A 111,371-nucleotide genomic window follows, 5' to 3' on the forward strand; every position below is an offset into this window, starting at 1 on the left:
TCCAGGTGACACACTGGTGTGACACGCACCCCATGGGCCAGGTCCCACCTGTGCCAGCCTGTGGCCACAGTGGACCAGACACTCACAGACCAGAGAGAGGACAGGATGCAAGACCAAGGGGAAAAAGGAGATGAGGGATCAGAGACACCAGAAGGGGTTCCGGGGCCGTCTGACCCGGTGTCCGGGCACAGGGCTCCAGAGGGGCCTGGAGGTCGGGCCAGGTCTGGCCGGGGGACATGGGAGGGCAAAGCCTCCTGGCGAGAGGTCAGACCACAGCTGGGTGGGCAGGGTGGGGGCACCTGCAGGGAGTGGGGGTGACGGGTGCTCAGGATCCTCAGTAGGGAGCAGCGGGTCTGCCCTCGAAGGTCAAGGTCAGAGTGGCCCAGGCTTGGAAGGGCCCTGACCGCTCAGCTGAGGTGCTGTTGAAAGGGCGGCAGGAGCCCTGGGCAGGTCTGGGCCCAGAGGGACCTGCCCTTGGGGACAGTAAGGCAGGAGCTGCGTTCCCTGAGCACTTGCCCCCGTGTTTCATTCTCACGCAGAGATAAAGGCAATTGTCAGCTCCGTTGTGCAGGGGGGAACCGGGCTTCGAGAGGCCCAGTGACTTCTGGACACTGTGGCTCCCGTAGGGCACCGCCCAGGAAGCCGTCCAGGCTGCAGCTGGAGCCTGGTTCCCAGAGGGCACAGCCGGTCCCACCTGGCAGGGGAGGAGGCTGGCGGACTGCTGCCACTCCCACCAACTCCACCCCAGCTCAGCTCAGCGCTGGGCCCACCCTGCCCTGTGCCCAAGAAGAGCCTGTGGCCTCAGCCTGCCCAGACCACCTTCCAGAGGACGCGTGAGCAGAGCTGTCCCAGGGAAGACCCACGATGCCCCCAGACCACCCTAACCCTCTGGAGGTCTTCTCCACCCCACCCCGCTTTACACATGGGACTCTGAGACCCAGAAGAAGGGAGGGGCTTGCCGAGGGCCACCCCATCTGCAGGGCCTCCCAGGCCTTCCAACCCTCAGAAGCTTCCAGCAGACTCTGGAGTGGAGTGAGCCTCGGCTCCTCCCTTTGACCCCCCTTCCCAGCGAGCTGCAGAGGATTAGTGCCTCTCGGCCATGCCGCCTGCCCTCCGTGAATGCCTGAGCTCTTCATCACGCCTGCCGCCCCAGGAGCGCCTTTGTCTGGGAGCCACTCGACTGCGGGAGCCGAGCAGAGAGCTAACAGGATTTCTCGGCCCCATCGCTCCTGCGATTACCCCCTTCGGCGACTGGAGAGGAATCAGTGTCAGCCTGGCTCTGCCCAGACCACCAGTCCTCGCTACTCCCACGGCACCTGCGGTCTACAGTCGGCCGCAGAGCTAAGCCAGCTCTCAGGCCTCTCTGACCGGGACCAGCAGGCAAAGGCGCCTGGACAGACGGCCAGCTCTCCTGTGCGTCAGGCAGCCCTCTGCCCCATTGTTGGGGGGCCCGTGGGGTGGGGGTGCAGAGAGAGCTGAGCCTTCTGAGCAGTCCATGGTTGAATCCCCGCTCTGCCCACTCACGTGTCCATGGGACCCTGGCGAGCACCTGGGCTGCCCTGACCCTGTGTCCTCCCCCTTAGAGCCAGTGCCCCAGAAAGCTCCTGGAAGGCTGTTGCAGGCATCAGAGATGCAGAGTTAGAGGGTCAGGTACACAGTAGGTGTGCCACACCTGCCAAGTGTCATCGCTGTCACTGGAGCAACGATGCCTACGAAGGATGCTACCTCTAGCCCAGCCTCACGTCCCCTTCAAGTGACCGGTCTCAGGGACACGGGGTCTGCTGGGCCCGCAATGAAAGGTGCCCACCAGCCCTGGAACTGCCCCCAGGGGTGTTCTGGGGGCTTTCTCCGGGGCTGCCAGGAAGTCCTGGGCAGCATCCGTGTCGGTATCTCCAACAAGGCTGCAGCTGGCCTCGACTGGCCCAGGGTAACACCCTGCAGGGCCGTTTCAGCTTCTTCCTCCTAACACGGAACCCAAAGGGGAGACCCCTGTGTGTCAGTTACCCACATTCTCCGGGGCACTCCAGAGCAGGCTGGAGGGATTTGCGGCTTGGCCTGTAGGGCCTGGCAGACCTGGGCTCCACCCGGCTCCACCACCTTCTGGCTGTGTGTCCTGGAGCAAGTCACTTCTCTGAGCCTCAGTTTCCTCACCTGTAAAATGGGCACCAGTGACAGCACACCCTCTCTTAGGGCGCTTCTAGGGCCAAAGAGCCTGGCACAGTGGGCATGCAGAGCAAGCACTCAATATATTTTGCTTTAAAAAAATAAAACGACTGTGGGAAGAAGAAAAGGGAATTCCCAGAGACTGCCCAAATTATCCGTGTGGCTGAGGAAGGAGGCCGGCTCTTCCCCCATCAGCAGCGCGCCCACACGTCTGAGCCCACCTGCTGGCTGGCCTTGTCTTTGCTGGGGTCCTTTCAGGAGGGGGTGCCCCTCTGAAGCAGAGGGTCCAGCCCTGCCCTGGGGCAGCACATCCAGCTAGAACAACAGGACACAAGACCACTTCCACACCAGCCTCAAACTGATTTTGTGGACAGTCACTAAGAGCAGGCCCAGTCCATTGGGGAAGTCCCAGCTTTCGGCAGCAGAGAGACCGGTGTTGGATTCTCCACTCCCCCGTAGATTAGCCCTGTGACCCTGAGCCTGGACGAGACTCCCAGTGCCTCCGCACCTCCTCTCCCCACGTGACATGGGGCAGCAGGGAGAAGACGAGAGCGCTGTGAGCTGTGCTGTGTTCATGATTTTCAGCTTCAGGTAGTGACCCACAGTGACCCACAGCCTGGACGAGACTCCCAGTGCCTCCACACCTCCTCTCCCCACGTGAGATGGGGCGGCAGCGAGGAGAAGACGAGAGCCCTGTGAGCTGTGCTGTGTTCATATCTCCAGCTTCAGGTAGTGACCCACAGTGACCCACAGCCTGGACGAGGAGGTGGACAGAGATTTCTATGTTCGCAGAAGGAGGGACTCACAGCCACCACGAGGACCCAGACACTGACCTTACTCGTGAAGAAACTGAGGTCCAGAGAGATGAATGGACGCTGGCACGAGACGCTCTGACCAGTGGCCTGGAGCACTGACACAAGGGGAGTGACAGGGCAGGTGGTCATGCCGGCAACAGCAGAGGTGGACAGGTGGCGTCAGGCAGAAGCCTGGACGGACAGTGTCTGGGAGGAGGAGGGTGGTGAGGTCTGAGACGGAGGGTGGGTGGAGCCCACGTCAGACTCCAGGTGATCCCCCGCCCCTTCCATGGCGGGCCAAGCAGTTCACGGCCTCCTGGCCCAATTTCCGCCCTAGTGCCTGGAAGTGGAATCACGGGTGTGACTCCTGGATCCAGCTGCCCTCTCCAAATACAGGGAATAAAGTTGCATCTAAAAACGACCCCATGTGTCAAAATTTACGGGATGCAGCTAAAGCGGTGCTTAGAGGGAAACTTATAGCTGTAAATGCTTATATTAGAAAAGAAGAAAGATCTAAAATCAATGACCTAAGCTTTCACCTTAAGATGATAAAACAGAAGAGCAAACTAAATCCAAAGTAAGCAGAAGGAAGGAAATAAAGATAAGAGCAGAAGTCGATGAAATGGAAACAGACCACAAGGCAATGAACAAAACCAAAAACTGAGTCTTTGAAAATATCAACAAAATTGACAACTCCCTAGCCAGAATGCCTGATCAGAGAAGACTCTGAACTTCACCGCAGTGGGGACATGATTGTTCTCTGAAGGGTTGGAATTCCGTTAGAAGCTCAAGATAAATGAGATGTGCTCCCTGCCGTGGCCAAAAACTGGGGGCCTCCGAGGAGGAAAAGAGATTCAGAAAGGCACCCCTTATCCCTAAGTGTAAACTCCTTCTATTCTAATAGGGCAGCCCCATGTAGGGGCAGGGGGCACGGGCTTGGGAATCAAGCAGACCTGGCTTCAAATTCTGACCCCAGCACTGCGACTTTGGTCCAGTCCCCAAATTCTCACCTGTAAAATGGTAGAGAAGGAAGCCTCCCCACCTCAGGCCAGTTCTGAGGCCCCGTGAGCACAGAGCTGACCACCGTCGGTGCTCAGGGGCCTTGGCAGCTCTTCCCCTCCGGCCTGGGCACAGGAGGCAGCATGCGGGCTGCCCCTGCTCACAGTCCTGCTCCCTCCCCACCATCCACTCCCCTTTTCCCCTCAGGGCAGCCTCACACAGCAGACCAGGCCCCCCTCCAGCCTGGCAGGAGGAAGTGCCAGGCTGTGGTCAGCATGGGGACCCCTGGGAGCTGCCTGGGTGGGCCCGTCCGTCCGGAGTATCTTGTCCTCCAGGGCTGCCCTGCTCCTGAGCGGGCGTGCTTGAGGCCACTGCTGGTGCCCCATGGGGGTCCTGGGATAGCTCTGGGCTCACGTTGCTCTGGGCTCTTTCCTGAGGCCCACACACGGCTTCCTTCTGTGACTTCTTACAGCTCTGTGAGCACCAGCTTCCGAACACACCCGCCTTCCCATGCTGAGACCTCAGAGGGCTGAATTGCTCCTTGTCTAAAGTGGGCCCCACTGCAGGGCCAGGCCGGGTGGGGCTTCGGTCTGTGATGCCACCTGCAGACGCAAGTTCATCCGGGACATAGCTGAGGACCAGAACCACCCAGACCCGTTGTTCCAGGGGTTGCTGCGCTGCACACTGCCCCCTGTGTGGTAGTGCTGGTAGCTCACAGCAGCCGTTTTATTATATGTCACGATTGTGGGGGTCAGGAATCCCACCGGGGGTCCAATGGGTGCCTCCTGCTCCACGTGGCACGGGCTGGGTTCACCTGGTGGTACCCAGCCAGCAGCCTGGCTGGTCTGGAGAGTCTAAGATGGCTTCACTCACAACACCGATACCTCGCCCTGTGACTAGAAGGCTGAACTCAGCTGAGTCTGCCCCTCACATCCCCTCCGCCTGGCCTCTCCAGCACGGTGTTTCCGGGGTAGTCGGACTTCTCGTGCCACAGCTTAGGGCTCCCAGAACCTGGGGGTGGGGAAGCTGCAAGTCTTTATCTGGCTTAGACTTGGAAGTCACGTGGCATCATTTCTACTGTGTTCTACTGGCTGCAGAGCCAGCCCAGATTCAAGGGTAGAGGAATTAGACTCCACCTCTCAGTGGCGGAGGGATCACTTTGGAAGAGCTCTCTGGGAAAGCTGTTTCCTTGGTTGGCTGTACACTGAGCCCATGAGAAAGGTGTTTTATCATCTCTATCCGCAGCACCATCATCATCACCATCATCCTCATCACCATCCTCATCACCATCCCCATCACCATCATCCTCATCACCGTCATCCTCATCACCATCCTCATCACTATCATCATCACCATCATCCTCATCACCATCATCCTCACCACCATCCTCATCACCATCATCCTCATCACCATCCTCATCACCATCATCATCGCCATCATCACCACCACCACCACCACCATCATCATCTTCTTTACCATCATCATTACCATCATTACCATCATCACCATCACTACCATCTTCTTTACCACCATCATCTTCTTCCTCTTTACCATCATCATCATATTCCTCTTTACCATCATCACCATCCACCTGTGCTTGTGTCTCTCTGAGGCCGGGGATGTTAGAATCCCTGTGGAACAGATGCAGAAATCGAGGCACAGAGTGACTTGCCCATGCTGACCCTGAAAGAAGGAAGTCCCCAGGAAATACACACTTATGGAGCACCTAAAGTCGTAGAAGAAAAAATGGCAGGTCACCAAGATGCAAGTAGGTCTGCACCATACCCTCCCCACGTGCCCTCCCTGGTCTTCCCCGAGCTCTTGCTGAGGTTGGCCCAGGAATCCTCACCACAAGCTGGTGATGGAGGCTTTATCATCCCCAAACTACGGTCAGGGAGAGTGGGCACAGAGAGGGGTGTGGCCGGAGGCCCAGGCTCTGTTTCTACTGTTCCCTCTGTCCTGCCGCAGCTGTCTGAGCCCGGGAAACCAGCGGAAGGCGGTGTGCAGAGCAGACGTTGGCGGTTCGGTCTGCACTAATCAAGTTAATTGGGTAATTGCCGCTTCATGGTGGTTGGTGTTGACACAACCTTGAACTTGGCTCTTTACAGAGGCTTTCCTCTGATCCTCTCCAGGAGGCTCCTCTTGCTGGCGAATAGAGCCTCCTGCTCTACCAGGCCAGGGCACCGGGGTCTCCTTTCCCAGGCGGGGAGAACATGGTGAAAGAGAAAGGCTAAGTGACTGTCCAAGGTCGTGAAGCGACCGTGGAAGAGGTGACGAGAGGCCCCGCGTCTGCCCACGCCTCCGGCTCTGGCCACTAAATCACCCCAAAGAGACGTGTGTGATTTCATTTCTATTCCATCTGCAGGAGGGGAAAGTCAATGTTTGCTAAATGGAAAGGGAGAAGATCGGCAGGAGGAACGTGTTTTCAGCTTTTGACGGGGCGTTGTCGACGACGACAAGTGAAGAGTCGAGCAGCAGCCCGTCTGGCCGAGGGGCTCGGCTGTGACGCGGGGCACGACCTCGGTGGGCGGGTGCTGGGCACAGTGGGGGACAGTGAGAAGGGGCACCCACTGGGGCCAACAGACACCCCCTTCCGCCAAGCCTGGGGTGGCCGGCAGCCTCTGAATGAGCTCCAGCTGGCCGCCCCTGAACGGGCCGAGAGGGGCCGGCTGGGAGAGCAGGGCAAGGACTCCCCTGTAAGTGGAAGGGCATCAGAGCAAGGGTGGGTCTTCCCGCGGAGCCCACGCCCCGCTCAGGCCACGAGGCTCCGCAGAGGAGGACAAGGAGTATGGGGCAGGGACACGGCAGTGACCAGGGCTGAGGCTGGCCCTGCCCCCAGGGTTTCTGGTTTGGTAATTACAGTGATGGATGATGAGCGTTAGGCTGGGGCGGGGGAGTGGGGGTACCCTGGCTGGGGGCCTAGTCTAGCCAGGGTGCTCAGAGGAGGCCTTCCAAGGAAGGGACGTGTGCAAGTCTCTGCGGAAGCGTGTTTTCAGCTGCAGAAGCCACACGAGTGAAGGCCAGAGCCAGGAGGGGGCTCACGAGGCCGGGGAATGGACCAGGCTCCTGGGGTCTGGCTCTGGGGAGAGGGGGTGGAGGAGAGAGGTGAGCCGTGGGCTAGGGCGCCAGTGCCCCGTCCTGCCTCTGCTCTCTCTAAGCCAGGGATCCTCCACTGGGGCTCGGGACAGGCATCCCTGTCAGGGCAGACCCAGGCTATGCGGGGCAGGCAGCACACACAATGTGCAGGCCTCTTTGAGAAAAAAGGTACAAAATCGCGATTACAAAGTTAGGTCCAGGGCCTCAGAGGAAGCCCCTGCAGGTGAGGGATGCGACATTCAAGCTTCATTAGCTTCCGGGCAGGTCCCCTATCCGTCTATATGTCTTCATTTTCCCCACTATTTGGCTTAAAAACCTTTTTCCTTTACATTCCGTTTTGTCACCCTCTCGGCTGTAACCACGGGGCCTTATCTGATCCTAACTAGCCTCGGGACACTCCTCCATCCCTGCTGTCCAATCCCAATTCCTTAATTTTGGTTCAGCTCTTGGTGACCTGTCATTTTCTTCTTCCACAACATTGGGAGCTCGGTAAGTGTCCATTGGCTGGGGACTTCCAGCTCTGCCGGTGTCTCCACCAGCTCCCCAGCCAGACGCCAGCTCAGGAGAATTCGGGACCCTGAGCGGTGACTTCCTGCCCGTGGCCGGACCTTGGCCTCCCCTTGCAGAGCAACAGGATTTACGAGGAGAGCCCGTGGATGGTGTAAGGTGACCGAGCCTAGAGGGGAGTCCTCCCCAGGTCACACAGTGACAGGCCAGGCCGGCTGTGACCAGGGGCCCTGGAGCCTCTGCGGGGCCTTTCCCCATGGATGACGAAAGGGAAAGCCATTTGGAAACTGTAGAGTGCAGTGCCCATGTGCATGTAACGTGTTCTCAACGCGTTACGCCGTCTCCCGGAGATGTGCCTTCTGTTGGTCCTAGGTGGCATGAATTTTTAAGTTGTTTCATTTTTAAACAAACAAAAAACAAGTAATTCATTTGAGAAAGTCTGGAAAATACAGAAAGTAAAGGATAAGAAACAAAATAAAAATACCAGAAGGCTTTGGAGGAGGGGAGGAGGGTCATTGGCGTGAACCTCTGGAAGGTGCTCCGGCTGCCAGGTGGGGATGTAGGGGGTACATGTGCAGGTGGGGAGCCCAGCGAGATGCAGTCATGGGGACGCCTGGGACCAGGCAAGGGTGTGGGCATGGTGAGAAGTGGAAAAGAGCAGTGAAAACACCTTCCACCTCTGGCTGTGTCTGCCTGGCTTGTTTTCTGGAAGGACTCTGCCCCTCACCAAGGACCAGCCTCCCCCATCCTCACCCCGGGCCGCAGACTGCTCCTGGCCGGCACCTTGTGGGGATTTGGGATTCCTGTTTACATGCTCCGGCTGGCCTGCCTGGGGTTGCGTGAGTTCATGTCTTCACAGGCCCTGGGGCCGGGGCCCACCAGGTGTCCCCAAAAGCAGTCACAGCAGGGTAGGTGGAGTCGCCCAGAGGTTCAGCATGGTCCTCATCAGAAAGTAATTGTGTGGTTGTACAGGCAGGTGGGGGCGTATCTGGTACACGCTGGGTCAGTGTTGGGGAGAAAGGGCGCAGGAAGGGGAGAGGATTTTGTTTCACTGAGGGGGGAAACGCAGGCAGACGCCTTATGACGAGCGTGATGCTTAATTTTATCTGTCAACTTGGCTGGGCCACGGGGTGCTCAGATATTGGTCAAACATTATTCTGGGTGTTTCTGCAAGGGTGTTTTAGATGAGATTAACATCTGTTTTTGTTTTTTTGTTTTTTTTAATAATTTTATTTATTTATTTATTTTTCCCCCAAAGCCCCAGTAGATAGTCGTATGTCATAGCTGCACGTCTTTCTAGTTGCTGTATGTGGGACGTGGCCTCAGCATGGCCGGACAAGTGGTATGTTGGTGCGCGCCCGGGATCCAAACCCTGGCCACCAGAAGCAGAGCACACGCACTTAACCACTAAGCCACGGGGCCGGCCCGAGATTAACATTTGAATCGGTGGACTGAGTAAAGCAGATTGCCCTCTCCAGTGTGGGTGGGCCTCATCTAACCAATTGAGGGCCTGAATAGAACAAAAAGCCAACCCTCCCTGAGTAAGAGGGAATTCTCCAGGGACTGCCTTCATCTTTATCTACACCATCAGCTCTCCTGGGTCTCCGCCTGCCAGCCCAGCTACAGATTTGGACTTGCCAGCCTGCATCATCACATGAGCCAATTCCTCATATTAAGTGTCTTTCTCTATACACATCCTCCTGGTTCTGTCTCTGACTAACACCAGGAGGCTCCTCCCAGGCTGGCCAGGACAGAAGTGGTTCTGCAAACCTGGGGGGCAGCCTGCGCCATCTTCCCAAGGCCTACAGATGTTGGCCTCTGGAAGCAAAGGAAGCAGGTGGGGGGTCTCAGCAGGCAGGGGCAGGGTCCACGCAACGTTGACGAGACTCCAGCTCCTTCCTAGGAGAACAGACAGGCCTCTTTGATCCCAATGGGTCTGGGGTCACTCTGGTAACCAGCTGAGTTTCTGCCATCATCACAAAGACCTGCCGAGGGGGACTGTACCCTAAATTGGCAGGAGAGAAAGCCACACAGTACAGGACAACGGGGTGGGACTTATGCTTTGATCGTGTTTGGAACGAGGCAGTGTGTCAGAGACAGACCCAGTAGAGGTGGTATTGGGTGCCATATTGGGAAGGGCACCATATTGGACAGGGCGCCATGCTGAGGTCTCTGCTGGCAGTCCTTGGAAAGAGGGATTGTCCCATGTCTGATTTCCAGGCTGGGGTCAAGAGACCGCCAAGCTGGTCTTATTCCTCCTCCCTGTGAGGCCCAGGAAAGAAGCGCTTCCCCCTACTTTCCTCACTGCCCACACCTAGACTCCCATCACGGATGCCTTTCCCAGGAATAATCATCTCTAAGGTGCATTGGTTCAGACAGTGAGTGCGAGTGTCTCTCTGGACTTGTCACACCCAGCGCTCAGCCTGGCACACGCAGGCCCGTGGTCAGCACGTGGGAAGCCAGGCTCGGTGACCCCACCCGGGTCCAACCAGCCTGGTCCGTGGTGGCCTGGAGTTCCACGCAGATGCCCCAGGACTGCGGAGGCTGGTGACAGGGCAAGTCCCCGCCTCCTGATCCCATCCGGCAGGGCAGCTGTGCTCTCTGTTCCATACATTGGGCATCTGTGCAAGATTTGTCTGAATATTCACACCCGCAGTTTAAGCCACTGACTGGGGCACACTGAGGCTCAGGGTGTGGACACCTCCTCCTCCAGGTGATGGCCACCGCGTGAGGGACGGAAGCCAGGCCTCCTCCCAGGCCGCCCGCCTCCACCCCAGGGTCAGGTCCGCAGGGATCACATGTCTGTTAAAACTATCCTCCGAGAATCATCCGGAAGCTCGTTCCCACCCAGGCTAGGGTTCCAGACGTTGCCCTGAGCTGTTATGAAGGCCGCGTATCAAATCAACTCCTTTCCACTCACCACCTCTGGGAGGTTGGGGGTGTTTGTCAGGCTTCACTCAGCTCATTTCACTGTGGTCCTGTTCCCTCAGGGCCGGGGAGACAAGGGGGAGGAGACGGCCCTGCCTTCAGCGAGTTTTCCCTCTGGGGAGACGCAGCCCTGTGCCGCCCCTCACGTCCAGGATGATTTCATCGCAGCTGAGCCGGGGCGGCGAAGGGGAAGCCACCGAGGCAGCCAGAGCATCAGTGCAGGGCCGCCCACCACAGCCCTCCCGCCCCGTCCCCTGAGGGTTCTCCCAGCCTGGGGGCATGCAGCTGCACGTCACGGGCCTGGTGACGTCGGCCAGCAGGGGAGCCCTGGGTGTGGGGCAGTGTCCATGTGGCACGGGCTGTGTGACTGTCAGGGCACCCCCATTCCCGACGAGGGTCCAGGGGCAGGGGCTCATCCCGTCCCTCCGCCGCCAGCCCCGAGGAGCTCTCTGGTCAGAGCAAACCTGACACGGAAACCAGGGGTGCCTCGCCGGACCCCGTGCCCCAGACTGCCTCCGTCATCCCGCCGTGAGGGCCCCGGCGGCCGGAAGCAGCCACTGAGGCCGCTCCCGCACCGCAGCCCAGAAGGCCCGACAGTGGCTTGCCGGAAAATTGGAAAATCGTGGTTCCCGTCTTCCCCGCCGGCTGCTCATTTCCTCGCAGGCGGGAGAGCAGGCTGCCGAACCTTGTTGAGATGGAAATTTCCCCTTCTCCCTATGCTTATTGTCATTGGTGTTTTTCTCCCCAGAATCGGGGATTTGGACGTGAAGGCGGCTTATGGCCGCCGTCGGTGTGAGTTTCTGTGCGTGTGAACGAACACGTCTGCTTCCACTTTGGATTTGGGGGTGCAGCACGGGGCAAGGGCCATCTGAGCCCGCAGATTCTGCAGGGAGGGGGAGGCAGAAGTGCGGGGACGGAAACAGCCCCTGGTGGTGGGCTGAGGCGGGCTCCTCCCACCAGCCCCCCACGGCTGTGCCAGATTCGGGGTCCCCGTGGCCTCTGCTCCTTCCGGTGACATGGAGGCCCCCGGGACCTGGCCCTCTCTCACCACGGCTGTCTCCCCGCCCCCTGCCTTTGCACCACTGCGCCCCCCTCCTCTTGCCTCCGGTCTATAGGAGCCCCCACTCATCCTTCCAAACTCAGCTCCCGAGTCACCTGTCCCTAACCAGTCCCTCCTCTGCCTCTCACCCGGGTCTCCTAGACGGACCCTGACACGTGTATTTGCAATTATGTATTTCCACCTGGTTGTGGATAAGTGATGGAGGAATCTCAGTGTTATCACAAAATTCTCACCCCAGTATGAACTAACGGGTCTGACTTGACCTCAGACACAAGTGAAGACACACATCTACTCACACACAAGAGAGGAGCCTCCACCGTCTGTCTTCTTCCTCTGTCACCTCCCCAGCGTGCACTCCCCTTCTGACCCCCAGCTGGGCAGGCAGCGTGTATGTGTGTGTGTGTGTGTGCGCGCGCGCGCCTTTGTTTTGGCACCGTGACTTGCTTTGACTCAGAGGAGGAGGCAAAAATGACGGTGTGCCTGTTCTGAGTCTTTAAAGGACTCATGTTTCTTCCTGACCTGCTGTGCCTTGGTCGCTGCCATGAGACAAGCGTGCCTTGGTTAGCCCGCAGGGTAAAGGATGAGGGATGTGTGGAGCAGAGCCACCCCAGCTGAGCCAGCCCAAACCAACCCACCTCCTGCCAACCCAAGACTGCAAGAGCAAACCCAGCTGAGATCCACAGGGCTGCCCAATGGAGCCCCGCCTAGGTCAGGCGATGCCGAGCTGACCCCCAGATGGGGAAGTTAAGTGAACTTGTACTGGTTTATGGCTCAGAGATTTGGGGTTGTCTGTTACGTGGCAGTAGCTGACCAATTCCGTCCTATTATTTTCTCCCCGGATGATCTCATCCGTGCTGTGACACCCATTACCAAATACAGATCAGGGACTCCAGAACTTCTCTCTGCCACCTAGATCTCCCCTCTGAACTCCAGCTCCCTATAAGACACTCCACTGGGGGTCCTGGAGCTCCCCCAAACTCAGCCCCAGCCCTGCTCTTCTGGGGTTCCCTCTCTTGTGACTGAACCATCCTCTCTCGCCTGCCTTTCCCACCATGACCTCGCCCTTCCAAACGGCCCCCAAATCCGTGCTCTTCCCTCCATCTCCACCACTCTGGGGTTTTCAAAGGCTGTTTCCTCTTCCAGGGATGCCCTGCTCCCCAGCCCCACCATAACTTCCTTAACTCCCACCCCCCTTCATTTTCCAGCTCAAATGCCACTTCCTCCAAGAAGCTCTCCCTGACCCCTCCTCCCCCACCTGGAAGGAGTCAACCTTGCTGTTGTTCTGCACTTGTCATCTCTAGATCTGTTTCTCAGAGTCTACCACCATGTGCCTGGGTGTCGCACGGTGTCTGCCTCTCCTGATAAGGCGTCGGTTCTGCAGGGACTGCATTTTCCCATTGTGCTCCCTGCTCTCTCCCCAGCAGCCAGCACAATGCCTGGCACATGTCAGGTGCTTAGAAATGTTTGGTCAAGAAGTGAACGGCTTCCTGAGGGAGTGTAGGATGTCAAGGACGGTGGCATAGACTCTACAGAGAAGGCACACGGCAAGGATGACACTGGACGGGCCCGTGGTCTATTTCACAGCAGATGGGGGACAGCAGCATCTTTCTGCCATGTAATCCAGAGGACACAGGCAGAAGGGGCCTGCTTGGTATCTCCCTGCCCAGTCAGCAGGCGTCCTCCTGCCCCCATTGCTCAATAATCAAAAAGGATCGCTTTTGGGCTAGAGCCATGGCCCTGGGTTCCACACCATCAATGGCCTGGGGTCACCAAACACCTCTCAACAAGCAGTTGGATGTGAAGATCTGCAATCTGGAACAATGCTCCAGGGGTCTAGGGGGACCAGAAGTCAAGCCCCAAAGGGAAGAGCAGGTGGGTGGCTCCCTCTCACGGCAGGATGGTGTGCGCACAGGAGGCTGTGGGAGAGGAAGAGGCTATGAGAGGGTTGGGGCTGCTCTAAGGGAGCCCACGTCCGCCTGTGACATGTCTGCTGGCTCCATAATTGCTGGTCTTGGGCACCGCAGAGGGCAGAGCCATGCAGCCCCTGGTCCTCCAGCCACAGCCACAGAGACCACAGACGTCTGTGCTCTGGGTGCCCCCTCTCGCTCCCTGTGCAGGGGCTGCAGGCATGATGACCCTGATGCTGGTAAAGCACCGGGAGGCAGGGACGGGGATGCACATGCGGGCATGCCTTCAGAGTTGGTTTCAGATCTTTAAAAAGGTGACACTGTCATCCTCTCGTCTCTCCTTCTCGTGTGAGTCAGCTCTACCAGGATGGGCAGGTGGGGCCAGGACACTGTTGTCCTAGACCTGGAGCCTTGCGGTCACATTTACCGTCTTTCGGGAGGACGGCCGCGCCATCTGTGAGCTCCAGCACCTCACACGTGTCTGCGAAGCCCTTCATGCTCAGGAAGCTGGACGTGTTCTGTCTGCCTGCGGCCGGGAAGCAGAGTCACATCAAAGTTTCCAGTTCTGGACACTTGGGGCTACACCCGGACCCCCCACCCTATCCCACAGCCACCGAAATGCCCCTGAGCTTGCGGGACGCAGGAGCCAGGGGTGCCGCTGAGGGAAAGCCGGTGGCTGGTGGGTGATGGGAAGCGTCCTTCTGCCCCTCTCTGCTCCAGGGCAGGGGGATGTCCCCAGGGAGGCTCGGGAGGCGGGGTCACCATTCAGGGTCACTTGGCTAGCCCTCTCTGTTCATCCAATCCCATCTGGCCAGTCTCGGCTGGTGCCCCTCCCGCTGCATTCCTGGACGTGCCCACCTCTACTGAGACTCCCCCCGGCCCCCTGGGGGTCCCACCCTCTCCAACAGGGCTGCCCATTCCCCCGTGCCCCATGCATCAGGGTGCCTGGAAGTGGGGTCAGGCCCCTTTCCCCCACCCCAGTCACCTCCACACCAGCTGCCCCATCCCCGGGCAGAGCCTCCTCCTGCCACATCCAGCCTTCTCTGTCACCACTCCCCCTCCTCCCCGAATCCTGCCATCAGCTGGTGGGGGGAGGTGGGGTGGAGTGGGAGGGTGCACAGGGGTGCTCTTGCTTTCTGACCTCCCCTACTCACCCTGCTGCGGCCGCCTCCCGGATCCACCTGTGTGGTCTCGATGTCCAGGGCCCCTGGCTCTGCCCACCCACCCCGACCATCCGCTCACTTCATCGGCCACACACACTCCCCACCAGCCCCACATCACCCCTCCCAGGAGCCTGCGCCCCCCGGGCCATGACTGACCCCTGTGGACTGCATGTCATGTCTGACCAAATTCACACATGGAGCCCCATGTGACGGTGTTAGGAGGTGGGGCCTTGGGAAGTGATTAGGGTTAGATGAGGTCACGAGTATGGGGTCCTCTTGATGGGACTGGTGCCATTATGAGAAGAGGGAGACCAGAGCTCTCTCTCCCCCCCCATGTGAGCACACAGCGAGCAGGTGGCCATCTGCAGATTAGAAAGAGGGTCCCCACCAGGACCCCGGCATGCTGGACCCTGAGCTGTGAGACCTGAGCGTCCACATGTAAGCGCGGTCTGTGGTGGTCTATGAGGGCCCCCAAGCTGCCTGAGGCAGAGGCCTCCCTCTTACCAACGTCCTCACCTCTGAGCCCCATCCCCCTCGGTCCCCCTCCCTCCCCCGCCCTGCCTCCACCCTCCACACTCACTGCCCAGGACGCCCAGGCCACCGGGAGCCTCGGGCAGCCACCGGACTCACTGAAGAGCAGCAGGGTCTTGGAGGTGCGGCCAGCCCGCCCCAGGCGCAGGTAGACCAGGCCGTGGCTGTAGTCGGTGGACAGCACGCGGAAGCCCTGCACCCCCCTCACTGCAGGCACAGAGCACAGAGCCGCCACTTGCGCCTGGACTGCCGCCCGCCCACGACGCCCGCTGCCCAGTGGGGGGTCTGGAAGGGGTCGGAGAGTCTCCCCAACCCCTCTCCCCAGGCCCGGCCCAGGCGCACACGCACCCGTGGCTCTGGGAAGGCGAGGCCCGGGGACCAAGGCTGGCCTGACCACCCTGTGCTCTGGTGACCGTCCCACCCGCCCATGGTCTCGGGGACAGAGGGGCAGCTGGGGGCAGTGCAGTCAGTGGCGTCGTATCCAGTGTCTCGGTGGCCATGAAGCCGGGAACTCTCCCACCCCAGGTCTTCCTCCCGGGCCGGGGCTGTCTCACGTACGGGGATTCCTGAACACGGCCTTCTTCCTGTCTTTCCGCAGAAGCAACGTGTGCGCCTGGCACCCCTGCGACCTGGGGGGGCAGGGCAGGGCTGCAAGCTCGGGGCCAGCGAGCCCCTTCTTGGCTCTGTTGCTCCGAAATTTTCCAATTTGGACCAGGGCAACTCCCACCGCTTATGCTGGTGTGCCCGCCGAGTGCCCCGTGGACTGCAGAGCCCTCTCCCCAAGCCAGCCTTTTGAATTTCAGGGGGCAGGAAGTGATGGGGTCGGGGCTGCAGGGACCGTCCTTGTGGGCTGTCCAGACTGACCCATGGGTCTGGCTGCCCCCTGCCTGGGGAAAGGGAGACACCCTGGGCTGTTTGCAGTCAGGGGTCCTCGAAGGGTGTGCTGGGACCTCTGCCCTCGACCACTCACTGGTTAAAAGCAAAGACCACCTTCAGCTGGCCTGTTTTGTGAACCTTCACCACGGACGCCCCCAGCTTCCTCTTGTCTCTGCTTGGCAAGAATCCTGTGGTGTTAGAGGCGACGGCAAGAATGTACCAGAACCCTGAAAACTGCAGAGAGGTGCCGGGGAGCATAGGGTATAGGTGCTGCCCCGCTCCCCTGGTGCCCAGCCAGGAGCCCAGAACCCGCAGGACAAGTGACCCTTGCCTGAGGCCCCGCCCACATCCAGCTCCCACAGGCTGGCCCACCCCAGGCCGTGGAGGGCAGCTGCCCAGCTGGTTGGGGCCGAGGCAGCACAGGGCTGGGCCATGGGCACCACACGGGGCACTTCCTTCCGTGGGCCTCCTGGGGGCCCTGTCCTTCCAGCTCGCCCCTGCACCCCATCCCACTGACTCTTCCTGCCACAAACCCACGCTTCCGGGCATTGCCACAGTCCACTCAGCCTGTGTCCACGACCAACCCCACCGGAACCTTCCACCTGGCCAGCACTCTCGTTATCCCAGAACATGCCCTGCTCGTTCCGCCTCCCCTCTGCCCACCCGGCAGCTCCTGGCGACCTCAGGCCACATCCGCCTGGGGCCCTCTGCCCTGCCCCCTCCTCAGGGCTCCCGGCCCGTGGGGTCCACGGTTGTCAGTTGAGTTTTGCAGTCCTGGTCTGTCCTCTAGAGAGGCTGTCAGCCCCTCAGGGAGAGGCTAGGTGGGCAGCCCCGCTGGGCTGGCAGAAGCCCACGCCCGAACCTCCCGCCAGCCTCGGGGCGCTGCCCGCTGTTTCGGGACGCCCTCTGAAGATTTCCAGGAAGTGATCTTCCAGCCGCTCCCCCTGCATCCCTGGCCCTCTTGGCCCCGGAGCCTGGCTCAGGGACGGCGGGCACGTGGCTTACCTTGCTCCAATTGAGGTTGTGGGCCTCCCTAGGGATCTGCTCTTGCGGCTGGGACCCCACAGCCAGCACCACTGCCAGGATCAGCGCGGGCAGCAGCCACCCCAGCCCCATCCTCGCCCTCCTCCCTCAGCCACCCGGACACTGCGTTTAAATCTCCCTGCCCACTCCGCCCAGCCGTGGGCGTCTGGCCAACCCAGAGCCTCGAGCCAGCCTGGGGTGGGCTGACTTGGAGGGAAGGGAGCTTTGGGCCCTCCCCTCCCCCAGCACAGAGGGCCAGCCCCGGCGCTCAGCTCTCGGGCCAGCACACCACCAGGGGGCACTGCCTGCCTGGGAGGCTCCTGAGGATGGAAGCCATCATGTTCCCAAGGTCGCTCTCCTGGGCTTGGGGTCACCAGTGTCCCCTGGAGCCGTCTCACCCCTGGGCCTCTCATCTTACCCCCCAAGACAGAGGCAGATGGCCTGGAGGAGTCACTGAGTCACTTCACGGGGATATTTGCAGGAAAGCATGACCACCATGAAGATGGGGCTCAGATGGTGCTAGCGCCGACAGCGGGGCTGCCTTCTCGATGCCCTGAGCCGGGACTGACAGATGGGCCCAGGCTGGACATGTATGTGTGTGTGTGTGCGTGTGCACACCCGACCCGGAGGGCAAGGCACCCCTGTGCGCACCTCACAGTGAGCCATGGGCTGCCCCCCACCCTGCGTCCATCCCAGCTTCCCCCCACGGCCCATGCTTCTGCCAGGACTTCAGAGGGCACCCCCAGAACACAGGAGGACTGAGAGGCTCAGGCCCTCTGGGGTCCTAGTCCAATGACCCTGCCCCAGAGCCCCAGGCCAGGAGCCAAAACTCTCGTGCCGTGGACACAGCACTCCCCAGCCAAGCGCCCTGGTGGGCACTGGTGCCAGCTTCCTCCAGATGCCCAAACCGCGTCTGGGCCGACCCACAGGCTCTTGCTCCAGCCCACGCAGACCAGCCTCCCACTTGCCCAGGGACCGTGGTGTCCCCTGCAAGCTGGGGCCTGAGTCCAGGTGTCCCCAACCCAAAGGGACTTTGGTGAGGGATGCAGTGCAGGTCAGGCCTCTTGTCCTGGAGCTGGCTCTATGCTCTGCGGTTCAGCCCTCGGCGAGCCTGCCCACCCTGTCCTCCTCTCCCTGCGCCGACCGGAGCCCTGAGAAGGCAGCCCCCCTGTGCAGCTCCTCTATCTACCCAGCACAGGGCCCTGCCAGCACACAAGCAAGAGGCATCGGGCAGGTTTGTGGAATCGCTTTATTGGGATCCGCAGTGAGAGCCCCCGGGAGCAGCTGGCCCAATGGCTGGAGGCCAAGTGAGGAGGGCGGCCCCTGGCCAGCCTCCACGGGGACAGGCAGGCACTGTCCCCTGTGGCCCGCAGCATTCACTGAAAACCAAGAACAGCACTGGGGGACCCCGGGCTTCCCACAAGAGGTGCCCCCCTGCCCCCGGTGCTTCACGGCAGTGGAGCCACCCGCCCCTCAGGCTGGGGCAAGGGGCCCCCTGCCCACTGGGATGTGGGAGCTCCCCGGGCCCCCTGGCTCCTCCTGCGGTGCAGGGATCCCCAGGTGACGTTCTGGGGGAAGCTTACCTGGAAGGCCTTGTGCGCACAGGTGACTGGAGAGGGAAGGGAGACGGGCTGTGAGGACCCGGGAGGTCTCGGCTGCCCAGCAGGGCTGCCCAGGACAGACTGCAGCTGCCCGAGTGCCCAGGGGCCCTGCCGGTGCCTGTCCACAGCCTTGCCTGAGATGGGGGCGTCCCCACAGGCCTGATTTTGGGCAGGGGGCAGGTCACTCCTTGAAGATCTCCCCCGGGGCCTGCCTGACTCCCTGAGGCCAGGAGGGTCCCCAAGACCAGGAGGAGTCAGCAAATGCGCCCCCCAGCCCCGGTCAGTGCTGCCCCAGCAGGCCCATGGGTATGGCCACACTCACGGTCCTTCTGCAGCTCAGCCTGCTGCTGCGACAGGAAGCCCAGGCCCTTGCTCCACTTGGTGAAGAGGCGCATGGCCTCCTGGCTGGCCAGCTGCGACCGACCTGCAGGGCAGGGCGCCCTCTGAGAGCCTGGCCTGGGGCTAGGAAGGGGGCCAGGTCTGCAGCAGGACTCCGAGGATCCAGGGACTCTGCCCTCCTCTGACCACAAGGCCCTTCACCACATGGGGCCCCTCACCTCCCCAGCCCGGGAGTCAGGGGGCCTGGTCCCTCCCTCCATGCAGGGCCGTGTCTCCTACAGGGGGCAAGTGTGCAGAGGGGGAGATGAGGAGGGAAGGCATGGGGGTCCCACTTGGCCATTTTGTGCAGGGATGGGGCCACTGGAAGTGAGGAGCAGAGCGAGGCTGCCACCTCACTGGGCCAGAGGGGTGGGGGGGCGCCGCATAGCACCCCGCCTCTCCCACCGCCAGCCGCTCTGAGGCCCAGGAGCCCCCCACCCCTGGGCCCCTCTCCCCGGGCCTCGGGGCCGGCGCGCCCAGCACAGCCGGGCGGTGGCGGGGGGCCCTGGGCCCCCACTCACTGTACAGCTCCACCGTGCTGAAGGCCTCGTCGGCGAACTCCAGCTGCGTGAAGACCACGGCGTAGTCCCTGAAGTCGGTGCTCAGCACCCGGAACTCCACCACGCCCAGCGCTGGGAGACAAGCGCCCCCGCGGGGGTAGTGAGGACCCTGCAGAGGCCCCTCCGGGCAGGCCGGGAGCCCCGCTCCGTCGCCCCCCCCCCCCCGCCCCGGCCCCGGCCCCGGCCCCGGCCCCGGCCCCGCCCAGCGCCGGCGCTCCTCAGGGGGCGGGTCCCCGCCGAGCCTGCCGCGGTGACCCTCCGTCCGCGGCGGCGCCAGGCCTCTGACCGGAGGCAGCGAGCTCGCCCGCCCCGGGGAGCCGCCCCGCCCCTTCCCCGCGGCGCCGGCCCGCAGGGGGTCTGGGCACGAGCGAGGGGGGCCAGGGCGCCCCCGTCAGGGAGAAGGAGCCGCCCCCAGACCCCTGGACGAGACCCGGCCGCGTCCTCACCGGGGTTCTCAAACACCCAGCCGGCGTCCTGCCTCAGCAGCTCCACCACGTTCAGGTCGCATCTCTCCAGCCTGGAAAGAAACTCCGTGTCGGCTCGGGGTCCAGCCGCGGGAGAGGAGCCAGAGTCCTGCGCCCAGACCCGGCCGTCGGGCCAGCGTCGCCGCGGGGGGCTTTGCCTTCCTCCTGCTGGCCTGTCACCCCGAAACCTGCTCTCGACCGCCTGGAACCGTCTGGGGAACCGGCTGGCACGGGAGCTCTGCGGAGGGTCAGTCGCTTCCTGTCACCTCCCGAGAGACCTGCGCCGCCAGATCAACGTGAAGGAAATTTTGAGGCGCTCCCGAGGGCACAAAAGGAGCCGTGGACACACGGGGTGTGGTCTGCTACTCCGGACGCAGAGATTCAACACCAAAAGGAGCCACCATTCCTCACGTCATCATCCATGAAAGGCACAAACCCACAAAAGTGCCGTCGTCGTGACGCCCACGTTCACGTGGAAAAACCAACAGGCACAACCAGGAAAATTCTAAAAGGAAGAAAACTCAGCGAGAACAAGCCAACAAATGTAAAGCATATTACACAGCTGCAGTAGTGAAACCACAGGGTCGTGGCAAATAAATAGACAATAATAAATAGACAAAATAAATAGATCAAAGGGACAGAACAGAAAGTCCGAAAATAAAGCAAAACGCACGGGAGTTTAGTGCGTGACAGAGTTAGCATCTCAGGTCAGTGGAGGGAGGATGGACAATCCCACAAAGGACGATGGGCAGTTGGGTAGAAATCTAGAAAAAACTGAAGCCATGCCTCACATTTTCCCCAGGGTAAAACCCCAAATGCGTCAAAGATGTCAGAGCCCATCAGCTGCCAGGAGTTGGGACGGGCTCCCCAACTGTGTTGCCAAACCCACACGCCCAACGAGAGAAGGCGGGTGTAAACACCACACGAAAATAAAAGAAATCCTCCCCATCAAAAGGTCCTCAGTGTTACAAGAAAAATGACAAACTGGGAAATACATTTGCAACTAATTTTTGTCACAGACAAGTGGCTGATATCTCTCATAGGTAAGGGTTCTCACCGATCAGTAAAACACACCCAAGAGAAAAATGTGCAAAATATACAGACAGTTCTCTGGAAGGAAGCACAAAAGGCTGGGTAACATAAAACAAGATGTCCCGTGCTCTGTGGTAAGAGAAGGCACATCACCACCAGTCCGGGGCCATTTGTTGCCCATTGGATGGCAAAGAACAAAGAGTCAGCAGTTGACCGGCACAGGCACCAGTTGGGGGACCAGCTGTGTGTGACATGGAGCCGTGTCGCCAGAAGCACAGACAGACCTCGGCTCCTAGGGATTTATCCTCCAGGTAAACCCCTCAGAGGCGAATTCACCAGGGTCCACTCCCCGAAGTGTGTCTCCAGTTGCAAAAGATTGGAGACCACTGTCTGTCCGTTGGCAGAGCACTGGAAGAAAGCCTGGTGGAGTATGACGCAGCTATAAAAAAGAACCGAGTTCCTCAAAAACTGTAACATAGAGTCACCATATGACCCAGCAGTCCCACTCTTGGGGATAGACCCAGAAGAGTTAAAAGCAGGTTATTGAAGAGATATTTGCACACCCGTGTTCACTGCAGCATATTTCACAGTAGCCAAAAGGTAGAAGCAACCCAAGTGTCCATCGATGGGTGAATGGATAAACAAGATGTGGTCTGTCCACACAAAGGAACATTATTCAGCCTTAGAAAGGAAGGAAATCCTGGCATGTGCTACGGCATGAATGAACCTGGAGGACATTGTTCTGAGTTAAATAAGCCAGACACAGAGGGACAGATCCTGTAGGACTCCACTCATATGAGGGCCCTGGAGGAGTCAAACCCACAGAGACAGGAAGTGGATGGTGGTGCCAGGGGCTGGGGGAGGGAATGGGGAGATAGTGTTAAAAGTGTTTAAGGGACAGAGTTTCAGTTTGGGAAGATGAGAGAATCCTGGAGATGGATAGGGATGGTGGGGATGGTTGTACAACAATGAGAATGTGCTTAACTCCACTGAACTGCACACTTAAAATGGTGAAGATGGTAAATCTTATATTATGTTTATTTTACTACAATTTTTAAAAATTTTTTAAATGAAATAAAAAATGTTTTAAAAGAGAGCAGAGCCTCGGTGGACTGGTAGGGAGTGGTTTCCAGCAGGCGTGTTAAATGACACGTGTGTCCTGTGTGCACCTGAACATCTCTGAGGAGCCGCCACGAATCAAGTACGCAGGTTAGCTGTGGGGTGGGCACTGGCTGGTGGGGCAGGTGGAGGAAGGCGAACTGTGTACCCTTGGGGACTTGGGACTTTGAACCGTGCAAATGTATTTCCTACTCAAAGGCCAACAAATGAAATAACGAAATGCAAGCAGCCCCCTTTCTCTCCTACAAGCCCTGAGGATGTCCCGCCTATGGGACCTCGGCACAGCCTGTCTCGCCACCTCAGGGTCAGGCGAGGGTCTCAGACAGATGCGCGTTGACACCAGCGTGGAGCGAGGCCGCTGACCAATTGCACTGATAAGCAGACGTCAGAAATGGTGGTGGAGACCCCTGGCAACCACTGTGTTCTCTCGTCAGCCACGGCTTTTCCAAGGGGCCGGGGCTCTCCAGATGCCAAGTTTCCATATTTGGATGTTTTATTCCACAAACCTCTCTGGGACTTGCCCGGCCGCGTGGCCTTGGGGGCTAACACCCACGGCACACGTGACCCATGTTCAACCAACACAGCAGAGCCACCATGTGACCCAGACCTCCCCTGTCCTCACTCATCCCATGGCCAGGCCTGGCCCAGGTGGACAGGGGCCCACAGTCTCCTGCAGGCAAACTCCAGGATGGGGGCCCTCAGGGAGCAGGGGGAAGGGTCTCCTCCCTGGGCCCCGTCTGCTCAGCTGTCCAGGCAGCACTGTGAAGCTGGGCTGCCTGGATGGAAACGCCCACCGCGCTGCCTACCAGCACAAGGCGGGCTGGGCCTGCTCCATGGGAAGGGTGGGGGACAAGAGTGCAACACCGCCCCCGTGTGGCACGCCCCCTGCCCCGCAGCCTGGCTCCCCCCTCTGCCCCCAGGTGGCATGGCCTCCCCACAGCACAGCCCCCTCTGGCTGCCCGTCCACCGGCTCCCCCCGGCACCCTCCCACCCGCTGTGCGCCGGGTCTGCTCCATCGGTCAAGGTCAGCTGAGGCTCGGCCTGACAATACAGGTCCAGTTTGACAAATGGCCCCAGTGACTGCATCCTCTGGGGGTTCATTTTCCAAAAGAACCAGCGGCTCTTAGGGTTTGCACAAAGAAGAGGCCTCTCCCGCTCTGACTGGAGCCTGGCCAAACTGACCAAGGGCCTGGAAGCAGCAGGCAGGGCAGTCAGAGGCTGTGCCCGGCCCTATTGGCGAAGGCATGAGTCCTACCCAGAGGCCACCAGGCCGGGAGTCTAGGGATGCAGACCCCAGAGGCCAGGCCGAGGATGGGGCTCAGAGCAGATCCAGCAGGGAGGGCAGGGAAGGGGGGCGTCGAGGCGCCCAGGAGCACATGTGCTGGGCTTACGTAGCCTCTGTGGCTGGGCCAGGTGGGCTCAGCTGGAGGAGGCTGCGACCACAGCCTGGGCTGCCATGGATACTCACCTGTGCCTGGAGGACAGCATTTTCAGGTTGTTTTCTGGAGTGAGGGTCACCACGACCCCCTCAATGTTTTTCGTGGCCTTCTCCAGCGCAAAGCCCCTTTCCCCGGAGGCCTTGGCCAGCACATACCAGGACCCCAGGAGCTGGACGGAAGAGCGGCGGGTGAGAGGGGGCCAGGCCCTCAGCCCTTGGAGGCACCCCTTTATCTGGGAGCCCAGGGGCCCCTGACGCAGGCCAGCCCGCCCCCCGAAGCCCACACCAGTCTGGCTGGCACCGGGGGGAGCCCAGGGGCTGTGTGGCCCCTTAGGAGGGGCCTGGCCATAGGACCAACGTGCCCCAAGGCAGCTAATGGCACCCCAAGGAGGACCATTACCTGCTTGGGGTCGAGCCTGCCCAGCCACACGGCCTGGGCCCTGGACACAGAGACTAGAGCCAGAAGAGCAGCCAGCAGCACACCTCCCATCCTCCCGGAGGTCCGCACACCAGCACACGCCTCGGGTCCCAGAGGTATGCGGTCCCTCCAGCCCCTGGGAACCCGTTTATATGGCTCTGAATGCTTCACTGTGGGCGGCCACTAACCGCCAGGACACCATTCTGGCTTTCCTTGCAGGGCGGCAGAATTACCCAAGGGAAGAGGGGCATTATTATTCACTGGGGGCCTCTGGGCCCCTGGGGAGTGTGTGCCGAGCCCCTTCTAAGTCAACACTGCTCTGCTAATCCCTGCTTCTCTAAGCTTCCTTTCACTTGGAAGGTTCCAGAATGAGCATCCTACTCCCTGCACACCACCCCCTCTCCTCCCCTCCCCAGGGATCCGACACTCTCCCTCACTCAGTTGAGGAAGGCCAGAGACCCTGCTCTTAAACCCAGGCCGGCAGCAGGCCAAGGTCAAGTCTGAGGAGAGATGCAAGAACAAGCAGTTCTTCCAGAAGCTGTGGTTTGGGATATCTTTTGTTTCGATCATTAAAAATACAAAAAGTCCCCAAAAATTTTAAAGAAAAGCTCCTACCCCTTCCTGGCCCACCCACCCTTCTGCTCTGCTGTCCTTGGCCTCCTGTCCCCACACACAGCCAGCACCGCAGCCCAGAATGTCCTGTTCCTTCCACCCCTCCCCTCTGCCCGTCCAGACCTGCCCACTCTCTGGACAGCCTCAGCCCTGCCACCTCCCTCCTCTGCTCTCCCTGACCCCGGCCGGGCCCCACGGGGGCTGCACGTCCCCCAGGCCCCATGAGAACTCTCTGTGGGCCTGGGCTTCCTGCCCCTGGATCATTGGAGCCCCTGCCTGGGAGCAGAGGGCAGAGGGCTCAGCACGATCTATGTGAGCCCTATATCCCAGGGGGAGGTGGCTGGAGGAGTCTTCACTGGGGGTGGGTGGAACCTGCAAACTGCATTTCTCGGACACCTTTGCTGGTTGGCTTCCAGTGGTCCTGGCAACACAAGAACAGGCAAGATTTGGAAGGTGGAGGAAAGATGAAGCCATTGGTCCTACCAGGGCTTTCCAAGGAGGGAATCTCTGCTAAGCCACCACTCCAGCCCCTGCTTGGGAGATGGACCCTACAGGTAAAGGAGCACAGACTTGCAGCTAAAGTCTCCACCACCTCAGGGGCCCAGAGAGTCCCAGGCCTTGACTTGGATTAGCGTGGTCCCTGACTGCCAGCCTCACGGATGCCTGACAGAAGAAGATGACAATAGGAAGACAAAAACATCATCCTGACCTTCAAATTCATCCTGTTCACTATTTTTTTAAGTACAGTTTCCTGACAAAACACTTGAGGAGACTAAGACAACGTGAGTGAGAAGCAGCAGAAAAAACAGACAAGAGACTCAGACTCATGAATGCTTCCTGTGTTGGAAAAGTCAGGCAGACAGTCTGAGTCCTTTTGGGCTGATATAACAAAAAGCCACAGACTAGGTGGCTTGTAAACAACAGACATTTATTTCTCTTAGTTCTGGAGGCTGGAAATGTGAGATCAAGTGCCAACATGGTTGGGTGAGGGCTTTCTTCCGGGCTGCACACTTCTAGAGTTGGTGGAATGATGGAGGGGGTGAGGGAGCTCTGTGGGGTCTGTTTTATCAGGGCACTAATCCCGTTCACAAGGGCTCCACTCTCATGACCTAATCACCTCCCAAAGTCCCCACGTCCCAATACCATCACATAGGGGGCTAGGAGGTCAACATATGAACTGGGGGAGGACACAAACATTCAGACCATAACATAAACTATAAAAACAGCTATGATTACTCGGCTTAACAAGATGAGAGCCACATTTGAAACTGTATTGTATTTTCATAATTTTCATAATGCAGCTGGCAATTATAAAAAGTGATGTAAAGGGCATCTGTGTAACCCAAGATAATGGTGGATTATTAAAACTGAATTTATGTACAATCCTCCAAAAAATATGTAGCTCTAAGAGAAGAAAAATGCAACCACACGAATCATGAAAAATATTAGAAACCTCACATTATCTGCAAGCAAAAAATAAACACAAATGTCCCCCAGAGATCTCTCTGGAGCTCCTGTCTCAAGACTTCATGGAGCATTACAGAGGCCTACAAAATCTGTAAAGAAGAGAGAAGATGGGACGAGAAGACCTAAGATGGAGCTAAAATAAGCCACGGGAGAAGAAAGTCGGCTCTGACTGCAGAACTCCTGAGAAGGAGCCCTCATAGAATGGAGCATTGCCTGCAGGACAGGACAGGGGAGAACCTAGGCTCGGGCAGGAGCTTCAGAGAGGCATCACATCTGGGTGAGAAGAGTGTCAGGAAAGGCGCCTTTCTAGACTGGGTAGTTGGAGTTAAAAATGCAGAAGGAAAGTGTAGGAGCCTTCAAGACAAAGGAGAACCAAACCACACACACACACACACACACACACACACACACACACACACACAACTACCCCAAAAATGACATCCCTTAAAGATTTACTGCACTCACATTCGTGGATGCATATGAATTAGGAATCTTGTAAGCCACCCAAACTGCCAACCCTGTCTAGGAAATGAATGCACTTAGTTAGTCTTTATACTTAACAAAATAAGAATAAAAACATTTATCTAATGGAAATCCCCCCATGAGAGGCAGGGAAAACAAGAAAACTGTAACATGACACTCCAAATTGAGTTAAATATACTAAAACAAGCAGTGAAGGATATTACAAGAACACCTTGAATGAGGAATTAAAGAAAAGCTAGGAGCAAAAGTGAATAAAAGTCAGGAAAAATGAAATAAGAGTTGATTGTGCCTAGGAAACAAAGGGACTATTGGACTTTATAGATAAAGAAAAATTCCTCAGAGTCTTCCAGGCAAAATGATCAAATGACTTTCAAGGGTGAGAGAAATAAGCTGACATCAAACTTCCTAGAGCGAAACGCAGAGCAATGCGAGCGGCTAGAAACAGACTGACAGCAGGAGACTTACTCTCAATGAAAGCAGCTCCAGTGGACCCACGTGGGTCAGGATAAAGGAGGCTAAAAATCCAAGGCAGCTCTTGAGGGTTTGTATACGGTTTTACATCTTGATAACAGAGAGTAAAACACACACAAAAATCGATCATTTATTAAGCCACCAAGAAAGTATCAGAAAATTCCATAAGGCAGAAGCATTATAAACAACCTTCTCTGACCAAAATACAATTAAACTGGGATAATTTTTAACTTTCTATTTTGAAAAATACTCTTGGATGAAAGGGAAAATACAAACTGAAATTACAGACTTTATTTAAAATAAGTAAATAGAAACACTATGTAAAATGGTAATCAGAGGAAACATCATAACCTTAGACATTGATACCATTAAAAATGAGAGAATGGGGGCCTGCCCAGTGGTGCAAGTGGTTAAGTGCATGCGCTCTGTTTTGGCAACCCGGGGTTCATAGTTTCAGATCCCAGGCACGGACCTACGCACCACTTATCAAGACATGCTGTGGTGGTGTCCCATATAAAGTAGAGGAAGACGGGCACAGATGTTAGCCCAGGGCCAATCTTCCTCACCAAAAAAAAAAAAGAATGAAAATAAATGCATTAAATTCCCAACTCAAAATGCTAGAAAAGGAACAACAAAGTAAACTAAAGAAAATAATAATGATAAAAGCAGAAAATAATAGGCAGACAGTAAAAAGTAACAGAGGTAATTAATGAATCAAAATCCTGGTCCTTTGAAAAATTAACAGAATAAGAAAACCACTAGCAACCATAAATAAGAAAAAAATAGAGAGACAATAAACACATAAAGTAAGAAGTGACAAGAGGGAGGGAAATGACATTTGAGACAGAAGGAAAAAATTTTTAATCCATAGAAAATACTTTGCTGATGTCTATGAAAACAATTTTGAAGTCCTAAATGAAATGGATAAATTTACAGGAAAATTCACTTTGCCAAAATTTACCCTATTAGACAGAGAAAGCATAAATAGACCAATTTCCATATAGAACAAATAAAGAAAGTTGTTGAGGAATTGTACTGTAAAAGGCACCAGGCCCAGATGGTTTCACTAGGGAATTCTACCAGACTTTCATAGGCTAGGGCATCTCAATGCTACAAAAATTATCAAGACCATACAAAATGAAGGAAAATGTCCAAATCTTATTCATGAAGCAAGTATAACATTGATATCTAAACCTGATACAGTCCAAAAAATAAATATCTGACCAATGTCACTTATGAATATCAAAACAAAAATAGTTCATGAAATATTAACAAACAGAACCCAACATCACATCAGGAAAATAATACATCATGGCCAAGTGGGATTTATTCCAGGAATGCAACGTTGGTTCAATATTAGGAAATCTAATAATATATTAGATGATATTTTTTAAAAGACTCTGAAGAAAAATCATGTGCTTACCTTCACAGGTGTCTCTTACAAATTTCAACGCCCATTCCTGATTTTAAAAAACACTCAAGAGGGGCCGGCCCGGTGGCGCAAGCGGTTAAGTGCGCGCGCTCCGCTGCGGCGGCCCGGGGTTCGCTGGTTCGGATCCCGGGCGCGCACCGACGCACTGCTTGGTAAGCCATGCTGTGGCGGCATCCCATATAAAGTGGAGGAAGATAGGCACCGATGTTAGCCCAGGGCCGTCTTCCTCAGCAAAAAAAGAGGAGGATTGGCGGATGTTAGCTCAGGGCTGATCTCCTCACAAAAAAAAAAAAAAAAAAAAAAACACTCAAGAAAAGAGAAATTGTATATGCTTCATTAACATGATAAAATATATATACACCTTAATCCTAAAAACATCGTCTTGTTTAATGGGGAAACACCAAAAGCATTTTTACTGAGAACAAAGCGAGGATGTCCAGCATCTCCTCTACTATTTATCATTGCACTGAAGGCAAGAGCCAATGCAATTACACAAGAAAAATAAATTAGAGGCATAAAGAAAGGAAAAGAAGAAGTACAGCAGTCGCCACATCTGATGATACAATAGTGTACGTGGGGAATCAATGGTAAAATAACTCAAATAACAGAAGAGTTTATTGAGAAGTAGTACATAAAATTAACATACAGAAACCAATAGCCTTCATACGCACAAACAATAATCAGAAAATAGAATACTAAAGAACACCTCATTTAAATATTAACCAACATTTAATATATTGAGGAATAACCATATCAGAAATGTGCAAAACCTATTTCAGGAAAACTTTTACATATTCCTGAAACACACAGACGTGGGCTTGAACGAACAGAAAGGTGTGCCATGCTCTTGGATAGGATGACTCAGCATCCTAAAGAGGTCTGTTCCCTAAGTTAATTTTATGAATTTAACACAATCCAGTGGTATTTCAAACACCAGCAGGGTCACCCACAGTGGACAGGTTTCAGTGGAGCTTCCAGACTAGACAGACTAGGAAGAAGGACCTGGCCACCCACTTCTGAAAAAACTGGCCATGAGAACCCTGTGAAAAGCAGTGGAGCATTGTCTGATACAGCGCCAGAAGGGGAGAGGATGGTGTAAAAGGACCAGGCAGGGATCCACTCTGCTGTCCACAGGGTTGCTGGGAGTCAGAATCGACTCAACGGCACTAACTACACAAAACAACCAAAATAAGAATTCCAACAAGCATTTTTCATAGGAAAAATTAAACTTGCAAAAATATCTAGAAAAAAATTAAAAACGAAAAGCCATGAGAGATAAGGGGAGGGGGTGGGTGTGAGTGTTTAATGAGGACAGAGCTTCAGTTTGGGAAGATAGAAATGTCCTGGAGACGGATGGAGGTGATGGCTGCGCAACAATGTGAAGGTACCTAACGCCACTGAGCTGGACACTTAACAATGGATAAAATGGTAAATCTTATGTCTATTTTACCACAATAAAAAAACTTTTTTAGTATAAATAAGTAAATACAAAATAAATAGAAGTCTGAGGAGGGACTAGACTTACAGGACATGAAATCATACTTTAATGCTGTAATAATTACAACAGAATGGCACTGCACATGAACAGATGGAACAGTGGGATAGAATGACGGTCCAGAACAGACCCAGGCACACATGGGAATGTAAGATGTGACAAAGGTGCGGTGCTGCACTGCTAAGTGTCTCACGGCCAGCCCTCTGGGAGGGGGCGGGGCCCTGGCCCGTAGTGTTTGTCAACCTCTGTGGTATAAATCATCCCATCACGGCCAATCTCATGCTGCCACCATGATGGCACAGAACGCAGAGTTGGGAAGAAATATGTACAATAAGCTCTCGTGAGCCAGAATGAACTGGCTCCACCGCAGAGGAGGCATCAAAAGTCCTGGGGAAAAGATAGGTTTTTTTAAATAAATGGTGTCGGGACAACTGGATGGCCACTTGGAAAAAGATTAAAATGAAGCATTTTCACCCCATACACAAGAGTAAACATCAAATGGATCAGAGATCTAAATGCTAAACATGAAAACGGAACCACACAGTAATAGAAGAAAGCATGGGTGAATTTCCCTAAGACGCGGGTGTGGGGAAAGGCTTTCCAACTGCATCAGAGTTCAGTCCTGGAGGCAGAACCTCTTGGAGGCATATATATTCGCAAACAAGGGGTTTGAGACAGGGATTTAACCTTAAGCAATTGTGGGAGCGCCTTACACAGCCCCTGTAAGGCTGGCCCCTTCACCTCTGTGCTGGAGCCCACGAGGAAGGTCTGAAACCCGTGTGGGTTCTCAGGACCTCTGACCGTGTACCCTGAAGAGGCCGGGCCCTCCTCTCAGAGCCAGACACACACGTGGCCCAGGAGTCAGGAAAGTGGGGGGAGGGTCCAGGGGAAGGTGGAGCAGCTGCTTCGTGCCCAGGATCGAGTGTGTGAGCCACAGCGTGGCAGGTGCCTCCCTGGTGCTTCCAGATCTCCCAGGAGAATCTCTCTGGGGCTGCCCTAATGGAAACACACAGGGGAGGGAATTCTGGGAAATGTCGGCCAGCCCCACCAAATCAAGCCGTTACAAAGTGATAGGCCACCCTAACTATGGATCAAAATCCACACACAATAAAAGAAAGGATGGATAAATAATTTGACAATATTTTTAAACATTTTTATGGCAAAAAAAAAAAAACATAAACAAAGTTAAAAGATGAGTTTGGAGAAAGTATTCCCAGCATATATCACATACAAAGGCTAATATCCATGCTTTATGGAAAAACTGAAGAAAAAAGGACCAAAACCCATCAGAAAGATGGACTAAACACGTGACCAGACAATTCACAAAAAGTCATGTAAAATGACCCTTAAACATATGAAAAGATGTTTGTTGTGGCTGGATTGTGTCTCCCAAAATTTATATGCTAAAGTCCTGACCCCCCAGGAGCTCCAAATGTGACTGTATTTGGAGACGGGGTCTTTAAAGAGGTGATTAAGTTAAAACGAGGTCACTAGGGTGGGTCCTAATGCAGGTATGAGAAGAGGAGATTGGGACACAGACACACATGGAGGAAAGATGTGAGGACACAGGGGGAAGACAGCCATCTACAAGCCCAGGAGAGAGGCCTCAAGGGAAACCAGCCTCGTCCACATCTTGATCTCAGACTTCCAGCCTCCAGGACGTGAGAGAAGACATTTCTATTAAGTCTGTGTGCTTTGTAATGGCAGCCCTGGTGAACTAATATGATGTTCATTTCCGTTCACAATTAGAGAAATGCAAATTAAAACAATACTGGGACGCCACTCATCACCTGTCGTATCGCCAAAAACTGAAGAGCTTGACCAGAGCACACACTCTTGAGCCAGGCTGTGGGGAAACCAGCGTGCCCACGCATTGCTGGTCAGACTGCAAATTGGTACCATCCTTACGGAGGGGAATGTGACAATTTCTAACAAAATGACACGTCCATTTATCTTTTGATCTAGAAATCCCACTTCTAGGAATTTATCCTAAAGAAATACCTGCAACAACGCAAAAAAAAAACCGCACATGCGTGGTTATTCACAGAAGCATTGTTCGTGATTGGAAACTGTTGGAAACCACTTAAACGCCCATCCACAGAAGATTGTTGGAGTAAAAGATGTTGTATCCACAACAGAGTCCTGTGCAGCTGTAAAAAATAACAAGGAGGACCTCCAAGAAGTGATGTGGATGATACACAGGCTATATTGTAAAGAGAAAAAAAGCAAAGTGCCAGAGGGCATGTGAAGTATGCGAGCTTCCGGGTAAGGCAGCAAGGGAGACGAGAAAACACACCTGTGTCTGCTTATTTCTGCAGGAAGAAACACAGGAAGGAGGAACCAGAGTCGAATGAGCTTGGTTACCTGCAGGGGGTGAGCTGTGATGGGGAAGAGGTAGGGGGAAGAGTGGGAGGAAGTCGGGCTCCTCGGAGGACCCCTGTTGTGTGTAGTTTTGACTTTGGGATCATGGTAATACATCACACCCAAAATAAACAAGTCCTTGAAATGGAATAAACGAATGAACTGAAAGGGGAGAAATCGACCCTGAGCAACTTTGGACAGAGTCTTTTTCTACATATTCTCAGGCTAAAGACGACAGGAACGGTGAACATCCCGAGTTCTGGTTGGCGGGCTTGTTTTCCTCGTGGTTTAGGCGAGCGGTCCTGAAACGACTTTCCTCACGCGCTGGGAAGCATCAGATGAGTAAACACACAAGGATAACGGGTTCTCTGTGTCGGGAAGGGAGCTGTAAATACGGGAGTGCGGAAGGGGGAAGCTCTGGTGCTGCGAAGGTTAAACGCAGTTACCCCCCAGTCAGCGCAAAGCTGAGCGCTCCTGGCGCTCGGATCTTCATTTCTCAACACCCTTCTCTGCAAAAGGGAACTGGGGCTCCTTGGAGAAATTACTCCAAGGCTGAGTCACGGAAAGCACAGGAGGAACTGGGAACGTTTCTTGTGGCAGAAAGTAAAAATGTATCTGAGGAATCAGGGAAATGTGTCAAAAAGACCCAGCAGCCATCCTGAAGGAGCTTCCACTGGACAAATCCGGTTGGATTTGAGAATCAAGACAAGTGGCCATAACAGATTATAAGTCATGGAAGGACATAAGGATCCCTGAGTCCCCAGTGAGAGAGATGAATGAGGAAATGGAGGGAACGGGAAAGCCCCTTCTAGGAGGATGCTCACCAGCATGTGTACTGAGCCTCGGGCCCCCCACTCCCGGCACATGCTCTCCTTCCCACAGACCTGAGTTGGCGCCAGCTGTAACTTCCCTCGGCCTGAAGAACAGATTAGCATTTATTTGTTGTCCTGCACGTATGCGAGAGACCAACTCTTACACTTTCATTTACCTACAAATGTCTTCATTCCTAGACTCTGAGTGGCTTTTAGAGACGCACCTCCATCGTTCATCAGGAGAAATCACTGACACGTCCCTGGTTCAAACATGTCTTTTCTCTGTGGCTCCGTGAAAATTTTCTCCAAACCTTTAGTTTGCAGTACATGGACCACGATGTCCCCAGGGGTGGTTTGGGGCTTTTTTCTTTATCTTGCTTAGGTTTCCCCGAACTTCTGGAGTCTCTTAGATGTTTTTCATCACGTTTGGGGACTTTTTGGCCACTATTTCTTCAACTATTTTTTCCACCCAGTTCTGACTCTCCCCTCTTTCCGGGCCCAGTTTGCACGCTGACCCAGCCCCACGGGTCCCCGAGGCACTGACGGTCATTCTCTGCTCTGTTCCTCGGACTGGATCATCTATGTTAATTTGTCCGTCTCTAACCTGCTGTCAAGTCCGTCCAGAAAATCTTCCATTTCACTGACAGCACTTTTCAGTTCTCGAATTTCCACTTGGTTTTTTTTTTATAGTTTCCATTTTTCTGCTGAATTTCCCTATTTGATTTTCCTACCTGTTCCTTTGTTCCGTGTTCATTAGCTAATTATTTAATTCTGTCATGTTGCTGATGAAATCTTAGAGCCGACTTCCTTTTGTCCCATTAACATACTCATCATGGCTGCCTTAGACCTTTGTCTTCTAAATCCGACTCTGGATCTTCAGGATCACTTTTATTAACTCCTTTTTTTAAACCACAGGTCATATTTTTCTGTTTTTTTGCAGGTCTAGTAACGTGTGTTTCTGACACATTGTAGAAGCCCCGCATCCTGGTGTCACCTCCAAATGCTGTTGACTTTTGTTGAATCATGTCCCCCTAAATCCCTATGTTGAAGCCATAACCCCCAGTGTGTGTATGAGGGTAGGGCCTTCAAGGAGGTAATAGGGTTAAGTGAGGTCACAAGGGTGGGACCCTAACCTGGGAGGACTGGTGCCCAATAAGAAGAGGGAGAGACACAGAGCTCTCCGTGTGTGCACAGGAAGAGGCCACGCCAGGACACAGCAGGAAGCCCACTGTCTACAAGCCAAGAATGGGGTCCTCACCAGAAACCAGCCCTGTCAGCACCCTGATCTCGGACTTCCAACCTCCAGAAGTGTGAGAAAATAAAATCTTGCGGTTTCAGCACCACGCCCGGCCCGTGGGACTTTGTTACATGGCTGAGCAGACTGAGACAGCTTTCTATCAAGAAGCCAATTGCAGGCAGACCACCTTGCACGTACTGCAAGCTTTGGCCAGACAAATCTGTGAATAATCCCAACTGTACCCCAAGCACCTATAATTTGTCAGAATTCAGCTTCCAAACAGCTCTCCTGTGGGTCTTTTGGGACTTGGTTCAAGGTTTGTTAAGGAGAGCCCCAGACAGGCCCCTCCCTCAGGCGCAGTCCTTGCTCCCAACAGGCCTTTCTGGCAGGCCAGCTGGATGCCCAAGGGTCAATAAGTCTCTCCACTGTGGCCGGGCTGTCCTCCCATAGCCTCCCTGCGTTGCTTGACCTCAACCGCGAGGCAGCTGCTCCCGGGAGACTTCAGGTCATCCTGCCCTGCACACGTTGGGTCGGGGGCTGTGCTCAGAACCTTGAGGCTGAAACCTGCCTCCCATCTTCTTCCCTGACCCACACCATCCTTTCTGTCCTCCAGTCCCAGCCCCAGCTGAGGGAAGAAAATGCGGCGATAAGACCACCCCAGTACGAGTCATGGGGTAAGAGAGAGCGTGACGAGGACCCAGACACTGAGTAAGGCTGGGCTGACCGTGCAGGGGCCAGAGGAGGGAGCCAGCAGGGGGACAGAAGGGCAGCCATGACCGGAGGGCCTTGGACACAATGCCCATGGGATTTGAGTTCAGGGCAGTAGGGAGCCATGGGAGAATGTAGGCAAGAGTGGGTGTGGTCACCTTTCATTTGAGAGACCCGAACCAGGAGCTCTGCTCAAGGGAACCGGGCCTGGGGCTGCCTCGGGCTCTTGGGGAGCAGGACAGAGACTGTAGCCACGAGGATGACCCCGGGGCCCACCACCTGGGGCAGCCTGGCCTGTGGGCTCTGAGCAGGGCAAGGCTGGGTGGGACCCTTGGGGCAGGAGGGAGGGGAGAGGGCAGGGGGCTGTCGTCCTGCATCTGAGCCACATGTTTCCTGGACCCCACAGGGAAGGGAGCAGGGAACAGAGAGGGAGCCAGCCTGGCCTGTGGTGTCCCCACGACTCAGCACTCTGCGGATGGAGGTCCAGCCAGGAGTGGAATCTGACATGGTTCACATTCGCCAGCGATGGTCACAGTAAACACAGACCACCACAGAGTCAGTTTTGCTATCATTTTTAGGGCAGTCACTGGAAGCACAACACACTGCCCCCAGCTGTCACCACTCAGCCCTGCCCCGCTGGAAAGACACTCGGGGCCGTGGGTTGTTCGTGGGGTTTATTTGGTCACCTGAGAGAACACAGGGACTCTCCGGATGATGGAAGGACCCCTCTTGCTGTGACTGCAGAGAGGTCCACAGGGCAGGATCCGGGGACATGGAATCAGCGCTGACCTGCCCCAAGTCCCACCTTCGTTGACCCCGCCACCCCCACCTGTCACCCCTCACCTCCCAGGAAGGACAGGCAGGGCAGCGGGTTTGGCAGTGGGTTTATTGGAGCGAGTGCAGGCGGCCCTGGGGCAGGGCGGCTGGAGAGGCGGGTGCGGGGGCTCCAGTATCCAGGCCTGGGGGTGGGGGCCCCTCTAGATCAGCTCCTGCGACACAGAGGGCATGGCTCAGGGGGCTGCCCAGCTTGTGAAGGCCCCGGGGGGCAGCGGTTAGGCCACGGTAGGGTCCTAGGATTGTGGCTTTGAGCAAAGCACATGGCCCCCGGGGCCTCAGTTTCTCTATCTACAAAGTGGGGCAAGAGTCCCAACGTCTCGGGCTGTGTCAAGACAGAGGGGGTCACGAAAGTGACAGGTTAACACGGTATGGGATGCGGGGAGCCCTAGACAGTGCTCACAGGACCTGTGCCCCAACCAAGCGGGACCTGAGCGGGCAGAGCCGGCCGCAGGCAGCCCCCTACGCCCTCCTGGATGGAAAGGTGGGACCAGGACCCAGCTCCTCCCCTCCCCCACCCAGCCCTGCCCTGGCGCCCCCAGCCTCGAGGTCCCCACCCAGCAGCCTGGAGTCACGACCCTGGAGGCCCAGGACCTAGAGCCAGCGGGGGCTCCCATCAGGCCAGGGGCACTCAGCCGGGGGGCTCAGTGCAGACCAGGGCAAAGGCTCACCTCCTTCAGGAGCTTGGCACACCTCCCTGCGGGACAGGGACAGTGTAAGGTGCCGCAGGTGGGCGCCCGGAACACCCCCGTCCCCACCCAGCCCAGCGCCCACCCCGAAGGCCTGCGGCTCACCATGCCGGGCCACAAGGTAAAGCCCCGTGTCTGCCGTCATCTCCCGGAACCTCCAGAAGCCTGGTTCAAACTCGTCCTCGAGGCTCCGAGCTGTGGGGAGGAGCACAGGGGCTGGGCCGGGTGGTCCCCTGAGGGCCGCAGCCAGGCACAGGCCCCCCACCCCAGAGGAGCTTACTGAAGTACTTGAGCACATGGAAGTCCTTGTCCTGCCAGAGGAGGGACACCCGCAGGATGGCGTAGCGCTTGTAGTCCGTGTCCACCACGCGGATCTCCCTGTGGCCTGGGGAGCAAGAGGGAGGGCAGAGACCATGTGCACACCAGCACCCCTCGGGGTTGGCGGGCCTCAGAGGCAGGGGTCTGCAAGGTCTGCTTCCATCCTCTCTCCGCCCAGTGCCTGGACCCTGTCATACTGCCAGGGGCTGTGGGGGGGACCAGAGCAGCCCTTGAAGGATGACCCGGTTTGTTGGTGAGAAGATGGGGGAGTCTGGGGTGTGGAGAGGAGTACAGGGAACAGCGCAGGGAACAGCAAGGCCAGGTGTGCAGGGCGGGGTTGTAACTGCAGCAATGGGGCAAGAGTTCTTACCAGGAAAAACGAATTTCCCCGAAATGTCGATTCCTAAGCCTACTATTTTTTCTGTCTCACAACTTCCTGAGCTGAAAGGCAGCAAAGTGCTCATTAGGAGAACGCCAGGCACATTCCCAGGGGTGGGGGAAGGAGAGCGTGTCTTCAGGAAGGGCTCCAGCAGTGTGTCCGTCCCCAGGAGAACCCGCGGCAGGTGAGGAGGGCGGGAGTGCAGGGCAGCGGTCGTGCCAGCCTCTCCCCCATAGGCCCTGTGACCTCCAGAGAGCCACCTGCCCCTAAGCCCATTTTCCTTCCTTATAAATTGACGAGCTTTATCAAAACTATGCTTACATTTGCGAGAAGACCTACACCCGGCAGCTCCAGGGGCCTGGGGGTCAAGGTCCTGGGCAGTGGACACAGGCAAGCTCGTCCACCACAGCGACGACACCATCCAGACCCCACAGCTGCAGTCGGCACTGCCAGCTGCTCCCAGCACCTGGCCACACGTGCCTGGTCCCACCCGTGCTCCCGGAACCCCTGGCCCTTACCTGTTATGCGCGGCCGTCACGGTCAGCGCGGCTCCGCTCAAGCTCAGGAACCAGGCCTCCAGCCCCTTTGGCGTCTTCAGCGCCAGGTTTTGGTTGGAAGCCACACCAACTTCCCGCCAGAACCCTGCAATCTGAGGAGGGAAGCCGGAGCCCAGCGCATCTCGGGCAGCTACACGGAGACCTGGTCCCTGGGCTCCAGGAGGAAGACACCCAGGACCCCTGCGCAGGGAGCTGGCAGGCTCTGACAGGTCAGCGGATGGCCGCAAGGCTTGGTGGCAAAGCAGCAAACTGTTGTCCTTCTGAGGGGTCACTTCAGGCCATTGGACAGTGATGCCCCATGGGGCGAGCCCCTCCCCACCCAGGCCTGTCTGCAGCTGCGGCAGAGCCAGTCCCCCAGGAGAACCAGCCTCTGCTGCTGCCTGTCCTTGAGGACAGGACGCCACGGGCCAGTGGTGGTCAGCGCCTGAGAGAGGGGCTGGAGAGAATCAGCCAGATGTGAGGGCGGGGGGCATCAGCAGCCAGCAGCCCTGTCCCTCATGGGAGAGGCACAGCTCTGCCCAACCACACTGGGGTAGGGGGCTCCTGCCTTCAGAAATCCACCCAGAGCCCAGAACTCCCATCTGAAACTTTCAGAAACCCATCATTTTTGCAAGAGAAAAGAATCTGTGTCCCCAGTATCTGTCATCTCTGAGCCTGCTGGTGTGCTCCTGGCCAGGCAGCCAACACAGACCCGGAGAAGAAGCAACTCAAAGAAGCATCTAGATGGGAACCAAAGCCCCAGCCCAACTCTCTACCGGGAAAGGCCGCTTCTGGTTCCCACAGCGTGCGGGCCAGAGGGTGCAGGAGGGACCCCACCATCCCGGAAGCAGGAGGTGGCCACACCGAGCCGCCAGACCCTGGAGACCCCGGAGGACCAGCTGGCCTGGCTGAGGACACAGGCCTGCCCACAGGAGACCCTGGGGGAGGGCTCTGCCCCTGCACGTCCCTGGGTGCTCACTCTCACACCCATGCTCGAGGAGAGGCGAGACCAGGCAGGGCTGAGCGCAGACTCTCAGCCGCCTGCCCTGTGGGGGCTGACCTGGCCGGGTCCTGGGGCCCCCGAGGTAGCTGCTCCGGCATCAGCAGGGGTGGGAGGGATGGGGGACAGGAGTAGCTGGACACTCGGGCCGCTCCCCGCCCAGCCTCTCCAAGCCAAGAAAGAAGAGCCACCTTCTGCAGGTCCAGGTCCTGCCCGGCCGTCTCCACCTGCACCATGACGAGGCCCAGGACGGCACTCAGCAGCCCGGCCTCCATTGTGGTCCACGCTCACTGCTCCCGCAGCTCCTGCGTTATGTAGGGAGGGAGAGCCAGGTGTTGCGCAATCACCTGAGAACATGGTCAGGCAGACTTGGCCGGGGGCTGCTCAGAGGAACCCGGTTCTGCACAAGCGCCATCCAGGCCCCGTGACACCCACAGCCCCGGGGGGTGGGGGGGGTTGGCCTGGACTAGAGCAGCCAGTGCCACCCCCTTCCCGGTCTGGGGATGACGGTGGACCCTGCAGCGGGGTCTGCCTGGGGGCCTGAGAGCAGCAGGAGGCCCCCACAGCCTCTGGGGCAGCACGAGACCACATCTCCAGCCCATGTAGGACTGGCAGACCCTGGCCCCAGCCTGACTCTAGAATTGGGCTGACCCCAGCCCCAGGCTGATGGGGTGGATATCCTCAAGCAAACACTCTGAGGGTCTGCGATGGCACCAGCTAGGCTCCACAGAGCCGAGTGGGGGTCCCGCCACCAGGTAGGGGAGATGAATGGGGGCTTCCTCTCCCTGGGGAGGTCTCCACGGAGGAGGCGAAGCTTGGGTGGGAAAGGACGTTCCCCACAGAAGGAGTAGCAGGTGAAAGGCACAGGGGCCTGGTGAGAGGGGCCAGCCTGGGAGACGGAGGCCGGGCTTGAGCAGCCACCACAGCAGGTTTGAACCTAGGCTGTGAGACGCCAGGGCCCACCTCTTCCTCATTCTGCCCCGGACCCCCACCACCACCAACGCATTCTATCCCAGACCAGGACCAGACGAGGAGCGTGTCGAGGTGAACACGGAGTCGGGCCTCCTGAACACCAGTTCTGACCCCTCCAGCCCTGTGACCCAGAGAAAGCTGCCCCGCCTCAGTTTCCCCATCTGTAACGATGACGAAGCAGAGGGACTGGCGTCATGTGGCCAAGAGGGTTCCAAGTGTGCGCAAAGCAACTCCTGCCCAGATCAGCACCTTTGGGCCAGAAAAGCCCACCCTGGCGTGGCTCCAGGCATGGTCAGCTAAAGGGGAGGTCCTGCTCACCAGGGGTACTAGACATCCTGGATCCTGGAGACAGCACTGCCCTCTGACAAAATAGGGTTGGAATCAGGCAAGTGGGAAGGGTCAGGCAGGTGTGAGGGGTCAAACTAGGAGAGGGCAGCTGAGAGCTGGCCGGCACACCGGAGACTGAGGGGGACCTTCCAAAGAGCAGGGCAGCAGGGGGACCAAGGAGGCTGAGGACTGGCAGACCCTGGCCCCAGCCTGACTCTAGAACTGGGCTGACCCCAGCCCCAGGCTGACCCCAGCCCCAGGCTGACCCGGCCCCAGGCTGACTCTAAAACTGGGCTGACCCCGGCCCCAGGCTGATGAACCAAAGTCCCCCAGGGACAGGCAGGAGAGGGAGGACAGGAAGTGCAGTGGACACTCGCTGTCTCTGGTTGATGGGGGTAGGGGTGGGGGGCAGGGATGAGGATAGATGCCCCTCAGGGCTGACTGCTACCGGATCCGGCCCCTCAAGGGCTACAGGGCGCCCATGAGCAATGAAGCAGGACTTCTAACGCCTTCCTGCCCCCCACACCCGGCCCTTTGAAGTGTGTGCGCCGGACGTAACCTGGACACTCAGAGCTCCTAGTGGGAGGACCACCTGACAGAGATCAGAGATGAGAATGGTGGCAGGCCCCGAGGGAGGGCTCCCCTGACCCCCCACATCTCAACAAGGGTCAGCACAGATCCCAGGCCCTGCAGCCTGGCCCAAGGTCAAGGTCACATCAGAGGTGGGAGGGAAAACCCCAGCAGCCCCCCTCCGCAGCCCTAGGCTGTTCTGTTCCAGTCCCTGCGGCTGGGGGCTGAGCACACAGCGGAGCCCCAGCAGCAGGGCCAGTCTCCACCCGGCACCTCGGTTTCCCCACAGGTGCTGAGAACCCATGGGGGCCGGGCCAGTGGGCACTGGACGCTGCCCTTGGGTGCAGCACCCACGGGTGCCAAGCTTGGCTGGAGCTTCCTGCCCCTTCAGCCAGGAGGAGCCCAACGGCCAGAGTCCCCTCCACACCCACCTCCCTGCCTCAGTCTCCCCAGGAGTCCAGGGCCAAGACAGGGCCCACTGTGCCCTCCCAGAGGGCCTCCCCAAACAGGAGGAGCTTTGGGCTGCAGAATGCATTTATTGAGTAGAAGGGACAGGCCCAGGCGGACCCCAGGGAGGACGGGGGTGGGAGGCGGTGTAGCCCAAGGCGTGGGAGTCGGGAGGGCCATGGGTCTGGACGACATGGGGTGACGAGGCCCGCTGCTTCCGCCCGTCCTGCACAGACAGGAAAGGCGTGGTCACTCCATCTGCCCACGCGCTCAGCAGACACTCCCTGGACGCCCCTAGCTGCCCCCACAAACAGCAGGGTGCTCCCCAACCCCCCCACTCCACCCCCCGTTCACATTGCCCACGAGGCCAGCACTAGCTAATTCTGCCACCAAAACCTGCAAATGTGGAAGCACACACCCACCGCTGCTCCCCTGAGGGCCCAGGCTAGAGGTGGCCGGCACTAGCGCTGCCCCCTTCCCCGGGGTCCCAGAGCCTCGCTCGCTTACTGGCTGGCGGTGAGGGGGCTGGCATGGCAAGAAAGCCCCAGAATGGCGGCTAAACCACGACAAAGCCCACAGACTCAGCCCCCAAGAGGTGGTCACGTGGGCACTTTACCCCAAAAGCTGCTTTGTCTTTTTAGTAAATCGTAGGGGTGGGGTACAGAACCGGAAGATGGGGCTCACACACTCTGCTGGTAGAACCTTCCAGAGGGTGATTTGGCAAGATTTGCCACCCCCTCTCCTCCCACCCGGTGATTTTATGAAACAACCACGCATGTGACGGGAGACAGTGCAGGGTGCTGGGCAGCGTGACTTAGACCCACGAAAAGTTAAAATGCACCCAGCGCACCACTGGGCAAAGAGCGGGGACAGCCAGGGAGGGCAGGATGACGTGAGGGATGAGGAGCATCAACTGCAGGGTAGTGAGGAGGCCCCACTGTGCAAACGCCTGTCCCTGCCAGGAAGGGCCACAAGGTCGCCTCCCCGCGCTGCTGACTGTCATCTTGTATCTGTTATTTATCATTTTATGTAAGCTCCCAAATTCTTCAAGAGGAACCTGGGTAAGGGGCCCGATGGTTTCTTGGTGTCTACTTTGGGGGAAGGTGTCCCCAAGAGCCCAGGCCTCCCAGGGACCTAGCCCTGTGATGGCAATGAACAAGAAGGTGGTGGTTCCCACCTCACGGGACCCTCAGGGAGAGGATGAGGATCAGGCAATTCCAAGGCAGGGCCCAGAGCCCAGGGCCCAGGGGTGAGCCAGGGACTACAGGGACCTACTGTACTGGGTTGGATAGTGTCCCCCACAAATTCAAGTCCACCTGGAACTCTGAATGTGACCTTATTTGGAAATAGGGTCTTGGCAGATGTAATTAGCTAAGGATCTGAGATGAGGTCAGACTGGATTCAGGGTGGGCCCTATGTCCGATGACTGGTGTCCTGAGAAGAGGAGGGAAATCTGGAAACAGACACACAGAGGGAAGACGGCCCTGTGACAACAGAGGCAGAGACGGAGCGAGCGTCTACCAGCCAAAGAACGCCAGGGACTGTGGGCACCACCAGAAGCTGGAACAGCAGGACTCCCTCCCGGAGCCTCCAGAAGGGCTCACCCTGACCACACCTTGCTTCTGGGCCTCTGGCCTCCAGAACCATGGAGGGAGCACACTTCTGTTGTTTTCAGCTACCCAGTTTGCGGTAATTTGTTATGGCAGCCCTAGGAAATCAGGGACCGCTTCCTGGAAGAGGTGCTGTGTAAGCCGGGGCCTGAGACGCACAAGCGAGTGGCCAGGCAGAGCAACGGGGTGGGGTGCGGTGGAATCTCCCTCTCAGCGGGGAGAGCAAGAGGCTGGTGAGAAGGAGGCGGAGAGGGGCCAGGGGCAGCGCACGCGGGCCTGAGAACGGGAGGGAGGAGGGAGCTGTCCCCACCTGGGAAGGGCCAAGGTGGGTCTCCGGAGTGTCAGGGTGCCTCCTTGCCCCCCAAGGAGCACACATCTGTGGGAAGGAGGACGGTCCGCGAGAGGCTGAGCTGGCAGGGCCTGCCCACGGCTTCCTGCAGCCCCCAACCCCTGGGCGCTGTGGACCCCGGGACAGCCCCACCACCCCCGGAGGGTGGGGCCAAGATTCTCCCTCCTCCGGGACCTCCCGAAACCTCTGCCTCAGGGTGTACTGGGGGAGGGAGGGCGCGGGGCTCCACGGAGGGCGGGGCTCGTCGGGGGCGGGGCTCGGTGGGGGTGGGGCTTGTCCTGGGTACCTGACTTGGGCAGCATAACCATCATGTCATCGGGAAGCCCCACGGTGGGGTAGAAGTCCCGGAAGGCCTTCACAGCCTGGGGGCTCGCTTCCTGGGTCCGGCCTGGGGCAGAGCAGGGGCCCATGTGAACCCTGTGGCTCACAGAGGTGAGGGAGAAGGGGTGATGGTGGTCCCCTGGCCTCACTGCACTTCCTTGAGGGCTGACAGCAGGTCTGCCACCAGAGGTTGGGCAGGTTGTACACTGCACAAAAGTGCCTGGCTGGCTGAGGGACCAGTGGGGACTGGAAGCCGCCAGAGGGGCACCCTTTCCTAATTCACACAAGGGCATCCGCGATGTTGGGGTGGCCTGGCTATTCTCCCAGGCCATGTTCCCCGAGCCCCATCCTCCTCAGGCGTCTTTACCTGCAGGTCCCAAAGCCAGCCCCGGCCCTCGCCCCAGCCTCTCCACCTTGGGGAGCCCCTGGTTCACTCTGCCGAGCCCCCAGGAAATTAAAGCAAGATAGGATCTCAGCTCTGGCTCAGGGTCTCAGGCGGTGGGGCCGAGAAAGGGAGGGTGGGTCCCCACCCTCAGGAGGCCAGAGAGGGGCATGAGCTTCAGCCTGAGTGCCTGGCCGTCAGAGGCCCCTCCAGTCAACCCCCACCCATCCAAAGCATTGTGGGGTCCTGCCACCCCCACCCCCACACCCACCTGGTCCTTGCCGGGCCCAGACTTGGGAGTGTGTGAGGAGGTGGGGCCGGAGAGGAGATGGGGCAGGTCTGAAAGGGTGAGACCAGAAGGGATAGGGAGGGGAGGGGCGAGGTGGGGGGTCCAGTGGGGATGGGAGGCATTGGGGGGGCCTCACTGTAGAGCTGCACCATGGTGCTGAGCGCCCCCTCCAGCTCCTTGTAGATGTAGACCACGGCGAAGGAGCTGTAGTCCGTGTCCACGATGCGCACATCCAGGTAGCCCAAGGCTGCGGAGGAGGCGGCCCGACAGCCATGGGGAAGTGTCCGGAGCCCAGGCACCAACCCCCACCCACATGGCCTCTGCTGCTGGGCCAAAGGAGGGGCGGAGGGGGAGGGGCGGAGGGGAGGGGCAGGAGATGGCGACTTGGAGGAGTCCAGGGTAGAGAGACAGGCCCACGTCACCCCGCAGAAGAGCAACACCAGGCGCCCCTGAAGGCAGGGGGCAGGACCTACCCGGGACTCGGAAGTGCCCCTCAGAGCCCACTTTCAGGTACTCAGCATCCACCTGGTTACAGCCGTCAGCCCTGGGGGTGCAGATGCTGGTGCTCACTCTCCGCGCTGCCCGGCCCACCCGCCCCTGCCCAGCCACCCCTCGGCCTCACCGAGGGAACTCCATGTGGACGCTGAGGTTGCCCTCTGCCACGGCCTTGACCGTACTGGTGGACATCAGCAAGTGGTCCTTCTTGCCCAGGAAGACCTTGCAGTCGGAGACCATGGACACCACGTACCAGAGGCCTGAGAACTGTGAGGGGCTCAGTGACCAGCAGGCCGGACCCTTCCTGCCCTGGGACCCAGGGGCACAAAGCAACAGGCTTATCTGAAGCCACACAGCCAGGGGTCTCCGGAGTGTCCATCTCTTGGGTCTGGGCCTGTTCTGCCACTTGCCTGGAGCAGGCCGCATGGCCACAGTGAGCCTCAGTTGCCCCACTGTGAAATGGGTCAGTAATGACCCATACGCAGGGTTGTTTCAGGGTTAACTGGACAGGGAACCTAAAGGGCTTGCGGGCCCCAGGCACGTGCCCCACGGAAGGTGCAGTTACTATTATCCAGTCATCACTATTGTTTCCAGCAGGGCTCAGCCCCAACCCCCACCCATGGCACAGCACGGAGGCCTCCAGTACCTTTTTGGCATCAAAATCTGGCTGCACCAGGACCTCAGCCTGAGCTGCGGACACCCAGAGCAGTGCCAGGACCCAGCCCCACAGGACAGACTTCATCCTCACGTCTGTCCTCCGGCCCCTGGCGCCCGAGTCTGAGCCCCAACAGGCCCGGCTTTATAGCCCAGCCCACCAGCTGGGCTCACCGGAGGAGCACGTGGGGGAGCGGAAGGCACTTTGGCTCCAGAAACTCCATCCCCTTTGTCCATTGTCTGGCACAGTCACTCCAGTGTCCCCACCAGCTCCAAGGGTCATTTCCTGAAGGGCTCCAGAGAGCCAGGCTCTCACCTGACTTTCAGGGTGGATTATGGTATTGAAGCCACCTTATCACCGGTTGCATAACCATGCAGGCAGGAGTGCCGCCGGCAAGGCGCCGTGGGCTGGTGGGGGCTCGAGCTGGCAAGGCCTCTCCAGGTGACCTCTTGTGTCCACGCAGGCAGACGCCCAGGGACGCTATTTGAGGATCAGTATGTGGCCTCAGTCAGGGGCAGGGGTCCCCAGGGAGGCCAGCACTACTGGTACTCTGGAGTGGAAGGGGGTACAGGGTCGGAGAAAGACCCTCAGCCCCCAGCGGGGAGGGAGTAGGGGGAGCCGAGGCTTCTGCTTGCCGCCTCCTGTGGGTTTGGGGAGGCGCCAGCTCTCACTCAGGTCCCAGAGTCACTGGATAGAAAGCAGTGAGAGCCTTCCCATGAAAATATTTACAAAACACATATCTATCTGATAAAGGACTTAAATCCTGAATCTATAAAGAACTCTCAAGACTCAATAGTGAAAAAACAAACAACTCACAAAAAAAAGAAAAAGAAAAACTGGTGGATTCGAAAAGTCATTTCACCAAAGAAGATATCCAGATGGGAAATAAACACACGGAAAGATGCTCAACACCATTAGTCACAGGGAGATGCAAACTGAAACCACTTGCGACAAGACTACACATCTATCAGGACAGCAAACTTTTTTTAAATAAATACCATCACTGCTGGGGTGGGGGGAGGCAAAATGGGGCAACACTCTGGGAGGCAGTGTGGCAGATTCCTAAGAAGTGGGACATTCATTCACCGCACGATTCGACAACCGCACACGCAGGTAGTCACCCAAGAGAAGTGAAAGCACAGAGGCCTGCACGTGGATGTTTATGGGCCTTTATTCACAGTCACTCTGGAGTGGAACAACCAGTGCCCTTCAGCGGGTGAAAGGGTGAACACAGCGCTGGGCCTCCCCGCGATGGGACACTCGTCAGGGATACAGGGAACAAACCACAGATTCTCGCAACAACCTGGATGATCCCAGACGCGTCTCAATGAGTGAGAGAAGCCTGTGTAAAAGGCGACAGACTGTGATTCCTTTTCTATGACATTCTAGAATAGCAAGTCCATAGGGACAGAAAGCCGCTCTGTGGTCGTCAGGGCCTGTGTGAGAGAGCAGCTGACAACAAAGGGGCATGCAGAGACTTTTGGGGTGATGGATTGTGGTGGTTCCATGGCTATTTGCTGTGTGTAAACTACACCTCAATTTTTTAAAGGCAATTATATAAGCTACAAATATATATAAACTCTTCCCCTAAATGCTGCCTCTTGGGTTGAAGGGCAGGGAAGCCTGAAGGGGTGTGAAGTCCCCAGAGCTCCAGGGAAAGGGGCGGCCAGGACAGATGCTGGACCTCCCACAACAGGACCACTGGGTGAGAGCGAGGCCTCAGTCCTTCCTTGGGTCAGCAAGGACCAGAGGACAGACACCGATGGTCTGCAGACCCCCTGAGGACCCTCAGCAAGCACTGAGCCTCAGAGGTGAGGGGCAGCTGCCCTACTGCCGAGAATACACCCACCACCAGCAGGCCCCTGGCCTTGGTTTGGGGACTCTCTACCAGGAGTCTTTGATGCGGCCTGGTCATCTCCCGGCCTTCCCACGCCCCTCTCATCCCCCAAAGTCCACTCTCCACACAGTGTCTCGAGTGAACCTTATAAAGCATAAATCTGATACATCCCTGCTTAAAATCCTCCTGAGTCATCATAGTTCCTAACATAAAACCCAGACTCAGTCCCACCCCTACACCTCGCCCGGCACCCCAGCGGTCAGCTCCGCCCCAGGCCTCTTGCTTATGCCCTCCTGCCCAGGGGCCCTCTGGCCCCCTCCAGCCCCCACACCCAGAACGTCCTTCTCCCTCGGCCCCACCTCGCCTCTGTCTCCTCTGGGCAGCCTCGCCCAAACCCTAGTCCGTTTTCTCGCGATATTAAGCATAAGCCGTGTCTTCTCCTGTGTTTATTTACTGTCTACTCTCCCTGCACACTGTATACTCCGTGACAGCATGAGCTGGATGCAGCCGGTTCACTTGTTTCCCCAGCCCCTAACAGAGGGCCTGGCACGAGGAAGGGGCTCAGTTAATATTGTGAATGAACGAGGGAGTGAAGGAATGAAGTCTCCTTGACCTGCAGGGCTGCTAAAAACCGAGATCTCGACAGCAACTGCAGCCCTGTCTGGCCTGCCTTGTGCATGGGTGCAACTGACACCCCAGGCCCAGGGCAGCATGCTGGGTCAGTAAGAGCCTCCTGTCCCCTCCCCTGCAGTGTCCAGCACAGGGCCCAGCTACCAGGGCCTCCATCACGTCCTGCTGGCCTCAGCTCCCTGGAGGGCAGTGTCGGCAAGTGCATGCCCTGGTCAGCTTAAGAAAACAGATTCACCTGTTATTTCTCAAAATGAGGTCATTCAGGAATAACCAAAAGAATTGCCATTCGGGATGTGCCTGCTATGGCAAACCACAGGCAAGCCCCGAGAACAAAGGAGGGAGAAAAAGGGGGAGAGGCAGGGGCTGCTCTAAAGGAAAGCCCACTGGGGGAGACAAACAGATCAGGGTGGCCACAGCCTCTCATTGGCTGAGCTGTGGCGTTTCTGATTGGCTGAGCTGCAGCATTTCTGATTGGCTGGGCTGTTGCTGGGCAGGGAGAGAAGTCTTCCTTCAGTAGTAAAGTAGTTGTACTTCCTGTCAAAGATGCAAGTCTTAGTCTCTTCCTGTTTGGTGTAATTGATGATGTGTGATGGGGTGAGAGCTCACCCTGCAGGCCTTCCCGACTTTAATTCAGCCAAGCTTTCCTTTACATACAGTCAGGCACCACATAACAACACTTGGGTCAACATCAGACTGCATATACAATGGTGGTCCCATAAGATTGGTGTCCTAGAGCCTAGGTGTGCAGTAGGCTCTACCACCTAGCTTTGTGTAAGTGCACTCTATGATGTTCACACCACGACAAAATCTGCGCATTTCTCAGAACGTATCCCAGTCATTGAGGACACGTGACTGTATTAATTTCACAACCGTATGGTCTGTGAATTAAATCTCAGTAAAGCTGTTAGAAATAAAACCCAGTGCCAACTGCCACCCCATTTTACAGAGGGGACAGAAGTTGTGGCACTGAGAATGCCAAAGACTTAATTTCAGGAAAAGAAAGTACACATTAATACCCCCCACTCCCATTCTAGCTGGGGTCACAAAGGTCTGTGGGTGGACAGACCCAGGGAGCAGAGCCTCAGGCACAGACGGCCTGTCAGGGAGGCAGGGGTGACTCCCTTCTCCCTGCACAGAGAAGGCCCAGGGCACCAGAGGGCAGCCTTTTCACAGGCACCCCCCCACACCCTTTGTGCCACCCCACCCTCTGAGCCCCTCAGGTACCCTCTGCACCCGGACCACCTCGCTTCTCTTTGTGCTGCCCTATCACTCTCTGCACCCCTTAGGTAACCTTTGCACCCTCTAGCACCCTCTGCGCCCTGCCCACCCAGCTTCCCTCTCTGGCCCAGACCTGAGAAGCCCCTAGTGTGGGATAGGCCACATCCTGCGCTGATTGGGTGCAAAGAGCTGGGTGGTGCCTTGCTCTAATTGGCTGAGAACAGCAGTCACATCTTAATCTGATTGGCTGAGGAGGGCTAGACTGTGCATGCTGCTGATTGGCTGAGAAGAGCTGGGATTGTACTTTGCACTAATTGACCAAGAAGATGGGGCCAGGAGTGATGTCAGCATCATGGTGGAGTGAGTTGTTGCCTTACTCTCTCACCATTAAGTTACAATGAAATGGACATTCATTAACCAGACCATTAAGTTACAATGAAATGGACATTCATTAACCAGCAGAGGATTCCCTGCACAGCACAACAGGACGTCTGAGAGATCCACGCAACCTGCATCTGAACAGGGGGTAACTGGATCCCCAGGAGGCAGTGGAATGAGGTGAGCATACCCCTCCCTATCCCCAGGGGCAGCAATCTAGGTCACAGGTCCTCACACAGTGGCCAGCATGACTGTAAGAGGAGGCAGGGGCAGCCTGGCCCACACGAATGCTTTCAGAGTTGCAGCCCGGCCTGCAGGAGTGCCCAGTGTGCCACAGCAGTCCTGCCCATGGGAATGCTCTTTACCAAGTGGTGTGACCCAGCCCCCACGAAGGAGCCCCCACTAAGCACAGCAGCTCAGCTGAGCCACCCATGAGGGCAGAACAGAATGCATGTGAAAGAAAGTGCCCTCCCCTACCACCTAGCACACCAGCTTTGTCAGTCCACTGCCAAGCAAAGTGGCTCCCCACCAGACCAACCTGCTGATGGAGCACAGAGGTCCCACCTGCACATGAGTGCATGACCTGCCAAGCGGCTGTAGCCAGCACACAAACACAGAGAAGCCCTACCAGCACTACTTCCAGTAGACGGGGAGGGATCAGAAAACACAACTCCTGTCTCCACCCCCATGGTGGCAGGTGGAATCTGCAACCTGATACTACCACTATGTGCCAGCAAAGGATCACTTGATCAAACACCATGAAGAACTACAGTAACACTTCAGAGCAGAAGGAAAATGACAAGTCTCCAGAAACCAATCCTGAACTCACAGAAATTTACAATCTAAATGACACAGAATTCAAAATAATTATCATAAAGAAACTCAACGAGTTACAAGAAAACTCAGAAAGACAGTTCAATGAGCTCAGGAATAAAATTAATGAGCAGAAGGAATACTTCACCAAAGACACTGAAACTCTAAAAAAGAACCGAACAGAAATTCTGGATATGAAGAACACAATAAATGAGATAAAAAAATAATCTGGAATCCATAAAAAATAGATTTGACATTATGGGGACAGAATTAGTGAATTCGAGGATAGAAATATAGAATTGCTTCAGGTGGAAGAGGAGAGAGAACTAATATTTTTTACAAATGAAGAAATTTTTTGAGAACTATCCAACTCAATTAGGAAAAGCAACATAAGGATTATAGGTATTCCAGAGGGAGAAGACAGGGAGAAAGGAGGAGAGAGCTTGTTCAAAGAAATAATAGCTGAGAACTTCCCAAACCTGGGGAAGGAACTGGACTTACAAATACATGAAGCCAATAGAACTCCTAATTACATCAATACAAAAAGACCTTCTCCAAGGCACACACTATTAAAACTGGTAAAAGTTAATGACAAAGAAAAAGTGTTAAGGGCAGCAAGGCAGAGACAATAACCTACAAAGGAACCTCTATCAGGCTTTCAACGGATTTCTCAGCAGAAATCGTGCAGGCTAGGAAAGAATGGAATGATATATTCAAAACACTGAAAGACAAAAACTTCCAGCCAAGAATACTCTATCCAGTGAAACTATCCTTCAGATATGATGGAGAAATAAAAGCTTTCTGAGATAAACAAAAGCTGAGGGAGTTCATCACTACTAGGCCTGCCTTACAAGAAACTAAAGGAGCCCTCCCATCCGAAACTAAAAAGCAAAGGTTTACAAAACCTTGAGTAATGAGATAAATAGACAGATAGAATCAGAAAATTGCAGCTCTATATCAGAATAGGTTAGTAAACACTTAATTATAACATAAAAGACAAAGGGAAAGAAAGCATCAAAAATAACCATAAACACTTCAATTTAGTCACAAACTCACAACACAGAAAAGAATAATTTGTGACAACAATAACTCAGAAGAGGAAGAGGAAAAAGATGGAACCTGCTTAGACTAATGGAGATAAGAGGCTATCAGAAAATGGACTATCTCATCTATGAGATCTTTTATACAAACCTCATGGTAACCACTAAACAAAAAATCAGAGCAGAGCCACAAATCTTAAATAAAGAGAAAACCATCACAGAAAACCACCAAACTGAAATGGCAGTCAGAAATACAAGAGAAAAGAAACAATGGAAATATAGAACCAGAAAACAAGAGATAAAATGGCAGTATGAAGCTCTCAGATATCAATAATCACTCTAAATGTAAATGGATTGAATTCTCCAACCAAAAGACACAAAGTGGCTGGATGGATTAAAAAACAAGAGCCAACAATATGCTACCTCCAGGAAATACATCTCAACTCTAAAGACAATCGCAGGCTCAGAGTGAAGGGATGGAAGACAATACTCCAAGGAAATGGCAAGCAAAAGAAAACAAGTGTTGCCATATGTATAGCAGACAAAGCAGACTTCAAGATAAAAAAGACAATGAGAGACAAAGAGGGGCAGTATATAATGATAAAAGGGACATTCCACCAAGAAGACATAACACTTATGAATATATATGCTCCTAACACAGGAGCACCAAAGTACATAAAGCAACTATTAACAGACCTAAAGGGAGAAATTGACAGGAACACAATAATAGTAGGGGACCTTAACACCCCACTTACATCGATGGATAGATTATCCAGACAGAAAGTCAACAAGAAAACAGTGGCCTTAAATGAACTACTAGACCAGATGGACATAATAGATATATATAGAACCTTCCAGCCAAAAACAGCAGAATACATATTCTTCTCAAGTGCACATGGAACATTCTCAAAGATAGACCATATGTCGGGAAACATATGGGTAAAAGCCTCAATAAATTTAAGAAGATTGAAATCACATCAAGCATCTTTTCCAAACACAATGCTATGAAACTGAAATTAACTACAAGAAAAAGGTTAGGAAAGTCACAAAGATGTGGAGACTAAACAACATGCTACTGAACAACCATTGGATCAATGAAGAAATAAAAGGAGAAATTAAAAATACCTGGAGACAAATGAACATGAAAACACAACATACCAACTCTTATGGGATGCAGCAAAAGTGGTGCTAAGAGGGAAATTCATAGCAATACAGGCCCACCTCAACAAACAAGAAAAATCCTAAATAAGTAATCTTAAACTACACCTAACAGAACTAGAAAAAGAAAAACAAACAAAGCCAAAAGTAAGTAGAAGGAGGGAAATAATAAAAATTAGAGCAGAAATAAATGAAATAGAGACTAAAAAAACAACAGAAAGGATCAATAAAACTGAGAGCTGGTCCTTTGAGAAGGTAAACAAAATTGACAAACCCTTAGCCAGACTCACTAAGAAAAAAAGAGAGAAGGCGCAAATAAATAAAATTAAAAATGAAAGAGGAGAAATTACAATGGATACCACAGAAATACAAAGGATTATAAGAGAATACTATGAAAAACTATACACCAACAAATTGGACAACCTAGAAGAAACGGATAAATTCTTAGACTCATACAACCTCCCAAAACTGAATAAAGAAGAAACAGAGGATCTGAATAGACCAATCACAAGTTAAGAGATTGGAATAGTAATCAAAAACCTCCCCAAAAACAAAAGTCCAGGACCAGATGGCTTCTCTGGAGAATTCTACCAAACATTCAAACAAGATTTAATACCTACCCTTCTCAAACTATTCCAAAAAACTGAAGAAGATAGAATGCTTCCTAATTCATGCTATGAGGCCAACATCACCCTGATACCAAAACCAGACAAGGACAATACGAAGAAGGAAAATTACAAGCCAATATCGCTGATGAACATAGATACAAAAATCCTCAACAAAATATTGGCAAATTGAATATAACAATACATTGAAAGGATCATACACCATGATCAAGGGTGATTTATACCAGGGACGCAGGGACGGTTCAACATCCGCAAATCAATCAATGTGATACACCACATTAACAAAACGAGGAATAAAAACCACATGATCATCTCAATGGATGCAGAGAAAGCATTTGACAAGATCCAACATCCATTTATGATAAAAACTGTCAATAAAATGGGTATAGAATGAAAGTACTTCAACACAATAAAGGGTATATATGACAAACCCACAGCCAACATCATACTTAACAGGGAAAAACTGAAAGCCATCCCTCTGAGAACAGGAACAAGACAAAGGTGCCTACTCTCACCACTCTCATTCAACATAGTACTGGAGGTTCTGGCCAGACCAATTAGGCAAGAAAAAGAAATAAAAGGCATCCAAATTGGAAAGGAAGAAGTAAAACTCTCGCTGTTTGCAGATGACATGATTCTACATATAGAAAACTCTAAAGAATCCACCAGAAAACTATTAGAAATAATCAACTAGCAGAAAGAGAAGTCAAGAATACAATCTCATTTACAATCGCAACAAAAACAATAAAATATCTAGGAATAAATTTAACCAAGGAGGTGAAAGACCTATATACTGAAAACTATAAGACATTGTTGAAAGAAATCGAAGAAGACATAAAGAAATGGAAAGATATTCCATGTTCATCGATTGGAAGAATACACATAGTTAAAATGTCCATATTACCCAAAGCAATGTACAGATTCAATGCAATCCCAATCAGAGTCCCAATGACATTCTTCACGGAAATAGAACAAAGAATCCTAAAATTTATATGGAACAACAAAAGACCCTGAATAGCCAAAAGAATCCTGAGAAAAAACAACAAAGCTGGAGGCATCACAATCCCTGACTTCAAAATATGCTACAAAGCTATAGTAATCAAAACAGCGTGGTACTGACACCAAAACAGACACACAGATCAATGGAACAGAACTGAAAGCCCAGAAATAAAATCACACATCTACGGACAGTTAATTTTTGACAAAGGAGCCAAGAACATACAATGTTCTGGAAAGTATCTTCAATAAATGGTGTTGGGAAAATCGGACAGCCATACTCAAAAGAATGAAAGTAGACTATTATCTTACCCCATACAAAATGGATTAAAGACTTGAATGTAAGACCTGAAACCATAAAACTCCTAGAAGAAAATATAGGCAGTACACTCTTTGACATCGGTTTTAGCGGTATCTTTTTGAATACCATGTCTACTCAGATAAGAGAAACAAAAGAAAAAATAAACAAATGGACTACATCAGACTAAAAAGCTTCTGCAAGGCAAAGGAAACCATGAATAAAACGAAAAGACAACCCATCAACTGGGAGAAAATATTTGCAAATCATATATCTGACAAGGGATTAATTTCTGAAATACATAAAGAACTCATACAGCTCAACAACAAAAAGACAAAAAAACAGATTAAAAAATGGGCAGAGGATACGAACAGACATTCTTCCAAAGAAGATATACAGATGGCCAACAGGCACATGAAAAGATGTTCAACATCACTAATTATTAGGGAAATACAAATCAAAACTACAATGAGATATCACCTCACGCCTGTCAGATGGCTATAATTGACCAGACAAGAAATAACAAGTGTTGGAGAGGATGTGGAGAGAAGGGAACCCTCATACACTGCAGGTGGGAATGCAAACTGGTGCAGCCACTATGGAAAACAGTATGGAGATTTCTCAAGAAATTAAAAATAGAAAAACCATACAATCCAGCTATTCTATTGCTGGGTATTTATCCAAAGAACATGAAATCAACAAGTGAAAGAGACTTATGCACCCCTATATTCATCGCAGCATTATTCACAATAGCCAAGACACAGAAGCAATCCAGGCATCCATCGACTGATAAATGGATAAAGAAGATGTAGTATACACACACACACACACACACACCAGAATACTACGCAACAATAAAAAAGACAAAATAGTCCCATTTGCAACAACACAGATGGACCTTGAGGGTATTATGTTAAGCAAAATAAGCCAGACAGAGAAAGACAAATGCCATTTGATTTCACTCATATGTGGAAGATAAACAAACACATGAATAAAGAGAACAGATTAGTGATTACCAGAGGGGAAGGGGGTGGGGGGGGTGGGCGAAAGTGTTAAAGGGGCACATATGTATGGTGACGCATAAAAATTAGACTACTGGTGGTGAGCACAATGCAGCCTATACAGAAACTGATATATAATAACGTAACCTGTAATTACACAATGTTATAAAGCAATATGATCTCAACAAAATAAAAAATAAAATAAATAAAGAAGAAGATGGGGCCATACCTTGTGCTGATCAGGTGCTGCAGTCCAGGTGTGACCAGACCTGTCTCCCCACGTGCTCACCTCCTGGGATGTCATGACCCCCAGGCTGAGGGGGTGGGGTGTTCTTAGTTGGCCTCATGAGGCAGAGCCCCCACCGATTGGTGGGCACTGGGCAGACGTCACTGCTGGACAGCAGCTGACTTTGTTTCCCTCTCAGTTCCCTTGGGAAGAGCCGGTGAAGGAAGGAGCCGGCCTTCACCCTGAGTGCCTCAGGCACTCTCCCTGCCCGGCCTCTGACCCCAGGGCTACAGGGCTGGGTGGGCATGCAACAGGGGCTGGCCTGGCCCTCCTAAGCAGCTCTCAGCCCAGGGCTGCCCCAGGTGCAGCTAGTTGCCACCGGAGGCACCCAGGGAAGGCCTGCAGGGCCCAGGTCAGCCTAGCCTCGACACCCTGGCAGTGCCTGAGGGCAGCCAAGCCCGTGGTACAGTCAGCCAGGGCTGGTCCAGCCTGATGTGAAAGACGCAGGGGAGGTGGCCTCTCTGAAACTGGGACCACGCCCTGGTCTTTTCTTCCCCAGCAAACACTTGTGAAAATTAATATAGGGAAACCTCATCACAATGGAGTGGGGAGGCCAGAAGGGGGAGCTCTCAGCAGCACCACTCATGTCAACCACAGGAAGATGGTCAATTACCAGCCCCAACAGGAGAGACGTACCTGCTTCTCCTGTAGGAAACCCAGGACCCCACAGCTCAGCCAGTGAGAAGCCGTCACCACCCTGAACTCCCGCTCTCCTCCAGTGGACTTCCTTCAGATAGCCCCTCCCAACGCCCTCCTTCCTCTCTGTAAAGGGACGCTCCTCTCCTCTGTTTGCTGGCCTTGCCTGTGGTGTTTGCTGCAGCCTCTCGTCCCTCGAGTCGCAGTTCCTCTGTATTCCCGAGTAAACCCATCTTGCTGGTGAAATAACTGGCTGTTTTATTTTTAAGGTCAACACACTTGTGGGACCCCTCCTGGGCAGAGGCAGAATCAGACAGATTCCCCACGGGGTGCTCCCCACCTGCGGGCGGAGGAAGAGAGGCCCTGCTAAGGGTCAAGGAAGGCCACGGCCACGGAGAGGCCACCTCCTCCCCTCTCAGAGGGAGGCAGAGAGGGAGGCAGGGACACCTGGGCATTCCCGGAGCTCCAGGCGAGAGGAGGGGAAGGGACGCAGCCTCCCGTGAGCCAGGACCCCCGAGCTTCTGGGAGGGTGAGCTCCCCGCCCAGCCTGGCTGAAGGACAACTACCCAGGAGGCGGGAACCAGAGCTCCTCCAAGTGCCCTTCCCCAGACAGGCCAACTCATGGGGACGGATGCTGGGCCGGGGAGGGGCCTTCAGGCAGCAGCAGGCCTGCCCCCGTGCCACGCTCAGGGCACCCACCACTGTCAGCCTGGCATGGGTGCCACTGGGTGAGGTGGGATCTACCTGGCTGCCTGTGCCTCTTCCCTGCCCAGGCGCACGGCAGCAGGCCATGAAGGCTGAGGGCACAGGTGGGTGGGGCTGCCACCCAGCAGGCAGAACATTCCCCAGTCCCAGCCCGGAGGAGGCCCTCCCTGGGATGTGAGCCTTGAGGGGAAGAGGGTCAGGACTCAGGGGCTGGTTGGAGCTCTGTGCCCCCAGCATGGCCCCTGACACAATGCTTCCTTTCTGAGGCTCTTGTTCAGGTTCCTGCTCACCAGCCCAGGGAGCTGCCCCAGCTACCACCACATTCAGTTCTCCTGCTAATCTGGGAGCCCTGTTATCTTTCCAGCAAGCTCCCACTGACTTTGGTTGGCCAAGGCTGCCGTCCATCTCCCCCAGGCCCAGCCCTGTCCCCAAGAGGTGTGGCCCAGCTTAGAGTCAGATGTCAGGTTCCTGGCACCGCTCCGTGCCCCTGAGGGCATTTCTTAATCCAAGAAAACTGCCCTCAGAAGAGGAGAAAGAACCTCCAGTTCTTCCCTCCCTCCACCCTGCTGACCACAGAGGAAGACCAACCTATGTGGATGATGTCGAGGGCCCCCTTGCCCCCTGCCCAGTTGGGCTCAGCCATGGGGAGCCCCTGCAGGAGATGGGAGGGGGGAAACCCAGGTCACCTTGTGCTGGCCAGGTCCCCCACCCTAAGGTCTCTGGTCTCTTGGAGGGGCCTCATCTACAGAGTTCTCCTCTGTGCCCTCCCCTCTACCCTTTGACCTGGGGGCAGTCAGCGTTGCTGCTCTGGGCCTTCCGTACCTGCCCTGGCCCTGGGGGCTCCCTTACACCCCACCCATGTCTGGATAAATAGTTTCTTTGTAAACAAACTCCTCACTTTCTCCTAATGCAAGTGTGCCCGCCATGTCCCTCCAGGAAAGGGTCAGGGTCCCTCCAAGAAAGGGTCAGGGTCCCTCCAGGAAAGGGTCAGGGCTGGGCCGATGTTGGAAAAGCAGCTCGTCAAATGTTTATTCCAGTGATAATCCTAAAAAAAAACACACGTTATCTATAACTTTCAACATCTATAAGTTTCATGGAATTCCAATTTTAAAAATTTTAACTAGAAAAAATTGCTCTAATTTCATATGAAAAAGCTAAAAAATTCTGCAAAGGAAAAGTAGAAACAGACAACTAGTTCTACAAGACCTGAAAACTTGTGATAAAACCTGTGATAAAATCATAGCCAGTAGGAACATGGTATGATTTATAAATAGAATAATGGAAGAATCTAGAAAAATGAGAATAGAAACAAATGACAGGGGCATTCAGCATATGATGAAGCAGATGTTTCAAATCTGTGGAGACAATTTGAACACCCGCTAAATAAAACTGCCAACCATTAGGGACCATTTAGAAAACACACACATAGCTAGATCATTATCTCACTTCTTACATCAAAATAAATTCCAGATAGATCATGAAACTGAAATTGTAACAATGCTGGTAGAAAAAAATTAATTTGACATGCACCGAGGTTAAGAAAATCAGAAATGGTAAAATAAAGATTGATCGATTTTCTGTAGGAATATTTAGAATTTCTTTTTTAATAACCAAAACAAAACGTAAAAGAGAAATTATGACGGTGGAAATAAATGAAGACCACCCAATGGGAACAAGCAGGCCTCCATGCGGTTGGTTGGAGGGCATATGTGGCTTTCTCCCGTTGGTCCTAAATTGGAGGCAGGGACAGAAATTAGGGAAGTTCCCAGTTATTGACCAAGTCCTGGCCATTTGGGCTGATAGTCACAGGGGTTGATGGGCCTCGCCCACCGGCCATCCGCTGTCCGTCACAGGCTGCCCTGGCCACCTTCCCCTCCCATCTCCCTGCCCCAGAGCTGGGCGTTGTCATCTGGGGTCAGGACTGACTCCCAGAGTGGACAGGGCAGAATCCAGCGTGAATGCTCAGGCATATCCGGGGACTTGGGCAGGAGGCAGGAGGAGTGGGCCCCAGGAGGATGCAAACAAAAAGAGGGAGGCGACACTGACACACCCAGCCCCCCGGACTCTGGCCCTGGACCTGGTCCCAACTCTGGAGAGGCACGCTCCAGCTGTAGACCGCTCTTCTGGGCAGGACAGAGTGCCCACAGCAGCTCCTAGGGTCAGCGGCCATGGGGCCCCTCATAGAGAACCCTCTCCCCACTTGGCGTCCAGGAGACAGTCCTGATCACAGGCAGCCCGTGGAGCCTCACCAGACTCCACCTGGCTGAAGGGGCCGGGCAGCAGGAGCCCTCCCTGCTGTCTCTCCCTCACCCCTTCTCCTGCCTGCTGCAGGTGGGCGGGGTGGGGGCCCTCACCCCGCAGATGGGCCAGTCTCGCTCCCAGGGTGGTGTCCCTTGAATTCCCACCTATCGCCACAGGGGGAACGCACAGAGCCCACCCAACCCACACTGCCTGCAGGTCAGGGAGACCCCAGGGCAAGGCAGAGACGGGGCCCACACACCCTTCACGTCTCTGGGTGCCCAGGAAAGGACTTGGGGGCTCTAACCCTCTCCCTGCCCCCCGTCAGGCTACTGGGCCCACAGCCTCCACACCCTCGGGGGATGGCCACCAGACTACCACTGACCACCGCCAGCACAGGGCCTCCATCCGGAGCTCTGGAGGTGGCAGGTGCCCAGAGACCAGCCAGAGCCAAGGCTGGACCCCAGCAGGGAGAGCCGGGAGCAGAGGCAGGCGAGCCAGTCGCGGACAGAGGGCTCTGCTGGGGGGGCAGGGCAAGCACCTCTGCTGCACCCCGGGGGGCACCTCCACAGGGGGCTCGGTGTATGGCTCCTGTGGCCACCCCCACCTGGGATCCACAGCCAGGCAGCTGGCCCTCAAATGCTCCTGCCCCTGGGTCCTCACCAGCACCCCACTCACTGGCTGTAGCCTGTGTGGTGGGCAGGACGTAGGCCGACCTGGCTCCAGCCCCAGCTCCCCCAGCGCCCAGCAGCCAGGCCCTCTGTGCCCGCTCCTCTCACTAACCCAGGGCAGCACCTCACGCGCTGGATGGCAAGCGGCCAAGAGCTCTTAGCACGCTCCCGGCACTTGCTGGGGCTCAGGGCCACGCTTCCCGCCTGGAGCCAGCCTCTGGCTTTGGGGATCCTCCCTTGTGACGGGCCTGCAGGTTCACTGGGGCAGCCTCACTAAGAATGAGAATAAGGAGAAGAGGAAGGAGGAGGAGGAAGAGGAGGAGGAGAGAAGGGGGAGGGGTGAAGGAGGAGAGAGAGGGGAAGAGAGGAGGGAGGAGGAAAGGGGGGAGGGAGAGGAGAAGGGGGAAGGAACAGGGGAGGGTGTCCTCACATCCTCTTATCCGAGCCAGCATCACCCTGAGCACAGCATGTGTGATGCTAGGAAGGACCCTGGGTGGGTTGGGGTGGGGTGGGGGGGTGGGGGGTGCTGTGCCCGTCTGTTGGGAAGGACACTGGGGCACAGACTGCAGACGGGAGAGGTGGAGGAAGTGGTGTGTTTGCACTTGACCTGGGTTCCATTTCTGTGGAGAAAAGCTGAGCTGTGAGGAATGGGAGACCCACCCACGCTGGAGCAGGGCTCGGCCAGGCAGGGGAGGGGCCATCCCTGCACCTCACTAGCCAGCAGGACGCCTCAGGGACTCAGGTATGGAACCAGGGAGCGGCGTGCACAGAGGAATGGGGTGGCCTGCCCTCTGGACCCTGGTGCCTCTCCTCTGTCTCTCCCCGTCCCAGGCCCTGGGCCAGGAGGGAGGCACTTGTCCAGGTAAGAGGAGACTGCTCAGATATATCAGCTCACACACACGCAGACGCACACCGCATGTGCACACAGCATAAGCACACCCTCCGGTATGGACGCGTGGGAGGCAGGTGGTGGGGGGGACAGGAGAATGGGGTGTGGGCTGGCACAGGATGGCCCCCCGGGGGTGCCGGGGGAGGGGCGGGGCACTGGCCTGCAGCCCACCCTCCCCTGTTGCGTGCAGAAGTGAAGATCGTGGGTCTGGGGGCCCCGGACAAGATGACCGTCGTCCAGGTTTGCCCTGGCTCTCCTGGCCTGCCGGGGCCCAAAGGGGAACCAGGCGCCCCTGGTGGGAGAGGTGGGTGCCTGGCGGCGGGGGGGAGCGCAGGGGTTGTTCTGCCTCCTCTCTCACCCAGGGGATGGGGTCCAATCGAGCCCTTGTGTTTGCAGGAGCGCGGGGGCCCCCAGGCAGCCCAGGGAAGATGGGGCCGGCCGGGAGCTAAGGGAACAGGGGCGTCCTGGCCTCTCTGCCCAGAGTCTAGCAGGATGCAGGAGAGCAGGGCAGCTGCACTCCATCCTCCACACCGTCCTCCGCCCAGGTTCTGGCCAGCTCCGTCCCACTCCACCACTTCCCAGTAGGCGAGGTGTGCGAGGGTCCTCCCGCCACCCCTCCACATCCACACACGCATACACACTCGGGTGCACCCACAGGCACACCCACACAGCCTGCAGGGGCAGAGAGGGCACCCCTCGTGGGGCCAGGCACCAGCTCCTCAGCAGGGTCTGCACTGTGAGACACGCCCCTTCTGCCCACAGGAGAGCGAGGAGCTCTTGGGACCCCCGGAGACAGAGGTGAGCCTGGTGGCCAAGGCTACTCCCAGGAGGGGACAGGAGGGGGAGCTCCAGGTGGAGAGATCTTGGGTTGGGGTCTCGTGGGCTCTAATGGGAGCCTTGAGGACAGAGAAGGGAGGACCCCTTCTAGTCCATGTGGTGGGGACCCCCAGCAGCACCCCCCCAGAGGTGCACCTGGGGAGGCATGCAGAGGAGCACCCCTGGGAAGGGCCTGCAGCCAGCCCCCCGACCCATGCCCAGGCCTCACTCTGCATGTCAGAGTGCTGGGGGGCTCACAGCCCAGACAGGAGGCTGGGTGCTAGGGGGACAAGGCAGGGGGCTCGGGTGGGGGGAGCCCAGCTCCAGAGACCAAGCTGGCACCCTGTCTCTCTCCAGGGGAGAAAGGTTCCAAGGGGGCTGCGGCCTTGCTGGGTGAGAACATTCCCAGACCAGAGTCTCCCAGAAAGCGCGTGCATCCCTCACCTTGCACTTCGAGGTCCCGGGACCCTGTGGGTGGGCTCGAAACAGGAGAACAGAAGGGCCCTGGGGCCCAAGGAGACCCTGGAGGGAGAGCTCACCGGCACCAGCCCACCATCCCAGCCTTGGGGCCAAACTGACTTGGGGGCCCACCCACTTCCCCCAGGCCAGCATGACCAGGTCATGACTCTGGAGAGGGTCACAGAGCCCCAGGGGGTGGCCAGAGGCCCCCAGAGGAGCCTGGAGCAGGTGGGGGGGTGGGGTGGAGGTCAGTGCTGATGGGGACCTGGCAGCTGGTCTGTGCAGGGGTAAAGGTGGGCTTTGGGGTATCAATCCTGAGGGTGCCCCAGGGGTTGAGTGTCTGTGGAGGGGAGGGGACAGACACAGAGAAAGGCACCTGTGTCTCCTGCCCAGGGAAGAAGGAGCTGTGGGCCGCGCTGTGCCAGCAAGGTGAGTGACCCCAGCCCCTGCCCACCCCCCACACGTCCAGAGGGCCACCCTGGCCTTCTGCTTTCCCCCACACAACTGCCAGGCGGGCCGAGCCTCCCCGAGTTGGGACTGCACCCCCAGCCCCTTCCCTGCCCTGCATGGGCCCGGAGCTGCAAGGACGTGCTGGCCCAGGGGGGCTCCCTGACCGGCTGGTACACCATCTACCTCCCCAACTGCCAGCCGCTGACCGTGCTCTGCGACCTGGACGTGGATGGCGGGGGCTGGACTGTGACCTCATGGGGCACCCGAGGCTGGCTTGCCACAGCGAGACTGCAGACAGCAGAATGGGCAGAGAAAAGGCAGCGCCTCCAAGCAGGAGAGCCCCAGCACATGTGGACCAGAATCCATGTGAGTGCACGGGAGCGAATGGGTGGGAGACCCTCCTGGTGCACCTGGCAGAGCCCTCCTCCTTGGGCATCCGTGCTGCCTCCCTGGCACTTGCCTGCACCACCTGCTTCTCAGCATCGTGCCCTCCTCCAGTAACGGTTCTTCCACACGGGGATGACGGTGGGTGGGGGGTAGGTATGCAGGACCTGGGCCCGTGCCCCCATGGTCCCTGCTCCTCAAGACCCCAGACTCTCGCCCCACAGGTGTTCCAGCGACGCATAGACGGCTCCGTGGATTTCTTCCGGGACTGGGAGTCCTACAAAAGAGGCTTTGGCCACCTGGGCACGGAGTTCTGGCTGGGCAATGATCACCTGCACTGGCTCACAGCTGGAGGTGAGTAGGGTGGAGCTCTGGGCCCGGTGCCAGGCTTCCCACCAAGAGAGATGCCACCCACGTGCCCAGACCCTGCCTACCAGGCCTGTGCCTCACTATTCCCTTCCCCTCCTTCCCACAGGGCGGCCAGGGAACCAGGAGCTCCAGGTCAACCTGAAGGATTTCGAAGGTGGAACTTCTTATGCCAAATACAGCTCCTTCCAGCTGTCTGGAGAAGAGGAGAAGTACAAGCTGGTCCTGGGGCCGTTTCTTGGGGGACTGCAGGTAGTTCCACAGGAACACTCAAGGCCCTTGTCAGGGGTGTGGAAGGGGTCCCACAAGCTGCACCCCGCCTGGCCCAGGATGGGGCTCTGCTGGGCCCGGGGAGCTGAGGGAGCTGGTCTTTCCCAGGGGACTCCTTGGGGAGCCATAGGAACAAGCCGTTCACAACCTACGACCAGGACAATGACAGTAACAGCCAGTTCAGTTGTGCATCCCTGTTCAAGGGGGCCTGGTAGTACTATGACTGCCACCTCTCCAACCTCAATGGCCAGTACCTGCCCGGCACCCACAAGAGTTGTGCGGACAGCATTAACTGGCAGTCTGGCCAGGGCCACAATTACTCCTACAAGGTCTCGGAGATGAAGATCCGGCCAGCCTAGGCTGGGAGAGGAGCAGCTGCTTACAGCACGCCCCCCACTCTGCAGCCACACGCAGGCCATGTGGAGACACGGACAGACAGTCCCCAGGCCAGTGCTTTCTGTGCCAGGCCCCCTCATCTCCCCTTGCACTGCCCACCCCCTCCCCCTGCATGGTCTGGCACACGTGTGCAAGGACACCACATACGTGGCATTAATAAAGGTCAGAGAAGCAAAGTGTGCGGCCCCAAGAATCCCCTCAGAGGGCCTCCCCGGAAGCCGAGGCCGGGGAGGCGCTCGGTAAGTGGAGGGAGGGCCCAGGCATGCCTGCGGCCTCTGGGTCCAGACCCAGAGGGCCACCGAGACCACCTTGACCTCCAGTGTCACTTCCCAGAGCACCAGGGAGGAGGAAGCAGCCACAGCATCCCAGGGCATCCTGCGACAGACCCACCCTGCAGGTGGATGGGCCGGGGGGTCCCTGTGGGACACAGAATTGCAGCCCAGCTAGCCCCCCTGGCAACCGACCCCCCACCCCAAGCACACCCTAGACAGAAGGGTACAGTGAGGGTCTCAAAGGCTTGGTGGCCCCCCACAGCCTCTTCTGGAGCTGCAAACCCACAGCAAGGCGGTGTGGCCAGCTCTGGGCACAGGCTCAGCACGCCAGGGGGCCAGGCAGGCAGGTGGAGGGAAAGTGACCTCAGGGGCCCTGGAGAGGACGGCAGGCTGGACAGTGGCCCTGTTGACTGGGCAGAAGGGCAGACGGCCACTGCGGCCATCGGGGACTCGGCCTGAAGGAGCCCAGGGGCCACTGGAGAGACATAAGCGGAAACTGAGGCCCAGAGGGGTCTGGGGCTTGGCTGAGATCACCCCCTGCTCACTCTCAGGAGCCAGAGCTGACCAGGAAGCTTCCCTCCCTCCAGAATGGTGCTGAGGGTGAGAGGGGGTGCACCCTGGATGGGGTCCACCACGTGACCCACCCGCAGAGCCTCCTCAGTCCTCTCTGGAGCAGGAGGTCAAAGCCGCCTCGCCCCAGGGAGGCCTCCAGCTTTTATAACGGTGGCTGGTTCAGCCCAGGCCAGGAGTGAGGCACAAGGAGCCAGCTGAGAACGGAATCTTCCGGAAACCCAGTGGGCAGAGCTTGGACCATCCAGCCAAGCAGGCCCCAGGAGTTCAGAGCTCCCTCCATTTGCCTGACCCTCTGCTGACCACAGCACCGAGGCCGATGGGGAGGCACAGGGCCATGGCGGGGAGTTCAGGGGCAAAGGGGTACAGCAGGTGAGGGCCCAGGGTGGGGGAGGGGGAGGTGGGCAGCGCCTTCGGCTCCCTGTGACACCTGCCCTCCCCGACCGGGACCTGAGGATGGGGTCACACTTGTCGAGGGAAGGAGGACCAAGGCCCCCCGGGCCCTGTAGGGGGTGCTGTGGGCCCTTGAATCCAGGCCTGGCACCCAGCAGGCCACACAGTGAAAGGAGGGGACTCCTCACTCCTCACCCTGTGGGCGGGTGCCCAGGACCCCTTCCACGTCTGCCTCCTTCACCCCACATCTCCCCATCACCCGGAGTCTCCTTCCATCACCCCACATCTCCACCACTGCCCCCCTCATCCCCACTCTCTCTGGCACCCCGAGGTCACCCCCTTGCCCCAGGAACGTCCCACCAGTACCCACATTGCGGAGGGATGGTATGCGTTTTACTCCAGGAGCACTGCTTTAATTTTTGTACAGAATTCTCATTAACAAGCAATAACCAATTTTTTAAAGAAAGCATTTTTAACGACCAGGAGTTTTAAATGGGGGGGTTGTCTATCAAAGTTCAGAGTTGATAAGAACCCTGATTGCTCTGAGTCCCCAGTCCAGGGCCTGGGCAGCCTCTCCTTCCTCCTCCTCCCAAATCCTGTACCCAGGGAAAGCACACCACCAGACTTTCCCACCAGCCACCACCCTGCTTTTGGCCTCTCCCATCTCACTCCTTGAAGACCCCTGGCTCACGGCCTCCCTCCCTCATTGCTGCCTGGGCAACCTCGACATCCAGGTGGCCCACCCGCCCAGCCCCTGCCTCCCAGTCCCTCTGTCTCCTTAGCCCCAAGAGTTGTTCTGACACCCCACCTCAGCCACCCCCTCCCACGGTCGTGCTACTGTGTCCACCCGTGAAGCATCAGTGTCAAGGCCCCTACCCTGGCCACCTCACCACCTGTCCCTCCAAGGCACTTCTTACTGTCTTCACCCCAGCAATGTTGCAACCCACTGGGGGCTCTGATCCACTGACCCTCGACCTTGGCATCACCTCTCTTGTCTTTCCTTCCCTCCTCAGCCGGCTGAAATGCACCAGCACCAGCCTACCGAACCTCTCCATGGGCCTCCTCACCTGGCAAACCCTAACCCTGCGTAAACTGCCTGCCCCTGTCGGAGCCCCACCCACGCGAGGGAGCACCGCAGAAGACATCACTCCGGGTGCCGCTGGCCCCGACTGTTCATTTAGGGCCAGATTTCTCAAGGGGGCGACCCCCCCACCCTGACCTCCCCTTTGGGTACCAAATTCACACATCCCATGCTCCTGTCTCCAGACATCTCAGACCGAACAGAGCCCAAACCACCTCCTGGTGCCATCCCACAGGAGCCGGCTCCCTTCACTCCACTGCAGAGCCCACCTGTGCTCAGGGCAGACACCTGGAGGCCAGCCTAGGTCCCCTTCCTCTCATCTCTACCTCCAACCCAGTGCCAAGGCCTGTTAGTGCAGCCTCTAAACACACCCTGACAGCATCCCTGCACCCCGACAGTGCCCCTGCACCCCGACAGCAACCCTGCACTGCAACAGCACCTCTGTACCCCGACAGCGCCCCTGCACCCTGACAGTGCCCCTACCTGCTCCACTGCTGAAACGCTCTCTAAGCCTTAGCAGATGCACTCCTGGAAGGCTGGCCACCCTCTGTCCCAGGACAGCCAGAAGTCCATGGAGCTGGCATCCCTGCGGGGGGCCCCCCATGGCTTTCGGCAGCACTCAGAGGAACTGACGGCCCCCCCAGGCTTCAAGGCACAGCAGGTTGTGGCCGGTGACGTCACCTCACCCTCTCCTCTCACCCTCAGCTCCAGCCACACGGGCCTCCAGAACCTTCCGCAAATAGGCCACGCTCAGTCCCACCCAGCAGTTCACATTTGAGGGTCCTCTTCCAGAACCTCAGCCGCAGTCTTTCCCTCTGAGCGCCTCCTGGGGGTGCACCCCACACACGCCCTGGCCCCCATCCCCCTCCCCGTTTTGTTTTCCTGATCTCCCTCCCGAGTCTCTTTACCCTTCTGCTCTATGAAGGCAGGGGCTCTGACTCCTCCGTGGGACCCTCAGCGCCTAGCACAGAACTGGCACCAAGTAGGGGATGTAGTATTTTGGCGATTAATTTGCCAAATAATCATTCGATACATCGCTACTCTGTGGTCATTTCCAAGAGATTTAATCCCTTAAAGCCCCACCCCAACAAATAACGCTAACAATAATCATTACACCTCCCCGACCGTGTTAATAAGGCGGGTGACAGAGGCCGGCCAGCCACGCGCCACGCCCCCCGCGCGCCCGGCGCCTCGGCGCCCACGGTCACAGAGCCGGGGCTGGGGAGAGCACGGCAGGCCCCGCCCCTTCGCCCGGCCCTCTTCGCTCGGCTCCGCCCCCTCCGCACGGCCCGCCTCTTCTCCCGGCTCCGCCCCCTCCGACCGACCCCGCCTCTGCTCCCGGCTCCGCCCCCTTCGCTCGGCTCCGCCCCCTCCGCCCGGTCCTGCGCAGGCCCGCCAGCCCGCTCCCCGCGCCCCGCCGGCCATGGTGAACCTGGGCCTGTCCCGGGTGGACGACGCCGTGGCTGCCAAGCACCCGGTGAGAAGGCCGGCCTGGGACGCGGGCCCCGGACCTCAGGACCTGACCTGAGCGAGGCGGGGGGCTGGGTGGGGGTGCCCTTGTCAGGGAAGAGGGGCAGAGAGGGAGGACCCTCTTGCTATGGGGATCGGGGCGTCCTGAGTGGGCATGGGCGCAGGTGGGATGTGTCCAAGCCCCCAGGGCCTCACGGCGAGTGGTAGTCTCCCCCACGGCCAGTGTGCCCCAAGGAGGGACAAGAGGGGCGGTGAAGGAAGAGGGAGAGGAACTGAGTTTACCCCTCTCCCATCCCAGGGACTCGGGGAGTATGCCGCGTGCCAGTCGAACGCCTTCATGAAGGGCGTTTTCACCTTTATCACAGGTAGGCTGAGTCCAGGTGTCCTGGGGTGTGGAGAGACGTCACCCTCCTGTCTCACCCTGACTCCCCAGCAGGTGGCGCCAGGTCGCCTGTCCGCTGGTGTTGGGAGCCTGGCAGATGCCGCGGGCTCTCAGGCTGTGCCCAGGTGGTCCACTGGCCAGCCGGGTGGACAGGCTGGCTGATGGGGACCGTGGCTCTTGGCAGGCACAGGTGCGACCTCTGGCCTGCAGATGTTCATTCAGAGGAAGTTTCAGTACCCCTTTCAGTGGAACGTGCTGGTGGCGGTGGGTACGTACTCTGTGCCTGGGACCCCTGAAATGCACCGGCTGCCAGAGGTGACGCTGGCTCCTCAGCAGGGGTGGGTTCCCGCTGGATGGGGGGCGGGGCCTCTGGTTCCAGGCATCCCTGCCTCCTGGAATGGGACCCCAGTTCTTGATGGCAGCCCTGCGTGAGCCCACCACCACCGTCTGCCCAGAAGCCTGTGCCCAGGTCTCCTTTCCCTGAGAAGTGCAGAGGCCCAGGCCCCCAAGCCCACCGGCCCCTGCCCCCTGCTCCCCAGTCGCAGGCTCAGTGGCCAGCTACTGGGTGACGCGAGTGGAGTCGCAGAAATGCAGCAACCTCTGGCTCTTCCTGGAGACGGGGCAGCTCCCCAAAGACGCAGGCACAGGTGAGAGGCCCAGGGGCAGCGGGACATGGAACCTGAGGCTCCAGGGCCCAGATTTTTAGGCAGACAAGCCCAGGGCCCAAGGTGCAGGCTGAACAGGGCCTCTCCCTTCTGGCCTGTCCCCTCAGCGTGCACATCCTGGAGGGGCGGGCGTGGGAGTGCACACAGCAGACAGACCTCCCAGAGCCCTGTGTGCAGGAGGAAGACCCAGGAGGGGTTGAGTGGCCCTGGGATGGGGGGAGTGTGGAGTGAGGAGTGTGGGCACCCCAAGAAGAGCGGCTGATTGATCTCAGGCCTGGCCTGCACTGCCAGCGTCCTTGTTACGGGCCTCTGTTTTTGTCACAGTAAAATGAGTGCAGGGACCATGAGCAGCTTTAGAGTATGGTTCTAGCTGTCCCTTGTTGCCTCTTACAGATCGGCACAGCTAGGAGAGCTCCAGCCGGCGCAGAAGATCTGGGGCTGGAGAGTTCTAGAACACAGCCCACAGCGTCTCCACACCCCAGGCTTCCCCACACACATAGGCCCTCCCCACACCCTAAGGTGCCCCAGCTGTGTCCCCTGCACACATGCATGGCCAGGTCTGCCAGACCCATGCAGACTGCTCTTGTCCCAAGCCTGGGCCCTGCCCCGGAGGTCAGACCAGAAAGGGCAGCGAGAAACATAGTGGACATGGGGAGCCAGAGAGGATCGGAGAGGAGAGGATCATGGCCTGTCTCATGCATGCGTCTGGGGGCAGCAGCTCGGGGGCGCATGGTGGAGGGGACTTCTGCACCTCTGGTGCTCTGACACTCCCTTTCTGGCCCCCGCACCCCCCACAGTCAGAGGTGACAGCTGCTGCTGGGGGTTGTGGGACTAATAAACGCCCTTGTTCCCACCTGAGTTCTAAACCAATTGGGAAAGGAGTCAAAGCGGAAAGAATGAGAGACAAGTGTCACCTTCGTGCCATACAGCTGATACTGGAGGGCGTGCCAGGGCAGTTCCTAACACTGACCCCAGAATTAGACACTCCCGTCGGCCCTGTGGGCCCTGTAAGACCACTGAGGCCGCTCCACATGGGGGCCTGCTTTCATACAGTTTGGTGTGGAGGAGCAGAGCAGGTGTGCAGCCAATCAGCGCCTGGCTCTGGAGACAAGGGACGGAAGTGGCTGGCCCACTTGCCTGTCATTTCAACACACCTATCAGAATAAGCCACTTCTCTCCAGGGGAGGAGGAGGTGAGGGGCGGAGGGGGCCAGAGCTAGCTTACTGGAGCTCTGTCCACATGGAAGGAGAGCTCCTGAGTGGGCAAGACCACCCACCTCACCACCCCCAGCAGAGGAACAGGCAGAGATTATATAAAACCTGGGCGAGTCCATCGTCCTTTACACTCGGCTTCCCAGTGACAGTGAAGGCACACCCAGGGCTGTGCTGCTCCAGCCCCAGCTCAGCCCCTGCGCATCTTGGCCTAGCCAGTCATTCAAAAGAATGTCTATTGAGCACCTACTGTGCACCAGGGAATCTGTTGGTGGGAAGGCAAAAGGACAGGAAGCCAAGATAACCATGGCATAGGCAAGCTAGAGTTTTCGTTTTCTTCCAGGTAAAAGTCCAAGTGGGTGTTCCAGGGCTGATAAGGACTCAGGGACCCCGGCTCCTTTTAGTCTGTTCCTTGCTGTAATGGCCTCCATTCTAAATCTACCTCATGGTCCCAGGCTGTTGCACCAGCTCCAGCTATCATGTCTTCATCCCAGTCAATAGGAAGGAGAAAGGAGGAGGAGGAGGGCAGTTTGCTCACCACTTCTGCTTACACTCCATTGGCCAGAACTAAGTCATGTGGTATGCCTAGTGCAAAGACACCTGGGAAGGCAGCCTTGCCCTGGGCAGCCATGTGCCCCACTAAAGTTCAGGGGTTCTATATCTGAGGGAGAAGGGAGAACCAATATTGGGGGACAGTGAGCAGGCTCTGCCTCAGGCCTTGGGAGGACAGGGTAGGGGGACAGGGAGCAGACCATGCTCAGGTCCTTCCAACCCCCTGAAGATAAGGCCTGGGTTCAGAGGGAGGGCCGAGGGTGAACAGGGCGGGCTCCAGGTAGCAGGTGAAGGTCAGGGAGAGATGGGGGAGTGAGGGCCAAGGCTGGGGTCTCATGAGCCAGGTCACCCAGGGTGCGGAGTTTGAACTTGGGGTGGCGTGGGGGAATGGAGAGCTCACAAAGCAGTGAGGGGTTGGAAGTTTTAGGAGGCTCAGTGGACGATGGCCTGGGGGCGTGGAGGGGATGGGGAGAGTGCAGGGGGGCTGGTGTGGGGTGCAGTGTCAAACCGCCACCAATCACCACCCTGTGGAAGAAACGTGCCTTGACCCAGGCGGCACTCCTGAGCAGGGAGCAGCCACAAGACTCAAGCATCCAGGGCATGACCCGGAGGCCGGCTAGGGGCCAAGGGTGGGGGCAGGGTGGGCTAGGAATTCCAGGGTTCCCTGGGCATTGAGAACCTTGGCCCCCATCACAATGGACCGAGATTCAGGGAACAGTCTGAGCTGTGGTTCTGCTGAGCAGGCCCAGCACAGGGAGGGCAGGAGGTGCGGAGGGCCCCTGGAGGACCCTGAGGGCCGCCATGAAGATGCACAGCGAGGCAGATGTGGACGAGCAGATCCAGGAGATGAAGACCATCACCCGGCTCCAGGGTGAGCCCGCCACTGCAGTGACCAGCCGGCCCGCCCCACCGCCCCGGGGCTCAGGGGCTCCCAGGTGCAGGACTTTCAGTTTTAACACAGGGACAGTCCAGGACAAGCAGGCTAGTGGCCACCCTACTGCCCACCCCCAAACAGAGCCGGGAGAAGAGATCAAAGGGGCCTGGCGTGCAGGGGGCGGGGGCAGAGGAGAAACTGGGGTTTTCAAGGAGATTTGAGAGCGTGGTGGGCCCCAAAGCCAGAGGGGACAGCAAGAGACCCGCCTGCCTCCGTGGCCAGTACGTCTGGAAGGGATCACAGGACGTGTCCATCCCTGGCTTCCACCTCACCCTCCCCACTGGCGGGCACAGCCGTTCACTGAGAGCCGTCCAGATAAGCACTGCTGAGCAGTGAAGCCGGTGGCCCCCATGGCAGGCTGGGAGGCGAGAGTGTGGCTGTGGAGGCAGCATCCTCATGCCCCTACCCCGTGATGCGAGCCTCCCCAGCCCAGGGATCCCAGCCAGGCCCTTGGCCCACATCCTGGCTGACCTGTCCCTCGCCCACAGAGCAATGTCGGGCGCTGCAGGTCCAGGCGATGAAGGAGAAGACGGTCAAGAACAAGGAGACGCTGGCTCTCCTGCGCAGTAAGATCCGCCACGGGGCCCAAGACTGGGCTTTGGCCAAGAAGGTGAACAGCCGGCCCCTCCCTGCCGCCTACTGGCTGGAGGTGGGGTGGGCACGTGCTGAAACAGCCAGACAGGGGGATGGCAGGCACCTCCTCGCCTTTCCCCGCTGTGATCCCACCTTTCTGGAGCCAGGGGCATCTCCAGGAGGGCTCCAGTCACACCAGTGAGCCCCCAGGGACAGGTTCCTCACCATCCACCCCAGAGGGCAAGGCCCAGGGCCTGACTGGGGCCCCTTTCCCAGGCTACCCCCTGCAGCAGGGGCCCTTCTAGCTCTCTGGCCGTATAGGTGTCAACTTTAAAATAAAATAGCCAGGGGCCAGCCCAGTGGTATAGTAGTTAAGTTTGTACATTCTGCTTCAGCAGCCCAGGGTTCATGGGTTTGGATCCCGGGCACGGATGGACCTACACACCGCTCATTAAGCCATGCTGTCGTAGCGTCCCACATACAAAAAACAGGAAGATTGGCAACAGATGTTAGTTCAGGGCCAATCTTCCTCACCAAAAATAAAATAAAATAAAATAGCCAGTTATTTTCCCAGCAAAAGGAGTTTATTTGGGAATAGCAAAAAAATCCCAATTCAGGACATGCAAACTACAATAAACCACAGGCAAGTCCAGAGAACAAAGCAGGGGAGCTTGCTTTTATGGGGAGGGGGGCTGTTCTAAAGGAAAGTTCATTGGAGAAGAGTAAGAGTTCAGGGCGGCAACTGCTTCTCATCAGCTGGGCTGTTGCTGGGCAAGGAGAAAAATCTTCCTTCCAGCTGCTGGAGTTGTAAAATAGTTGCACTTCCTGCCCAAAACTGTCAAGTGAGCTGTGATGCTGGTGTGTGTTTGAGAACTCCCCCTACAGGGCTTCCCCACTGCATTTTAAATGAGGTTTCCCTTTATTAATTTTCACTTAGGGGAGACCTAGGCCCTCCTCTCTGGACCCCCATCGCATCCAAGCCAAGATGGCCCAGATGGGGTGCTGTAGCACTCTGCCTCCTATGGGCCCAGGAGCTGGGGTCTTACTGCTGGGCTAGTACAGGGCAGACAAGGCCTGGGAAGAATGCGGGGGGCGGGGTCAGCGGCTGGGGGTACACAGAGAGGCCCAGCCCCTCACTCAGCCGCCGCCACTCCACAGTACGACCAGTGGACCATCTCCAAGGCCTGCGGGAAGGACGTGCCCACGAGGCTGGCACACTGCCGCTGCACCATGGAGGTAAGGCGGAGTCCCATAGCGCCGCCAGCCAGTACACCCCCCACTAAACAGCGCTGCGGAGCCAGTGGGGGTCACAGAGAGTCCCCAGCCCTGGGGTCCCTGTGGGGTTGGCATGGGCCCCTCCCTGCTCACCCACTCCAGGCCGGCTCCGCGGGCCCCTGCGCACCCATGCGTGGGCCTGTCCTCCTCCGAGCCAGGTGGCGAGGGAGAAGCTGCGCAAGTATGTCTTCGACCGCGTGAACGTGCACAACGTGCTGATCCACCTGGTGCGGCGACGCGGGCAGCAGCTGGAGAGCATGCAGCTGGAGCTGGCCAGCCTGCAGAACCAGCCCGATGCCACCAAAGAGGAGCTGCGCATGATGCAGGTGGGGCGCCGGGGCGGGGCCTCGGCAGCGGGCGGGGCTCCGTGGGAGGGACGGGGCCAGATGAATGAGACGCCTTGGAAGAAAGGCCAGCGCCCCCCTCGGGCCGCCCCCAGGTCATCCGCCAGCTGGAGAACAACATCGAAAAGACGATGGTCAAGATCACCACAAGCCAGAACATCCACCTGCTGTACTTGGACCTGCTGGATTATCTGAAGAGAGTGAGTCCCCTCACCCCAGCCCAGGGATCCCAGCTGGCCGGGAGGGGCGGGGTCTCAGGCCACGCCCTGTGCGCCAGGCTGGGTGGGATCTCGTGGGGCGAGGCTCCAGGCCAGGGCCGCCCAGGCCTGCCCCTCTCCTCCGGGCTGGATCACCCCAGGAGGACTAAGCCCTGCTTTGGGCGCCAGCTGAGCAGGGGCACGTGCAGCGCGCCTGGAAAAATTCTTCCAAGAACTTGATGTTTGCTACTCTAAAAACGCATATCCTGGGCGTATGTGAAATTGTTCAGGTCTTCTTGCATGTATATGCTAGTTTAGTGTGGTTTTATTTTGCCCCTGTCATTTCTCAATGCCTGGCCTCTGAGGGCAGGATGGGCTCTGCACTCTCAGGAAGTTCCCTAACATCATGCAGGGCAAGCCACCTCTGAGCAGGCCGGTAACCTAGGCCCGCTGCCCACCTCTGTGAGCCAGCGCCCTGCTGCCTGTGGAGGAGGCCCCCAGGGGCAGTGAGCCCTGCTGTGAGACAAGACGTCTTCACAGAGGCTCCCCTCAGTCCCCACGCAGCAGAGCACAGGCACCTGCCACAGGCCAGGTAGACAGTAGATGGGAGGAGGAGGAGGAGGACATGAGGGCTGGAGGCCAGGAACAGAGAGAGAAGCCCTCCAAACTCCCTCATCCTGAGGCTGGGGGAGGGGGAGCCCTGGAGGACAGTGCGGCCAGGAGGATGACAGGAAATGTGGTTGGGAGCAGGGTGTGGGGGCATGGGTGGGCACTGCAGCTCTCCCGGCTGTGATCACAGCCCCCTAGATCCTGCCCATGTTCCCCAGAGCTGGGCAGTACACAATTTCATCCTCCCGCCTGTCCCTCCACCTTGGCCCCCTGGTCCTGGAGACACAGATGGAGGCCTTGCCCCTCTGCCCTTCCTGGGCCCCCTCCTCTCACCCCTTCCCATGCCAACTGCACTCAGGGTCCCACCCCTCCTTTACCTAGGCACATTATGTCCCCCCAGGGGCACCTTCTTATCTTTTCAGAACATACGCATTGTGTGTGTGTGTGTGTGTGTGTGTGAGGAAGATTAGCCCTGAGCTAACATCCGTTGCCAACCCTCCTCTTTTTGCTGAGGAAGACTGGCCCTGGGCTAACATCCGTGCCCATCTTCCTCTACTTTATATGTGGGACACCGCCACAGCATGGCTTGATAAGCAGTGTGTAGGTCCGCGCCCAGGATCCAAACCTGTGAACCCCGGGCCGCCAAAGTGGAGCACGGGAACTTAACCACTACGCCACTGGGCTGGCCCCCATACGCATTTTTTTTAATAACTCCTGCGGTCACCTGCATTTTTAAAAAACCAGTGAAGACTCTACATTGTAGTTAAATAACAACAAAATACTAAGAGCCAAGATATCTTGGACATTTATGAACTGGTCCTGTGTAAACACATTATACCCTCTCAATGATCCTGACGGCAACCTTCTGGAGGAACCATTATCACCTTTTTGCAGATGGGGATCCTCAAAGAGGTTAAGCGGCTTTCCCAAGGTCTCACAGCTGGCTGGTCAGGGTGGCCTTGGCCTTGAGCCCTGAGTCTCTGGCCCTCTGCTTCACTTCAGACAGCAGCCGCTCCCAAGCAGCAGCCTCCCTGGGTGTCAGAGTCACCTCTCACATGCTGGGGCATCCCATCACAACCTCTTCGGACATGCCTCTGGGCTGTGTGGCCCTGGGCAGTGGGAGCGCCCACCAGGAAGATGCTGGCTGCCCCTCCCGAAACACTTCCTTTCACCTGCTCTGTGCCCGGCTGGGGGCTGGGGCCACAGGCCAGACCCATCACCATCCTCAGGGCTCGCACAGTCTGGGGTGAGGGGTAGAGGGCACGCGCGGTCCACTCTAGGGGCCACCAGAGAACCGGGGAGGGCCGAGGAAGCCGGCACGGAGCACGGCAGCATGGGGCTGGCCCTCAGGCTTGGTGCTCGCCTGCCCCTTTCCATGCAGGAGCTGGCAGGATACCCCACGGAGCTGGACAAGCTGCAGCATCTCGTGGGTGCCTACTGTTCGGAACTGTCGGATATGACAGTCATGTCCCAAGATGCCATGACGATTACGGATGAGGTCAAGGTGAGCTCAGGTCCCAGGGCTGGGGGGCCCTGCAGGGCTCTCTGGGACCTGTCTGGTCCCGGGTCCATCAGGACACACCCTTGCCCACACCGCCTGCCCGCCCTGCCAGCCTGCTCTGCTCACACGCTGTGGCCCTGGACAGAGAGGGTCCCACTGGGCCCAGAAGCCCTGCGGTAGACGTAGGAAGGAGAGGACTGGCCTGGTCTGGGCAGGGGCCACCGTTCACCCGGTCTGTGCCAAGGGCCCCTGCAAGGCAGGCATGCCCGTTCTCAAGAAGCTCATCCAGCAGTCCATGAGGAAAGGTCACATAGCCTCTGACCAGCACTGCAGAGAGGTGTGGGTGCCATGTGGCTGCCCTGGGGCACTGACCGGCTCAGGGAGGCGGTGCTTGAGTGGGGGGCTCTGGAGGTCAGGCGATCCGAGCCCTGGAGGAGGAGGGACAACAAAGGTCATGGGGCTGAACAGGGCCAGAAAGGGGCGTGAGCAGCTGGAACCCAGCAGCTGCCAAGGAACGCAGCCTGTGAGCCGGCCAAGGCAGTGGGGCGGCCAGGGCTTAGGTGTCCGCCCCTAACCTAACCTGCAGCCCTGGGAAGAGACAGAGGGAGATGGGACCAGATTTGTATTTCAAAACCGGCGCATCCTGGCTGCAGAGACTGGAGGGGACCAGGGCTGAGATGCTGGTCACTTGGGCCAGACCAGTGGTGTAATTGGGTGGCCAAAGAAGGATGGAGCCGAGAAGCCTTTAAGAGGTCACCCCGATGAGGTCTGGCACTGAGTGACATGTGAACAGTGAGGGAGAGAGCAGCGTCCAGGATGCATCCGCAGGCATGGCTAGACAATGGATTTAGCCACCAAAGCTGGACATGCTGGAAGGACCGGGTTTGGGGAAGATGATGAGTCATTTTTAGACATGTGGAATCCACGTTAGTGAGTTTTAGGTGGAGCTGGGCGGGAGGCAGCAGAGAGCCCAGGCTGGAGATAGAAATCCGTTAGGCACATGGGAGTTGGTCCCCGAGCTGTGGCTGCAGCTGGGGAGGAGCATAAGGCCAGGGGAGGCTCCATGGCTCAGAGGCCAGGTGGGAGAAGCCATCCTGAGAGGATGGCCGAAAGCAAGAAGGATGGCGAAGGCCGCAGGTACCGGTGTTTTAGGAAGAAGGGTGTGGCCAATAGCCTCGAATGCTATTCCCAAATCTAGGAAGATGGGACTGAGACTGACCCCTGGATTTAGCACCATAGGAGGCCTTGGTGAGACAGACCCCCGCCCACCTCCCTGTGTCCCCAGAGGAACATGAGGCAAGGAGAGGCGACCTTCATCGAGGAGCGGCGGGCACGGGAGAACCGGCTCAACCAGCAGAAGAAGCTGATCGACAAGATCCACACCAAGGAGACCAGCGAGCGGTACCGCCGGGTGAGTCCCGGCCAGGCCTGCCACCGGGCACAGCCCCGCCACGACCCCCACTGCAGCACGAGGACGGTTGGGGTGGCCCACTGCCTGGCAGAGGACGCTGCTCACCTCCTCCTCCCCCACCATCAGGGCCGGCGGGACCTGGACTTCTCATCCAACCTGATGAGCAAGGAAACCCTGAAAGGTAAGCGCCCAGCTCCCTGCCCGCCCCCAGCCAGGACCCCGGGAGACTGGCACTGGCTCGGCCATCAGTCGGGTCACTGTGAGGCCAGGTGCAACCTGTAGTGGCCAGAGAGGGAGACAGACGAGCCCCTATCGCTCCTCTGTGCACCAACAGCCGCAGTGCATGCTTCAAGGAGCCGCTACCAGCTTTGGGGTCACAGCCAAGAGTGGCTGAGCCCCCAGCTTCTCGGCTGTAAAATGCACGTGGCCATGCCGTCTCCTGGCACCCCAGGGCCCGGTCATCCCGTGACTCCTCAGAAAAGATGAGCCGAATCCCCTGGGCCCTGGAGCCACCTCTGAGAAGCACCACTAAGCCGCACTGTGCCAGGCTGCTTCTAGTCCTCCTCCGGATGGAGCTGCCCTGGGGCATCCCTGAAGGGCCGGCCGAGGAGGAAGAAGGCTACCTGATAGGTACCCCACTCTTGGGTGGCCTCCCCTGATGACTGGGCACATACGGAGGCATCCAGTGGCCTTGGGCAGAGCTCCCACGCCCTTCCTGCACGCTGGCCCCTTCCCCTCTGCTGTGCCCAGTGACGAAAAGAGAGACCTCCAAGGCTGATATCGAATACCAGACGGACGTGACTGCTTTGGTGGAGAAAGTCAAGACTGCTGTGCAGTGCTCCCACCTCTGGGTACTGCTCCCTGGCACTCCTGGGGCATGGGGGGGGCCCCTGCCCCAGCCCAAGGTCTGGTGGAGCTGGACAAGGGTCTGCAGGCACCTTTTGAATGAATGGACACACAAAGCTGCAGCCCCCATGGCTCCGAGTAGCAGGCACTGCCGGGACGTGGCTGGCATACCCGAGCCACCGTCCTGCTGGAATGCGAGGATCCAGATGCTGAGGGCATGGCCTCCACCTCCAACTCCATCCCCTTCCGAAACCGACAGTGTCATAATGAGCAGCTTCCTGTCCTGCCCCCCATTACGCTACTCTGACCCGGGTTTATTATTAGTAAGCATTCAGCTCCCATCCTCGGCCCTGACATAACTTTGTCCATCCGTGGACAAGTGAGTCAAAGCCACGCAGTCTCTCAGTGGTGGTCTCCTTGTCTCCACCTTGGGGTTATCTGCCCTGTCTGCTTGTTGTGAGGGTTATGTGCAATGACACACATAAAGTCCTTCACCTGATGGTTGGCCCCTCGCAAGCCCTCAGTGCCCAGCCACAGTCGACGTCATTCCTGATCACTGGGCGGGACCCAGAAGAAACCAGTTCTGTGGGGCCCCAGGCCTCCTGGCCCATACGTGTTTCTGCCCCCACTGGCTTGGCCAGGACATCGCCGGCCGGTTCCTGGCTCAGAAGAACACAGAGGATAACCTGGAGCTACAGATGGAGGACTGTGCGGAGCGGCGGGCACAGCTGGAGGCCTTGACAAGGAAGCTGGAGCTGGAGGAGGCCATGCTCAGGTTCCACCAGACACCCAGCTCCATCAGGTACCCCAGAAAGGCCCTGCCTTTCTCCGGGGCCACCCTCCTCGGGTCCTCATGAACAGCCCCATGGGCTGGGGCCAGGGTTGAAGCTGAGTGTCCCCACAGCCAGGAAGCGCATGAGTGCTCTGCAGATGAGCTACGAAGGCCCTGCCGGGGGACCCCACATGCCTACATCTGAGCTCCTGAGCCCCTGACTTTAGCACAGCGCCCAGCTCAGGACACTGACTGCCTTGCCCTCAGGGTTGTGCCATCTCCCTCCCCATCGTCCCCAACAGCTTTAAGTCCGTCGAGAAGAAAATGAGGGACATGCTGAAGGAGGAGGAAGACAGGCTACAGCTGGCTCACACCAAGATGACCAAGAGCCAGAAGCTGCTGCTGACCCTCCAGATGGGCATTGACAACCTCTACATCCGGCTGATTGGCATCGCCCTGCCCACAGCCCAGGTACCAGCCAGAGCGGGGAGGAGCCGCCTACACAGAAGGTCTCTGGGAGGGGCCCGAGGGGAGATGAGACCCTCCTCTCGGCCTACAGAAAGAAGCAGTGCCCTCTGGCACCCTCGATGTGAACGGCAAGCTGGCGTACTGCGAGGAGAAGCTCCTGTACCTGGTGGACAGAGTGCAGCTCTTGTCCAGGACTGAGGAGGTAGCCCTGGGCTTGGGGGGGGCAGGCGCTCATGCGTCCCATGTTCTCTCGGAGCCAACAGTCCCTGTGCCCTGCAGATCAACACAAAGGTGAGGGACGCCTTGGAGTCCTCAACTCTGAAGGAGAAGCAGAACACCAGGATCAGCTTCGAGGGCCTGGAGGAGGATATGATAGGTACAGGTTGTGGGCTGGGCAGATGGCTGGTCTGAGCTGTGCAGAAGCAGAGGCTGGGGACGGCGCTCGCTGCATCTCACCAGGGCAGGCTGGAGGGACAGTGGGGGCTACAGAGACGTAGAACAGGTGTCAGTTGTACCCACGGGTTTTAATTTATGGAGGTGACTTAGTGAGGATGTGGAGACTAATGCCATTCAAAGAATTTTTTACATTTCCTGACACACGGAAGCGCCAGTGCCAATCAGGAGACAGAGGGAGTGAGGGGAAGGCTAGGCCAGAGCCTTCACTGGGGTTTCTGCGGGAAGCGCAAGGCAGGGCAGGTACACAGTTTAAGACTGGCTTGTGAAGAAGCCCTGCGGGCTTGGGGCATGGGCGCTGGCCCCAGTTGTCTGGTACCCGGTCCTGGGTCGTTTCGGCGTGTAATACTGGCTTGGTGTGTGAGTTTGATAAAGGAGGTGATCGGCGTGTGGGCTCTGGATTGGCTGGTCTGCCTGAAAGACAAGCCCAGGGGCGAGCCCTCTGCTGTCTGAGAACTGGCTAGCCCTGGGAGCGCAGTCTGTCCCCGGCCTGTAAGACCCCAAATGCCAGAGCGTCAGGAACACAGAAAGTAAGAAAATACAGTGACTACCTGGCCTGTGATGAATGAGTGCCAACAGACAAATCCAGAATCTACGAAACCGAAACCGCGGTTGAAGACAGGGCTTCGAGCGCGGCCCCCTCCTCCTCGCCCTCCTTTCTAGAAACCTTCCAGTTCGCTGACGTGGACCACAGCTACGTCCCCTCGCGGGCCGAGATCAAGAGGCAGGGCCAGCGGCTGATCGAGGGGAAGCTCAAGGCGGCCAAGAAGAAAAAGAAGTGACCCGGAGAAGGAGGAGGAGGAGCCCCTTCCCCGTCCCCGCCCCCGCCCCATGCCCCCGCTGTTCTACACAATAAAGCATTTTTCCAGGACTGCTGGCGACACCGGCGAGACAGGAGTCTCAGAAAAAATGAACCTGGGGGGCGCAGAGATGGGGAATCACGTCGGGAAGTCTGGGGGACGGTGGGGTGTTAGCTGTGGATGTGGGCCCCGGAGTTGAGGGGTGAGGTTGAGCAGGGGTCCGGGCGGAGACACGGACGGAGGTCTCAGCTGATCTGAAACCATGGGGGCGGCTCGGAAAGCTGGACCGCCGGGCCCGCGGCCCCGCGCATGCGCTCACCCCCGCGGCCCTCGCGGCGCGCCTTAGCCGCTTGCCCTGAACCGGCCTCCGTCCGCGCATGCGCGCCTCCCCGCGCGCGCCGCACTTCCGTGGCCCTCGAGGCGCCCCGTAGCCGCACACCGCGCCCCGCAGGCGCCAAGATGGCAGCGCTGACGGGCGGAGGGTGGCCGCTCTGGGGGCCGCGGGAGCCGGAGCGGAGCCGCCGCGGCTGAGCCCCCGAGCCGCCCTCGAGGCGGGCGCACGGCCGCCGGGCCCCGGGTCATGGTGCGATCCGCGCCGCGCCGCCGCCGCCGCCGCCGCTGAGCTCGCGGGCCGCGCCGGGCTCGGACGTGGGAGCGGGAAGATGTTTTCCGCGCTCAAGAAGCTGGTGGGGTCGGAGCAGGCTGCCGGCCGCGACAAGAACATCCCCGCCGGGCTGCAGTCCATGAACCAGGCGCTGCAGAGGCGCTTCGCGAAAGGCGTGCAGTACAACAGTGAGTGCGGCCGGGCGCGGGGGTTCCTGCCGGGGGTACCCGGAAAGTAGGGTCCAAGGGCCGGGCCCGGAGAATGGGCAGAAAGCGGGTCGCGCCCGGCCCAGGAGGCTCTGAGAGCCCTTTGGCGTCCGGGGAGCGTCGCCGTTAGCGGAGAGATAGTAGCAGGTCCTGTCGGTCTGTGTTGAGGATGCGCTGAACCTTTATCTGTGGCGAGCGCGGTGTGAGTACCCTGGGGGTGATCACCTAGGGTCGGGGGGGTGAGGCCTGGCCGCAAGACTAGGTCCTGGAGGACTCCAGGGCCGGAGAGTGGACGTCTCGGCCCGCGGCGCTCTCCTCTGACTGGTGGGTTATTCTCGAGGAATGCTGGCACGATAGGAAATCTGTGTGTTTAGCTTGCACAGTAAAAATCGTCCAGGCGATTTCTGGTGCGCTCTGCGGTGCCCCGATTGGCCCAGGTGACCTCGTCTAAGAGAGATTCTTACATAACGCGGGGAAAGATCTGTGGTCTGTGACAATTCCATGAACTATGTGATAACCTGCCGGAGGAGCGGTGAAATCCAGCTGGCTCTGGTAGTTTGAGCTATGGTATTTTTCTTTGTACACTTGGTATTCAGTTTGAGCACGGAATATCAGCTACGCCACACGTTCTTGCCCTCATTTCTTTTTAAGAAGCGTTTGTACGGGATATATTTAGAAAAGCTCCAGAAGGCACGGAGACTCGCGCTTGTTACTGTGGGCGACTTCTCTTCTCCTGTGGTAAGGAGAGGTAATTGACAGATGCCCCAGGAGCCCTAGGACATTTCCAGTCCTCTGTTATAAATTATGTAAGTTGTGTAGCTTCTCGCTGATCATCCTCTTGACCTCTTTTAAGTTTTTCCATCTTGCTGGCTTTTTCCTAGCAGTATTGAAAGGCTTTTTATGTTGTTCTCTGCTTTTAAATTCTTTCTCCAGTGTTGCCATATGTTGCCACAAGATTTTGGACTTTTCCTCTTTGCTCCTTTAAGGGGAGCCTTCTGGTCTCTATGATGATGTATTTTGGTGATAATGTATGATATTAAGAAACTGATTGGAAAGACTTTAGTGCACCTTTTAAAGAGAGGTCGTTTTAGATGTATTCTACTCAGAATTTTGTATGCATTTCTCTCACACGCACAGGAGAGAACAGTAAGGTAAAATACTCGTTTACACAAATCTGTAGTATGTACGTTTAGGTCCCTTGTTTAATTTTGTTACTTACGCTGTTATTTTAAACTTAATCCTAGTCCTTTGGAAATTAGACCTGGAAACTGGAAACTGTTCACCTTCTGAAAAGCACTCCCTGATGGGCACACCCCCTAGTCCTTCCTGGGTGGGCAGGAGTAAAAAGTAAAAAGGGCAGTGGAGTTGTTCCAGAGAAGAAAACCCAACCTCAGGTGGTTGGGGGACAGGTTATGGTCTCCTAGGACTAAATGAAAGGCTGTGAGATTGAGAGAAATTGGAATTTGTACCTAAACTACATTTTAGAGGGATGTTGTCCCTATAGCTGAATAATATACAATTTTGAAACTTTTTAATTTCCTTCATTAGTCAGTAGACTAGAACATTTCTAGTATTTGTTTTCCAAAATATCTTACTTAGAGGAACAAACCTGCAATATGATAATTAGAGATTCAGGATTTTCATAGGTAAGAGTTGATGATTTCCAAGTATATGAGTTATCTCTTGTAGAACGGTGTCCTCCTGGGGCAGATAGGTCATTTTCTTTTAAATTTGCCATGATAGTGAGAAGTGACTCATGTCACACATGCACAGAATCCCAACATACACATCAAATTTAGAATCAACACCTAAAGTCAAAACCTGAATGAGACATTGGACCATGTTCCTGGTTTGGAAGTCATTTTCCTATAAAGTAGAAGAGAGAACGTTACCTGAGTTGGTCTACCTTTTTTCCTGCCGTTGGGCACACTTTATCAGCTATCTTTGGTAGACAAGGTGAACTGGGGCAGCTTCCTGAGTGACGAAACGCCAGTCTTGTGGAAGTGGTCAGGACTGCCCTTGCTCAGGACTGCATTCCTCACCAAGAAAGCCTCCAGACACTGGGACAGCCAGAGTCTCGATCTCAGTGCTAGAATTTAAAAATGAACTTAAATACTTCCTCGCTAAGAAACCTTTTGAAAGGTTGATTTCAGGGTAAGAGAGCTTTTCCTTTAGGAAATTAACAGCTGTATTTAGGAAATTATTTGACCTGCCCCAGTAAGGCTGATTTGCAAATTCCCCAGCCTTTGCTGTCCGTGATATGACATGTTTTCCTTTATAGGTTTTCCTTCTCTAGCGTTCATTTATTTAGCAAATACTTATTGAGTGTTTGTCAGTGAAGAACCAGACAACAGTCTCTGCCTTGTGGAGCTGACATTCTAGCGGGGTGGGAGGAGATAGTATGCGATAAACATAATAAATAAGTAACCTGGAGCCTGCCTGGAGGGGAGAGGGCCGCAGAAAACAGATAGAGGAAGGTGAGGGTCAGGGTGCAATTGGGACTGGGAACAGAGCATCAGAGCCAGCGTGTGGAGAAGGGGACAGTGGAGCAGAAGGTGGGAAGGATGTGGGGGTGGTGGTGTTGGTGCATAAGGTGCGTTCTGGGCCGAGGGAGTCAGGGCAGAGACCCTTGGGGAGTGTGTGAGAGATCGCAATGGAGCGAGGTCCAGGAGAAGCACAGGAGGCCAAGCCCCAGAGGTGAGGGTAACATGTAGGGACTTTGTGAATGAGAAACCCTTGGCCTTTGAGGGGCTCTGAGCAGAAGAGCGGCTGCTGTGTTGGAGCAGGGGACCAGTCGGGAGTTTTTTGCTGCATCCTTGTGAGATGACGGTGACATGTGAAAGGGCGACATTAGGGTTTAAACCTGTGTCCCCAACAGCAAGGATTGCATCATTTCCATCTGAGATAAACCTTATGCTTTTGTTTTGTAAGAAAATGATTCCCTATTTTGCAGAAAAACGTGTGGGAACATGAGCGAATGAATACTGAATCAGGGTGGGAAGGTCCGCGGGTCCGCCGGTGGAGCCCCGCCACGCACGTTCTGTGCGGTGTCTTCACTTAGACTAGAAATAGAGGGCTAACTGTCTGTTAGTAAGACAGCTAGTTTGCCACGTGCTTCTCTTACCACTTCTTGGGTGAATCTTAATTAAAGGTTTTCCAGGTAAATCACTTATTCAGCTTGTTTTGCAACGTCTAAGGTCCTGGGATTGATTTGACTCCTTTTTTTTTTTTGGTGCGGAAGATTAGCCCTGAGCTATCGTCTGTTGCCAATCCTCCTCTTTTTGCTGAGGAAGATTGGCCCTGGGCTAACATCCATGCCCATCTTCCTCTACTTTATATGTGGGACGCCAGCACAGCATGGCTTGATAAGCAGTGCATAGGTCTGCGCCCAGGATCCAAACTTGTGAACCCCTGGCCACTGGATTCATGAAATACATAGAACTCCAAGAAGTCCAAGTCCAGAGTTTTAAAAACATTCACAGCTATCCACAGCTAGACACAAAATTGGAAATTTTCAGAACATCAAAATCAAAAGAAAAATCGTAGAAGCGGCCAGAGCAAAAAGACTGTCTTCAGAGGAACAGCCAATAAACTGATAACACAGTTTACAGTAACATTAGTGGCCTGAGGGAAAACCCTTGTCAGCCTAGAAATCTATACCTAATGAAGCAGTGATTCAGGAGTGAGTATGATTAAACTCACTTCCAGTCTAAGATGGACAGTTTACTGTGCAGAGGTCCTTGCTGAAGTAAACACTGGAGGGGACACTCTAGGCAAATGGAAATGGAGCTCCGGAGATGGGAGTCGGGTTCAGAAGGCAGAGGGAAGCACAGAAATGGGTGCATATGTGGTGAAACCTCAATAAGCCTCGGTTCTGTTAATCACTGATGAAGATTAATATGGGGAAAATAGAAGGAGAGACTGAAATAGTGGAAACCAGCATAACTCAGGATGGAGCTGATCAGAATTAAGGCTTTCAAAAGTGCTTGTATTATTTAAGAGGAGACGCATTGATTAACTTTAGACTCTACTACAGCAAGTGTGAATGTTAAAAATATAAGAGTTACCACACAAAGAATAGAAATAAATGGCAGATCTTCCAAATAAACACCAGGCAAAGAGAGGAATAAAAAAGCCTTGCCCAAGGAGCAGAAGGCAGCAGAGGGGAGGGAGGACCAGCGCAGTGACTCACAATTCTCACACGTGGGGCGGGCGTGCCCGCCTGTGTCAGCAGCCTTGGTAAACGTCAGCAAGCAGACTTGCCGGCTAGAAGAGCCGTCACAGACTTGGGTTTTTTCTTTGATTTGGCTGTGTAGTGGATAAGACACAACCAAAACTCGATGGCACAGAAAGGTTGAAAGCAAGTAGTCGGGAACAAAGCATTAGGTAAATATTAACCACAAGAAAGCCACTCTGCCGTGGTCCTGTCTGGCGGAGCCATGGGAACGTCAGACAAGACGCTCAGGGAAGCAGGATGCGGAGGCGGAGGAATGGTTACTGCAGACTCATAAGAGAAGCAGGTATCTGCACCGAACCCTCTCAAACCAAGGAATGTTCCTACAAATTGACGGTCTCAACAAACACCTAAGAATATGTCATGAAAACCACATTCTATGGCCACATTCTGAGTAAGACTGGATATGAAAAAAAAGTGACAAATTGTTTTTTTGGAAACTTAACACTTCTAAATAATTTATGGGTCAAAAAAGAAATCATATGGAAATTAGAAAGCATTTATCATTCAGTGGTAGTGAACTCCCCACATACTTGTAGTAGTCATTGACCTAAGAATACAGTTTGAAAATCTAGGAAGAGAACAACAGAATAAACCCCCAAAAAGTTTAGTGACAACGCCCAGAAAGTGACAAAGAAAAAAGCAGGAACAAGTGATTTTTTAAAAGAATCAATTGCAATAGAACTTACAAGGTGTGTGTGTCCATGACTAATCAAGTGGACAAACCTCTGGGAAGATTAATAAAGAAAAACAACAAAACAGATATCGTGAGTGATAAAGAGTGCAAAACTGCAGCCAAACAGTTTTACAATGTAAGACATTAGGAATAAATTGGTGCCAGTAAATTGAAGACTTAGAAGGGAGAGTGTCCTAGAGCATGACTTTCTCCACCTGACTTGATGAGACAGACAGAATCCACGCAGGTCCTAACAGTCGTTCGGAGAGCAGCATCAGACTGATGCAGACAATGCAGAAGGTGGGAGAGCACCTGGCTCACCTCCTGAGCTTGGCAAACCCTGGTGCGAGAACACAGAACAGCACAGAAAGGAGAGTAACAGTCCATCTCACCTGTGAGCACAGAGGTAAAGACCTAATAAAAGATTAGGAAATCGGGTCTAGAAAATTGTTAAAATAATAATAACAAATTATTACATTGGGACCAATTAGGATTACCCCAGGAATGCAAGGATTGTTTAACAGAATATATATTATATGATTTACAAGCAGGTTAAAGGAGAAAAAAATTATCTCAATCAGTGCAAGAAAAGGATCTAATAAAAATCAACACCCATTCATGATTTACAAAAAAGCCAAAAAACCCACTTCTTAGGAAACCAAGAACAGAAGGGAACTTCTTTTACCTGTTTAAGGGTATCTGCCAAAACCTGTATCCATATGTCATACTCAGACATAAGATTCCTTTTAAAATCTGGACCAGATGAGGACTCCCCACTTTCACTGAGCTTTTCACTGGTGTGTGGAATTCTGCCCAGCACAAGAAAAAGAAATGAAAAGTATCAGGGCGGCTATAAGCCCTTCTTTAGGGATAAAATTAACATAAAGTCAGAAATATGAGCTTTCTCTTTGTCAAGATGCTTTTATGCATAAAAAACTGAACACTAGACTGAAAAGTGGCTCCTACAATAGCACCCAACTTCTGTTTCGGGCAGTATGATAAAGTTGATAACCTGAACCAGCCCTGCCCTTAAAAATAATTTTAAAAGTTGGAGTAACATTTAGAAAAGCACTAATGCGTCACTCGGTTCGTGAACTTGGATGAAGGATGTAGAGGTGTTTGTTTCACTTTTCTCAAAACTGAAGGGAGTGGGTCCTGGGTGGGACGCTGGCACTGAAGCTGCCTCGCCTGAGGAGGGAGTGCGTGGTAGTCGGGGGTGGGGCAGGAGGGAAGACCTGGAACCCCATCAAGAAGGGCTGGCCACCAGGAGATCCCTGCATGCAGGGGGTCTCCCTGAGTGCTGGTAAGCCCACGTTGACCTCCGAGTGTGTGTGCCTCAGCATCATCTGTGTGGTCAAAAAAATCTCAAATGAAGAATTAACTTAAGATGTTCCAGGTTGGTAGTGTTCCAGGTAACTGGCAGGAATCACAGACACTCTCTGATGAATGCAGCTGCAGCCCAGACCTCCACGCCATCCCCCGGAAGAAGTTCCAAAGAGTGATGAGCTGCTAGCCAAAAATCAGAAGACAAAGGAAATAAAGCCGCAGGTGTGGAGCGGCAGGTGCAGCCACTGTCAGAGCCCGGCCTCGAAAGACGTCAGGGTCACAGAGTATCGAGTCAGTGTGGGTGGGGTATTTCCAGAAATAAAAGAGGTTTGAGAATGCATCAACAGGACTCTACAGGCTATACAAAAAGACCAAGTAGATTTGAAAAAGGACCTGCCTCCCAAAAGCTGGGGAAAGGTCAGGCTGCAGCATGGAGGAAGCGTGTGGCCGTCTGAAAAGTGGCGTATGGAGAGAAAAGAGCCTGCTCCCGGGAAGGTCCAGGCACTGGTGCCCTGGATTTGTCCTCCTCCCCTCGGCCTGGCCAGTGGTCTCCTGGGGACATTTGGGGCCTGCCCCCCGGAGGTGAGGCTGCAGATCTCTGTCCGCCTCGTTTCCGCTAAATGAGGGAGAGAGGCGAGGGCCCCTCCTGTGTGCATGGAGCTTTGCTAAGCCAGCCCGCTTCCCACCGGGCAGCCTGGGTTCATGTCCTAGGCCCAGCATTCCCCAGAGCTGTGTTCGTAGCACCAGCTGTCTTGACTTTACTCTTAGGTCTGTCCTTGGCTTCTGGCTGGAATCGGGGCTAGACTGCCCATGACCTTGAGAGGGATGGCCATTGTGTCCTGTTTGGTGACACGATAGAGGGTGGAAGAAGTGCCTCCTTGAGATCTGACTAGAGATGTTTAAAGTCTGGAAACAACTAATATGTTCTGACGACTGAAGTTGGGACTCTGAGGGAACGTGGAATGGGGTAAGGAAAGTGACTTGGTAGCTGAGTTTCATGGAAGGAGAAGTGAGTGTCTGAGAGTAGAAGGGCCTTGAACTAGGAGGAGGAGGGTGGTGCGGGGAGAGAGAAGCCAGATGGGCCGGGCCTCAGCCCCCTCTGTAGCTCCCTTGGTGGCCTCCCCAGCCCCCATGTGTGAAGCACCGTCCACTGTCTACACAGCCTGCGAGGCCTGACCCACTGAGCTCTCCACATCTGCCTGAGGTCCATAAGCACCTCAGGCTCCTCCCGCAGGCTGCCCATCTCACTAAAGGGTGCTGTCAGCCACGCGTTTCTTGGGTCAGAACCTCAGTGTCATTCTTGACACCATCTCCCCTCCCCTGAGGGCCAGTCCCCCAGCAAAGGCCATCAGCTCCATCCCGTCCTCCCCCCCGCTCCACTGGCTCTGTACGGCACTCCTACTGCTCTCCTTCATCTTTCCAGAACAAACCAGATCGTGGCACTCACGCTCAGAGGCAGCAGGAAGTCCACACTCCTGTGTGGTGCTGCAGGGTCTGGCCCCTGCGTGCCCTCTGCCCCCGAGTGTCCCACTGGCACGTTGTGGGCCTTTCCCCACCCTGCTCTGACCTCCCACGTCTGAGTGCTGGGCTGCCTTTGGGCTTGTTCACAGGTGCCTGCTCACGCCTGGCACACAGGCGGGCTGCTCTGGAAATACTTGTTTAGTGAGCAATACAGAACACAGGCTTTGTGCTGTAACCCTACATGTGTGGTCTTGAAAAGCCTAGCGTTCTGTATAGTTGTGACTAAAAATACCACGGCCGCAGGACAGTAGGGTAAGAGCAAACCATCGAAATCTAGCAAGCTGTGGAAGGAGAGCACCCATCACCCCCAACCCCTCCAGGCCCAGGGCCAAGTCAAGGCCACCCCACAGCCTGACCCAGACCCTGGGAGCCATGGGTCCCCGGGGCATCTGGCTCTAGGGGAGACTGCTTTCCTGTGAGTACAAAGTCTGACACTGCATCACTCCATCCGCCCCGGACGAAATGCCTCCAGGGTCCTCCTTTGCAGAACAGGAGGGGAAAGAGAGGGCCCTGGCTGCCCTGGTGCACTGAATGTGCACTGACAGTCTGCACTAAGTGTGCACCATCGGCTCTCATCTCTGCAGGCTGTGCAGATGGCCGTGCCCCCTCGGGGATCTCCCAGCCCACCTACCCTGGCCCACCCCAGCACTCAGCCCCTCTCTGCCTGCCATTGCTGCAGGCCCTGGTCTGTGGGAAGAAAACGGGTGTGGCACACAGACTGCATCGGTGAAGTTAGTTTGATTTGTTTACCTGATCTGTCCTTTCTCCCCCAGTGAAGATAGTGATCCGAGGAGACAGGAACACAGGCAAGACCGCGCTGTGGCACCGTCTGCAGGGCAGGAAGTTTGTGGAGGAGTACATCCCCACGCAGGAGATCCAGGTCACCAGCATCCACTGGAACTACAAAAGTGAGGGCCTGCGGGGAGGGGCGGGAAGGGAGGGAGCCGGTGAGGGCCCTCCCTGGTGTCTGAGCACAGGCACCGCCTCTCTGTGGGGGCTTTCATTCCATCGCCCTCCCTGGGCCCAGTTCCCTGGAGACGCCTTCCCCAGCAGTGTCGTCATGGGAACAGGGTCCGTGTGTGGGAGCCCTTGGTGAACTCAGAGGGCCTAGCATGGGGGCACTCATTAAAGCTGCTTCTGGGCCACCCTGAAATCCCCTCTCCCAGGGGAGACTCGGTCCAGAGAAGCAGACAAAGCAGTGTGGGGGCTCCGCCTGGGGAGCTAGGTCAAAGGAGCAACTCTCGATTCTAGAGACACTGAAAAGGCAAAGCTCCCGCTTTAACACTCGAGAGTGATGTTGAGGGGAGCCAGACCCCAGGGTGGGCTGCGGCTTCTGTGCTGCAGCCAGCGTGCTGGGTCCCACGTTCGCTCGCCCAGCAGAAAGGATTCCTCGGTCCCTTTGAGCCCCAACTCTTCACTTCAGAGTCTCTGAAGCCCCTGAGCCCCTGGGAGATGCTTTGTTGCGAGAGCACTTGATGGACGAACACCCCCGAGGCCCCTCGGCCGCGGGGACGGCGGACACTTTGCCTCCGCAGGGAAGTGAAGGCAGTCAGTGCTGTGGAAGCTGAGGAGCTCCTTTGTATGGTCAGGAATCAGGAAAGCAAAAGGCCTTCGAGCCATTGTAGACATTACTTTTCACTGGAAAGAATCTAGTGGGTCAGAGCAGGACCCACGGGCCTTTGTAGAAGACTGTTCTGACCTGCACTTGGTGCCACCAGGCTGCATCTGGGACAGCTGCACGGATTGCAGTGTCGCCCCTGCTCGACCGCTGGGGGCTGGCGGTGGCACAGAGAAGCCCTGCCCTCCCACGGCACCCTCTTCCACTTCAGGGTGAAGCTGGCAGCAGCGGGCGCCTCTCAGGCCCCCAGCTTGGGGCAGGTGCATGGCGGTTCCCCCTTCTCCCTTTCCCCTTGGAACCCTCAGGGTGGGAGATGAGCCTGCTGTCCCTGCACTTGGGCTCTGAGACCAGACTGGCCATCCCTAGGGTCCGCCCCCTCGGCCGCCGCACACCCAGGGGGAGGACTGCTGCTGAGGGGGAGGACTGCTGCCGAGGAGGAGATGGGACAGTCACTGCTGCACAGGCCCTTCCTATGAAGGAGGATGGAGCCCCAAAGACGACCAGCAGCTTCAGGAAACCTGGGGGACAGCCGTGCTGGCCGCTGGCAGAGGCCTGTCCTGGGCTAGCTCCCACTCGGCCTTGCACCCTGAAGGCTTTTGGTAGAAGTTTGGGACCAACCGACTAGAGAGTTCCGGTCCTCCACCACTGACCATCCTACTTCCTTCGAAGTGAAGTGGAAGCCAGTCCCTGAGGAGGCCGGACAAAGAGTAGGGTCAGGAGGACAGTCAGTCACTTTCAGATCCACTCCAACACCAGCTGCGTGCTCCTCAGGTGGACGGACTGGGAAGACCTGGTGACCCGGGGCGGCTCAGGCCTGGGTTCTGAGTGTAGATCCCTCCTGTCTGCGTGGGTCTGGCCAGGGGTGAGCCTCCGCAGGGACGCCTTCAGGAAATGGGGGGTGTCTCAGCTGAGGGCGTGCTGAGATCGTTCACTGCAGCTTGAGCAGAAGCACGAGCCCGCACGCCGACTGGGGAGGAGCGTCCCAGGTCACGGCACATGCAGAGGCCGTCGGGAGCTGGGCACCCTTGGGCACAGCACCGAGGGAGGGCCCGGTGTCTCCTGGCGGGGGACCCACACTTGAAGAGTGGGACAAACAGACACCTGGACAGCCCCTAGAAGCCCATCTTTGTGAAACCAGAAGTTCACACTGGGTCCTAATTGTGATATTTTCCCCATTTTAGCCACTGATGATATTGTGAAAGTGGAAGTCTGGGACGTAGTCGACAAAGGTAAGTCGTATTTTTTATTACAAGTACTTTTCTCCTTAGCGTGTTACTCGTTCCGTAAAAGAGAAAAGCTCTCCTTTCTCCCTGTCCTGGCAGCCACCACGCGTGTGTGTCTTCATCCTGTGTTTCGTGGCATCTCAGTCCCTTGAATCCTGGTTCCTCATCAGACTTAACATCTGATGTCGCGTGTATGACCAGAAGTGTCTGCTCCTGGGCACAGCCAGGGGCTATGGGAGGTCTAGGTTGGTGCTGTTACCTTTAGCCTCTGGGTCCTGGGCCAGCTCCCTCCTGCCTCTGTGGTGGATGGGACAGAATGCACAGCAGTGACCTGTCAGGGCACCTTGGTCTTTGCTGTTTAAATGTCTTTCACTCACTAAAACTGAGTACATGGCAGTGGGGACAGACACGGGCCTGCAGAGGTGGGTGGGCTTCAAACCCAGAGGGCTGTTCTGGGAGCCCTTCCTGCAGCGCTGCTGGTGTAGCTCCCCAGTTATCAGGGCCCCCAGTTCTCGGCCCCCCATGCCCAGAGCCGGGGACCAGCTCCTTGGCTTCTGAAGCAGCCTTTCCCTTGGGCTGCATGTGTCCGTCTGACTGCTGGCTCCCAGGGCACTGCGGCTGTGGAGTCCCCGTGCTCTCACAGGGAAGCACTCCACCACACACAGAGCCCCGCCAACCTCGAGGGTCACGCCCCACATGCCCTGGTGGTGAGGGGTGGGCATGTTCCCCCATTGACATGTCATCTCGAATTTCCTCCTCACACTCAGGTTGCAGGTCCCTCCTCTGTGATGCTCTGGGGGACCCCCGTTCCTCCCTGGTGCTGGCACCCTGTGTGCTGCCACGCACGGTCTGACCTCTGACCCCACAGGCATGCACGTGGCCTCTGGGGACAAAGGAGACTGTGTCTTCTAGGAGCTTGTGGTTCCTGGTACAGAACACACACACTGCACTCCCCTTTGCCGTGTTCTCTGGGGGTGGGTTTGGGTTCCGAGGACTGATTCAGCCGGATAGGACAAGAGAGGCAGCCCTACACACTGAGAGCCAGCAGGAGCACCCAGCAGGAGCTGCTGCCCACCAGGACTCTTTCAACCCCGTCGGGCCTGCAAAGGCCTTGTGCTTCCAAACCATGTCCGCACGAGTGACTTGGGGGCGTTTGGAAGGCAGCCGGCTCTGCGACCCTGTCACTGTCCTGGATGTGAGGGGAGGCTGTCACTCGGGCTGCCCTCCAAGCCTCAGGATTAGAGTGGGGTCCATATTTGGGGACGGGGCTCTGTCCGGGCAATGTGTTGTGTCCTCTGGAGGAACCCGCCCCGGGGTGCAGAGCAGACACTGCCCCGTCCCAGGAACCTCCGAGCACCCTGCTTCCTGCCTGTGTAAGGCATCAGCCTCAAACCCTGTGTGTGGTGACGGGTTGGGGCAGGGCTCCCTGGGCTGGGCTGCTCACGGAGTCCCCTGTGGCTTGGAGACGAGGTGGAACACGGCAGACTGCACAGCAGGAGAGAGGTCCCAGGCTCGTGTGCAGGCTGGCCGGGTGCAGGGCTCCACGTGAGCACTGGGCGTCCTCATAGCTCCGTGTGGCCCAGTGCCCCTCCGGTGAGAACCTTTTTGAGTGGGAAGGAAAGGTGCCTTCACTACCACCCTAACCTGTCGCCTGTTGGACGGGGTCTCAGCACTGTCTGCAGAGTGGGGAGAGGTGGCAGCAGCTGAGGCCAAGCCCTCGGTGGGGAATGGGTGAGTTGGCGAGGAGGCAAAGCCCAGTGAGTCACGAGCCAGGGCTCAGCAGCTGTGCGTTGGGAGGCGCCCGATGGGGAGGGCGCTAGGGAGCAGCCTCGGGCTCTCCCGTCCTCTGGGCTCTCCTGCATCTGCAGCCTCCCCAATTCCGTTAGCCAAGGTCTCACCCCTCAGGCCCCTGCGCTTCTCCTGGGGCACTGGCCTCGCGGCTGCTTGGCAGCAGTGGCTCACGGAGACGGTTGGGTGCTGGAGGCGCATCCTGGGCTCTGGCTGGACAGCAGTGTTCTGGGGAGCTCAGGGAGCAGGCCTGCCTGTCTCCAGGGCTGTGTGCAGGGCGCCCACCCTGGCAGCACTGCCAGCACTCAGGAGGGTGCAGTGTGGCTGGCGCCTGTGAGTGTGAACAAGGGGCTGACTCTAGAGACGGGGTCAGGAGGTGCTGAGAAGCTCAGAGAACGGCTGTGGAAAGAGGCAGGGGTTGGTGTTTGATAAACGAACCCCAGTTTGTTCTGGGAGGTTTGTTTGTTAGTGTTGCCCAGAGCACTACCCTGAGACGGGGGGCCCTGGATTCCCAGGGTGGTAGCAGTCCTTCCTCTTCAGTTAGGATGTCCCAGAGGTAAAGGGAGGGTGATGGCCTCGGAGCTCCTTATTGCTCAGGGGCCACCAGAGCCGGCCGACTGCAGCTCTGCCGGAGCCCAGCTCCTCTGTCCCTAGCACCGGCTCAGGGAGCCTCTGTGGCCTCAAAGGCAGCACCTCAGAGGCTGGCCTTGGCTGCAGCCCAGGCCTGTACCAGCCAGCCACACCTCAGGGCTGGGTCCTTGTCAGCCCAGAAGCAGGTGCCACATTTGAACCAGAGCCTTGGCTGAGGCATTGGGGAGGTCTCCCTGTGCAGTCCAAGGAGCCGTGCTGGGCCTGCAGGTGCCTTCAAGTCCAGGCCCGGCTGTTGACAGCCTGTTCGGGCCTTTCTCCCAGCTGGGTCAGGGCAGCTGGAGCTGCCGAAGAGGCCCCACTGGGGACCCTGCCACATCTTGCTGCCAGCGGGTGAGGGCATGGCTCCCAGGGCCTCCAGCTCAATTGAGCATGGTGCCTACTGGAGCTCGGGCTGTGGGGGACAGTGGGACACGGGAGGGGGTGCTCCTCCCTCGGGCCATCCTTGAGCCCAGCATCACCTCATAATTTTTATCTGTCTTTCAATAAGGAAAATGCAAAAAGCGAGGCGATGGCTTGAAGATGGAGAACGACCCCCAGGAGGTGAGCCGCGTCTGTCCCACGTGGCCCGCGGTTCTGGGTGGGGGCTGTGAGCAGATGCCCGCTCCTCAGACCTCTCTGCCTGCCCGTCCTGGGCCCTCCTGAGGACTCCAGCTGTACAGGTGGACACAGTGGCCCCTGGCCATCACAGCAACTCACAGGACCCCTGTGCTGCCTGTGGTCGCATTTTGGGGTGGCTGGGCTCGCCTGGCTGACTGCCACACATGACACCTGCCAAACCAGTGCTGAGCTGAGTGACCGGAGAGGTATTTAGGTGAACGGCTACATTTTGTATCCCCGTCACAGAGGCCTCCGCCCCTGAAAGCACAGGACATGCCTTCAAGCTGTGGCCCTGATGCACGTGGCGTGAGTGGCTCCAAATGAGCTCTTGCTGCAGCTCCCTTCCCACAGGGAAGCAGCGGCCACCTCCCTGGACACAAAGAAGTCGGGAGCAAACCAGCGCTCTTCCCGTTCTGGGGAAGCCCTCTCGTTGTTTCCAGGAGCCCTGCTCTTGGTCCTCCTGTCCGTAGATGGTCCTTCTGTCCGTAGATGGTCCTTCTGTCCGTAGATGGCCTCGGACGGTCGGCAGCTTCCTTGCTCCCCCTCAGAGCAGGAAGGTTGAGTGCCTGCCCGGCCCAGGTCTGTCTGGCCCTTTGTGTAGCACGTGGCCACTGCCCCCAGCATGGCAGCAGCCCAGTTAGTGTGCTCTGGAAGGTTATCTGCAGACATTTTCCTCAGTTCTGGAATGCACATCTCACCCTGGGGCGCTGGCTGTTCCAGCACTCTTGTCCTTCTGGGTGGGGAAAGTTCATGAGCCCTGAGGGTGGGATGCTGCTGACAGCTAATGGAGAAGACCCCAGATGGAGGGCCCAGTCGACGGGGCCCCGGACCCTGAAACGTTTACTGCCAGACCCTTTGAGGCAAAGTTTTGCAACTCCTACACTAGATAATCTTGTGTTTACATACTTTTTTCCAAAATGAAAAAACTGTTATATTTTCAAATTGTAAAAGTCCTGTTCAGCCTTTTCCAGGAGATTGTGAGTTCACACCTGTGGGACCCACCAGAGTACCGTCTCTTATGCCCAATTCCCTCTCTTCCCTAGGCGGAGTCCGAGATGGCCCTGGACGCCGAGTTCCTGGACGTGTACAAGAACTGTAACGGGGTGGTCATGATGTTCGATATCACCAAGCAGTGGTAAGAGGGCACTGGCCATCACGGCTCCCGGCACCGCCCAACTCCGAGGGCCACCCCCATGGTCCAGCAAATGGTGGTTACACCAGTATCACTGCTGGCGCTGAATGCTTCTTGAGGGCCAGCTGCGGGCAGCACGCACGCTGGCAGTTCAGCCACACAGAAGCCCTGGCCTGGATGTCCCTGGGCATCTGTGCCTGCAGACATGGGGCCGGGTCAGGAGGTGTTCACATCTGGAGGGTGGCCCGGGACAGGCTGGCTCACAGCGTCAGACAAGGCATGCACCTTCCACAGCCCCACAGCCCCACAGTCCTTCCTGAAAACACCATCGAAAATTGGGCAGAATCCAGTGGCCACTCGTGCTGGTGGCTCCCAAGAGCCCCCACATTCTTTGACTGCTAGGAGGATGCCAGCTAAGATGTCACAGCAAAAGGCTCTGGAGCAGATGGGCAAAGGGAAGGCATGGGCGAGTTGGTGGGGGTGCGGGGGGGCTCTCCACGGGGTCACGTGGGGCTTGCAGGGGCACGGCACGACATGACACGACATGACACATGTGAACTGGCATCTGCGGGTTGCTCTTGAGACTCGGTGCCCCAGTCCTGCCTGGCGCCAGGGAGGAAGCCAGGTGTTCCTGGAAGCACAAGTGGTGCAGCCAGCCAGCCCCTCCCCGGGGAGCTGGTGCCAGGAACAGCGGAGAGTCCCCAGTGGCAACCGGGCAGCCTTGCAGGCCAGCCTTTCTCGGGACACAGCCCCAGGCCTGCTCTGTGGACACCTTGCTGCATGCCACCAGAAATGGAAGTCTCCAGAAATACTGAAGGAGGGCCTGAAGAGAGCTTATTTCAGAAATGGCCTGTGGGGTGTGCACCCTGTTATTTGAGTTAGATGATGATTATTGCACGTCATCCACGTTCGTGGTAGAAAAACCAAGAAACAGAGAGAAACTCGATGCTGTCATCAGAGACGGTCACGGCTGTCGCTTGTGGAGGCCAGCCAGCTTTTCTTCTAAATGGTGCACACGCACGCGTTCTTTTTTTTTTTTTTTTTTTACAATACTGGGATCTTTCTGTGCACACCTGTGTAGACACTGCTTTTATTTAAGGATATGTTCACAGTACAGTTGGATGCGTGGGTCTTCCAGGGGTTCACACGGTCACCCTCGGGGCGCCCATCAGTGACTCGGGTCTGAGGGCTCTGATGCAGCCTCCACCAGCCCTACCGGCCTGCAGGGACCCACACCTTAGTACCTGCCATCTGCAATGACCCTGGCATGTGCCTGAGAAGCCCCCGGGTGGCGGCAGCAGTGCATCAGGCATGTGTACGGAGCAGGATGGTGGAGCACACAGGATGGTCACAGACACACCTGTGGGAGAAGCAGCGGCCGCACTCTTCTCAGGTGCATGCAGGGAAGTTGGCGTTCTCTACGAGCTGCACTGGTTATTAGGTGGCTTTTCCTGTGTGGAATCTGGCGTAGACACTGTTAATGGCCACTTGGCTCCGGGTGGGCTGTCAGCATCACTAAAGCACCTTATAGCCTTTGCTGGATGAGCAGTGGCCTAAAGGCCAAGAAGGACCCCCAGGCGAGCTGCCAGCGGCTGAGCTGGGGCCTTTTGTGCCTGTGAGGCTCGCCTGGGCTGGGTGTGAAGAAGGGCGGGAGGTACAGGGCGAGCAGGAGCCAGCGCGCAGGCACAGGGGCGTGGTGGCAGACGCACCTGCATGGCTGTGAGACCCGGATGCAAGTGTCTGACGAGCAGGTGGTGCGAGGCAGTGGGGGTCCAGGCGTGGTGAGACAGCTGGGGCCGGGGCCATTTCTTGGAGCCCTGGGACCCCTAAATATCAGCGTGCTTGGTTCAGGCAGTGCCTGGGTGGTGGCAGCAGACACCGTTTAGAGCCCCTCCATACAAAGAGGATGCAGAACGCCGCTGACTCGCCAGCACTTTCACTGGGCCCTATGGGCCAGAGCCAGTCATGTCAGTGCACAGGGCGCCGTGGGCTCAGGAGACGCCCCCCAGCAGGAGGGCAGAGACACCCTGGGCCCTTTGTTAGCGGTTTAAAGCATGTGTGTGTGTGAACATGGTGTGTGCTGTATTTTTCACTAATTTGTATTGCCTTTCTCTGGATTAGGGAAGTTTGTCACACTCGTATTCTTCCTTGTGCGCCATTTGGAAGACGTGTGGGTGACCCTGTAGGGCTGAACACCCCTCAGCCCCCCAGGAGGTGTGGGCCTTGTGCCAGGAGATGGTGCAAGACCCCCCCACACCCACTGACAAAGTCCTGAGACAGCAGAAGGGACAGCTCGGTGAGCCCTGTGGGCCACAGCTGTGCCCCGCAGAACGGGTGCAAAGACAAGTCAAGAAAGGATACACGTGGGAAGGGAACCCAGGCAAACCCGAAGGAACGTCAGGGCAATGGGTGCCGACCCGGGGAGGGGTCTGCGGGCACTGGCCATGCCATCTTCTAATGCTCTGTGTGCGTGCGGGTGCCAGGGCAGGATCTCACGGCCCAATTAAGGCAAGTCTCTCTTCTGGCCTGTGCCTCCCAAGGACCTTCAACTACATCCTCCGGGAGCTTCCCAAAGTGCCGACACACGTGCCTGTGTGTGTGCTGGGGAACTACCGAGACATGGGCGAGCATCGCGTCATCCTGCCTGACGACGTGCGCGACTTCATTGACAACTTGGACAGGTGGGTGCCCTGCTGAGGCCCAGGGAGCAGGTGGAGGGGCAGGACAACAGCGGACAGGGAGACTTCTTGGCATGGGGCCAGGCCCCTGTGCCCGTTAGCCCCATCTGCCTGGGGCTCCTGCCCTGGCACTCCTCGGCCATGAGGCCCAGCCCCCACCCAGCTGCTCAGCTCCTAGTCCCAAGGTGCTCTGACTGCCGCCCGGCTTCCCTGCTCTTGTGGCCCCAGGTCCGGCCCCTCCATCCACACCATATGGACGAGCGAGATCTGCAGGCAAATGGAGGGCTGGGGAGACCTGGGCAGAGGGCACAGCGTCGGGGTGAGCTCAGAGGTGGAGACATGGACCCAGCTGGAGAAAGGGCGGGAGGGCCTTCCCAGCCAGGCTGCAGGCAATGAGTGAGCAGCAGAGGGCAAGATCACTTTGCAAGAGGGGACTGGGGCTGAGGACCACAGTGGGCAGCTGGTTTCCTGGCACCAAGCAGGCCCAGGTGGGGGCAGCCTCTCTCCCTCTCTGAGGCCAGGGGCCCTGCTGGATGTTGAGGATGGTGCCACGAGGCCCCTGCCTTAGGGTATGGGCCCGGGGGCACGAGCCCAGTCAAAATGTTGCCTGTGGGCACTCAGTTAACCAGAGACGACTGAAGCTTAGGTCTAGGCCCCAAGGCTGTGGGGCCACCTGGCCCTCATACGCCCCCAGGGGTGGTCACCTGCAGAAGGTGACTCAGAGCCCTGCCCTGGGCCCACCACCGCTGCAGTCTCTCTGGAATCTTCGTTCTTTTGCACACAGGCCCCCAGGCTCCTCCTACTTCCGCTATGCTGAGTCCTCCATGAAGAACAGCTTTGGCCTGAAGTACCTTCATAAGTTCTTTAATATTCCATTTCTGCAGCTTCAGGTGAGCCTGCCCTGTGGGGGATGGGGCACTACTTTGGTGCAGGGGTGGGGCCCCCCTCCTGAGCCCTGAGGCGGCAGTTGGGTGGTTTGCTTGGAGCACCGTCTCCAGTTAGGACTTGGTGTGCTGGCGCTGGTGGCCCCAGGATGGCCTGCCCTGTCCCCTCCCCTCTACCGGGTCCTGGGACCTGGGCCTTTCTACAGCCCCAGACACAGCTGCAGAACATTGGCATCCTTGAGATGCCCTTCTTGGGCCGAGCACCAGAGGCCTGGACCAGTGGTTGCACTGATTCCCCCAGCCTCTGCCCTGATGCTGCCATGGCATTTCACTGGCCCTCGTGCAGGTGTGCATGCTGATCCCAAGCGCCCAGGTGAGGGCTGTGGTGCCCACACCCCTCCCCAGCCCCTCTGATGCCCCCTGGTGGCTGGGCCAGCCACTCGTACTGTGGACCTGGTCCTTCTCTGGCCAACAGCTGTAGCGACGGCCCCCAGCACCCCTGCATCCCTCCTGCTGTGGAGGCTGGTGCCTGGTTTGCAACTCTCTGGGCCCAAGTGCTGCATCTGCTTGGTTTTTTTTTCTAAATAAACTTATTTGGGAGTGATTTTAGATGGACAGGACAGTTGCAGAGCCAGGGCAGAGGTTTCTGTGCCCCTCACTCAGGTCCCCCTGTCAGCCCCCTTGTTTCCACGTGCTTTTGTCAAAACCGTGGAACCAGCCTTGGTCCCTTCCCTAAACACAAGGTTTTGTCTACCTCCCGTCTGTCCTTCTCTGCCCCAGGCCCCACCCTGCACGTGGCAGTCACTCTGCTGAGGCCACTCTGGCTGTGTTTCTCAGGTGGGCCTGGTGCAGGGTCTGTCTGACATTAGACGGGGCTGTGGGCTCTCGGGCAGAAGACCATGGGGTGGCTGCGCTTCTCGCCACGTAGCACAGGGCACATGATACCCGTGCAGCTTGTCCCCGTGGCCCTCTGCAGCTGCAGTGGCTTCCGTTCCTTCTCTAGAAGGACGTGGAACTTGCCTGGGAGAGTGACAGTCTCTCCCTTCCCCTTCCCTTTTTTTCTTTTGGAAGAAACAGGAACCCGGCAGGCTGGGTTGGTTGGCGTTGCTCTCAGTGGGGAGGAAAGCCGGTGTGTCCACTTCTCAGAGGCGCCAGCCCGCACTGTGCGCCTGTTCTTTCCCTCGGGACTCTGAGTGTTGCTCGATACTGCTCTCACAGCTCCTTTTAACTTGTTATCCAAGTATAACACGCACACAAATCCCAAGGGAAACACCCCAGCATGGGCCCGGGGACAGCGCCCGGCCCCCATGTTTCCTGTCACCGGGCAGTCAGTGCTGCACGTCGCTGATGGAACAGCAGGATGCTCTGTGCTGGAAGTTGTAGCTGACCTCTGACCCCAGAGGTGGTGCATGCCCACGCTGGGAGTGGGAAAAGGCTGGCAGGAAGAGTGTGTGTTCTCACAAGCATTGGGGCGTCTCAAACCTTGGGGGCACCTTGTGTGGACGGTGCGCTGTCTTTTGGGTGGTCTGCTCACGTCACTGACATCTGTCCCCGGAGCCACACCGGACAGCTGAGCATCATGCTGACACCTGGATGAGGTCGTGTGGGCTTCCAGGTCTTTGGGCAGCCGAGCCCTGTGCCCCCTGTGCTCAGCTGCCATTTAATTCATCAAGGGCTGGCGAGTGGGGACGCAAGGCTGAAGGTGGGGGCTCGCTGAAGGGACGATTCCTGCTCAGATCGCTCTGCTTCCTCTCTGCAGAGAGAGACGCTGCTGCGGCAGCTGGAGACGAACCAGCTAGACATTGACGCCACGCTGGAGGAGCTGTCAGTGCAGCAGGAGACTGAGGACCAGAACTATGACATGTACGTTGGCCCAGGGGCCACCTCAAGTTTGAGCCTGTACTTGGTGAGACAGCAGCAGGGAGCCCCACCCATTCCAGGGGCCTGTCGGCTTGCAAGTGTCGCGTTGCTCCAAAAACCCAAGTCGTTTCAGCTGTGAGTGTGACGGTGCTCAAAGAACTGAGCGCAGGCAGGAGAGTCCAGGCCCAGCCACCATCTTGAGGGCAGCCCTTGCTGGGCAGTCAGGCCGGTGGCCTCTCTTCTCCCCTGTAGCAGGCTTCTTCACTGTTAATGTGCAATAATGAAATATTTCGAGTATGACAAGCGCTATGTAGGACACGTAGGTAAGTTTTAAGTGGAGCCCACCTGACCGTGGGAAGCAGATGCCTGGCTCCTCCAGATGCTCCCTGAGGAAGGGAGGTCAGACACCCCGAGGCCCTGCCACCACCCTGCCCACTGAGCATGTTGGGGCTGGGCCTTCTTTAATGGGCCTGACGGGACCCATGAGTGGCTCCGAGCCTGTGGGTGTAACTGTGGCACTGCCAGTTCACCCGAGAGGTTGTGTGGCCACCACACCCAGACAGCTGCCTGGCTGTGGAGGATGCAGGCACGCAGGCCTGGGTACAGCCGTTGGCGCTGTTGCTGCCTGGCTCCACCTGCCTCTGTCCAGACCAGCCTCACCTGCTCCCGCCAGGCGTGTGGCACTGGATGCCACTACCCAGGCCGCATGTTTGCCCAAGGCCCCAGTGAGACCAGCTCCCCTGATGTTTTCTAGCTGAGGCTGCTATCCCAGTTCTGAGCTGTTTCCCAGGTTAATGCCAGTGTAGAGCAGGGTCTTCAGAGAGCTCCTTGACCTTGAGAGGGCTGCTGGTGGTGAAGAGGCATGTGGGGCGGGAACGGAACCTTCTGGTCCTTGATTGTGGCAGGAGGGGAGTTCAGAGCAGGGCTTTTCCCCAGCTGTGCCTGTGCACTAAGCAGCGTGTGCCCTTGCAGCAAGACGGCCAAGTGGGTGAGGAGCAGCAGCTGTGGGGGGGTGGCCCTCTCAGGGTCCCCGTCCACCTTCCACAGCTGCAGGGGGAGGCGCTGACTCTTTCAGGGAAGGCGTGACCCTGAACTGCCCCTCAGAACAGCTGCTTGTTTGGTTCCCAGAGAGCACCTCAATGTCAGTGTTGGGTCCTGGGAGAGGCGTGAGAGGCTGCTGGCCCACTGGTGCTCGTGGCCTGGACCACAGGCCCTGGCTGCAGCACAGCAGACCCATGCGCCCCCCAGCGTCCCCCTCTGTCCCTAGAGGGACTTGCAGAAGGGCCTTTGGTCTCCCCGGAGCCACATCCAGCTGGATGTGGTTCTGGAAACATCAGGAGTCGTTCTGGGGGAGGACACTTGCACTGCTTCGGCCACCAGGCTGGCCACAAGAGGGAGCCCTGCCCTGGCAAGCGGCTGCCTGCGCTGTTGAACAGAGCAGGATTGACTGGCTTCTACAAGGTTCCTCTGACTGAGAGTGGGGTGGCTTTTTCCTTTTGGACTGAGAGCTTGGGGGGCTCGGCAGCAGTGTCCCCACCACCAGCCTTTAGGAGATAGGGGACTGGCTGAGACCTTGGGCCAGAAGCTGGACGGCACTCCTGGCCTGCACCAGAACCCAGCACCGTGCCTGTCCTTCCTTCGCATCCCATCCCTTCAAGTCTCAACGTAGTGGTGAGGGTGGCCAGCCCAGACACCCACTTCCTGGTCCCCAGGGAAGGCCTACATGCAGGGGCCAGCTGTTCATTACAGACCTTTTGTTTGCAAGCCTGCCTCCAAAGACACGGGCTTAGGGAGCGCCCTCCTGCTCAGCCTCAAGGACAGTAGGGCTTGTCTCTGAGACTCAGCCTCTGGTGCCGGCTGCCCTGGTTTAGGCCCCTTCCTGCCTGTTAGGCCCACCCCCTCCTCCCAGACACCTCCCCTCACGGGACGCTCTGCTTGACTCCAGGGGCTCTGAGGGCTGCTGAGCCTGCGGGCAGGGACACTGCTGTCACCACCTTCCACAAAGCAACAGAAATGCTCTGAGAAACCTCAGAGGAAGAGACTGAGGAAGGTGGGTTTCTCATGCCCTGCTCCTTGTTCCCCCAGCTTTCTCGAGGTGATGGAGGCACGCAGTCGCGGCCACGCGTCCCCGCTGGCAGCCAATGGGCAGAGCCCGTCCTCGGGCTCCCAGTCTCCAGTGGTGCCTCCCAGCGCCATGTCCACAGGGAGCTCCAGCCCCAGCACACCCCAGCCGGCCCCGCAGCCACCCCTCCATGCCCCCTCAGCCTGCCCCTCCCCCCCATCCCCCCCGGAGGTCCTGCTGCCCCCTGCACCCCCCGCAGTCCCTGCCCCGCCCCCGAGGCGCAGCATCATCTCCCGGCTGTTTGGAACCTCACCGGCTGCCGAGGTGGCCCCTTCTTCCCCAGGTAGGCCCGGGAGCAGCCCCTCCGGAGGTGGCGTGGGTGGCCTGAGTGGTGAACAGCACCGTCTCCCGGCCCTGGCAGCGCTCACAGACTGGGGCAGGCCACCCTTTCCCCTGGGCAGGCAGCCCCACAGCCCAGTCATGCACCCCTGCTTGTGTCCCAGTCCTGCGGGCACAGCCGGGCCGAGCACAGCCCGGGGTGGGTGCTGAGCACGTGGGAACTGGTTCCTGCTGTCCACAGAGCCAGCCACAGCTGCAGAGGCCCCAGCAAAAGTCCAGAATGTGGAGGATTTTGTTCCTGAAGACAGCCTTGACCGCAGCTTCCTGGAGGACACAGCCCCCCCAAAGGACGAGAAGAAAGTTGGAGCCAAGGTTGCTCAGGACAGCGACAGGTAAGGCTGGGGGCCTGTGCCCTTGAAGGCAACGTGGGCAGCAGCTGCCGTTCTCAGCTTTGGCCCTCGGCTTCCTCCTGGCCCCCCGTTGGGTGTGGGCTCTGCTGACTTCCCTGGCACTGGGTGGGCAGAGGGGACAGCACCCACCGGCTCGGCAGCAGCTCGGCTCTGAAGACAAAAGCAGGACTGTGGCTGGAGGAGCTGAGAGAAGGCTCAGGCCAGAGCTCTGAATGCCAGGGAAAGGCCTGCTCAGACCGTCAGACACGGCCCCCCAGGGCTGCTGGGCCTCAGTGCTCCATGAGCCCCACACCTGCAGAGAGGGAGCAAGGATTCTGGCCACAGTCTGACTCTGAAGCTCACAGTGTCAGGCTGGCCCAGGACACAGGTGGCCTGAATGTGCATCTCTGTGGTACCCATGAGCACCTGTCAGCGCGCCCTCTGTGGCAGGTGGGAGAGGAGCCCTAGGGCCCCAGAGCAGCTGCCAGCTTCTCTCCCCATGTGGTGGGGCTAGTCAGGGCCATGCAGGAAGACTTCAGGCCTGGCTTCCCACCCTCAGCTCCCTGCCCCTCAGTGTCAGTTTCTGGGCCTCAGGCCTGCCAGCCCCTCTCCCCCACACACATCTGTAACGTCACCATATCCCTCCAAAAACACAAAACAACAGAATGAAGCCAGCACTGTGCTCCTCCTCAAGTGCCCTGAGCATCACTGAGCCCGTCACCATGTGCAGGCCCCACAGCTTTCCCCCCACCACCCTGCAGGAGAGCACCCACTTCAAATGTAAACAGAGCAGGCCCGGCTGTGGCTTCCCCCTGCATGGGTGGCATCTCTGTCCGTCTCCTCGGCCCCCACCTCACACCCCTCTCCTGCCGGCCTCTGCCGCTGCTCCTGCTGCAACGCCAGTGAGCCGCTCCGCGGCGCGCCCTTGACACTGCCTTGAAACAGGGCCCCCTCGAGGTCCGTCCTCATGAGCGTGAAGGGTGAAGCAGCTAGCAGTCAGTGCTCTTGCCTGGCGCAGAGGGGACGTCCATTGCGTGTGGACATGGGTGCCCGGAGCTCAGGGTGGGTAGCCGGATGCTCCATCCCCACTCGTGACCACGGACCGCCCTGCCTCTCCTTTGCAGCGATGGGGAGGCCCCAGGAGGGAACCCGATGGTGGCAGCTTTCCAAGACGACGTGGACCTTGAAGATAAGCCGCCTGGCCGGCCCCTGCTGCCCACAGGCCCTGTCCCCAGGGAAAACATAACTCTTTCCAGTGAGGAGGAGGCAGAGGAGGTGGCAGGGCACCCCAATGCCACTGTCCTGGCTCCCCAGAAGTGCTCTGAGCCAGAAACCAAACGGTATGTGGGGGGGTGCCCAGCAAGGGGCCCCAAGGAGGGGGCGGGGTTCACAGGGGTAGAGGCTGCCGCAGGCCCCCTGATCTCCTCCTCCTGCAGGTCCTCCACAAAGGCCTCAAGGCCGCACAGGGGCGCGGCTCCCAGGGCTGCGGAGCCCCACTGGCCAGGTAGCACCAAGCCCCCAACAAAGGGCTCTCAAGGGCAGGAGGAGGGGAAGGGCGAGCAGGCAGTGTCATCAGAGAGTGATCCCGAGGGGCCCATCGCTGCCCAGATGCTGTCCTTCGTCATGGACGACCCCGACTTTGAGAGTGACTCGGACATTCAGCAGAGAGTGGTGAGGACGCTTGGTGCACAGGCTGCCTCGGAGCCCTGAGGACCCATGGTGGGCAGGGGGTGGCGGGTCAGAGGTGAGAGCGCGATACTATGCTTGGCGGCATCGTGGGTCGAGCGTGGGGGCCCCACAAGGGAGCTTGTCACCTGCTGGGAAATGTAAGAGCCCCACAGGGGCCATGTGACCGAGGGAGGGAGCTGGGGAGGGGCTGGCAGCCCGACCTGCCTGATCCTCTCCAGAATGAGTTTCCAGTGCGAGAGGACCCCTCTGACGTGACAGACGAGGACGCCAGCCCTGCCCAGCCGCCCCCACCTCCCAAGCCCCCCATCCCCTCCTTCAGACTGAAGAACGACTCGGATCTCTTCGGGCTGGGGCTGGAGGAGACGGGCTACAAGGGGAGCAGCGGTGAAGGTAGCTGCCTGGGCGCTGGGTGACGTGGGCCGCGGACCTCACCCTGGGGCTGCCCAAGGGGGCATGTCTCTGACTCCTCCTTGTCCCTGTGTCCCTGGGGACCCTCAGAGCACAGGAGCGAGGTCAGCAGCACAGGGCTCCAAGCAGCGGGGCCGTCCTGCAGGGCCGGGCCAGCTGGCTGTTGGTTTCTGGAGAAGCCCCGTCCCAGGTGCTTCTTTGCCCTGTTTGGGGTCCAGCTGTGTTCTGACGACATGCCAGACTGTGGGGTCACAGGGCTGCAGGCCAGGACCAGGCCGGAGGGATGGGCAGCTGGGGGCACCTGACCACGTGTCCATAGGAGGCGTTTGGTGGCGCAGGCAGCACTGCTGTGGGCTGGCTGAGAGCTCGTGTGTACCTAAGTCTGGCCCTCCATGGGTGGCCCTCCACGGAAGAAGCTGGTGTGGTCTCCTGGCCTGATGAGCACTCATGGTTCTATGTGGCCCTGGCCAGCTCCACGGCTCCCTGGCACTGTCCCCACCCTCCACCCTGGGCCACTTGAGCCCAGCTCTGCCCTGATGAGCAGAGTTACTTGGGACATGTCCCGGAAGTTTGTTGTCCCCAAAATGGAGAGGAAAAGACCTTCCCAGGCTTGTCCTGGGGTTGAAGAGGGTTTGTCCCTCAGGTCACCTTTGTAGCTGGGGCCAGCTGGGCACCCAGCCCCAGGGCAAAGTCTGAGGGGCTGGGGTGTGCACACTGAGCGGTGCTCCCGCAGGGACCGACTGAGATGGGGCATCTGCAGAGACCCCTGCCACCGGCCCAGGCCACCACACACGCGCGCACGCAGCCCAGAGAGCTGACGCTGCATCTTATCCCTGCAGATAAGGAGGGCAGGCCTCCCTTGAAGGAGGAGAAGAAGAAGAAGAAGAAGAAAAGCAAAGAGGTAGGCGCCCGCTTCCCCCTCCCAGGAGCCAGGGGCGAGGGGTCCTGGCCTGTGGGCTCCTGGCGCCCGCCTGACCCCACTGCGCCGCCGCCCCCATCGCAGGAGGAAGAGAAGGCGGCGAAGAAGAGGAGCAAGCACAAGAGGAGCAGAGACAGGGAGGAGGGCCGGGAGGAGCGGCGGCGGCGGCGCGGCACGGAGAAGCCGAGGACGGCGGTGGACGAACTGGAGGCCTTCCTGGGGGGCGGGGCCCCGGGCGGCCACCTCCGCGGGGGCGGGGACTATGAGGAGCTCTAGGCCTGGCCGCCAATGACTGGGGCCGGGTGGGGCAACACGCCCGCCACGGTTTGCTGGGGGCGCTGGGCCCGCCCTGCAGAGAGGGGGCCCCTGCAGGGAGGGTCTGGTGGGCTCTGCGGGCAGCGGCCCCCCGCTTCTCAGGGATGGGACTGAGGCCAAGGAGGCCCGCGAGGCTGTTTACAGGGCGGGGCGCCGTCGGCTCCTGCTCGCCCCTGGCCACCGCACGCGCTCTCCCAGGCCCGCCGCTTCCTGCTGCGGCCCGGCCACGGTTGCCCGCCCGAGCCCCTGGACCCTCCGGGCACGGCTGTGCAGACGCCAGGCAGCACCAGCGCCTGTCCCGGGGGAGGCTCTCCCTGGCCTCGGTGTCCTGCTTTGCACCTGCCCCTGCGCTCGGCCGCAGCCGAGAGGTTCTCAGACACTCATCTCCTTCCATTCTCCTTCCACACTCCACTCCGACCATAAAGCTCTCCTGTTTTACTGCGCGTCTGTGTGTGCTCTCTCTGCCGCTCAGCAACCAGAGCAGCCGAGGTGGGGCGTGTCCACCGGCCGCCCCCTTTGTCCCCCATCAGCATGGGTTGGTGGGAAGGTCCTGAGCTCCCTGCCTTTGGGCCAAAGAACTCTTTTCCCTGGAGGAGCGGCTGCCCTCTGGGGTAGGAGGCTTTCCAGCACCACCTGGCCTGCGGTGGTATCAGAGGACTTCCCAGCAGGCCGGGCCCTACGCGTGCCATGTGCTGTGCCAGCTGGGCCAGCATAGCCACCGTCCTGTGTGCCTGTCCCAGCCCACCTAGGCTAGAGCTGGGCAGCTGCACCCAAGAACACCTGGGGGCCCCCAGCCCTCAGAGGGCAGGCTGGGTCCTGTCCTGCCTCCCTGCTCCTTCCCAACACTAGCCTTCAGCCCTCCCTTCTCCAGCTGCCAGCAGCACCCAGCCCCCGCCCTCCACCCCGCAGTTGCCATGAGAACCGCTTGGAGAATGTTGGAGCTGCCCCTCTCTCCAGGGGCAGGCAGGCCAACAGGCACAGTAGGGTGAGGGTGGGACCCCCTCCCCTTCCCCAGTTCCTGTGCCTAGAGAGTTCCGAACACTGCAGGCAGGGGGACAGAAGTCACTGGGCAGACGCTGGGGCCCAGGCACCAAGCTGACACCTTAGCAACTCCCTTTAGCCCACAGCCTCTGAGCCCCACTGTGGTTGTGGGACCCACTAACGTAGGGATCAGGCCGACATGAAATGAACTTGCCTTGGGCCCTGCAGCTAACAGACCCACAACGGGGCAGGTCCTGCCCTATGGAGCCAAGGGCACCTGTGAACCACCTCTCTGCTGAGCTGAAATGTTCCCTGGCTCAGCATCATCTTGGGGAGGGGGCTGGCGGGGCTGGAGGGAGGATGTCACCATGTGTTTATGAGTGGGCCATATGCAGACCTACCCAGAGCAGAGACAGCCCCTACCTGCCTGGACACAGCACAGGAGCATGCCCTCGCCCGGGAGAGGCTGGGCATCCTGGGGACTGGAGGCTGTGGGTGTAAGGGCCATCTGGCCCCAGGTACCTGCAGAGAGCTTGGCGCCTTCAACACCACAACGCAGAGGCCCACAGGGCGGGGCACAGCCCATCTGCCCCGGCCTGGGCCCAACCCGAGGCGTGAATTCCGGGAGCGCTCCACAGCCTGGCCAGGGCTTGGGGCTCTTCCAGGGCCCTGCCAGGCCACCAGCTGCCCTAGGCAGGTGTCCTGGAGGTGGGGGCTGGCAGGACCAGCAGGCTGCTCCCTGGGTGTCGGTCCCCTGGTCAGATCCCAGGCCTGAATCCTGGGGGTGCCCGCCAGCTCATCACCCTGCGCCTTCCACAGCCCCAAAGCGAAGCTGGCAGGCCACGCAGGTCCCAGGCCCACAGCGCGGCCCCTTTAAGTGCATCCCCGCCGGCCGCCATCAGGGGCAGCACTGAGCAGCCAGGCAGCCTCGGCGCCGGTGCCTCGAAGCTTCTGCCGGTGCCGGGGACACAGCGGAGCCGGGCCTGGCGGAGCAGGGTGGGCCTGCACAGCCCACCAGGCTCGCCCAGGAGCAGCGCCCAGGTAAGGGGTCGGGGGCTGCTGCCCCTCACGCCCTGTCGGGGGTGGGGCGCCTGCAAGAATGGGGGTCCCGCCCCCGGGGCGACACAGGGGTCCCCACTCTGGGCTGAGGCCAGGTGCAGGGCTGCGAAGCTGGGAGGGCCGCCTGCGGGGCTGGCTAGGCCTAGTACCCCAGCGGGGCTGACCACCCCCATCCTCACGGGGAGGGGTGTCACCCAACCCAGCTCCTCACCCGCGCACCTGCAAGGCCGGGCTGTCATCTCCCCGGGGCGGAGCCCACACCCTGTCATCCGGCCCCAATTCCAGCCTGGCCTTGAGCTTAGGATGGAAGGGGGTGGGAGGGGGATGGTCCTGAGAACCAGAGACAGAGTTGGGGTGGGCGTGAGGCTGGGATGGGGATAGGCACTGGGCCTTGGTGGCCCTGAACCAGAAGAGCAGGCCCGCTGGCAGGAAGCCCCTTGCACACCTGGGACACAGAGGGTCGACCCGACCAGAGGTCCTGCCAGGTGAGGACCCAGCCCCCTGCTTTCCCTAGCTCACCCTGAAGCATGCCCGCCCCAGATTGTGTACAGAGATGGGGGCCCTGTCAGCACCGTCTGAGCCCCTGGCCAGCCCGTCCAGGCCCTGAGCACCACAGAGGGGCCGGTGGCCCAACTCTCAACATGAGCCTGGTGCAGAGAAGTGGACCCCAACCCAGCTGCATCGCGGGGGCCGTGGAACCTCAGGTTTCCATGGAGCCTTCAGGAGCCACTGTGGGGAGGGCTCTCTCCTGAGAAGCAGTGGGGGAGACTCTGCCCGCCCACAGCCCTACCTCCCCCGCTGGTGGCCTCCTGGCCCGGTGCGCTGCTGCTCAAGGGGAGAGGGGCAGCCATGAGCTCCTGGCTCACACGCCCCCACGTGGTCCTGCAGCCAGGGCCTGGTTTCCGCGCTGCCATGCACACGCTGCAAAGCTGGGGGAGGGGGTAGCTCTGAGCCTTGTCACGACAACCCTAGTGAGCTTGGTGGGTTTCAGCCGCACCATAATAGGGGTGCTCAGAGGAGGTTTCTGCAAAGAAAAGAGCTTTAGGGCCCAGATAAGCTCTTTGAGGGCATTATTCTGGTCTGGGCCACAGGAAAAGTCGAGGGTGGGGCAGGCCAGTCATCAGCCTAGGGGCCACGCCTGGACCTGAAGGGGCCAGAGGACTGGAGCTTGGCACAGCGGACTGTCCCGAGTGCAGCGGCCCGGCCTTTGTAGTGCTGGGGGAGGGTTCCATGCCCAGCCTGGTCAGCAGGTGGGGCAGGAGGCTCCGTGACGTGGTGCAGAGTGAGTCAAGGCTAGGTCCCGGGGACTCACCCTCAGAGGGCGCCATCAACGCCTCACTCTGCACTGGGCACTAGAAGGGGGCTTCAGTCCACAGGTTTTGTGGAGCCAACGCTTACAAAGTCTGTAAATAGGGCTCCAATGAGCATGTGGTCATTGCACCTGTGGGCACCAGGAGGTGGTCGCGGGACCACACCCCCATTCTTCCTACCTTGCGGGTGGCCTGTCCCAGGAAAGGGAGGTCTACCCAATTCTGGCCAGCAGTCACTAGTGGGGGCAGGGGAG

At 57.4% G+C, this 111,371-nt stretch overlaps 8 protein-coding genes across 12 annotated transcripts; 4 read left to right on the plus strand and 4 right to left on the minus strand.

Annotated features, from left to right (window-relative positions):
- Nucleotides 1–13,434: 13,434 nt before the first annotated feature.
- Nucleotides 13,435–17,140, minus strand: LCN10 (lipocalin 10). Its single transcript, XM_058524698.1, has 6 exons — nt 17,030–17,140; nt 16,119–16,258; nt 15,707–15,777; nt 15,248–15,355; nt 13,882–13,980; nt 13,435–13,463 (listed from the first exon to the last, which is right to left on the minus strand). Exons 1-6 carry the CDS (start codon nt 17,138–17,140, stop codon nt 13,435–13,437), a joined length of 558 nt encoding a protein of 185 aa, XP_058380681.1.
- Nucleotides 17,141–18,495: 1,355 nt separating this feature from the next.
- On the minus strand, nt 18,496–24,129 carry LCN6 (lipocalin 6). The gene is made up of 6 exons (XM_058524699.1): nt 24,040–24,129; nt 23,670–23,809; nt 20,033–20,103; nt 19,548–19,658; nt 18,971–19,072; nt 18,496–18,656 (listed from the first exon to the last, which is right to left on the minus strand). The coding sequence occupies exons 1-6, from the start codon at nt 24,127–24,129 to the stop codon at nt 18,496–18,498; spliced, it is 675 nt and encodes a 224-aa protein (XP_058380682.1).
- A 7,924-nt stretch (nt 24,130–32,053) lies between these two features.
- On the minus strand, nt 32,054–39,166 carry LCN8 (lipocalin 8). Its single transcript, XM_058524530.1, has 7 exons — nt 39,083–39,166; nt 37,874–38,004; nt 37,347–37,417; nt 36,939–37,043; nt 36,764–36,853; nt 36,641–36,666; nt 32,054–36,294 (listed from the first exon to the last, which is right to left on the minus strand). Exons 1-7 carry the CDS (start codon nt 39,164–39,166, stop codon nt 36,118–36,120), a joined length of 684 nt encoding a protein of 227 aa, XP_058380513.1. The 3' UTR covers nt 32,054–36,117.
- Nucleotides 39,167–39,558: 392 nt separating this feature from the next.
- LCN15 (lipocalin 15) lies at nt 39,559–60,078 on the minus strand. Of its 3 annotated transcripts, none has more exons than XM_058524523.1 (7): nt 55,533–60,078; nt 44,781–44,920; nt 44,632–44,702; nt 44,295–44,405; nt 43,453–43,554; nt 43,128–43,193; nt 39,559–41,433 (listed from the first exon to the last, which is right to left on the minus strand). In XM_058524523.1, exons 1-6 carry the CDS (start codon nt 55,605–55,607, stop codon nt 43,159–43,161), a joined length of 534 nt encoding a protein of 177 aa, XP_058380506.1. In that variant the 5' UTR covers nt 55,608–60,078; the 3' UTR covers nt 39,559–41,433; nt 43,128–43,158. The 3 variants fall into 3 exon arrangements, with proteins under 3 accessions (XP_058380506.1, XP_058380507.1, XP_058380505.1); XM_058524524.1 differs by lacking the exon at nt 55,533–60,078 and adding an exon at nt 45,300–48,900; XM_058524522.1 differs by lacking the exon at nt 55,533–60,078 and having other exon boundaries at nt 44,781–45,267.
- Nucleotides 57,855–63,832, plus strand: LOC131393636 (ficolin-1-like). The gene is given in 13 exon segments (XM_058524700.1): nt 57,855–57,872; nt 59,142–59,261; nt 59,497–59,590; nt 59,741–59,874; nt 60,671–60,701; nt 60,919–61,032; nt 61,491–61,526; nt 62,397–62,432; nt 62,515–62,699; nt 63,062–63,191; nt 63,322–63,441; nt 63,444–63,455; nt 63,582–63,832. Coding segments are annotated over 13 exon segments (1,281 nt in total).
- A 3,736-nt stretch (nt 63,833–67,568) lies between these two features.
- On the plus strand, nt 67,569–69,889 carry TMEM141 (transmembrane protein 141). Of its 2 annotated transcripts, XM_058524529.1 has the most exons (5): nt 67,569–67,662; nt 67,954–68,020; nt 68,222–68,305; nt 68,577–68,684; nt 69,096–69,889. In XM_058524529.1, exons 1-5 carry the CDS (start codon nt 67,609–67,611, stop codon nt 69,107–69,109), a joined length of 327 nt encoding a protein of 108 aa, XP_058380512.1. In that variant the 5' UTR covers nt 67,569–67,608; the 3' UTR covers nt 69,110–69,889. The 2 variants fall into 2 exon arrangements, with proteins under 2 accessions (XP_058380512.1, XP_058380511.1); XM_058524528.1 differs by lacking the exon at nt 69,096–69,889 and having other exon boundaries at nt 68,222–68,669.
- Nucleotides 69,890–70,969: 1,080 nt separating this feature from the next.
- CCDC183 (coiled-coil domain containing 183) lies at nt 70,970–80,746 on the plus strand. 2 transcript variants are annotated; one of them, XM_058524520.1, is made up of 14 exons: nt 70,970–71,336; nt 71,888–72,009; nt 73,131–73,208; nt 73,406–73,573; nt 73,687–73,791; nt 75,779–75,901; nt 77,184–77,309; nt 77,436–77,490; nt 78,060–78,160; nt 78,797–78,957; nt 79,230–79,398; nt 79,487–79,597; nt 79,675–79,771; nt 80,512–80,746. In XM_058524520.1, the coding sequence occupies exons 1-14, from the start codon at nt 71,267–71,269 to the stop codon at nt 80,628–80,630; spliced, it is 1,605 nt and encodes a 534-aa protein (XP_058380503.1). In that variant the 5' UTR covers nt 70,970–71,266; the 3' UTR covers nt 80,631–80,746. The 2 variants fall into 2 exon arrangements, with proteins under 2 accessions (XP_058380503.1, XP_058380504.1); XM_058524521.1 differs by having other exon boundaries at nt 71,246–71,400.
- Nucleotides 80,747–81,122: 376 nt separating this feature from the next.
- On the plus strand, nt 81,123–108,210 carry RABL6 (RAB, member RAS oncogene family like 6). Its single transcript, XM_058524519.1, has 15 exons — nt 81,123–81,440; nt 89,989–90,123; nt 92,015–92,062; nt 94,983–95,035; nt 96,136–96,227; nt 98,765–98,905; nt 99,687–99,792; nt 101,546–101,649; nt 103,732–104,051; nt 104,289–104,439; nt 105,561–105,776; nt 105,873–106,107; nt 106,344–106,515; nt 107,373–107,434; nt 107,537–108,210. Exons 1-15 carry the CDS (start codon nt 81,311–81,313, stop codon nt 107,726–107,728), a joined length of 2,157 nt encoding a protein of 718 aa, XP_058380502.1. The 5' UTR covers nt 81,123–81,310; the 3' UTR covers nt 107,729–108,210.
- Nucleotides 108,211–111,371: the final 3,161 nt, after the last annotated feature.

The sequence above is a fragment of the Diceros bicornis genome, chromosome 28 (genome assembly GCF_020826845.1).
Source record: "Diceros bicornis minor isolate mBicDic1 chromosome 28, mDicBic1.mat.cur, whole genome shotgun sequence".
NCBI classification, from domain to species: Eukaryota; Metazoa; Chordata; class Mammalia; order Perissodactyla; family Rhinocerotidae; genus Diceros; species Diceros bicornis.

Bases quoted from the DNA above. Each gene is read 5' to 3' on its own strand.
- LCN8 (XM_058524530.1), bottom strand. From the start codon at position 39,166: ATGGAGGCCGGGCTGCTGAGTGCCGTCCTGGGCCTCGTCATGGTGCAG. The intron at 38,005-39,082 runs GTGGCTCTTCTT...TTCCCTCCTCAG, and splicing joins AGGACCTGGACCTGCAGAAG to ATTGCAGGGTTCTGGCGGGA. The intron at 36,667-36,763 runs GTGAGCCGCAGG...CCTGTCCCGCAG, and splicing joins TTACCTTGTGGCCCGGCATG to GGAGGTGTGCCAAGCTCCTG.
- LCN6 (XM_058524699.1), bottom strand. From the start codon at position 24,129: ATGGGAGGTGTGCTGCTGGCTGCTCTTCTGGCTCTAGTCTCTGTGTCC. The intron at 23,810-24,039 runs GTAATGGTCCTC...TCTTCCGTCCAG, and splicing joins GCAGGCTCGACCCCAAGCAG to CTCCTGGGGTCCTGGTATGT. The intron at 18,657-18,970 runs GTGAGTGTGGCC...TTCCCTCTCCAG, and splicing joins GGCTGAGCTGCAGAAGGACC to TCACCTGTGCGCACAAGGCC.
- LCN10 (XM_058524698.1), bottom strand. From the start codon at position 17,140: ATGGGGCTGGGGTGGCTGCTGCCCGCGCTGATCCTGGCAGTGGTGCTG. The intron at 16,259-17,029 runs GTAAGCCACGTG...ACCTCTCTGCAG, and splicing joins ACAACCTCAATTGGAGCAAG to TTTTCAGGGTTCTGGTACAT. The intron at 15,778-16,118 runs GTGAGTGGTCGA...CTGCCCCCCCAG, and splicing joins GTGGTCTTTGCTTTTAACCA to GTCGCAGGGGTGCCAGGCGC.
- RABL6 (XM_058524519.1), top strand. From the start codon at position 81,311: ATGTTTTCCGCGCTCAAGAAGCTGGTGGGGTCGGAGCAGGCTGCCGGC. The intron at 96,228-98,764 runs GTAAGAGGGCAC...GTGCCTCCCAAG, and splicing joins TTCGATATCACCAAGCAGTG to GACCTTCAACTACATCCTCC. The intron at 104,440-105,560 runs GTAAGGCTGGGG...TCTCCTTTGCAG, and splicing joins GTTGCTCAGGACAGCGACAG to CGATGGGGAGGCCCCAGGAG.
- LCN15 (XM_058524522.1), bottom strand. From the start codon at position 45,079: ATGCGGCCTGCTCCAGGCAAGTGGCAGAACAGGCCCAGACCCAAGAGA. The intron at 44,703-44,780 runs GTGAGGCCGAGG...CTGCACCCCCAG, and splicing joins GTCCACATGGAGTTCCCTCG to GGCTGACGGCTGTAACCAGG. The intron at 43,194-43,452 runs GTACCCAGGACA...TCCTTCCCACAG, and splicing joins GGTTATGCTGCCCAAGTCAG to ATGTGTGCTCCTTGGGGGGC.
- TMEM141 (XM_058524528.1), top strand. From the start codon at position 67,609: ATGGTGAACCTGGGCCTGTCCCGGGTGGACGACGCCGTGGCTGCCAAG. The intron at 67,663-67,953 runs GTGAGAAGGCCG...CTCCCATCCCAG, and splicing joins CCGTGGCTGCCAAGCACCCG to GGACTCGGGGAGTATGCCGC. The intron at 68,021-68,221 runs GTAGGCTGAGTC...GGCTCTTGGCAG, and splicing joins CGTTTTCACCTTTATCACAG to GCACAGGTGCGACCTCTGGC.
- CCDC183 (XM_058524520.1), top strand. From the start codon at position 71,267: ATGAAGATGCACAGCGAGGCAGATGTGGACGAGCAGATCCAGGAGATG. The intron at 75,902-77,183 runs GTGAGCTCAGGT...CTGTGTCCCCAG, and splicing joins CGATTACGGATGAGGTCAAG to AGGAACATGAGGCAAGGAGA. The intron at 77,310-77,435 runs GTGAGTCCCGGC...CCCCACCATCAG, and splicing joins CCAGCGAGCGGTACCGCCGG to GGCCGGCGGGACCTGGACTT.